The sequence below is a fragment of the Saccostrea cucullata genome, unplaced genomic scaffold (assembly GCF_032062105.1).
Source record: "Saccostrea cucullata isolate Sc308-1 unplaced genomic scaffold, CSIRO_AGI_Scuc_v1 ctg297, whole genome shotgun sequence".
Lineage (NCBI taxonomy): Eukaryota > Metazoa > Mollusca > Bivalvia > Ostreida > Ostreidae > Saccostrea > Saccostrea cuccullata.
Window position 1 is genome coordinate 795,954 of NW_026929962.1, and position 108,580 is coordinate 904,533.

At 33.2% G+C, this 108,580-nt stretch overlaps 10 protein-coding genes, 2 long non-coding RNA genes, 1 other non-coding gene and 1 pseudogene across 15 annotated transcripts; 4 read left to right on the forward strand and 10 right to left on the reverse strand.

The window, feature by feature from the left end:
- Positions 1-6,674: 6,674 nt before the first annotated feature.
- LOC134282527 (uncharacterized) lies at positions 6,675-10,018 on the reverse strand. The gene is made up of 3 exons (XR_009995313.1): positions 9,959-10,018; positions 9,233-9,486; positions 6,675-6,828 (listed from the first exon to the last, which is right to left on the reverse strand). It is a non-coding gene; the product is annotated as an uncharacterized LOC134282527 (long non-coding RNA).
- Positions 10,019-11,017: 999 nt separating this feature from the next.
- On the reverse strand, positions 11,018-14,956 carry LOC134282538 (perlucin-like). Its single transcript, XM_062764940.1, has 5 exons — positions 14,865-14,956; positions 13,496-13,581; positions 11,973-12,063; positions 11,299-11,510; positions 11,018-11,053 (listed from the first exon to the last, which is right to left on the reverse strand). Exons 1-5 carry the CDS (start codon positions 14,908-14,910, stop codon positions 11,018-11,020), a joined length of 471 nt encoding a protein of 156 aa, XP_062620924.1. The 5' UTR covers positions 14,911-14,956.
- A 2,401-nt stretch (positions 14,957-17,357) lies between these two features.
- On the reverse strand, positions 17,358-19,657 carry LOC134282539 (perlucin-like protein). The gene is made up of 5 exons (XM_062764941.1): positions 19,588-19,657; positions 19,325-19,410; positions 19,062-19,152; positions 17,960-18,173; positions 17,358-17,852 (listed from the first exon to the last, which is right to left on the reverse strand). The coding sequence occupies exons 1-5, from the start codon at positions 19,655-19,657 to the stop codon at positions 17,822-17,824; spliced, it is 492 nt and encodes a 163-aa protein (XP_062620925.1). The 3' UTR covers positions 17,358-17,821.
- A 1,561-nt stretch (positions 19,658-21,218) lies between these two features.
- On the forward strand, positions 21,219-24,254 carry LOC134282578 (uncharacterized). Its single transcript, XR_009995316.1, has 5 exons — positions 21,219-21,395; positions 21,513-21,633; positions 22,422-22,546; positions 23,599-23,704; positions 24,122-24,254. It is a non-coding gene; the product is annotated as an uncharacterized LOC134282578 (long non-coding RNA).
- On the forward strand, positions 22,280-22,352 carry Trnas-gga (transfer RNA serine (anticodon GGA)). The gene has a single exon. It is a non-coding gene; the product is annotated as a tRNA-Ser (tRNA).
- Positions 24,255-26,456: 2,202 nt separating the features above from the next.
- On the reverse strand, positions 26,457-28,712 carry LOC134282577 (perlucin-like protein). The gene is made up of 5 exons (XM_062764980.1): positions 28,670-28,712; positions 28,167-28,261; positions 27,863-27,953; positions 26,738-26,963; positions 26,457-26,551 (listed from the first exon to the last, which is right to left on the reverse strand). The coding sequence occupies exons 1-5, from the start codon at positions 28,710-28,712 to the stop codon at positions 26,521-26,523; spliced, it is 486 nt and encodes a 161-aa protein (XP_062620964.1). The 3' UTR covers positions 26,457-26,520.
- A 2,808-nt stretch (positions 28,713-31,520) lies between these two features.
- On the reverse strand, positions 31,521-34,834 carry LOC134282540 (perlucin-like protein). The gene is made up of 5 exons (XM_062764942.1): positions 34,675-34,834; positions 33,961-34,052; positions 32,380-32,470; positions 32,060-32,282; positions 31,521-31,575 (listed from the first exon to the last, which is right to left on the reverse strand). Exons 1-5 carry the CDS (start codon positions 34,832-34,834, stop codon positions 31,545-31,547), a joined length of 597 nt encoding a protein of 198 aa, XP_062620926.1. The 3' UTR covers positions 31,521-31,544.
- Positions 34,835-39,643: 4,809 nt separating this feature from the next.
- Positions 39,644-41,355, reverse strand: LOC134282541 (calmodulin-like). The gene is made up of 4 exons (XM_062764943.1): positions 40,999-41,355; positions 40,839-40,893; positions 40,259-40,414; positions 39,644-39,807 (listed from the first exon to the last, which is right to left on the reverse strand). The coding sequence occupies exons 1-4, from the start codon at positions 41,008-41,010 to the stop codon at positions 39,644-39,646; spliced, it is 387 nt and encodes a 128-aa protein (XP_062620927.1). The 5' UTR covers positions 41,011-41,355.
- A 1,254-nt stretch (positions 41,356-42,609) lies between these two features.
- LOC134282542 (uncharacterized) lies at positions 42,610-43,878 on the forward strand. Its single transcript, XM_062764944.1, has one exon. The coding sequence runs from the start codon at positions 42,610-42,612 to the stop codon at positions 43,876-43,878; it is 1,269 nt and encodes a 422-aa protein (XP_062620928.1).
- Positions 43,879-44,305: 427 nt separating this feature from the next.
- On the reverse strand, positions 44,306-46,300 carry LOC134282528 (calmodulin-beta-like). The gene is made up of 4 exons (XM_062764930.1): positions 46,179-46,300; positions 45,946-46,089; positions 45,204-45,449; positions 44,306-44,994 (listed from the first exon to the last, which is right to left on the reverse strand). Exons 1-4 carry the CDS (start codon positions 46,204-46,206, stop codon positions 44,945-44,947), a joined length of 468 nt encoding a protein of 155 aa, XP_062620914.1. The 5' UTR covers positions 46,207-46,300; the 3' UTR covers positions 44,306-44,944.
- A 786-nt stretch (positions 46,301-47,086) lies between these two features.
- On the reverse strand, positions 47,087-49,482 carry LOC134282592 (neo-calmodulin-like). Of its 2 annotated transcripts, none has more exons than XM_062764996.1 (5): positions 49,444-49,482; positions 49,100-49,130; positions 48,271-48,414; positions 47,443-47,685; positions 47,087-47,323 (listed from the first exon to the last, which is right to left on the reverse strand). In XM_062764996.1, the coding sequence occupies exons 1-5, from the start codon at positions 49,465-49,467 to the stop codon at positions 47,295-47,297; spliced, it is 471 nt and encodes a 156-aa protein (XP_062620980.1). In that variant the 5' UTR covers positions 49,468-49,482; the 3' UTR covers positions 47,087-47,294. The 2 variants fall into 2 exon arrangements, with proteins under 2 accessions (XP_062620980.1, XP_062620981.1); XM_062764997.1 differs by lacking the exon at positions 49,444-49,482 and adding an exon at positions 49,228-49,379.
- Positions 49,483-60,704: 11,222 nt separating this feature from the next.
- On the forward strand, positions 60,705-63,077 carry LOC134282585 (TM2 domain-containing protein CG10795-like). Its single transcript, XM_062764986.1, has 2 exons — positions 60,705-60,919; positions 62,055-63,077. Exons 1-2 carry the CDS (start codon positions 60,758-60,760, stop codon positions 62,490-62,492), a joined length of 600 nt encoding a protein of 199 aa, XP_062620970.1. The 5' UTR covers positions 60,705-60,757; the 3' UTR covers positions 62,493-63,077.
- Positions 63,078-69,135: 6,058 nt separating this feature from the next.
- LOC134282584 (solute carrier family 25 member 44-like) lies at positions 69,136-73,413 on the reverse strand (annotated as a pseudogene).
- Positions 73,414-87,135: 13,722 nt separating this feature from the next.
- On the reverse strand, positions 87,136-92,833 carry LOC134282586 (neo-calmodulin-like). 2 transcript variants are annotated; one of them, XM_062764988.1, is made up of 5 exons: positions 92,568-92,833; positions 91,640-91,667; positions 91,357-91,500; positions 89,907-90,149; positions 87,136-87,222 (listed from the first exon to the last, which is right to left on the reverse strand). In XM_062764988.1, the coding sequence occupies exons 1-5, from the start codon at positions 92,568-92,570 to the stop codon at positions 87,182-87,184; spliced, it is 459 nt and encodes a 152-aa protein (XP_062620972.1). In that variant the 5' UTR covers positions 92,571-92,833; the 3' UTR covers positions 87,136-87,181. The 2 variants fall into 2 exon arrangements, with proteins under 2 accessions (XP_062620972.1, XP_062620971.1); XM_062764987.1 differs by lacking the exon at positions 92,568-92,833 and adding an exon at positions 92,347-92,474.
- Positions 92,834-108,580: the final 15,747 nt, after the last annotated feature.

Here is a 108,580-nt window from a genome sequence, read left to right on the forward strand (position 1 = left end):
TATACTTATAAAAATAGTTACACTTCATAGGCGTCGGAACCGGGGGGGGGGGGGGCTTAGTCCCCCACTTTTTTCCAAATATATACTTAGTATAGACATTAAACATATCTTCGTAGTTTAGCCCCCCCCCCCCACTTTCCACAGATACGTCTTAGTATAGGTTAAAAATTGGGAAAGTGGTGGTATTTGTTAGAAAATTTTTGGTACTGGAGTTCGAACCTTATCCACCCCCCCCCCTTTTCCTTTTTTTTTTTAAATATTTTTTTGCTTGTCAGGTTTTTTCGGAGGTACAAAAATTTTTTTTTTTACACTTAGCCCCCCCCCTCCCAATTTCAATCTGCTTCCGACGCCAATGCACTTTCTGTTTTTCGTATTATTGTTATATTATGTCAAACTTTAAATTATCTCAAAATTCAGTTGGGTTGGGTTGGGTGGGGAGCCATTCAGTTTCAGTTGGGGGCACTATTAATTATCAAAAATTCCTTTGGTAAGCAAAAAAGAAAAAAAAAACAGTCATCAGATTTTTTGTAAGGGACACAAACATATAGTAGCTTTGTTTTATACTGCCAGTAGTTATCTATGTATCGGCAAAATTATTGGGGGTGGAGTGGGTGGCCATGATCTTATTAATTTAGAAGAAACCAACTTTATCCAGAATTACCTTCAAGAGTGTCAATGCCCCCATCTACTCCAGATAATGCAGTTTCTCCAATAATGGACTGTATTTTGTCCTCCATTGGGGTCACGCTGCAATCCGCTGGCAGTTGACCGCCACCAGTCCTCACTTGCTCGCGCTTTAATTTTGAAATTTTTTTCTTTGTCTCACTACATAGAACACTCCATTTCTTGTTTAGTTCATCTGCTGTACGTAAATGAGAAGTATTTACAGCATTAACTTTCTCACAGATTAAGTCCCATTCTCCCTTTTTCGCCTGATTTGTCACAGATGAATTCTGTCTGGAGAATATCACGTTCTTCCTTTTCTCCACTTCTTCAGTCAATATAGAAATTTCTGCAGTTGAAAAATTTGGGTTCCTCTTTGGTCGAGCCATTATGATTTTGTGGGCGGGAAAGCATGTATACTTTTAAGCACGGACTCTTTACATGGACTAGACAATGCAATGCACTCATTCATGACGAAATGAAAGACACTTTAACTGCTGACTGGAGTGTTCGATTTAGGTTGCCGAAACCAAAAACCAAAAATATTTGTTTCCCAGTACTTTGTAATTAGATAAAATGTTTTTGTTAGTCATTAAATGTTTTTAACACTTTTCCCCATCGTTTCTTCTACCCACCAAGACATGTACATGTATAATAATTGTGTAAGAATTGGAAGTACAAATCAATTTACGTGCATGAAATGTACGATTGATCGTTGATACTATGTGACTTTTCTGTGCACGTACATGTGTGTGTTTAACATACATGTTGTAACAATACACCTATTTAAGAAAAACAAATATCATATTACGAGACTGCCTATTAATTTCTGCATACAACATACAAATTAATTTTTACCTCACAATTTTTTGGTGAGGGGATTAAGGGGGAGAGGTGAAACCAAGTAGCTCGTAAAGGTTATATATGAATAGTTTAAGATATGACTTAGGAAAAAAATAAGATAAGAAAGTTTTGTGAAACAGCTATGACAAAACTTACGAACATCCTAAGTTATAACTTAGGCATATCCTAAGTCATCTTCGCTAGCCAAGGGTTTCCGATCCGATACCTACTCTACAACCCTTGGCAGATTTAGTCCTATCAATCGGGAACTTTGATTGCGCCGCCTATCGCCGTAATTGAGTTAAGTCCCTTGAAGCTCTTTAATATTTGTCCAATGAAAATAGCTGTAACATACGTAGATCAATATGACGTTTGAAACAATATGGCGACCTCCATGTGGAATATATCCAAACAACTTCATACAGCTGTGGGCAGTGGGCACACCTCAAAAGTGGTAGAAAATATCCTTCTTCGTGGATTTTTAGTCAAGAGTTTGACACTACTTTCTACTTGTTGCCGTATCAATTATTATCAATGAGCCGTGACATTTGATTGGCTTAAATTGATGCACCTAAAATGCGGAACACGGACTAATGTGGTCCTTTCAATAATTCTTGAAAACATATATAATTAAAAGAAAAAAATTCAAATTAATTAATCCCTCGTTTTTTTAAGCATAGATCACGTCATAACTTTCATCCCTTGTAAATATCACTTTTATTTTGCATAAAACACGAACAGACTTTAATTCAGCCGAAAATCGTCGATTAGTAAAAACCTTGCGTAGACTCGGACTTCGCAGCCAATCAAATTCGTTTGCACGAGTTCTAAAATTTTCGGCCAAATCTGCCAAGGGTTGTAGAGTAGGTATCGGATCGGAAACCCTTGGCTAGCGAAGATGATCCTAAGTTGTATCTTAGGAAATATCTTAGGAAATCTTTGTGAAACGGGCCCCAGGTTTATCCATACTGGATAAACCCCATTATGTACGTATTATATTATCTACCCTTTGTAATCATCTTATCAGACAAATAAACTCGCTTGTTTTAAATTTACCAAAATTTGAAAAAAAAAAAAGAAATGAAGACGAAAGTTAATTGGTCATTAGAGATAGCTTAAAAAGGTTAGGAGGTAGATGCTATATACAGTTTGTTAAAAGAGTATGTCGAGAATAAGGGAATGAAAGGTAATTCATTGTCCAATGCTGTAATTAAATGAAACATGGAGATAACGAACATTATTCAAGATCACAAGTCCATAAAACAATACAAAATAGGAGCTGAGCAAACACAGACCTCCAAAACATCAGAGTGTGATCAGGTGCCATGGAGTAGAAAGTATCCCTTGCCCATATCATAGATTACCATTAACGTTATTTTCAAGTGAAATATCCAAATATGAATCAGTTGTGTCAGACTCTATGATATCTTCTATTTCAAGCTCACCGGGATATATCGTATCGACACAAGAATGGAAATTACCTTTGTTAATTGATAATACGCCGTCGATATACATGTATCTAAATGTTGATTTGAAGGCCACAGCAAGTGTTTCCTTTTTTTCACGTTTAAGGTTTTGGACATATTTTGCTTCATATGAATACAAAAATAGGCCTGCTAATAACGGAGCGCAATTGGTACCCATGGGATTTTTAATAGATTGTTTGAATACCTGGTCTCCAAATACCACATAGATATTGTCAATCAGAAACTCAAGCATCTTTTTATGTCAACTTCAGATTACAATCTGAATGTTTGTTATCAAAATAATTTTGCAAATGAGCTTTGACAAGGTAAGTAACTTTACGAGTTTCCTTTTTATTGAAAAAGCAGCTGTCAAGGATATAAAAAATCCTGGACTTTGATTCATTGTGGGGAATGGTTGTGTATAAAGTTGAAAAGTCGAAGTTTTTAAGCTGTTGATTTTTGGTAAAATCTTGTGATTTCAAATTGTCCAAGAGTTCCTTGGATTTTTTACGTATCCACATCTGATATTCACCACTTTTCGATTTTATTGTTGCACAATACTCTTGAACTTTCCCCTTCACTAATGTTAATATCTTAGTAGGGAGTAAAGAAAAAGACTTGATTGAGCATTTACTGGAACCCGCCATGTATCTTTGTTTGTAAGGATTTTTATGAAGTTTTGGAATACAATATAGATATGGAGACAAAAATCATTTTGGATCTTTGGGATTTTAAAAATTAAACCCAAGTTCTTCTAAACTACAATTTATATAATGAGCCTTTCAAACAAAGACAATGCTGTTACCTGCTTTGTCGGCAGGGACCAGTACGTACTGATCATGTAATCCATCTAATTCTCTAAAGTGAAGAAATATAACCCCAACCGTGCAAAGAAAGTACGGGATCTGGCTCCGGGGCCATAAAACTGAGATAAGCTCATCTTTGATCTTAGTCTCACTTTTTCAAAAGAGATTCTAAGATCAAAAGTGAGCACGTCTCAATTTTATGGCCCATAGCATGTAGCGTTATGATCAATACCCTAGCAGTACAGTTCTACAGCTAAAGAAAAAATAATAACACTGACTAAAACTTTTATTACACTAATTTTATAGAACACGATTTTACTAATTAAATTGATAAAGTAGTTCGGAACAAGAAAAAAAACATAATGCTTTGTAAACATTTTTGTAAGCACTTTTGCTAACGCGAGTCATGTATTTTTCAAGCAACTGTTACAACACAAGTTTCGTTTCTAAAACTTAAATATAACATGTTATTGTTCACGTTTTTAATTACCGGTCAAAATCAACAAAATTGAACTCACGTGAATAGTTACACATTATTTGAGTTATAAATTCATCTTCTTCCGCTGTCTCTATGTGAGCCAAATAACCACCATGTATTTCACACATTTTCTGCTATAAAGTACATCAAATTCACACACGCCTACAGATCATTATATATATATATATATTCTATATATATATATATATATATATATATATATATGTCTAAATACATTTTAAAACACAGTCTTACATAAACAGCCCTATTTAAATAAAATAAAAGCCCTATTACCACCCCATCCATCCATGACTCCGCTTCTGTTGACACATGATAACAGGAGTTCTTGAATGGTTGCCAGCCAGGTGGACATCCAATACCTAGAAATAGTTCATATTGAATTCAAATCTTATGAGAGAGAGAGAGAGAGAGACTTACCTGTACTAATTAGAGCTGTACATATTAATAGTGCTATTTTCATGTCGACTGCCAACATGTCCGTTACGTAAGATGTCCTAATTCTATGACTGCCAGATCAAAATAAGTCGACACTCGATTAAAGTAAGATATAGATTACATCATTTTATATCTGTCCTGGTTTATGCATAAAAATCATTTTTAAATTTAATACCGGTAATTATTCTTAATTAAAAAAAATCAACAAAATAATTTAATTAAAATAAACCTGTTAACAGTTGCTTAAAGGTCATCAGAATATCTAATGCTACATGCAATTGATGATTGAAGCTAGAAAAATATTTTATTCTGTTCCTTAGCAAAACGTCAATGACATTGTGCATAATAAGAAACTGAATACAAACGTCAATGACATTGTGCATAATAAGTAACTGAATACACGTACTCTTTTGAGAATTTAGGGCGTGAAAAACGTGAATGAATATGCAAATTATTATGTTTTAGGCTCTATTGATAGTAACAAATGGATTAATCTACAGTTTCATATGACTAGCTTGAAAAGGCTTTCAGGTTATGAAAGCAAAACTGACTTACCCTTTATAAAAATCTTTAAAAATCATTATACTACTCACTGTTTGTTATAAATTTAAATCTCGAATCTAATTCAGAGAGGTATTTCATACATTTGGCCATATGCGAGCAAAGTTTGAATTTTGCAAAAAAAAAAAACCCATTCCCATAAGGACCCATGACGACCAATGCATTTTGGTTGTCCAGTGTCTTAGCTGTAGACCTTTAATTGTAACCAACTATTAATTTAGAATTTGAATTCAAAAATGCTGTAATTGCTCAGACATATTTTTCATCAACAAAAGTAGATTTTATTGAAATAAAAGTTTCAAACTGAGCTAAAAGGATCTGTTACGAATTTTCCCCCATGACCAAAATAACCCACAGATTGGATCACCCCAATTTATGCCCTGAATATTTAATCTATGTATCGTAAATTTATTTGTAGATATATGGAAATATTACCAATTATCGTATGTCATTAATGTATGCTTTATAATTCATTGTATATGTTTATTTCATGGATATCCTTTCGTTGTAATGTACAAACCCGAATTTCCTCCATATACCAGCCCAATCGTAATAGCAAATGGCCGTCTGGCATTGTTATACGATCAAGGTACCCAAATCCATCTTGGCATCGTTACCAAAACAATTCCCAAACATCAGATCATCCCTTTTCCCGCATTTGTAATGATAAAGCCTTTACTTGATGCAAAAGTTGTTTGTGTTATCATACAAACGTCGCGCGAATGCTGGCGGTACCGCTGGTTATTCGCACGTGAACTAATTCGGCCCTAGTGATGAAAGGGTATATAAAGAAGGCTCTTTGGACTTTTTCTTCAGTCTGGGACGTTGGTCAGACTCATTAACATCTGACCAGCTCAGAGAATCCCAGCTCCCCAGAAGTGGGTAAAATCTGATGCCCCATATTGGGTAAATAAACCCAATCTGCCAAGCCCGGCAGATCCATACCCAATTGATTCACTGATGCCAATCCCCGGCAGATCCATACCCAATTGATTCATTGATGCCAATCCCGGCGGATCCATACCCCAATTGATTCATTGTTTATAAATTCATCCGGGTAACCCGGTCGAGCCGGATACCTTTTTATTGTCGGGTAACCCATAATTTATTATTGCCTAATTGCCAATTCTTATTGTTATTTGTTATTCATTGTTTGCACCATAATAAATTTTATAAATTTGCAACCTGACTTTTCATTTAGAGTTAAAGGGTAAAATTCAGAAACAGGAGACCCACAATAATTTATTTTCATTGTAACAAACCCTGGAACAGGCGGAAACGTTACAATTTGGTGTCAGAAGTGGGATATTTTAATTATATCTTGTTTTTGTTTACCCTAAGAAAAAGAAAACCATTTCTTAATATTTTTGTAAATTTTTATTATTTCAAATTTTTCTTTTGGATACAAATTTTTGTACAATGGAGGCTGATGAAAGCTTTGAAATTACTTTTAAACCGCACTCAATTTCACCCAATGTTCATGTTAATTCTCATGACCGCCCGGATATCCCAAGTCACCATTCCATGCCGGCATCAAATTCAATGCTACATGTACCTGCAAGAGATAATCAACTTGATGTTATTCTCTCAATGTTGCATGATATGAAATCCAAATTTGAACAAGATAGTCAAGAAATGCGAATGAAATTTCAGCATGTTGAAAAACAAAATGAAATCCTGCAAAGGGATAATGCTGAACTTCGAAAATTATATAGTGACAGGGGAGACAATCATCACAGTCCCAGTGCCCCGTCACATACAACCCAATCCAAAACCAACAATGTAAATGAGTCCAATTGTCCCTACAGTGTCTCATTTGGGTCCAAAGATTGCCCCCGGTCCATTTCCATGAATGACCATCCAATAAATGAGTTTTCAACTCCTCAAGAAAACAGAACACATTACCCAGTGTCTGTTAAATCCAACGCACCCGTAAAGTTACAAGATTTTGATGGGTCGGAGGATTTTAATGATTTCCTGGTCCATTTTGAAATTCTGGTAACCTTGCATGGCTGGGACTATAGAACAAAATCCCTCTACTTAGCCAGCAGCCTTGCAGGTAGTGCCAGAGCTTTGCTCACTGAGTTAAATGAAACCCAAAGAACAGATTACAAGTGTTTAGTGGATATTTTAAACAGACGATTCGGGTCTGTAGAAAGAGCGGAACTTTTTAGAGCCCAACTTAAAACTCGGGTTAAGGGAAGCAATGAAACCATATCTGAACTGGCCCAATCCATTAAGAAATTAACCCGACAGGCCTACACAACCACTGATCAAAGTGTGCTATGTATCTTAGCCCTAGAACAATTCATAGATGCCCTACCTGACCCTGAAATCCGTCTCCGATTAAGAGAGGCAAGGCCCAAAGACATAAATGAAGCTGAAATTTTGGCCATTCGGTTGGAAACTTATAGATTGGCAGATGCCCAAAGAAATAAAACTGTCCATGCCATTAACCAAACAGAACCCATTCAAAGCTTGCATGATGACCTTAAATCTCTTACCCAAGAAATCAGAGCTCTAGTAAGAAATTGTCAAATGCCTACCCAAAATATGGCAGGAACCCCATATCCACATTATTTATATGAGAACTCATACCAAACCCACTATCAGAATTTTTCCAATATGGGCTCATATGAAAACTTGGTCAGATCCGACTACCAAAACAATAGACCAACAAATTATGGACCAAGACCCCAGGTTTCACCCTACCAAGGAAATTCTAACAATTGGAAAAATTTCCCCAAGAACACAAGTCAAAATCAATTCCGACCTCAAAATCAGGGAAACTACCCTGCGTCGAATTCGGGGGTCGGAACTCGACAGGTTCAAGGGGCAGGCCCCAACACTTGCCATTAAATATGGCTCAACCTCTCTCACTAAAACCCAAACCCAATATTGAAAATAAAACAGAATTTGAATCCGAGAAAGAAATCCCTTGTTATACTGAACCTACCCCCACAGAAATTTTAGTGAGAGATAGAAATGGGGAAAATGATGGAATTTATGTTATTGGGAAAATTGGAAATAAAGAAACAAATGTACTAGTTGATACTGGTGCTAGTGTGACCATTATCAGTACCCAATTCTTTGAAAATATAGATACTATGGAAAAGCCCCAAATTACTCCAGTATCTATCAAACTTACATCTGCAAGTGGTGATGTAATCCCAGTTAAGGGAGAATGCCCAATCAAAATATCCCTTGAAAATTTTCAAGTTACCCATAAAGTACTTGTGGCCAATATACAAAACCCATGCGTATTGGGATTAGATTTTATGACTCAGAATTCATGTGACCTTTTGGTAAAACAGATGAAACTAAAGATACAGGGTCTAGACATTCCCTGCTTTAGTAAATCTTGTGTAAAAGTTGTGTCTTGTGGCAAGATAAGTCTTGCCGAGGATATTGGAAATCCTCCCCATTGTGATTATGTTGCTCCTGCAAAGGGAGATAACCCTTTATTTAAGGATGAGGTTGGAATAATAGAACCTATCCCAAGTTTTGTTGAGAAAAATGAATTGTTGATTACCCAAACCCCTTTAACTGTAGACGAAGAAGTCACAGTTTGTCACATGAATATGAAAGACAAATGTAGCAAACTATATGAGAATACCCAAAGTGCCACAGTCAAATGTATTGACAAAATAGTAAATGTATTGGAAGACCCATCCAATACCAATACCATTAATGCTTTTAGCCAAGAGCTCAACCCCCAATATCCAGACCACTTGCAATGTATTAATGTTCAGAAAATCCCCAAAGAAATTATGAATGAACCAAAGCAAGAGTTCCATTTGAATGAAAATTGCCATGAAGCTTTCGACAAACTCCAAAGAGCCCTGACAAATTCCCCAAGCTTATCCTACCCCAACAATGAAAAATTACAAAATGGTGTTGGAAAATCATATGTACCATACCCATCACTTAACCCAGACATGATGATCCCTAGTTCATACCTTGCCGTGAGGAAGCCTTCCAAACCGTATGATGTACTTTCGGACATTGATCCTGGACCTTTCCAAATGACGCTGGATTCGTAATACACGGACGTGCACTGGACCTTTTGGATATTTCAAAGGACTATATCGTATAACTTTGTGAACTTTATGATGATACTTGTGAATATTCGTGATGTGGATCGAGATCTGTGATTTGTATCCGTCGTGACTTTTCTATTCCAATGGATCCAGGATTGGTAAGAAGTGATGAACTGTGATGAACAAAAACATTTTGGTAAAAGTAAATGTATTGATAATGGATGAACTGTTATTCATATTATTGTTTTTCATAACTATGATTCATAACTATTGACCACATTGTTATTATTGATATGTATGTATTTTTGTGGCCCCTGATTATGTTTATTCATATTGCAAATGTTACTTTTCATGACAATATTCCCATGAAATACAGTCCCAAAATTGAGATTTGATAAAACGACCCAACATTCGGGACGAATGTTTTCATGGAGGGGGAGCTCTGTTACGAATTTTCCCCCATGACCAAAATAACCCACAGATTGGATCACCCCAATTTATGCCCTGAATATTTAATCTATGTATCGTAAATTTATTTGTAGATATCATGGGAATATTACCAATTATCGTATGTCATTAATGTATGCTTTATAATTCATTGTATATGTTTATTTCATGGATATCCTTTCGTTGTAATGTACAAACCCGAATTTCCTCCATATACCAGCCCAATCGTAATAGCAAATGGCCGTCTGGCATTGTTATACGATCAAGGTACCCAAATCCATCTTGGCATCGTTACCAAAACAATTCCCAAACATCAGATCATCCCTTTTCCCGCATTTGTAATGATAAAGCCTTTACTTGATGCAAAAGTTATTTGTGTTACCATACAAACGTCGCGCGAATACTGGCGGTACCGCTGGTTATTCGCACGTGAACTAATTCGGCCCTAGTGATGAAAGGGTATATAAAGAAGGCTCTTTGGACTTTTTCTTCAGTCTGGGACGTTGGTCAGACTCATTAACATCTGACCAGCTCAGAAAATCCCAGCTCCCCAGAAGTGGGTAAAATCTGATGCCCCGTATTGGGTAAATAAACCCAATCTGCCAAGCCCGGCAGATCCATACCCAATTGATTCACTGATGCCAATCCCCGGCAGATCCATACCCAATTGATTCATTGATGCCAATCCCGGCGGATCCATACCCCAATTGATTCATTGTTTATAAATTCATCCGGGTAACCCGGTCGAGCCGGATACCTTTTTATTGTCGGGTAACCCATAATTTATTATTGCCTAATTGCCAATTCTTATTGTTATTTGTTATTCATTGTTTGCACCATAATAAATTTTATAAATTTGCAACCTGACTTTTCATTTAGAGTTAAAGGGTAAAATTCAGAAACAGGAGACCCACAATAATTTATTTTCATTGTAACAAACCCTGGAACAGGCGGAAACGTTACAGATCAAATATGGAAGTCAAACTATATCTGTTTAAGAAGAAAGGAAAGATAGCAGAAAAGCTAAAACTTTTACAATGCAAGGCAAAAGAAGACATCGCGATTTATATGTACGTTTTGCTCCAATAACGGATTTGATGTTTATTCCCACAATTTCACAAATGCACATAGAATTTATTGATAGAAAAACTAAGTATATTATTGATACTCTATAATTAGTAAATTAAGAACAAATACAGATCATGATACAAATAAGATTTTATTCAGATTCTGTAATGACAGATTTCTTACATTTAGTTAATCAGTCAACCAACAAGACTTGGATATAGAGATCTGCAAAAAACAGAAAAAAATATTTATACATCCAAAAAACTACATGAAAAGACGAATATAATGTACCTCGTATTTATATCTATACGAGAGAGAGAGAGAGAGAGAGAGAGAGAGAGAGAGAGAGAGAGAGAGAGAGAGAGAGAGAGAGAGAGAGAGAAAAACCCTGACTGATAGAATATGAAAATAACGAACACATATTATCAGTATTATTTTCAATATTATTTTCAATATGATCTTATGAATACTCGCCTTTTTTCACAGACATATGGCCGATGTTCATCACAATCATCGTCGTCCCATTGACGGTTCGCCAGTCTTATTGACAGACAGTTTTCCCCATTCATATTGTTAGGCCTTCCATGAGCAAAATTGGTGAAATTGAATTTCAATCCGATTGGTTCCCATACCCATGTGCCTTCTATCGTCCAATCAGATCCTCCTATCCAGAAGGAGGAGCCTGAAATCACAAAATCTTTTAACGAAAGCTTCAATCAGAATATTTTGTGAGATATTTTTGATGTTTGTTGAATTTAGCTTTGCCCTCCTGAAAAGCAATTGATTATATTAGTAAAATACTTTTTCATGAAGATGGGGGTAAATGTGTGAAATAATCTTTTTTTCCGTTTAAACAATTTTTACAAAAGAAATATAGAGTTTCTCTTCTTTTTTCTAAATAAATTACTTGAATTTTCAAATAAAAATCCACGAACATAGCTTTCTTCAAATATTGAAAATCATTCAAAATAACTTTTGAAAACTGACACTGGGAAACGATATTGTCGTTAGCATTTTTCAAAAATAATATTGAGTGTGTAAAGAATAAGTTTTTCAGAGCTTAAGAAAAACATTAATGCATAAAACAGAAATAAAGTGCAGAATTACACTTTTTAGCATTTAATTGAAAGAAATAAACACTTACTGTGTGATTTTTGTAGCAGAGACACTATGAATGCATTAGTGTCTCTGTCCATAATATGTGCAAGGTGTCCGCCATGGAATTCACACATTTTCTTTTAATAACATAAGAAAAATTAATGCAATTATCACAAAGCTGTTATTTAAAATTTTAGAAAAAATTAATTTTATGGAAAAATAAAATAGTTTATGACAACAAGTTTAGATATAAGTATTTTATTTGTCATATTCTTATTTAACTCAAGCATCTAGAGTTATGAGTACCATCTGCCTTTATTAGCACATATGTACAGGCGTAAACTGCATGACAAGAGCGATTACTAGGGTTGTGTCTGGATTAATTTGTTTCACTGCAGGTCGATTTTTCAGACACCTGCATGGGTTTTTGATGAGTTATGTGTTAAGATAAACTTCGGACACTTGTAGCCCAGTAGCTAAAACAATTCAATAGATGGCATCCTGTGTTAGGGTTATATTAATACCCTTGATTTCATTGTATGTTGAGATCTACCAATTCAGGTCCTCCATAAAATGACAAATTTTATAAAATATTATCAACTCAGCATTAGAATTTCTTCAACTACAAAATCAAATCCCCACAGACGTATTTTTTCTCGAACCTCAAAATATGTAAATTCACAGTACCTGAACTACATAAATTACAACTGAATACAATATTATTAGTTACATAGTCTTTTAGTGAAAGGGTATGGGATGATACCTGGTTAGTAAATTTCATACCTGGCGAGGCGGAGCCGAGTCAGGTATGAAATTTACTAACCAGGTATCATCCCATACCCTGTCACTAAATGACTATGTAACGAATTTACCCCACCGATGAAACATTTACGTTTTATCTGTAGTTTATAAATGGTTTTCTCTGCTAAATGCTTCATCGCGCTTATACTGTGCCTATTATGACGTCACGTTTGTGTTTGTGACGTAATACATCGACCGGGTATAGATTTCTACTGACCGGGTATGGATTTACAACTGACCGGGTATAAGTAATCCACCGCCTTCACGTGACAGACTTCAACCAATCGTAAGCCGGGATTTCACGGAATAATCAACAGAGGTGGGGTAATATATATTACCTAGCTGTTTTCTCTAATATATACTTTTGCAAACCTGGCTTCCTATTCAAGATAATTTTTTCCTGCATAACTTTGAAAAATTATAAAATTTTACCGTCATGCAGTATCATTCACAGTATATATTCAAATGAATGATTGCCTATTATCAAACAAACAACAAACAAGGACACACTGTCTATTTCAATTAAAGGTTTGTGGAAATAAAAAAATACATGTAGCCATTTTATAACAAGTTCAACTATTGTTTTGATATGACTATAGGCGGTCCTATTTTAAGAGAGATGTATACTGAACACTTTGCAGCACAGCATATTCTTGGGGAAAAAAATCTATGCAGACTATAAGTAGATTTAGGGGTGCGTCATCTCCCTATTTGTTAACAACCACAGTAGCTATCAGCAATAAGGAATAAGCGGTTAAAATCACGAACCATTGCATCCATCCAGGATTCATCTTCATTTGAGGTATGATAACAAGAGTCTCCATGAGGAATCCAACCCCCCGGGCACCCAAAACCTACAAGGTAAAAATAATTAACTCTCTTAATTAGAACAAAGAGAAGCATTCGTGTTTAAGAATTGTAGAATTTTTTTTTCTGTTTTCAGATATTTTACTGCGAGTTTGTATAGAAATGATATGGTTTCGACTGTATTTTTACACTTTATCTACTTTTCAACATGTACACTTCATCGATACGTAAACTTAATATAATATTAAAAAGACAAACCAACTCCCTGTTTATAATTAGCATTACTCAGTGCTTTCATTTCAGTAGAGGTAAAGATAAATTAAGGACATTGCCTCTTTCAGAACTCCTCGGGATTTTTATGCCATGAATTTGCGATTTATGAACAAAATTTTTAATACACTGTAGTATGTTTTGGCAAATACCGTAAGAAGGCCTTGCTTGGGAAACTGGTTAATAATTCAGAATTAAAGTTCATAATACAAATATATACCTTCATTTATAAAACTTTGAGAAATATTTCTTAGATATTTATGATGAATATAGTTTGTCAAAGGATTTTAGCAAAAATACTCGTAAGAGTCAAAATATTCAAAATGTAATTTCAAAGGTAAAATCGGCATCCATCCATTACCAAATAATTTTGTACTCCTAAATCTACTCTGCAAGACGTCTGTAACTACTATTTTCACATAGAAAAACTGCATTCCTGAAAATTGCTCCGAGCTTGAATCAGACTTTTGAAACGAGCATACATTTCTTTGGGAATCTACATTTTGCACATCACTTTTAAAGCAATATGAACTGCATTATTTTAAGAATTTTATTTTGCTATTAAAGTCTGTCATTATGATAAAATTGTTAGTAATTGAAACCCTTATGATTAATTAGAATAAAATAAAGATTTAAAATGTTCAAAAGATAGACCTCTTTACAATGAAATATTTAGTATTATTTAACTTAAGAAAACAATATTGTACAGGACGACAATAATGTAAGTCTACATCATTAAGAGCTTGCAAATAGTTCTTCTAATACAAATATGATCATCAGAAGTTTATAAATGTTCTTTTTTATGTTCTTGACAAAATATTGACAATACTGCAATATAAAATTTTGACATCAAGGTGCAGCTGGATTTTCATTTATAAGCTTACAAAATAATTTCACAAATTGATCCTGTATGATTCTGAAATTATCGCTTGTAATTTTTTTGCAATGCACTCGTGTCCAATTTGCATAAAGGTAAATATTAAAACACTTCTAAGTAAACGATAAATCTCCTATTGGTCTATGGGAAACATAATTATCATTTAGATAAAGATAACTGTACCTAGAGAGATTAGGCAGGTAATGTAAATGAATGATTTGCTCCACATTTCCGGTGATCACTATTATATGTATACCATAAACGATTGTGTTCTATTTATATAATACTAGTACACTGTACTTATAAAGGTTCATTGTCAAGGACAGATTAGAAATGATCATTATCGTGCCGTATTTTGTTCAATTACACTCAGTGTGGAATTTTTTGAATAAATCTGCTACATATGACAGAAGGAAAGGTATGCTAATAACTGGTTGCGAGATGATTTGATCTTCAAATTAAACCATATAGATGTTTTCAATCCGAAACATAAGTGCATGAAATAAATGGAGATAACAAACAGTATTCAAGCTCAAAAGTCCATTAATCAATACAAAAAGGAGTAGAGCAAACATGGACCTCCAAAGCATCAGAGGTGGGATCAGGTGCCATGGAGATGTGAGGATCCCCTGCAGACCGATCACACCCGCAGTGTGCTCCTTTTTCATGATCGGAAAATAGTGAACAAGCTGTCAACAATTCAGTGTGTATATAATGGGCTTACAATTAGTATGAAAAACGTCAGTCAGCATTTTACTAAATGATAAGCTGCATTTGCTGAGAAGGTCATTGAATTGACCACAGAACTTACGAAATGATCACTTTAAACGAGACTGATCGATGATAGTCTTGTTTTAGCAACTTGTTGAGCAATAACTGAGTAAACAAATTATTTATATTAGAACATGCTCTTGCGTATCGAATTAACCCTGTATGCAGGTGATGAAGGTATATTTTAAGGGAAGTTGACAATTGAAAAGTAAAATCACCTCGTTTGTCATAACTTTTCAAGTAATATATCTAGATAGTTAAGAGATGTGTCAGACTATCTTTTATTGCAACCTCACCTGGATATATCGTATCGACAAAAGAATGGAAATTACCATTGTTAATTGACAATACTTCGTCGATATATCTAAATGTTGAGTTAAATGCCACATCCTTATCTTCTTTTACGTATAGGAATTTGGACAAATTCTGCTTCATATGAATATGGGAATATGTCTGCTGATAACAGGGCGCGATTGGGGATTCAAATAGATTGTTGGAAAACCTGATCTAATGTGACTTAAATATTACTTTCTGAGTACAAGTGTGTTTATGTAGCTTAGGAATATACTAGAGATATTGTAATTGACATTGAATTAGAAGTTTGGGATCATTAAAATAATCAAATCTGACATAAGAGTTCGAAAATAAATCTTAGAAAGTGTCAGAATTCCTCTAAATGAACCTTACAGACAAATACAATGCTGTTACTTTCTTTGTCAACCGGGTGCAATATAAATTATTGTAATAATCTTATTCTTTCCTTCCTATAGAATTATTGAAGACAGAATGATAAATGGAAAATGGTATTCGTATTGCCTTTCAACTATATAGATATTGCCAGATTTCAACAGTCATATGATGCCTATTATTCATGCAAATTGCCATGGTCTTTTTTCATATATATTGCCCAGCGCCTGGTCTGATCTTCCACAGATTTCATAATGTGTATGAAAATTCGACCCTAATTAAAAGATTAGGGTTCGCCAATTTTTGGTCGTTTTAAAATAAGTATTTCATTATCGTTTTCATTTACTATATTTACGTCATCAGTAATTATGTGTCAATCTGGACTATTTATGGTGTAATAAAATGAACACAAAGGAAGAAAAGATTTTAGATTATCGATATCTAAGCATCGTAGAATTTCATTTAAAAAAAGCTTGGAAGCAATATCTGATGAAAATAAAATAATGAAATTTAAGTTCCCAGGATCAATGGACGAGACCAAGGACGGTGCTAAGTTGTTCATAAACAAGAGTTAATTGTACAGTGTACCTTATCCTCTTCACATTTGTGCCTTTCTATTCCTGAACATTTTAGAGTCGAGCTACATGAATAAGATAATGATTTTAAGTCCTAACCAAAATGTAACAAGAGGTCAACAGTCTTATACAGGTTTCTTGACTATCATGCAACAACTTTCCAAAAATTTATTTTGGTTTGTGTTTTAAACCAGAGACTATGAAATTCACAATTTCGAAACAGGCATAATTGCTAATCATAACTTAACACATAGAATGCTTACTTTTATTACTTAATAAGTGGCAGATCTGAGGAAAAAAGAAAATATGCATTTCCAATATATACCAGTATTCATAACTGACCCACCCCACAGGAAGAGGCATTATAACTCGTCATTACTATGTACATAATTTATCAGCTTACGTGTAATATCCAAAAGCAAAAGAGAAGATTTCTCAAAGAATTAATGCATTTTCACTATGTTATCCTATGATATCACCAGAACCCTTGCTCCAGGGGCCATGAAATTCACAATTTTGGAAGAGGCACCATCATGACTATGTACATAGTTTATTAGTTTAATACCCAGGACCTGAGGAGATTTTTTAAAAGAAAGTTTTCACTATCTATTCAGCAGAACCCAGTCCTAGCACCAGAATCCCTGACCCTGAGGCCATGGATTCTACAATTTTTGGTAGACGGTTCAATGCGTATTACAATCACGCAACAGTTTGACTGCTTGATGTCCAGGAGTAAAGAGGATTTTTGAAGATTGCATTAATTCTAGTGCTTTTGGTCCCACCCTGAGGCTCCAGGGGGCCAGGGACTGTGATATTCACAAATTTTGTTCCCCTTTGCCCATAGATGTTATCTGCAAAGATTGGTTGAATTGGATAAGTGGTTTCAGAGAAGTTGAATGTGTCCAAAACTTAACGCCCGACGGACGACAACGGACGAAAACAAATAGCAATAGGTGACCTAATAATTAAGAGGCATGAGTAACGATGTGTTTTATTCAGTGGCTGGAGCCTGAAAAATACTCAGATTGGTTTTATTTATTGTAAAGCCGTATGCATACAGACACTCTTTGTAAAACCAAATAGAAGCGAAAAACGAAATTTTTCTTTTCATTTTCCAAAGATGATGCCACTGTTTTCCCTGAAATGAACGTATTGAAAAATGATTACAATTTGTATATAATATAAAAAAAATAAAATAGTGCCTCATGTTTATTCTTTTGTGCGATTAATATCTTTTTAAAATACCTTCGTTCGCAGACATAATGCCTCGTCAAGGAGAGACACTCCAAGTCGTTCCACTGATAATGATGAAGACGATCCATTAATAAGCAGTTTTGGGAATGATAATTATTTGGTTGACCTGGAGCAAAATTTGTATAATTCAACTTGTACCCATGTGGTTCCCATTGCCATGAACCTTCCACTGTCCAATCTGTCGCACCAAGCCACGTGTTATTAGCTGAAAAGAGTGCAAAATGCCGTCATTTGCTGTTATATGTCTCGAAATACGTTTCTCTTTTGTATGCTTGTGCAGATAGAGTACTGTATTTTTTTTAAATGATGATAAAAACTAACAAGTGCACTTTATAACGATTGTAATGTGTTCAATATTTCTATTGCCAGCCTCTCTTATTTACTCGTACTGAGCAATATATTATCATCATTTAATCTTCCAATTGATTTGATACTAGTACACAATGGCATGTTCTATAAACAATCTTTAAAAACAATACAATTGACCAACAAATTGATGATACGCGTAAATAAGCAATCTCATTTAGAAGGTTCTATACAACCACAGTTTTATTCATATTTCATTACGATACAACTTATTATTATAAGTATTTTATATTAGGTAAATCAGGATAAAAGTGTATTAAAGTAAATAAATTTACAAACATCATTTCATTCCTAGTGCAACTTAGCTTGTAAAAATATATTAATGGGAAGATTGATTGATTGACTGTATATTGTTTAACGTCCCTCTCGAGAATTGTTCACTCATGTGGAGACGTCACCGTATGCCGGTGAAGGCCTTCAAATTTTGACCTTTACTCGGCACTCTGGGCCATTGAACAGTGAGGGATCTTTATCGAGCCAACGCCTGCCGCTGACACGGGACCTCGGTTTTTAAGGTCTCATCCGAAGGACCCGCAACTTTCACTTCAAAGTGCCGAGCGCATGGCGAAGGAACAGTTGCTACCCATTTTTTATCGACTTAGGTCAGTCGCGGCTGAGATTCGAACTCACGACCTCTCGATCACGGATTATTAATCGGAAGAAAAAACGCTGAATACTAGCCACTGGACAATTGAAATATGGAGATCCTAAATTTCTATATACTAACCACTGGACGATTGAAGTAAGTGTGTAATGAAGACCTGTTCCTCAGCATCGTCTATATGCACTAGGTAGCTTTCGTGTATTTCACACATTTTCTGAAAAAAATTAACTTCTAAACAAATAAATGTGTTCTGTTGAAATTCTAAATAACATAATACTTTAAGTAATTATAGAATTGATAAATAAACTTTATTAAAATGAATAACTCGTTAAGGGAAAAAAAGGTTATCTAATAAAATGATAACATTATGTGTATTTATAACATACCATAGCATTAAACCAGTTCTGGGAATCCCTACTGACATGGTAACAAGAGTTCCTGTATATTGTCCATCCGTAAGGACAACAGGATCCTACAATGATAATAGTTATTCAGCTTAGAGATACCACCATTTTAGAAATAAATATACAGATGTGTACATGTATAGTAACTTTTGTACATCTCAACTCCAACAGACCATACTCAGTATTCCATTGGCTAAAAACAATAAAATCTAAATTTCTATTCCTTACATATATATCAATCTTACCTTCTTTCCACAGTAATAACAGTAATAACAAAACAAGTACAACATGGTAGGGACGATTGCTTAAAATCATATTGCCAACTCAGAAGATAAAACCCATTCTCTTATCATTTCTATCGTAATAAAATGAAGTTTTTATCATTCTATGTATAGATACATACTGTGACATTATGTTTAATTAATCAATATTTTAGCATCGTACTTACAGAAAAAAAAGATCATTTATCAAAGGTAATTCATTAATTTTTATCCTTATTTGGTAAGGAGCATTTAATAAACTCTACCTAGTTTGCTTTTGTGAAACCTTTTTCACTGAAAAGTATTTATTTGCAGCATAAGAATATCATATATAATCAAAACATACTTTTATTAAGGAATATAAGAAATTGAAACAACTATTTTCCTTCCATGCATGTGCTTAAAATCATGGTAAGCTTGAAATAAAAGATGGCATAGAGTCTAATATATCTGTTCAATATCTTGATATTTTACTAGAAAAAGACGTTAAAAGTAATCTAACCACAACATTTTATGATATTTTAACGTGCAAGACTTTAACTTTGCAGTGGTCAACTTACCTAACTTCCTTTATCACCTTAATACGGGGTTTTATCTCTCAGTTGATTGATACACAAGAACATGAACAATTTTTTAAAACGATGTAAGTTATTGACGAACAAATTAATGAAACAAGGATATCAGTAGTCTCGTTTTAAGTCATCATTTCTTAAGTTGTATGGTGGATACAATGACCTTTTCAGCAAATGCAATTTGGCTTAAGTCAAATTCTCTGACTGACGTTTTACATATTAATTGCAAGGCCATTAATTTACACACTGAATTGACGTCAGATTTTTCTTTATTTCCTGATCATGAAAAGTAGCATACTTCTGAGCTTGAATACTTTTCGTTTTCTTCATACATGTATATTTCATAATACAAAATGTTTTTTTTCTAATTTTGGATTATCTATTTCTCATTTTTGTGGAAAAACCTTGTTTCTGAATATACATTTTATTTACAAGTTTTACTGGATAAAATGAAAAGTTTTACGATATCTAATGAAAGCATCGATTTCAACAATTATTACTGGTAAATTATTAGATTACGCAGTGGCTCAGCTACGTGTTTTTCATGGATGTCCCTCAAACATGACTTAACATCCTCCACAAACTAATATACTGGTATTCGGTCATCATTCCTCATATACAGTATAAGTAGATATGAGGAAATGCACAGAAAGAACATCTCTACAAAGATACAAACCCCTAAGATTTAATTAAGCAAACCACACATACTGACCCCACGATTGTTGCGATGCTAAAATAACCATTCTACCACACTTTAATATTTTTCCTCATTCATACATTAATTATAATGTTTGTAATGATGATAAAATTCTTTACAGAGAGAGAGAGAGAAAGAGGTGGCAAAAAATGCTTGAAACATTAAAATACTCAATTCATAGGTCGAATAGATAAACTGTTCTTTGTCCATGTCTTTAAAGATGTGGATAAAAGATATAGTTCATACAACTTCTGGTCTAGTTTCTGTTTCAATATATAACATTTTATAGGGTCTGTAAGTCTCGTCACGTGACTCGCGAGATTCTACGATAATTTTCACTTCCGGGTACCTGACACGAGGAACTGTGTATTGAGTTGAGCATGTTTCTGGTTTATACAAAGCTTTTGAGGAAAAGTTAAGTAGTTATACAAAGCAGAAGGGTTCTCCGACTTACGATGGATGGATTGCGTGTCATAAAAGCTTGGGTGCGAGTGTCCACCAGGAAAAATTCGATCAAAGTACAGGTAAACATTCAGAGAATGTCAACTGTTTCTTGTTTATTTTGAGAGAAAATGAAGTGTTTTACTTTATACCCGAATGAAATAGATTCATAATCATCTTTCGCCTAAATTTGTTAACAGATTTTTCTCGAATTCGAGGACGATAATGTTATTATCAGCTAATTATAGAGGAGAAGTTTTGTCAGTGTCCGATGGGTACAAACGTCATATTGTGGAGCCTGCATGCATCACTTTTGCATCGGTAAATATATTTTTTTTAAATAAAGTTTTACCTGTTGTGTGTCACTGGCGGATCACCTATTTTACATCTATTTCCCATGAGATGTTCATATAATTATATTTTGCTATTTGAAGTATTTCGCTGCATTCAACATTTAACAAAATTCAAATCACTTCAATACAATAAACATACATGTGTAGAAGTTCGGGCTTTATGGACCGTGGATATCAGCCTGGATAGCTCAGCGGTTAGACACCTGACTAGTAATACACAGGTCCAGCACAATACCCCGATAAAGGTATATAGCTTGAACTCGACTTTCAGTATTTAATTTTTAAAGATTTTTTTTTGAATTTTCATTACATAAAATACCTTGATCAAGGTATTTTAAATACCTTGATAAAGCTATATAGCTTTATCAAGCTATATACCTTTATCGGGGTATTGTTCTGGACCTGATACAGGGGTCCCGGGTTCGATTCCTGTTCCAGTCACAAGTTTTCTTCGTGCATTTCTCCTTTCCTACTACATTTGGTGCTGTGCCATGCCCTGGAACTGACAGGTGAAAGACCTGCCAGGGATGAGCCTGGATTGGGGTCTTTGGGAGCCAAAGACCTTTAAGGAGGGAGGAATACGGCGCCGCTGTCAGCCGGGTTCGATTGCCAGTGGCCAGATAGCTCAGTTGGTAGAGCACCTGACTGGAGTTTCAGGGGGCCTGGGTTCAAATCCCGGTCTGGTCCGCTGCATTTTCTCCTGTTTATTTATTCATCGATCTCATACAATTATATACATTAAAACTTATTTTATAGCATAAGTACAAGAGAACCAGGCAGTAACAAAGATGAAAGATGCTGTTGCTGAAAGATCCAGTCAAGCACATAAGACTAAACTAACTTGAATGATCAGCCTCCTTAAAAATGCAAATCAAATACAGGTATGAAATTGATCAGATGCAACAGAATAAGATCTAGGACATATATATATAATTTATTTTCATAAGACATAGTATATCAAAATATTACAAAAAGGTCATGGATGTCCAGTAATGCATTACCCTTGCCCCACCCCAGGGTATTCTTTTAGACATTTACCCATGATTAATCTATACTGTCATCTCACCTCACTATTAATCGATTGATTGTTGTTTAACTTCCCTCTCAAGAATTTTTCACTTGTATGGAGACGCACCCACTTGATGGTGGAGAGATGTAAATTTTGTCCTATACTCGGAGCCATTGTCAATTTAAGCAGTGAGGGATATTTTTCATGCCAGTACCTGTGACATAGTTTAAACGGTCTCATATGAAGTATCCACATCTCCATGTTCCACAGTGTGCAACGTAATCACCTCAGTATTAAAATGGGATGAAACCCTTGTATACAGTTTAAATGAATAATAATATTATATATACATGTATTGAATTTTTTTTTTTTTTATAAGATGACTAATAAACTTGTCAACATTGGCCATCATTAAATATGTGTTTGTATCCAGACTATCCAGATTAGTTGGTAGGTTTTTTTTTTGCCTTACAGTATTGAAAAACATTGATAACTGTCATATTAAAAATCACAGACTCAGAAATTTGTTGAAGTTTTAAAAAAAATTGAAGTGCTGAAAAAATGATAACTAATGGTAGGGCAGATTTTAATGGGTAAGGCTGAGTACATCAAACAAATCATTTTGTTATTGTTGGCCTTAGTAGGGGCACTCTAGATATGAAAATACAGTGTGTAAAACAAATATTTTTAAATCAAATTTTTTTTATGAAAAGGCCTTAGACATTTTTTGGTATAAAAAGGACAATTTTTTCTTGTAAAAATATTGATAAAATTTAATGAAGAAGGTTAAGATTTGTATTAAATATCCAGTAAATGGATATTTACCAGATTTATAACTCATTACACCTAAATTATCAGTAATGCATACTGGAACAACTGTGCAATAATTCGAATGACATTTTACAGAAGTTTGCTAAATTACAGGTTTTTGTCAGCTTATTTGGAAATCTTAGGACATCACTGATTTGATCAAGAACTCATCCAGCGTGAAGACCAGCCATGTGCCTCACTTGTCATGACATTATTAAAGGTAAGTAACCCTATCAGCAAAGAATTGACAAGCAAATCCTTCAAAAGATTTTCATTTAGGATACTTATATAATTGGTAGTTTTAATACCGTATAAGCATAATTTTTAGCGAGGCATTATCAGCTAGGTTTCTGAGATTGCTAAAATTGAATATCACTGAAAATTAAATGTGTTTAAGTTGTAATAATAATTTTAATGAAAATTATATACAAATATTATAAAGTTAGTAATCTTTTAAAAATCGCTACAATTACTTCTCGCTAAATAGAAAATACCAAATTTTAAGGACAAATCACTAAATTTGCATCATGATTCGCTAAAATTTCCACTTGTACAATATTTTAATTTCTGTAAAATGTTTTGTTACATTTTATAAAAACAAAAAATATATATTTAAATCAAAATCATTTTATTTCAGCACTTTGTGACAGTGGGAAGATGGGATTTAAAACATGACATGGCTCTATATTACTGCATCAAAGACCAATCCAGGTTTACGTATAAAGTGAAGGAAAACAGTCAAGCATCATTTTGAGCCACGTGTACATATGTAACCGCCTAGGCGCATTTACAATATGTCCTCTTATTTAAGAAATCACAGTGACCAGTTGTACCTATGATGTCGGACGAGATCCTGATAAAAACTTCTGTTGCACTCATCACTACCTGCAAAGAAATGAAAATTTTAAATGACTTGTATCAACACTTTTGTACTACATCTGGCTTGTATTTTCAGATCTTGTTAGCCTTTATTTTCCTTCAAACAAAATTTTATAAGTACTAACCTGCAGGTGTAAAATGTTTGAAACAATTTGCTTGCCTCAGAAGAAAATTCTCTGCCATTTAGCAGTGTCATGAGCAGTTGATTGAGGTCACAATTCCACCGGCAAAGAGTACATTGGGTATTTGTAGCTGAATGGTGCCAAATAAAACACTTTTCACAAGAACCTGGCAAATGTATTAAAGTGGAAGTGAGCATCTACACAAAAAATGAATACTTTCTCAAATATTAACAGTGATATATTATGCCTGTGTACATCCTAACTATATATATATAACTAATTACACAAGTAACTAGCAAATATACAATGTCAACTTCCTTAATTTTTTTCTCAAGTTCATGTATAGTGTATTAAAATAAACATGCAATATTTGTCTTGTTACACTGAAGTATTTTTAAGAAAATGTCATTCATTGAAACAAGTGTGCAAACACTCTGCACAGTTAGCTATTTTTATGGAGAATTTACATGTACCTATCAACATGCATTTTGAATCATGGGGATGTAATGTTAGGCACACCGAAGGAGAAAAGTAATTGTTAACAAAAGTTTTTACCAATCAAGTTTGATATTTAATAAGAAGGTATGTGCCAAACTTAACTAGTATTATGGTTCATTCAACTTAATTTATTTATCATTGTATGTGAGCTTTCGTGAATTTGATAAATAAATGAACTAGTAGGTTTGATAATGAAGAAAGAAAAAAGAGCAGCCCAAAATTTACTCAATACAAAAGAAAATAAATTCCATCATTAACTACTTGGAAGTTGTCACACTCTTCATGAGTATAAGAATTATGAGATATACTATACATAATGTAAACATATTACATTTAGCCATATATTTTACTTAGTGGAAAACTTAGTCCGCCTATCCAAGTACATCACTAAATGTCTTGTATATGAATTTAATAACTAGCACATTCAGATATCTAATAGTATGATAACTTGTTGAAAATTGAATTTCCACCAAATATTGTACACACCAAATGTAATACATTTACAGTATGTATGCCTCATGAACAGAACAGATCTATACCGGTATATGGATGACACATTCAGTCGAAGTGTTGTCCCTTTTTCCATATCTGCTGGATCCCTATAAAATATGATGACAAATGTAGATAAAATATTCTATCGTTGAAGGATGAATGTCCTATGGACCCAGTCAATGCCTTTTTGGAGACAACGTTAGATTGATCTATCTGACAAATGCCTTCATTAAAAATATTCCTATTTCTAATTCTCATTTAAGAAAGAAAAAAAAAGTCTGTCTCATAATTGTAAGAGTATTCGGGAAGGGAGTCGTAAGGCTATACAAGTTATATTGAAATTGAATATATATAGTGTATACATCCCTGTTTACATGAAAGAAGTAATATTTGACATTTTTATTTCTGGATAGAGTACATAACAAGTAAATCTATTTATTTCTACTGAAATTCAAGTATAACACATAGGCTTTAGCCCCCCCCCCCTTTTTTATTGCAAATATATGCATAATATAGCATTGAAAATTGGTGTTTACCTTTATTTTGTTGGTTAAGCCCCCCCCCCCATTCTATGTATTCGTCCCGTGTGCTAAATAAATGAAATAAATTTAAGGAACCAATCTTTAGGGAACGTTTTTGTTTGGAAACACATTATTTCAGCTTTAAAACTATTTTAATTTTCCTTTATGCTTTAAAATGTTCGCCAACCACACTGCTAATCGTGACCCATTCGGAATGGCTTGTATGTACGTCGTTTAATAAAACAATAAAGCAGTTAAACGCTGTTTACCTGTATCAATCAATCCATTATATCCTTTTCTTTTCAATAATCGGGAAACAAACGACATGACAGGCTCTGCTAGTCCACCGCGAGGCGTAAAACTAAATGCCAAGCGGTAATCCATTGTCTCCAAGAACGCTCAAGTACCCGGAAGTTAGAAAACGAAAGTGAAAGTTAACGAGACTTACAGACCCTATTGAAAGCTCATTGGAAAAGACATACAATCACAATTATAGTTGTCAGAGTATTCACTTCTTGATTGTTTCAGCCAACAAGGTTTCCAGTGATATCGTCCCTACAAAGCAGAAATTATTTACAATCCTGAACTGAAACACTAAATTATTTTGTTAACATATTCTTTTTTTTTTCTTTTTAGCTGTTCAGGGTACAAAATTCCCATGTACGTGTAGCATGTATTTTAAAAACATGATAAATAAATGTAATTTAAAAAGGAATTTTAAAGAAAAAGTGGCTACGTTACATTTGCTTGCAGATATAGTAGTTTCGATCATAGCAATTTCTGTCATCCCAAACAAAGGTGTGGTGGTTGTTTGAGGAACCATCAATCAAGAGGCAATCTTCCTGGTTCAGTCTATCGTCTGGTTCTCCATGACCAAAGTTTTGGTAATTCATTTTGTCGCCGTTGGGTTCCCATACAAATGTGCCTTCGTTATCCCAGTCCGTGGCTCCTAACCAAACAACGTCCTCTGAAATCATAGTTTCTCAGTCATCAAGGATCTATTGTAAAATCAGATATTCTAGTGGGGACAAATTATCGAGGTCTTAGGAAAAATATTGGTTTGTGTTGACTTGATCCCGTGCTTGGAGAATGTTTGGAAGTAATGCATATGATATTTTAATTTCCTTGGTGGTCATAAATTTGTGGGTCTCTCCGTGCCTCGATATCAACGAAAATTACCCCCCCCCCCCCACGAAAATTAGTGATTTCACAGTATTAAAACTCATTTACCTCACCCCGTCATCCCAGCTTTCTGTCTGATTTCACACGTCCTCTGTTATCAACTCAGTGAACAATTCTTTGTTTTGGTTATTGGAAGTTTTACAACCAATATATTAACACGATGCCCATTTATACCCATGCATTCCGATGCTCATAGATAACCGTTGTAACCTCTCATATGCAATATGACGTGAAAAGAATGAGATGCCATAGATTTTTGTGATTGGATTGGCTAATGTTTGTTCCACATGGCCGTAGGAATCGAGGGGGGGGGGTGTTGGGTGTGCCCCAAATAGTTTTGCCGATATATAGACTACTATAGAAAACATAACTACTACATATGTATACTGAAATTGCTTCCTACGGGCCTGGTCTGTACGATATAACTGACAAATGTAACCATTTCCCCATACTTGGCGTGAAGAACTACTTTTTAGATTATGCCTGTCATGACACATGGCCTCAATTTTTTTATGGTCTCATCCCAAAACCCGCAATTTCAACTTCAACAACACAAATAATAATTTGATTTAAAGACCGAACTGCTTCTGGTTTCATGGAAAGGCATCTATTATAATAAGTGATCCATCTTAAATAAACCAGAATTATACATCTCTCTTTCTTTTAATAGGTTTTAAAACTTACTTTTATATTGTTTCATGAGGCTTACAATAAAATTATGTTCTTCCTGGTTCAGCACTGATGCAAGATTGGATCCGTGAATTTGACACATTGTCTGAAAAGAGAAAATTAGGACAAATGTAATGAAGACCTTAATTTATTTAAAATTGGTACGACACTTAAAAGTTGCAGAAAAGGAAGATCTGAAAAGGCACGTACAAGGCAATTAATGTGGCAGTTGAAGATCTGAAAGTGTACACCAGTGGATAATCAAGCGGAAACCGCTATTCACAGCAGTACTTTAATATATTAAAATAAAATTACCCACCATTCCATCAAACCAAGATTCCACTTCTGGACCCATGTGGTAACAGGCAGGTCCGTGTTTTATCCATCCCGCCGGACACGCCCATACAATATAAACTGAAATATTTTTAATCCTCAGTAGGTTATTAATATTGAATCCTTTTTGCTAACTATTTACCATGATGATGACGCTTACACTTAGTAGAATTACCGTTCCAACATTGAAATGGTGAAATAAATGTCAATTTTGATAATTTATTATTGATTAACAATTTAATATTTTTAATTTTTTTTAATCTTGATGATATATATAAACAAACTATTCGTTTCCAATTAAAAAAAAAAAAACAGTAAAATTTTGTTTATTTTGATTTCAAGAAAAGACAGATTTTTCTGGGAAAAAATGTAAGAAGGGAAAATTGGTTATTTAAAGGCGAAGAAAGTTGTTCAATCTATATTGTTTGAGCCGAATGGCTGTGAATTGCTTTTAATGAATGAATAATAAACCATTTTACACACACTTACCTGCAAACTGAAGACAAAACAACTGAAGAATCTCTGAAGTCATTATTTAGATTTTGTCTGATAAAGTTCAGATAGATTTAACCAATGTCACAATAATCGGAAATTGACCTGAGAGTGTCCCGATAAGCAGAAGAGGCAATGCATGGACTTTGTGAATAAATCAAAATAAGAAAACCGTGTATATGTAACAAATTAGGAACAAGCATCTTCGTATCAAATGATGACGTCAAATTCTTTGTTCCTAACGCAGCGAATTGACGTTTACAATCCCTGGACTTTGGAGTGACTTTTCTGAAATCTTATGAAATGAAATATAAGGAGATAACGAACAGTATTCAAGCTCAAAAGTCCATAAAACAATACAAAATTGGAGCAGAGCAAATTCGGACCTACAAAACATCAGAGGTGGGATCAGGTGCCATGGAGAAGTGAGCATCCCCTGTCGTCTGGTCGCACCTTCCGTTTGCTTCTTGACAGGATTGGGAAATAACGGAAAAATCCGTAGTCAATTCAGTGTGTAAATAATGGACTAACAGTTGGTATGAAAAATGTCAGTCAGCATTTGACTAAATGGTAAATCGAATTTGCTGACAAGGTCATTTTATCGACCATAAAACTTAAAAATGATGACTGTAAACGAGACTGCTGATATTCTTGTTTCAGCAACTTGTTTGTCAATAATTTACCTCGTTTAAAGTCGTTTTATAAATTGTTCATACGTAGGGTATGCTCTTGCGTATCAAATCAACTGAGAGATATGAACTCTGTATGCAGGTGATAAAGGTATATTGCTGCTTATGTAAGGGAAGTTGACAATAGAAAAGTTAAAGTCATTACATTTATCAAAGAGCTTGGTTGCTAGATTACCACTAACTTTTTTTTCAAGTAAAATATCCATATAAGAAACAGATGTGTCAGAATCTGTGTTATTTTTTTTTATCTCAAGCTCACCAGGATATATCGTATCGACATAAGAATGGAAATAAACCTTGTTTATTGACAATACGTACGTCGTCGATATATCTAAATGTCGAATTGAAGGCCACGGCTAGTATTTTCTTCTTTTCACGTATAAGATTTTGGACAAATTCTGCTTCATGTGAATACTAAAATAGGTATGCTCTCATGATGTTTTCGTTTCAGACATTTTGTTTATTAAACCTTATTTTGTGATGTCAAACAGCTGTTTTAAATTGTTTTATAAACTTTCAAAATAAATTAGGAATATTGTGATTAATGAGCTCACGAAATAGCCCTCCTCTCACAATTGTAAAGTCAATCTTTTGTTGTGAGCAACTTGAGATATGTAATCGATCAGATTATAAAATAGGAGATGCAGAATATCATTAAATAGAAAAGATGTTGAGAAATTATTTTTTTCTTTCAAATTTCATTCGATGGAATTCTAGGATTTCCAGTTAAGAGTTCTGCTCCCCCTATATTATAGGAAACCAAAAGATGCACATCATAATGATTGATTTAAAAAATGCAACCAATACAAGTCAGTCAATCGGGCATAACAAATTGCCCCGGAACACGGAATTCTTTGTTCAGATCCCGTAGAAGAGTATTCATACGCTGCCATCCTGTCTCATCTGCCGTGAGCCATATGCATTGATCAGTAAAGGAAATCATTTCGCACTCAAATTAGGTAATTAAAAAACAGAGGCCTTAGAATTAGTATGAACCACACCAGCAAATGATAGGTTTTGTTTGCTAATAAGGTCATTATAAAAACATTATAAAACATTATAAAAACATGGAATTTACGAAAAAAAAACTGACTTCCAAAGACATCGCTTTTGTCGTATAATTTAGTTTTAATATATTAAAAACATTCATATAACATGGAATAGATGTGAGAGACTCTTTAGTGTCTTTTATTTCGAGTACTGGAATGTTAAACTAAAGGCCACAGCAAGTATTTTCTTTACTTACAGAAGTTTTAGAATAAATTCTGCTTCAAAGAAATAAAAAAACAGGTCGGCAAATGAAAGATATCCATCGGAAATCAAACAAGTTGTCACAAGAACTTGTCTCCAATGAACACTGATGAATATTTGCGGACAAGAGATTAGCACTTCCCCGTGTGACAGACGTACACCCTCATCACTATTAAAAGTAATTCTTAAGCAAATAGTATTTGAAAAGTCTATGACGCCCTCGAAATATTTTATGAAGTCAGTTTCCTTTTAGTATGATTATGGTTCTATCAAGAAAAAATGTGTTTCAGTTTGTCATTAAAGAACATTAATAGTTGGAAATATTTAACATATTGTGGTGGAAATCATCATATAAGTATCACGTGATGAAATGCCTACTTATGTTGTTTAGCTCTGATATATGGAACAAATACTGTAGAATCACTTATTTTTGTGATGTAAAACTTTGTTATTCAGTCATGTTATGATATAAATAATAAAAACGTAAAAACGTTGGTTTCATATAACACAGTATTCATTGTTTGAGAGTACCGGTAGTTTTCAGTGTATTTAATTTTATGCGTGAAGCTTTCTTTCCTAAATCATAAAAACTAAAGAATAAGTCAATCTAATAGGTGTTTCATCAAAGTGTTATATAAAATTAAATCAAGTCAATTTTACCTGACAAAAAGTATTGCTAGACATTACTAAAGGGAATAAAAAACTTGTCTGTAGTTTTTTTTTTCAAAAACAAAAGTATTATGCACAGTTCAGAGACGATAAATAATACAAAATATTGGTGTCTGTCCCAAAAAAATCAAGAAGTAATGGTTGTATAAATTTATCCTTGTATCTTTCTGTATGAAGCAAGAATATTTTTGACAGCGCTTAGATTAAGAAAGAACATGACATCAATATATTGAAAATACATGTATTTTTCTTCTCAAATACCATCAACCAATAAGAAATCCAACGTCTGCATCACTGAAACACAAATAAGATGGAGTTAATTCTGGCAACGCAGGTCCTAGGACCAAAAGAATTATTTTTGCTGGCAAAAAGTTCTCAGATGCCTTGTACATTAAAAGTTATTTTAAAAAGAATTGCATCGTCAACAAACAAACAACTAAATGAATAAAATAAAATGAAAAAAAATATAATATTGTATTTTAAAAAGTTCAAATCATCAGCTCTATATGTAGATATGATTCTTGACGCTTTACACGTCTTACTTTGGATAATACATATTTAAAAATATACATGTACCATGGCCTATCAGGCTATTTTGCTGTAAAATATGTATATGTGGTCACTTCATGAACTCATCAAAGACTTTTGCAAGGTAAGCTCAATTATCGTATTTTTTAAAAAAATGTGTATTAATCATTTATATTTATAACTGTAAAATTAAGCAAATAGATGATAGAAAATTTTTTGAAGGCAATTGAATTTACACTCAATAACTCACATTAATTCGCAAACGTAACAGTGCAGATTCTCGCAGCTCCTGTCGTCCCACTTATAGCTGTGATGACTATAAGACGAGCCGTCAATCATCAGACAGTTCTCTGTGCCTAAATTATTAGGCCTTCCAACGTCAAAGTTTGTATAATTGAGTCTATCGCCATTCGGCTCCCATACCCATAAGCCTTCAATGTTCCAGTCTGAAGCACCCAGCCATACACTATTACCTTGTGTTAGAAAGACTAAAATTATTGTGTTAACGTTCATATTGTGAAAGTTTTTTTTTTTCAGAGAAGAAAGATTTACAGGATCTGTAACACTCACAATTATTTTTATGCATGAGATTAACAATGAATCTGTCCTCCAGGTCATTTTCAATGTGAACGAGGTGACCCCCGTGAACTTGGCACATTTTCTGAAGTTACAAAATTAAAAAAAACAATACATTATTGTAAGGAATGAAAATTAGCAATGCTTTTGCATTATATCTATCATATTAAGAATATAAACATTAGGGTTTTAAACGATATTTACAAATAACTTAATGAAACAAGGACATTAAATGACTCGTTTAAATTCAACATTACGTAAATTCTGTGGTCGATGCAATGATCTTGTCTATCATTAAATCGAATGTTGACAGACGATTTTCATAATAAGTAATAGTTATTGTATATTTATTATGGTGTATCCATTAAAATCGCCCTTCGTCCAAATCAATACACCATAATAAATATTCAATAACTTTCTTGTATCATGGCCAATCAAACGTCTTGTCACAGATTTTCAGCATGATTTTTAATTACACCTATAGAAAATATAGTTTTTGTCAGGTGACCGCATGTATAATCTCTCCTTCCTGTCAGTATTTTTAATAAACATTTTAACGGATTGCAGCATCGGATTTCCTTGTCAACTGTTTTGGAGGCCCCCTTTCTTTTAAATGTAGCTACGGACTTAAAGTGGCCGAGTTGTGATTCTGGAGGTGTGATTCTGTGCATGAGTGCTGGGGGCACCGACCTGGAGCCCCCCTTTCAAAAATTGCTGGAAATCGATCCGCCCCTGGATTGTTAATGAAATTCACAAGAAAACCTTTGGATATCAAAGAAGAAAAATTCGAAGTTGAAGAAGGTAAATTCAAGTGTTATTCAAAAATCAAGAAAAAAAAATACCCGCTGATCATTTGATATATTTGAGAGCTGTCGTATTCACGAAAACGCTGTGTCAGGGTCAATTACTCTTCATCTGTGAATGCAGTACAGCTTAAGCCCTATATTACAACAGATGGGATATTTTAATATATTTCTGTCTAATTCATGTCAAGAATTTGATTTCATTTTTGAAGAGATCGTAAAATTTAGTTCAGAGATATATACGTACTGTAATTTATGTGAGACTTTTATTTCACTTGCAGAAACTTTGCATTTGTATATTACAAAGCCCATTCATTCTGTAATTCAGATTCAATATACATGTAAATCAAAATGATGAAATCGCCTTGGTGTTCAATAATTTATTTACACGGCACAGTTTTGGCTGGCTCCGCCCATCGGTGTATCTCCAGTTATTGTACACTTGACTTCAAAGGAAAAACACCGCAGCCATGATACAATTGTTAGGTAATGATTTTAACTCTGAATTGTCTATAAAGATTTTCTGTAACTTTCCCCAAAATTACGAGTCCATGGCAGGTGGTACCTGTCGACAGAGAATAAGAACTCCTCCATGGCATCTGGTATCATTTTTGATCTTTATAGAGTTTGTCTTTGTTCTACTCCCAATTTATGTAGATCTTATACACTTAAGAGCTCAATAACAATTAGAAAACTTTGAATTTCTTGACTTTAATTAAGTGGGAAATTCCTCCTTCAGAGTAAATAACTGATAAAATGATTTTATACACACCATGGCATCAAACCACGATATTTGTTCACGGCTGAAATGGTAACAGGAGGAGTTGTGCTTTTCCCATCCTACCGGGCAGCTCACAGTGTAAACTAAAACATCCAAATTTTTAGAGTCAGACCATATGATAAATGATCACAAAATAATCATCATTTCATAATTAAAATTCAACGTTACACTTAATTTTTCAATCTGAACAAAATTGTTCAAAAGCGTCGGAAAATAAACAAGAGCACAGCAAAGCAGAACATCCCCTCTTAAAGAGTACAACTATAAATCAAGACAGCGTTTGAATCGCGATACAAATAACGTCACTTCCATGTCGCTCAGGACATAAACACACAAACACATAAACATGCTAACGATAGTGTATCTCCTCCAACTCCGTTGCGAGGGGGTAAAAATTTGTTGGAAACCACTAAATTCTACAGATATGTTCTTTGAACCAATTTTCGCCCATATTGTGCGATTGATTTGAAAATAAAATAACCTAGAAAATAAAACACTTACATCATTATCGATAAACCCTTAACTTGACAGGCAATGATCAAGCTGTCCCTACATAAATATATACTGGTATGTTGTTTCTGCAGCAGCATCCCTTGCCTCCCTTCACTAATAATACTGCTTTGTTTGTTTGTTTAACGTCCCTTCGAGTATTTTCCCCTCATACAGGGACGCCACCATTTTGGTGTTGGAGGGCTGCAATTTTACATCTGTACTTGGACTTAGGTCCTTTGAGCAGTGAAGGATCTTTTTTTGACCGGACCTTGGTCTCATCTGAAGGACCAGTATCCGTGTCCTGCGGCAGTAACATTCCCGCGAAGTAAAGATCTTTACTCCCGACTCTATAGCAAGGTAACTCTCTATCCATGATTTCACCACACGGGCGATACTTATAAAGTTAATAAGTTTGGAGGTTAAATGTTATCCATTTTACATCATGGAACATGGTGTCCTTTATAACATAGTTTTCCCATCTCAGATTAAAGGTATATCTCAATTCAAATTCGTAAATAATATGTTAGAACTAGATATTGTCTTTCAAAAAAAAATTAACGTAAAAATGAAAATTAACGCTTTAAAATTAATACAACTCGTTTAGTTTTTTGGATATCTGAAGTGATTTTGGATCCCCCACTATATTTTAATGAATTTCATATACGGTTATAACGAATTACGGATATAGCGAAGTAACAAACTTCGTTATAATATATATGCTGTATATTTACTGTATATAGGGAGGAAAATAGAATGGTTAATAATTCCGATTTTTTTTAGATTTGCAATCAAGTACCCCACAACTTAATATGTATTAATCATTTAATGTGAATTGAAAAGTCAATTTTGTTCAGAATGCAAATATTTAAGTAGATATTCAACAAATACATGTGTATAATGATGCAAACACGTGATTTCCTAGATTAAAGGATAACAAAATTAACCTTTCGATTTAATTTTTTTTATTCATACAATCGAATTTGAACAGATAGTAAAATTTTGTTTCATATTTGGATATTCTACTTGAAAAAGACGTTAATGGTAATCTAACAACCAAGCTCTATGATAAACGTGCTGACTTTAACTTTTCTATCGTCAGCTTTCCTCACATATGCAGAAATATATACCCTCATCATCTGCATACGGAGTTTATATATCTCAGTTGATTCGATACGCAAGAGCAAGCTCTACGTATGAACAATTTCTAAAACGGGGTAAATTATTAACAAGTTGATGAAACAAGAATATCAACAGTCTCCTTTAAAGTCATCATTTCGTAAGTTCTATGGTCAATACAATGACTTTGTCAGCAAATACAATTTATCATTGAGTCAAATGCTGACTGACGTATTTCATACTTATTGTTAGTACATTATTTATACATTGAATTGACGACGTTTTTTTGTTATTTCCCGATCATGACAAGGAGCACACGGCGGATGTGACCGGTCGACAGGGGATGCTTACTCCTCCATGGCACCTGATCCCACCTCTATTGTTTTGGAGGTCCGTGTTTGCTCTGCTCCTATTTTGTATTGTTTTATGGACTTTTGAATACTGTTCGTTATCTGCATATGTTTTATTTATAAATAATAAATATTGACACAAAAATTAGGATAGATGCAATGAATCCATTATAGCGCATTTTCACTTTCCTTACATTGCAGAAACGCAATATTTAAAAAAATCCTGATAAACATAGTTCTACTTTCAAATTCATATTCTGACTTTACGCTATTTCTCGATCTTTAGTACTCGCATAAAGTAGATCTCTACATGAAATAAATTTATTACTATATGCCTACTACTTACCAAGTTGAACGGCACCAAAAAATAACGTTAAATGAATCACTGATAAGTATTCCACCATAATGTGTTGATATAAATGTAGAACACATTTAGTCTCACAATTCTTATCTTAATACGGTGCTATACAATATGTGTGTTGAAGCACTGAATGTGTGAAAGTCCCTGAAAAAATATGAACATTTAGAAATTAGTAAGAATATTGAAGAACGATAGTATTGTTCTCCTGATTTTGTATAACTTTGTTACAAAGATTTATACTGAAATAATTTTGTGTAATCCTGATGCATCATTTTGAATAAGGTTCTTGCATGATTATTAGATTTGTAGGGACTATCTACCAATTTTTTTTTTGAATACTTGATTCATTTGTGTCAGACTAAAAGTTTCATCTGAAATTCATATAAAGAAAAGATATAATACACATACACACAAAATGTTTTATATAAAAGATTATACATATTGCAATTGCTTTTAATCAATATATAAAGTTGCTTTTTCTCAAATTCATTAAATAAGTTAAACCTAGATATTGATTTGATTTGTTTATAGTTATGGTAGCTCCTTACACTAAACTAAATAATTTCTCTCTAATTTGGCATGCTTTTTCTGTTATCAAAAATGCAGTACTAGTAATAATAAGATATTTGAACATTTATTAATATTAAAGGAAAAAAAATATTTTCCTAATTTTCATGGACATATTGACATTTGTCCATGTGTAATTCAATAGTAAAAGATAGGGGTTTTTTTAATTTCACGGTGACCTTGAAATAGGTCATGACACACCTTCTACCCAAAATGCATAAATTGGCCAAGTTTGATGATTTTAAGTCTAATAGTTTTCTAGTTATGAGTCATACAAAACAACAAAAGAAAAAATGCCTGTAAAATGCACAAAAATCATCCAATCATGAGAAGGTGCACACCTTTGATGAAAATACAAAAGACAAATCCTCAATAGTATCTGAGAAATCACACACACGATTGGCATATTGGCAAAATGTTTAAAAATGCCTTTTAACGTGCTCTTAATTTATTCATTAACTAGTAAAACCTATCATTTAAGTAATACTTTTATTGGCAATTTTGTTGCCAGCTGTTAGGCTTTGGTTTTTATGTTGAATTTTACCTGGGGATATTACTTATACCATCGACACATGAAATATGTAGAAAATGAAGAGTATTTAAGCTCAAAGTATATTTAACAATTCAGATTGGGAGCAGAACAAACACGGACTTCAAAATATCAGAGGTTTGATGAAGTACCATAGAGGAGTGAGCATCTCATGCCGATCTGTCAGACTCGCCGTGTGCTCCTTGTCATGATCGGGAAAAACATACAATCTGTCGACAATTTACAGTGTTAATAATGGCCTAATAATTAGTATTAACAACTTCAGTCAGCATTTGAATTAATAATAGGTTGCATTTACTGATAGGTCATTGTATCAAACACATTTGCGAAATGATGACTTCAAACGCGACTGCAATTATCCTTGTTACATCAACTTTTTAGTCAATAGATTACCTCACTTTATAGAAACTGTTCAAACGTACAGCATGCTTTTGCATATCGATTGAACTGAGATTTCATAGAATTTACTGTTGTGGAAAACGGTCGGCATGGGCTGCTTACTAATCATAGGAACCTGTTCCTGTCCATTGAAATTAAGAGAGTCGATGTTTTATGTTCTGCACACCTTCTGTATCGTTTATAATTGGTAAAAGGCGACTAGTGTTCGTTATCTTCACCTTTTCCATCAAAGGATAAAGTAAAGTTATTTTGATCAAAATTTGAATACATTAATTTGGATTTCAAGTTTAACACAAAGTCTAGGTGAAATTGACCTAAAAGATACCTTAAATGAAATTAAATTCTTAAGTGTTTATATCTTAAAATAACGCAATTATTATCATTTTTGAAAAAAATGATAATAATGTGTATAATTATGTCAATTATTATGTGTGTTCTCTTGAATTATTTGGGAGATACCATGGCCAATTTTATTATTCTTTGTACTAAGGGAATATCCCGGTGATCTCCCCTTAACTAGTTTGTGTTATATACTTTTGTCATTTAATAAATGACAATTTTCACTCAATATACATTGTCTTTGTTATATTTCAACTACAGAGGTAGTCTAGCCAGATCACTAGGATTATATAAAATTATATTTTATTGATTCAGAGAAACTACGAATAAAATTGAAAGAAAATCCATTTAATTAAAACCTGATGTGATATATTTCGAGTAAGAACTTTCATTGTAAACCATCTGTAAATATTATTTCAAATGATCAATTTAATTTGTAAATCAATAAATTTTAGCACGTACAAAGAAAAAAATTAATCAATGAAAGAAATTACAAATGAAATAATTGACAAAGTTTCTTTTAAATATTAAAATATTATGTACATGTATGTGTAGATATTAATATGTTAAATACATTTAGGCAAGCAGACACATAAGTATTCTAGACCCTTTTGAAAGAACACTTCAAAACCTTGTGTATAGCCATAAATTTCTTAAGCAAAGTATCATAAATTTTAGTGATAATTGTATTGCTAAACTTGTACTTTTACATCCATTCTTTTACAATATATTATTCTCTATAGTGAATTGAACAACAGTTTTCGTATATACACAAAGATTGCCTCAAACAAATTGACATTGTTAACGATATACAAGTGACTTAGTCTCGTATAATAAATTAAATCTAATTAACATCTTTCACTACTCATCGAAGATATTGAATAGCACTTTAAAATTACATTAATTTGTTAACATGAAAGCGTTCAAATGTGTTAGCTGCAACGTTTTGAAAGACATTTTGGTTTTTCTTAACATAAAACAACCATTGTATTTTTCATTTCATGTTCCGTGGGGGTACATAACGTCCACGTACTCTGAAAAAAACATAAACAGAGAATAACAGTTAGAGTTGCTATATATTATCTTAATTTTATTGATTCGAAAATTGCATTATAATTATACCCCTATTAACTACTATAAGGTAAGAAATAATTAATTTAAATCTTAACATGATATTTTGTACTGTTTATTATACATGTATTATATTCTTTTCTATTTGTTTGTATCTTTTTCTACCTCCTCTTTGCAATGTATGTTTGCACATTGAAGAGAATAAATCATTGTCACTGCCGATTTAAATCACAAAAAATGATTAACTTAAAAGGGTATTGAAAGTAAAATATACAAACCGTCATTTTTAGTCTCTATTTTGCCGTCCTTGTATATTTCTTGTGAGTACCAAAAATGGCTTTCTAGAAAAACACAGCAAATTTAATTATTATCATTTCGTCCACCTCTCTGTCCGTTCAATTTTGGGTTTCTCCATCATCCACCTCTTTGTCAAGGACTCAGGACTTCTCTCAGCTCCTCCTTTGATATGAACCCGTCCCCGTTGATATCCAGTACTCGAAAAGCTTTCTTTAAATCATGTTTGATATCATCGGGTTTTTTGTACGACCGTTTTATGAAAGTGTGGAATTCTTCAAATTCTATCGTACCATTACCTGGAAAGTGGTACATTGACAATAAATCTGACCGATTCGTCAGCACCAATACTTTATCAAATCATGACAATATATATATCATAATTCCTTTGAAAATTTATCAAAAAACTCGAAACATTTCTCTCGAACATAAGCGCTAATGTGTTGATCATTGAACTTATTTATTAATAGTTTATCTAAATTATATCTTATATAGAGTCCAGGCACCCTGTTTAAATATACATTGGGAAAAAGTTAAGCTCCTTAATAGAAAATTTTATTTCAAAGTAAGATACAGAAATGTATCTATAATATTTAATTATAAAATTATTTTCCCTTTATCAATAAACACTTAATACTTTGGTATAAATTGATTTCTCCACAGAGAATCAATTTCGACCATCTATTCTGGATGCAGTATAATTTTGTATTGAAGAGACATTTTGGACGTGGCTGTGTGTTTGATATATACCATCGTTGTCCACTTCAGAAATCATGTCGGATACTTCTTTCATTGTAGGATTCAGACCAAGCATGCGAAGTGCACTCCCAAGTTCCAAAGCATCGATTCTTCCGTTTTTGTCTCTGTCGAATTCATCGAATACACTCTTTGCCTCAATTGCCAAAGCTACAAAGAACATTTATACCCAGTAATAAAACAGATAATTTTTATGTTATATTCCATTTTATCCACATGATGATATTGAAATTCATACTGAGATCTGAAGAAATTAAGTTTAAGATATTCACAAATGGAATGAATAACCTTTGGAAAATGATGGAGCCAACAAAATTGTATAAAAAAAACTTCCCTGTTGTAGATGGTGGTGCTAACATTTGTGGGGTAACAGGTGAAAGATGCTATTGCTAATATATAAGAAGAAACTTGTCTGTTTCAAATGGTGGTGCTAACATAAATGGAAAACGTACTAATGGCAAATGGTGGTGCTAACATAAATGGAAAACGTACTAATGGCAAATGGTGGTGCTAACATAAATGGAAAACGTACTAATGGTAAATGGTGGTGCTAACATTAATATAAAACACTAACCTGAGGCAGATGGTGGTGCTATACTGTCTCGATGACCTAGTGACATTACAAATCTCTGGAAGAGAAAATAACATATACTTTGTACTTCAGAATAAAAACCCAGATCACCATTACATATGTATAGAAGCGAAACTAAATAACTAAGAGATTTAATTCTTACTTCCATTTCCATATAGCAGTCTTTCACTCAGTTGTATCCGCCTTTGTAGTGTATTGTAGTTTATTTTTAATAACTCTGGAATAACCAATCGCTGTGCATTTGGATTTAAACGTTACTGTAAACTTTTACTTTTAGACGATAACAGCTTACCTGACTGTTCACTCTACATATATCTTTTTTTCTCACACGGTTATGTTTGGATATCCGATTTAGTGTGTCACCTCATTGATTCGACCGACGGCTGGTGTATATGTCAGTCAGCCATTGCAGTTTAAAACCCCCTTCAAAGCTATAAATGTCGAACAATAATACCGGCAGTGTCCATGGACACTGCATATTTATCAACCTTGTATACCTCAAGGACAATGACTTTGTTTAAATCTGAGTGACGTTTTTTTGATTTCTGTTATTAAATCTTCAGGAGGATTCATATTGATAAACAATGTTAAATTTGTGGTTTAAAATAAGTACCAGTATTTTGCACTTGACACAACTATGTTAATCTCATTAAACTTTATTTCGTGAAATATGACACAATTTTTTGGGGGGTAACATTTATTCTATATCTTCCTTTCTGATAATTTTGATGTTCGAGATTTCTTAATAATACAAATAGATATCTTATTTCTTTGTGCAAATAGTTAACTAGTTTAAACGAACAGAATACATATTTTATAATAATCTCAATTGTCTGAAAACATAAATCTACATTATTAATTTGAAGAGATATTGTTTATTATATTGTGTGTTTATATCTTCTAGCTTAAACACCGCAGATTTAATTTATCAGTGTATCAAACATTCTAATTTTTGACAGCGTGATTTCAATGGGACTTCATAAATGTATTAGGAAGTTCAAATAAGTCCTATCTGCCAATAAAAATTCAGATAAATCTTGAATATGTACATGTCAAATGAAAAACAATAAGGATATCTAAACTTTGTTCAGAGTCCAAGCTCAAATTCTCAGATTATATAGGGGAGAGGAGCTGGATTTTGACTTGTTTATTATTATTCTCCACTGAGTACGAACAAAATTGTAAGTACTAGTGTTAAACATTTGTGACAATAGATATTTATGACTTTTAGCCCTTATTAAAGAATACATTATTTAATTAGCAAACCATTTATTTTTCAGATCTTTTTTTTTATAAAAACATGGCTTCTGGGTCTGATCCTGATACGATGACTCTTCCTTGGAATACGTCTGGTCAACACATTGTACAATGTAGTATATGTCCAAAAAAAGACATGAAAGGTGCAAAGTTTTATTGCTATGATTGCGATAAATTCCTCTGCACTGAATGTCAAAATTCCCATTTCCAAAGCCACAGCGTTATAATATTCCAAGGACTTGATCAGTTGAGTCTCTATCTGAAACCCTGTGCGAAATGCAATAAGAAATCTTCAGAATTCTGCAGAGATTGTCACGTGTCACTTTGTGAAGTTTGTGCGACCCATCTCCAGAGTGAGCATGCTAATCATGTTTTAATTAATAAGAAGGATCTGATGGAAATGCGAGAACAATGATTTGATAAAATTACAAAAATTCAACAAGGCGTTTTTCATTTTCATAATCTGAAAGTGCAATTAGAAGGAGATGTTAGAAATATGGAGAAACAAATAAACAAAATGAAGGAGACTGTGGAAGAAAATACGGAACATCTGAGAAACATGATAGAAAATGTGAAGAAAGAATCACTTGACGAAATAGATTATCTAGAAAAGACTTCCCTGCATGCTTTTGATGACCAAAGAGAAATCCTGGATATCCACATCCAAAATCATAATGAAACTGTTGGTGAATTTGATGATCTTAAACATTGTACAACCCCCGAATCTGTCATTGAATTCCACAAAAAAATTGTATCTAAACAACTCCATACACCTGATATAGTTAAACTCAGACTTCCTTCATTCAAGTCTGAATCTTGTATAGACAACAAGAACGTTCAAAAGTACGTAGGAAAAATCACGAATACTGAACCTTACACTGAATACATAAGAGTTAGCCAAGACCACAAAATAAACTTCGGATGTGAGAAAGAAGCAAACTGTATTCGAAAAATTGTTGTAAACAGTAATCCAGGTCTTCAGGGTTGCCGTCACATCTCTCTCGCAGACGATGACCATTTTTGGGTCAGTGATTACTATGGCAATCTAATGCTCGCTGATTTAGATGGACATGTCAACAAAATTGAAATAACCAAAGACAAATGTTCAGGATTTTACACTGTTGCAGCAAATGGAGATTTATTTTGTGTCAACGAAAGGAAGAAAAAAATACTGCGAATGGTTAAAGATAATGACTTTGATCCAGATCAAAAACCATTCATTTCTAATGCGACTTGGAAACCTGTGAGCATATATTGTTCTAAATATTCAGGTGAAATATTAATTGGATCATTAAAAGACAAGAGTCTGGACGCACGGGTAACCCGATTTGACAAAGCTGGAAAACAAATTCAGCAAATCATGTCTCCAGATTATATCGTTCCTCATTATGTGACTGAGAATTATAATGGGGATATATGTGTCTCAGACTGGGAAAGGTGCGCGGTCATCGTTCATAACAAACTTGGTAAGCACCGGTTTACACACACCGGGCCCCTTAGGAAATGTTACCCAAGTGGTATCTGCTGTGATCTACTTCTCAATATCATAGTATATGATGGATACAGTAAATCGGTTCTTATTATAGATTGCGATGGAAGATTTCTATCCACTCTCATAAATTTACAGTCTGATTGGACAGGTTTGTTGTGGCATACAAGAGGACTTGCTATAGACATTCAACATAATCTCTGGGTCGGTGAAAGTCATTCCAATACAATCAAAATTTATTCATATCTCAATAAAACCCAAGATTCCTCCGTCTAATTGTCTATATACAGTACTTAATTCAACGAAGCCCAGTATGAAAACTGACCGGCAAATATTTCAGACCAAATTATCTTCAATTGTGACGTCAATGAAGGGTACTGTGGTCCGTCTGAAACAACGCTGCGTAAAAACGTAGGAGCAGACAAACTAGATTGAGGACGTTCGATCTGAGCTTTTGAGCAGATTTTGTTCTGGACCGTTCTTTATAAACTTCTTTATCATTTTTAAGTTATAACATTAAATCGGGATTCTACGGTGCATATAAAACTATATCCAGTGAAAAAAACACCATTAAAATTTATTCAAGTAGTTCAAAAAGGATTAAGCTAAGAACTAGAATTTGTGGCGGAATTTTATTTTAAGAAGAAAATGATACATTTTTCCTTTTGAAAATATACAGTACTGTTAATTGTAAAGCAATTATCAATGTAAATGTGACCTTTTATCTATATAAGCAGTTTCGAATTCAGAAACAATACTAGTAGTAGCTTATAGAAAGCGATTGCCTTCATGATTACCTTCTTGAATTACTAGTTATAAACACCCCACACTAAAAAATAATGAATTAAATAAACCCAACAAAAAGTCAACTAATAGAGGCATAATTTATATATAGTTTTCTATATACATTTTGCATTTAAAAAGTGCCCTTCACTACAGAAACACTTATTTTTTAAGACACGTGGATATCAAATTGAAGCTGGATAGTATTACTCCTTTCATCACTCCGTTCTTTTCAAGTTTTTTATGACCTGCTGAAAGAAAAGCTATGGAAGCCCCATGATATGGCACGCCGATTGGTTCAAAACTATTTTCTGCACGACCTTTAAACAAAAATTACACGAGCAAGTCAAAACTTACACAAAGTGCGGAAAATACACACAAAGTTAATGATGTCAAGATAGAGGAATATCTTATCTAGTGGCCGTTAGTATTTATTAGAGATTGCCAATTAAGTTTGTATATATTAACTGATGACTGTCATATTCTGTTTGACGACCAATAGATAACACATAAACAGCTGCCAAATAAAAGATCGTGTCAACATTTTTGTTCACGGGTGTCATTTTGGGCACTTTCCATCCGCATTCATGCACATCACCGCAACATATTCTACAAAACAAAACAGCATACAAATGTTCGAATAGATTAAGTATAGTTAATAACTATCAATCTTTTAAAAATAACTTTTTAAAAACCTTTTATTTTTTTTATCTTATTTAAGATAATCATTTAGACATTTATTTGACATTTAGACATTTATTTGAAATAAATAATCAATGAAGTTATTTATCAACTATATACTATTTGAAATAACTTACCCTCATAATTAATTTTTCCATCTCCATTGCGGTCTGCGGTTCGAATCATTTCTTTAAACTCGTGTTCGGAGAGACACTCTCCCATTTCAGTCATTGCTGATGTCAGTTCCTGTAATGTTATAAATCCGTCACCATTTTTATCAAATACTTTAAACGCTTCCATCAAGTTACACCTCATCTCCTCAGGGTCTCTGTAGGTCATTTTCACGAAGCGTAAAAATTCATTAAAATCTATTTTATGATTATCTGAAAAGAGAACGTCATTTGATTATAAGAAAACATATTTTCACATTTTCAATAAATATTGCTTTTGAATCATATTACCGAAAAAGAAAGCTGTAAGGCTCACAATGCAACATCTCATACTAGCTTCCCACAAGCATTGTAATCAGCCCCACATGCCTTCCGCTGATATTATGGTGTGTCATGGGCTTGTCCAGATAGTACGATATAAGTAAAGAAAGAAATAGAAAGAAAATATGTTTTCTATCATTATCATTCATAACATTCATAACATCCAATGGCACACCTTAATGTCAGCGAAATCGAAAGGACCAACGTTTTGAAGCTGATATAAAATTTTGTGAGTTTATAATTAATACGAAAGTGAATTCTACTTCCAAATTCATATCAATTTGTATAATTTTTAGAATTGTCCTACAAATTTGCTACATTTATGAATTTTGTTTAATCTATGAACATTTTAAAGTACTAGTATATGATAACAAAACCAAAGTCTTACTGTCACTATCCACTTCGTCGATCATCGAACGTATTTCTTTCAGGGTGGGATTCAGACGAAGTCTTCGTAACGCTGTCCCGAGTTCTGTCTCATCAATATACCCGTTACCATCTCGGTCAAAATCTTGAAAAACTGCTTTGGCCTCTACAAATATGTTTTGTAATCAAGTGTATATATGTATATTCTTTAATTGTATTAACATTAGGACATGTATTTAAAAAAATCTAACTTACCCTGAAGTTTATCAGCGTCCAATTCCATGATATTTCAATGTTGTTTTCTAAACACAAATAAAAGAATTCGTTGGCACCACAAATAGCAACAACAAAGCGTGTTTAGAAATTTGCAAATATAACCCAGTGTTAGATTCATTAAAAAAAACTGATTTACAAGAATAAATATAAAATGTAAGTGTATTACATGAAATTCATCGACTTACCAGTGATATTGACAAGTAACTTCATTTATTCATCATGTTCATATCCATTTTTCATTTGTTTTCAAACGACTGGGGCTGTTTGAATTAAACACAGTCCGCTGATCGATCGAACAGCGAATGTTGGGGATTTAAATGTAAAACTTACCATAACAAAGCTAAGAATTTATAAACCTCATAGGTAATAACTAATCCGTCGAAGGCGATCAATGATCAAATATATCTTTAATGAATTTTTACCATCATTTCCTCATTTCCCGTTACTAATATTTTTTTAAAATCTAGCTCTGGAGTTTTCTTAAAGAATATCTACAGTTTCTTATTCTTATAGAAAATATTCTCTAGAAACCGTTCACGGTAGCCTAGTGGTAGAGCGTTCGCTTCGTGATCGGGAGGCCCGGGTTCGATTCTCGTTCGCGGCGCCGCGTCATACCTAAGACGCAAACAAAGGTAGTGACTGTTCCTTCACCAAACGCTCGGCACTAGAAGTGAAAGTCACGGGTCTTTCGGATATGACCTTAAAAACGTAGGTCCCGTGTCACGGTAGGCGTTGGCACGATAAAGAACCCTCACTGCTCAATGGCCCTGAGTGCCGAGTATAGGTCTAAATTTGAAGCCCTTCACCGGCATCGGTGACGTCTCCATATGAGTGAAAAATTCTCGAGAGGGACGTTAAACAATATACAATCAATCAATCAATCTAGTTCTTCATCATAACCTTTTCTTGTTCACAAAAATTACGTACAAATCTGATATTATATTCCTTAATATTGTTTAACATCATTATTTAAATGATGTTAGTGAGTTATCCTTATGGGAAACGATACTGATACTTGAAGTTTGAAAGGTTTTTATATCACAATAAAAAAAAAATTAGAGTTCTTTTCTGTAACTCGTGTTCTTCACGTAAAAATCACTTCCCGGACATCATTCTGCAAAACTCTGTGGGGAAAAATTAGCTTAGTTAGAAATACGTTGACGTCTTTTCCTTGTAATAAATTTCAAAATACTGTAGTTATATAATAGATAATTACACATCTCACAATAAGTTAAAATGATACCTTCGTAGTCCACCTTTCCATCACCATCCTTGTCGATTGATTTAATTAATTCATCCGCCTCTTCGGGTCGTATTTTTTGTCCTGTTTCTGTTAAAATGTTTCTTAATTCTGACACGGTGATATAACCGTTGCAATCCTTATCGAAGAGCGTAAATGCTTCGCGTATTTCATCCTCTGTATTCGATTTCTCCAGTTTTCTCGCCATCATCAGAACGAATTCTTCGAAGTCAATTGAACCATTTCCTGTCAAAAATATATTTTTAAAAATCATACTTTATTCAAATATTTAGATACAATCCAGGCACGTTGTATCGGGGATGGGGGAACTTTCCGGCTGAGACAATTTATTTTCTTTTAAAATGTCAAATATTTTTTTGAATTCTGGCTTCTACCTTTCAAAAACGAAACGATACTACATGACTGCAAGCATTCATATTCAAGTACTTTGTGCATTTCACAGGCTGAACTTTCAATTCCATCAATGTACATATTGTTCACGTTGTTGATGAATTTGACATTTACTGTTGTACAGTTTAAACTAAATTATGCATTTACTCATGATAGATTTTAACCAAGCTCAAGCATTGACGTAAAGTTAGGCAACATTAACTTGAATCTCGGTTAAGAAACAACTAATTGGTCAAACATGCAGTAGGCAGATCATTGCCCAGATCGGTTCGATAGAGAAATACATTCGAACAAGATAGGTTTTCCTCGGATTTATACATGTTTATCTATACTACTTAATTCAAAAAAATGTTTACCGTGTTTGTACCTCGAATTTATAATAATAAAAAGGACAGGGGTAACAAAGAAAAAGCTACTCACCATCCTCATCCACACCCCTGAGCATATTTTCTATGTCATCATCTGAGGGATTCTGTCCTAGAGACCTCATCACTACCGCTAGTTCGCTGGTGGAAATAGTACCATCCCCATCCTTGTCAAAAAGGTTAAAGGTTTCCTTAAAATCTTCAAAACATGAAAACCTCATTTAAAAAAGAGCATTAAAAGTTTAACTGACAATACGGGGTAGTCATGGGCTGCCTTGAAGCATCTGAAATCTCTTCTAGAGATTCCATAGGGCAAAAATGAAATGAAAACTTCTATGACAACTTTGAATTATTCATGGTCCCTGAAATCAAAAATCCTGAATTGCACGAATCTAAATTTTAAGATAAATATGTTATTTAAACCACGTGCACTTTCTTACATTGTCCTTTCTTTTCAATGAAAATTCAGGATTTTTAATAAGTCCTTTGACAATTTAGGATACTCCTGCCTGAAGTTTCATCATACCTCCTTTTTCTAACATGTAATTTTCGAGTGACAAAATTACTTTATAGTGATAAAAAAGCCCCACACATTTCCAACAGATCCTGCGGAATAAACTTTGATTACTTTATTTTTACTAAATAGTTTAGTCCCCTCAAACTTGAACCTTACGTCAATGAACAAAGTACGGAATGGGAGTTGTCCATCTTTGTTCTTCAAGACCATTCTATGTAACGTAATATTTGACGCTTACGTATAGAACATATCCTTACAAGAGTTTGAAAATGTATGATCAGCTGTAAATAACCCAAGCACATCTTTTCAATTTTAAACGAAAGTAATGGCCGTGTTTTTGAGATGTTATACGAAATAAGAAACCTACCTTTCTTTATTTCTGCAGATAACTGGTCTACCTAAAAAAAGAAAAGAAAGTATTTCCAAGATTAATCTCGAATATAGTTCATTAAGGCTTGGTTTTACGATGAATAAAACAAACTTAAACAGACTCACCATAATGGACACATGTAGGCCCCTTAAAACTAGACCTTACGAAAGAAACTTGACAAAAGACCTTTATCTGTGTCTTTTAAATGTTTCAGCTAGTAAATAAACTTTTAAATAACACGTCACTCGTCGCTCGACCATTGCATTTTAAACTTTATATAGATTCACTATTATGTTGAAAATCTCCGATTTTGAAATTACACTCCACTGAACAATACATACCGTGATATAGCCTAAGACAGTCATGTCCCATCGTTGAAATGACAAGAAGAAGAACTTCTCAAGGCGTCAAAGATTCCAAAACGTCTAAACTTTGTGAAAAAAAAGCTTCATTTTTTAATTACTTAATTTTTTTTTAAACAAAGCTAAGGCTAATCTGTGCAAATAATTATAGGCATGTAGTCGGTAAAGCGTTCAACTCTTAGTTCAAGACAATATGAATTAATAAAAAGGTTTTAGATATGTTTTCTTCTATACTCTCGCACATCTTGGGTTGTATACAAATATCAACCAGTCACTGGCCAAACGAGTCTAAAAAAGTTTTTAAAACAAAAATAATACATCATTCAAAGCACGAATTTTCAACAGTCTCGTTTAAAGTCATCATTTCGTAAGTTCTATTGTCAATACAATGACCTTGTCAGCAAATACAATTTATCAAAGAGTCAAATGCTGACTGACGTTTTTCATACTACACCCATTCTCAATATAAGGGCACAAATGCCTCTCTGAATTTTTAAAAAATGAAGTTCAAGATAACAATTTTTCTATCAGTTACCTTTGAAAGAAAGTATCTGAAGATTTTGTTTCCAGATTTTTTTTCATCAAATTATAATACATGGAATAATGACAAGACGATAAAGTAGAGGGTGATTTTATTCAGAAATGTAGCTTGAAATGTACGTTACTCTTTTTTCAATGTCTAAAAAGATATGTCAAAAAAAGGTAGTCATTAAAATCACAATTGGAATATCTTATCTTAACACCAGAACATCCTACCAACTCTGTCAGGAACATATTTCCTCGGCATACGAACGTGCGTTTGATTTTTCCTTTCAAAAAACAAAGGTTACTTTTTGATCCCGATGTACAAAAACATTTTTTAAATATATGCTTTGAATTCTTCTCTCTGTTTTGTTTACAACGATCAGTTTGGAATCTTGTCATTTTTCTATAGATATTCGAACCTAACATGTACATGTAGTAAAATTCTATTTTGTAGTTACTGTCTCTTTTAACATATATCCATGCCGATTTAGAAAACTACATGAATGTAACGTACATTTCAAGATATATTTCTGTTTAATAAAAAAATTAAAATTCATCTAAAAATTCATAGTTTTGTTTCAGTTTATTCCAAAAAAAGATTCTCTTTGTAATCACATTGCGTTATATGTCACAATCACCACTATAAAGACACGATTGCCTCAGAACTTGAGTAGGTAACGTACATTTCATGCTTGTTATAATATGTAAATTAGTAATAAGAAAATATTGAAAAAAATAGCAATTATTGACATAAAAATCATTTCAATGAGGCGTTTTAAGGCAGTAATATAAGATATCGTAATGTAACAAACGAGGTTATTTGTCATCAACTACATGAATGTCACGTCACTTCGGTAACGTTCATTTCATATATTATTGGGGAGTTCCATCCATCTCAGTTCATTACCATTCTTTTGTGCTGTTTCGCTGAAATTGACACCGGTCATAGCCTAGTTACTTCTACCTTTGTGCAAGGGTACAGACAAAAAAAAAATATGAGTCATACGTATTTTGCTATGATTTAACAAATGCTCGTGTTTGGCCATTGAAACTAAACATAAATATATTCCGAATATATCCACCGACAGTCTTGTTAACAATTTCATTTAATATGCTGCAACATCGTTTTTCAAAACACAAACAAACGTGCTTATCAGCAGATCTGGAAAAATATAACCCAAAAATGCAATGATTCAAACAAAACTGAGTATTGTGTGCCTTTCAGTTTTTGGAATGTAGGTGACTGTCTTGTGTTCTGGGTTTATTTGTTTTGTTTCTTTTTTTTTTTTTTTTTTTTTTTTTTTACCAATTATAAGCATATGCATACATTGTTTTAAATTATCAACAACAATTAAATTCATATTGACGAAAAGTCGCATTTTAAAAATTAAACAGACTGCAGAAAGGTTGCCAAAGATGAATGCAAGACTGTGACTTAGAAATAAATTTTCTAGCATGTGGTAACAGTCAAAAACATTTACGAGTATTGGGGGTGCATTTAGATGGATTTATGTGGCCAGTTGTCAAATGGATTGTAACGATAATTTTTTTTCGCTCGTGTAAACGCAATTCAATGACTAAATAAAAAAAATATCAGTTAGAAATACATAAAATGTACGTTACCATACGTAACGTACATTTCAAATCTAAAAATTAATTCTCTTCCACAAGCGTACGTTAGACACGCAACATATTGATACTATTTGAACTTGCATATCAAAAGAAATGCATCATACAGGTTTCGTATTCAGAAATATATACCAGGTATCAAAATTATATTACATATAATTGACCTTAATATATTTTTTTCCTCAGCAGTAACGTTTCTTTTCATTAATTTTGGGATTTAGCCGACCTCCAACCTTTGAAACTTTCCTTTGTGTACACATTCGAGTGTGTGAAAGTATGAGAATGCATGAAAATTCGTGCGAGATTCACTTAATTCGAATTTCATGGTAACGTACATTTCAGTCACGTACATTTCAAATGATCACTTTTCATGTAAAAAATAATTTTTGATTGTGTTAAGCAAAACGTCTTTACCAGTTTACAGGATAAAAGGGGTTGCTTATTCAGAGTCGTCTCATATTTTCTACTTAATATATATTCTAAAAGGAAGAATATAGGTAACGTACATTTCTTTCTTATCTCTACGATTGAAAATGTCTTTCATTCCGTAAACATATTTATAAAAGTTGCTCAAATTGTTCAATTTCATGTTACATTATCTAAGTAGGAGTAATTAATCCTTTGAAATTTCAAATTTAGCCCATCAATAAATAAAGGAGAACAAAACTATCAGGTGTATAATCTTTGTGTTTGCTTGAAATGTGGTTGAAATAGAATTAAGCGACAGGGACATTACACAATAAAAATTATTTATTATCACAAAGAAAATGTATTTATTGTTATGAAAAGAAATATATATGATACAAGGTTTAACTTATCAGAAAATTTTTACTTGAGAATCAAAATTATATATTACACAGAGGGGATTCAGAGTAATATTTGCCTCGGCGACAGTAACGTACATTTCAAATAGGCTACTATATTTGAATTTGGAACTCCTTAAATACCCTTTCAGATCGATAATTATATGAATTCTTATTCATTGTTATATGACTATTTATAATGTTGATTTAAAAATTACATCAGTGGTATTTCTTTTAAATGAAAATGAGGCGACATTATTTGAGCCCTTATATTGAGAATGGGTGACTAATTCTTAGTCCATTATTTGTACACTGAATTGACAATGGATTTTTCCGTTATTTCCCGATCATGACAGTGAGCACACGGCGAGTGTGACTGTTGGGCAGGGGATGCTCACTCCTCAATGGCACCTGGTCCCACCTCTGATGTTTTGGAGGTCCGTGTTTGCTCTGCTCCTATTTTGTATTGTTTTATGGACTTTTGATCTGGAATACTGTTCGTTATCTCCATATGTTTCATCTTTATAAAGCTTCTTCTCACTTTTGTTGTTTTTGTATCAAACATTTAATCGAACCTCCCGGGTGAGGAATTCACAAACCACATCATAAGTTTATTGCTCATGATATCCAAAACACATTTTAAAAAGCAAAACATTTATCTAAAATAAGTTAGATTCAAACGATTCAAAGAGTCCATAGGAGTAGCATTTGCAGAGCGTTTTGTAATTCTATATGAAAATGAGGGATGTAAGAGAAGAAAAATAGGTTTCGTACGTGCAATACGAAACATCAGGGCGCTGAAAATAACTTTTTATAACTTTGAAGATTTTCCGCAATATTATGAAAAATATATATATTTATTGTATAAAAAGAAAACATGTACATTTCTTTTTGACAAATCAAAAAGAAATTACAGCTCTGAATATAACAACAATTATTGATGAAATATTTCATATATAATATGCCATTCTCCACAAGATATTAAAGTCTCGGCTTTTTATATCATTGACAGCTGCTTTTTCAATGGAAATGGAACTCCTAAATTTACTTACCTTGCCACTGATCATTTGCAAAATGACATTGTTAAAAATGCATTTTGATTGTATTCCCATAGGTACCAATTGCGTCCAGTTATTAGCAGACATAATTTTCTATTCATATGAAGCAGAATTTGTTCGAAATCTTATACTTGAAATGAAAAAAATATGGAGATAACGAACAGTATTCAAGCTCAAAAGTCCAGAAAACAATACGATATCGGAGCAGAGCAAACACAGACCTCCAAAACATCAGAGGTGGGATCAGGTGTCATGGAGGAGTGCCCTGCTGACCGGTCACACCCGCCATGTGCACCTCATCATGACGAGGAGAAGACTGCAATTCTGACCAGTCAGCAGGGGATGCTCACTACTCCATGGCACCAGATCCCATATTTATTGTTTAAGAGGCTTTTGTTTGCTCTGCTCCAGAAATTGTATCATTTAATGGATTTTTGAGCTTAATACTGTTCGTTGCCTCAATATATTGCATACACTAGGTTTTGATGCTTTATTTTTTTAAAAATTAAATTATATCTTTCTTTTGTTCTATAAATTAAGTGTTTTCTTTCTAAAGTATAACTTTAACACATGTCTGTATTGTTGGTAAAATGATATGAACAATGAATTATAATGAAAATCACACATAGATTGTGTATTTCCTAGCCCCGTGTCTCTCAAGAAGACATTAAAAAATAATCATGATTACCCCTACACAATAATTGAAGTGTGAATGTTTTTTTGCAATGAATTACGTAAGTAACATAACTGAAAAAGAACTCAAAATAGGGCTTTTAGAAGAGTATAGCCGCTCCTTCGATGCCCGCATATAAATTCAGTTCTGTGTTCTGTATAAAAACGAGAATATGAGGAGAATTATTCCATTCCTCGGTGTATGGCAATAGTATTACCACATAACCTATCTTTATCGTCTGTTTCAGAGGAGGACTTAATTGTCTTGGTAATAAGTATCAGGAACAAAACACGCCCGGGCGGGGCTTGTCATCAGCCCTTGTCCCGGGCGAAACTAAACGATTCGGGTGGATTGATCGACGGAAGCGTTTTGATGATGACATTTGAAAAAATTAGCTGATCAAATATGAAGACAGGTGGCAGAAGTTTATCTGAAACTTCTGATGTAAGATAGCTAGACACGGAATTTGCAACAGATTTCTCTGCTTATGTGTTTTTCATATGGTCACATTTGTTGCTTTTGTATCAAGATATCGAAGATATTATTGTACTAAAGAAACAGAAGGAATCCAGAAAAAGAGATCGATATATGGGAGACAAATATCAAATTTGCCAACCGAAACCTGTCCTTCAGAAAATCACTGTTGTAGTTTAACCTTTTCAGTCCTAAAGGCGGCAGCAAAGGAGTACAACATTAAGGAAACAAAGAATACCAGTTGGGCAATAAAAGAGTACAACAAGCAGGCAATAAAACAGTACAAGATCGAGGCAACAAAAAGTTCAACAGCCTGGCAAACAAGGAGTACATCATTCTGGCAACAAAAGAGAACAACAAGCTGGCAAAAAAAAATACAAAATCGGGGCAACAAAAGAGCACAGCAGACAGGCAATGAAAGAGTGCAACAGACATTTAAAGAGAACGAAATTGAGGCAACAAAAGAGAACAGCAGACAGGCAAAACAAACAGCAGAGGGTTTGAGTGATCCAAGGTGAGAAATAACTTTACGGAAAATCATAGATATAAAAGAATCAGAACACACTGTCATAGGATGATCAAGGAACAAAGTTAAACCACTGAAAATCAGAGGAATTGATTTTAAATAATTCTGTTGAAGCCCTTCATTGAACAGCGGATTTTTACTAACAAAATGTTATATTTTTGTATTCATGTACTGTGTATTTTTTTCTTTGTTGTTTCTTTTTGAGTATTTTTAAGCATATTTGTAACATAGATGCCAATTCTCTCTCTCTCTCTCTCTCTCTCGAAACTAATATCAAGGGATTTTCGTTTGTTTTTCTTTTGGTGGGAGAATGAAAAAGGTTTAAAACTAATTTAACCTGGTAGTCTTGCTTGAAACCCCATACCATACTACTCTTCTGCAACTAAGAGAGTTTAAAAATTAAGCTATAATGACCAGGGAAAGTCTTTGAAAACTCATAAAAACCGCCATCAGAAAACTGAGAAGATACAAATCAAGAACACATGGAAAAGTTGGCTTTGAAACAAATACAACTTTGAAATTCAGCTGGTATTGTGTGTAAATGGATTTTCATTTCAGTTTTATTAGCAATCATAACCATGTGCTTTCAGTATGTACATGTATCTTATCGTATCTTTAATTTTGTGGTTGCTTTGTTTTGATCTATTCTTGTTTGCAGTTTAGCTATTTTATTTTTTTTTTTATTTATCTAGTATTATTTAGTTTTGTTTTTTGTTCACTTGAGCGTTTCTTGGTCTGGTTATTCAATAAAAGAGAAAAAAGTTAATTATTTTTACAGCAACCTTTTTAAAGCTGTTAATTCTCATTAGTAGGATCATATCTTATTTCATGAAACCGAAAATACAAAGTTAAAGGGATGAAATGACGTATTTATGTAATATTATCTTTGTATTTGTAAAAAAAAAAATAAATAATGAAATCATTCAAACAAAGAGTTTCCTCTATATGTCCATAGAAAGTATATTAATTATGGAAATAACCTTTGCTATGTATACAATACATGTATTTCTTTTTAATATAAAAATAATTCATTTGACAATTCAGATAAAAGAAATGTTAGAATTTTTAATTTTAAGTAAAATACTTTAATTTACTTAACTTGACCTATATTCCTTGACTTCTGTGGATGTAATAAGTGCACATTTTAAGACGTTTCCACACTTTCATTCATCTGCTCCCTGAGGTTCAACCAGACTCAATCCTGTCCATTCCAGTACGTGTATGTTATCTTCCCACCTCTTCTCTCTTCGTCGGCTCCGTTCTCCTTCAATTGTCCCTCGGAAGATTGTCCTTGCAAGGCTTCTTTGAGCGAGAAGTGTGTATTTTCCACTTCTTGAAAACAGTGAGGAGGTCATCGTTGGGTCCTATAAATATCGCTTCCAAAACTTTTCTGCGGACCTCTTCGTTGGTCATATGGTCTGTGTAGCAGATGTCTTGTATCTGACTGCAGCGTCCTATCTCGGTGCTCACCATCCTCTTTCTTACTCTGTGGTAAATGCCCAGGTTTCACAGGGGTGTTGGGTCTTTCTTCTAAAATTAAATATAACCACTTTTTAAGAAAATCAAATTGCTGTAATGTTTTAGTTTTTACATGTTAACATTTTTTGTTATAAATAAAAGCGGAATAGAATTTTTGTTTGAAAGACCCCAACCACGGAGTCTGATTAGAGTCCTAATCTTGAAGCCTACTTGGTATCATAGTTATGGTACCTAACCGACGCCATAAATGTATTCCAGGTGTCTTGTCACCTAACAATGCTGTGGTGGCCCTAATACTTAGAGCGTTATGTCCAAGGTACACCGGTGCCCTTACTATAGAGCCTTACTCTCTAACAGGTGTCTAAACCATGGAGGCTAATACCGTAACAGGTGCCCTAATACTTTGAGCTTAACGCCTTGACAGGTACTCTAATGGCATTAGATGTAAAACAGGGTATATATGGAGACAGATACTGAACAAATATAGCTTTTACTTGATATATAAAGTGTGACTGAACAAGCTCTGACGTTGCTTATAAAGAGCTTAAAGGCATGATCAACAATATTTTGTGACGCAGGGAATTCGAAGTTGCGAATAATCACTCATTAAGGATCGATTCCTTGAGCGAACAAAGTAACAAAATACTGATTTGACCCCCGCCTTCGCGAAAGCGAATGGACATTCAATATCATTAGTCTGTCAATCTGTCATAAAAACTTTAACCTTCGCCATAACTTATGACTAAATTGAGAAAGCGCTTTCATATTTTACATATATCACAATGATTACCTTTTCCAAATATACCATTATTTTTGACCATGTGACCTTGACCTTAAAGAATGGCATACTTTTCAAAAATTTTAACATTTCTTTAATTCGGTCACAGCTTTCGAAAGAGAAAAGATAGGAATTACTTATCAAACATGTATATTACCTATGATAATATTTTTCTAAATACATGTATATCAAAGCTTTTGACTGTGACCTTGACCCTAGAGTTAAAATGTTATTTTTCCTTATAAATTTTGAAGACAAAGGGCTTTCATATCTGACATCTGCATTACTTGTGTCAAAATGTTTTCGAGCATGCTATGAATTTTACCCCCTAGACTACACGTACATGCTAAAATTAATTAAACAAGCAAATTCAAAGAATTGTGGTCCCTCGCTTTCGGTGTCTTTTTGGGTGAGATGTCTTTTTTTTATGGCATTTTGTGCCTAATATGAACTCCCTATCATAAGTCATCTATATAGAAATTATCACTGAACTCCAAGGTCAAGGTCAAAGGGTTAACGTTCTTGGTATCCAATGAAGTCTTTTCAAAAGGATAACATATGTTAAGTATGAAAGTCATAGCCCTTACCATTCAAAAGTTATGGTCAAGGTTAAAGTTTTCTCGTAAGTACAAAAAATCACCAAGGTCAAGGTCTAAAGGTCAAGGTTGTTGGTATCAAATGAAAGGTCTTGCCACAAAGAATACATATGTGAAATATGAAAGTCCTGGTATCTACTGTTCAAAAGTTGTGGCCAAGGTCAACGTTTTTGAAAAGTAGGTCAAACTCCAAGGTCAAGGTCAAAGGGGCAAAGTTCTTGGAATTCAATAAAAGGTCTTCTCACAAGAATTATATATATGAAGTATGAAAGTCCTAGCCCTTACCATTCAAAAGTTATGGTCAAGGTTAAAGTTTTTTCAAAAGTATGGAAATCTCAAAGGTCAAGGTCAAAAGGTCAAAGTTGTTGGTATCCAATAAAAGGTCTTTCTACAAAGAATACATATGTGAAATATGAAAGTCCTTGTACCTACCATTCAGAAGTTATGACCAAAGTAAAAGTTTGAATTTTTTGTGCAAAAGTGGGACAAACTCCAAGGTCAAGGTCGAAAGGTCAAATTTGGTGGTACCCAAAGAAAGGTCTTGTCACAAGGAATGCACATATGAAATATGAAAGTCATAGCTCCTCTGAATCAAAAGTTATGGGCAAGGTTAAAGTTTTTGTGACGGACGGACAGACTGACAGACTGACAGACAGACGGAGAGACGGAGCGCGAAGCGGTTTATAAAAAAGCGTAAACCGCCCCAAGTTTTGTTATATCGTATAATATAAGTTGAAATAAGCTTCATGCATTCCTTATAATTTAATTTCAGTGCAGACAATGAGACAATTTTCCCTTAGAATAAGGATTTACATTAATTAAATTTTAAGAGTAACGTCAAGCGGAGTAATACGTTTTTTGACGTAACTCATTGTGACGTAGGCAAGTTATGCTATACAAAATGGATAAAATCTTTTATCCAATCAAATGACGTGTTACAAGTGAAACAAGCAAATTCAAAGAATTGTGGTCCCCCGCTTTCGGAGTCTTTGTTGGTGGGATGTTATTTTCTATGACATATTGTGTCTAATGTGAACATCCTATCATATGTCAATTCTTAGAAATTATCATTGAAGTTGATTTTTTTGAAGGAAGAAAACCCTTATCCTGACCGTTAAAAAGTTATGGCCAAAGTTAACGTTTTTCATGAGTAGGTCAACTCCATTGTCAAGATCAAAGGGTCAAAGTTGTTGATGAAAGGTTTTTTTTCACAAGGATTACATATATGTGAAGTATGAAAGCCCTAGCCCTTACCGTTCAAAAGTTGTGGTCAAGTTTTTACATAAGAATGTAAATCTTTAAGGTCAAGGTCAAAAGGTCAAAGTTGTTGATATCCAATGAAAAGACTTGTCACAAAGAATACATATGTGAAATATAAAAGTCCTAGTATCTACCGTTCAAAAGTTGTGACCAAAGTTAAAGTTTTTTTTTAAAGTAGTTAAAACTCCAATGTCAAGGTCAAAGGGTAAAAGTTGTTGGTATCCAATGAAAGGTCTTCTCAAAAAGATTACATATGTGAAGTACAAAAGCCCTAGCACTCACCGTTCAACAGTTATGGTGAAGGTTAAGTTTTTTCATAAGTATGTAAATCTCCAAGGTCAAGGTCAAAAGGTCAAGGTTGTTGGTATCCAATGAAATGTCTTGCAACAAGGAATACACATGTGAAATATAAAAGTCCTAGTATCTACTGTTTAAAAGTTGTGACCAAGGTTAAAGTTTTTAAAAAGTAGCTAAAACTCCAAGGTCAAGGTCAAAGGGTTAAAGTTCTTGGTATCCAATAAAATGTCTTCTCACAAGGATTACATATGTGAAGTACAAAAGCCTTAGTTCTTACCGTTCAAAACTTATGGTCAAGGTTAACGTTTTTTCTTAAGTACATAAATCTCCAAGGTCAAGGTCAAAAGGTCAAGGTTGTTGGTATCCAATGATAGGTCTTGCCACAAACTATACATAGGTGAAATATGAAAGTCCTAGTACCTTCCATTCAAAAGTTGTGGCCAAAGTAAAAGTTTGAAATTTCTGTGTAAAAGTGGGTCAAACTCCAAGGTCAAACTTGGTTGTACCCAAAGAAAGGTCTTGTCACAAGAAATACACATGTGAAATATGAAAGTCATAGCTCTACTAAATCAAAAGTTATGGGCAAGGTTAAAGTTTTTGTGACGGACAGACTGACAGACGGACAGACGAATGAGATTTAATGTCCCCTCGCTTTCGCGAAAGCGGGGGACAATTACTGATTATTTTAAATTGGTCATAACTTTTAAGAGAGAAAGGTGGTGCTTTCATCAGGGGCCTATATATACTAACATGTTAATACATATATATATATAGGTCCCTGCTTTCATATTACACTAATGACTTGTAAGTTACCAGTGTGAAAAAACCTTAAGTTTTTAATTATACGATGACTTTTTACACTGTTACCTTTCACTTTGAATTTATTCTACTTTTGAAAAAATGTGTATCTTTCCTTATAACTTTTGATTGAGGGGTTGTGACAAGATGTTATAGAGCATGCTATAGTGATTTTGATCCCTTCATGTTTGACCCAATTTTCAAAAATTTAACTTTGATGATATGGTTTTCCAGAATATTTGGACACTGAAAGCGGAGGATCACAATTCTTCACAGCTTAACGAAAAACGAATGACACCCCCACCCCCAAAAAACCCAGTACATTTCCCATCGGGCACGGCATACCATTTATATCTTTTTCCGGTGTAAACAAAATTGTAACACTACACTAATCACAATGCATTTTCTGCCTCATGTAAGATGGAATTTCGTGATGTTCACAGTGATTTCGTGTTTTATACTTCACTATGAAAATTCAGCAGCCAGTAATCTGAAATGTGAAGACCTGCTGATGGGACAGTACTACTGTAAAGAACCACTTATAGATGCGGAAACCCAGGTACTGTAGGCGTGTAGCGTTTCCCGAACACTGCTGAAGTCAAGAATTACAATCTATCGTCTCTATCGATAAAAAAAATATTTATTGAAATTTTATGTTCACATTCTATCCAAATGCTACTAAATAACTTTTGATGCACTATAGTTTACATTTAGGTTTTTACAGTCGTTCGCTATGCTTTGAACCTTACATTTGTACAGTTGTACATGTAACATACTTGTGGGAACTGCTTACCATGCTTCCTTAATCATACATAAACATAGGCTGATTTCTGATTTAAGACTTAATTAGCTATATAGTTGAATTTAGTGATTTTCATGCACCTGTCAATATGTAGGACTATTACATAGGTAATTGTACTTCAGACTGTACTTGAATGGTTGAATAGATGTGTTTCAAATATATATTTATATAATATGTTGATGGTGCGACCGATAGGGCGAGCGCAGATACTTATCCAGTTTTCATTTAGATTGTGCTTGTCAAACCGCACAACATTCGGTGCGTCTCAGACTCTGACGACACATGACGTCGTATGCAAGTTGCTTTACCAAACCAAAGCCTGAACAGGGCTGATTTTAATGAAGAACTGTTTTGTTGACTATTTTCCTGCAACAAATTCATGAAATCAAGGCAAGTTTATTATTCCTTTAACTTTTGTTCTTATTCTCACGAGAACATTGCTTTAGCTATTGTGTATGAAGCGATGCATTGTGGGTTCAAATTACTGCGGAAAAAAATATACCGAATGAATGTGCAGTGCCCAAATTTTGTCTTCACCCAGGTGTTGCTTTAAGAGCTCGCAGTGATGAGCGTCACTTTGATTTACACTACTTTTCTACTGCGCTCGCTATTAAACATGAAGTTGTGTAAACACATAAAAGTAAACATTTTAAATAATACAGTTTGATCATGGTGTAGCGGACAGTATATAGGGAAGTTATACTTCCTTGCTAGTGAGCTAGCTTTCTAGTTATGCGGTAGAGTCTCCCTCTATTTCTGGCAAGTTAAGCATCAGTGAGTCTGTTCAACCCCTGGTTGGGATGATGTTACAATAAATGTACCTTTTTTTTTTTCAAAATTATCATTTCATGTATTCTAAAGATTAATAGCTTCTTCTTTGGTTTTAAATCAGGCAGAGGTTAACTGTGAATCAAAGACAAAAACTACACCTACAGAATGCATCATAGCCGAAGGCATCAAATGTATTCCACAGCATTCAGAAACTCCTTACACCTTCAATGGAACTGAAGTTGGTTTTTACAGACATGTGCCGTGCAGATGGACTAATGGATATAACTTTGAGACTGCTTTGCTTCTGTCTGTATTCCTAGGGATGTTTGGTGTAGACAGATTTTATCTTGGATACCCTGCAATTGGACTTCTGAAATTTTCTACTTTAGGCTTCTTTTTCCTAGGACAATTGATTGATATATTGCTGATAGCTCTGCAGGTGGTGAAACCCTCAGATGGATCTGAATACATCATGAACTACTTTGGTGTTGGATTGACTCGGATTCAGACAAATAATGATACTTACATCAAACCAGATGAATCCTGGAATATATCATAAAAAATAATTAAATCATTGTTATACATATATTTTTTTTATGAGTTAAGATTTAAGTCATCTTATCATCCCCATTTTTTACATTTTTTAACATGTATGTAATTGGTTGGCTTTCACAGTTGTTTTTCTCTTCATCCTCTTAAAATTCTTTGCTGTAAATCAATGTAGTGTGTATAGTATATATTTATTATCTCTGCAATGATGTTTTTTAATGTACTGTAAACAAAGATTTTTCACAAGTTTTACTCACAATTTTTCAGTTTGTAATAAATCAGTGACTAGTAAATCATTCTAAAAAATACACAAATGAATTATTCATTGCTATAAAATATTGTAGTAATACCTGCAATTATTTTTTTCTTTCCTAGCATATAGAAGTTTGTACACAATACTGGTGATTACTTGGGGTTCGACCTGAAAGCAACTAGAAATAGCCATAATCTTTCAATCAAAGTATGTCTTAAATTACCAGTAATTTACAGTTCATGCTCACGTGACTTTGTGAGCCTTTACATACACGTAATTGATGTTTTATATATTTTTTGCCATATTAGATGTGATTATTTCACAGTGGTTTAACTTACGAGGGCCGTTCAAAAATTACGCGGACTTGTTGCACAGAAAAAATATTTGACGACATAATTGGACAAAATGTCACACATAATATAAAAGAATCTTTACTTATATGGTCTTCAGAATTTCATATCAAAATGTTGTAAATTGGTATCAATTTTAAGTGATTTATCAGGACATATCATTGAGTCACGGAGCAGCAAAATCTTCGACGTCACGGGCATTATAAAAATATGTGATTGAGCTTTCATTTTCTAAACATTTTCCCAAGAGTACCTGTATAGTTTGAGTTACCTTATCTACTTAACATCCAAACACCATTTCTTCTCGAGCTTAAAATCTATTAAACAATTCAAGAATATTCTTTAAAAAAAAAAAAACAAAAACAAAAATTGCAGGTATTTATGAGATATAGTGTGATATTGGTGACACTCAATCACGTACTTTACAGTCCGAATAAAGTTTTCGTCGATAACCTTCTTCCTGCCCTCCCGTATAGCATTTTTACAGAAGTCTAACGGTCTAAAATTTCATTTGCTTTTTGTGGACGAATGTCACGAAAACCCTAGTTTACTACATGTCTTATTATGCATATTTTGGATCAATGTTGGCGATATATCGAGCATTACACATATTTTAACAAAAATGTGGTGCGCCGTCAGTTCAGGAGACGTCATTTTCACAGTCGTTTTCATGGGAATCGCATCGGAGAAAACCCACTCTATTTCTGTTAATACTTCAAATATCATAACAGAAATCTAAATACATAATTAAAGAACAATTTAAAGATACATTTGAGAAAATTGTCGAAAAATATCGCTAATTATAGAAAATTAATGAGTTAAATTTTTTGATTCCGCATGCTTTTGCTTCAGATTTTTTGTCGTGCTCCGTACCTCTCCATCAGCGATCTCAACATACCGATAATTTTCGTAGAATTTTTTCTAAATATAGAAATTTTGCCCAAAATGTATTGGAATCATTAAGATACATATTTCTTTGAAATTTCATAACTATATGACGTCTGTAAGAGTAAATAATAGTACAGTCCGCGTAATTTTTGAACGGCCCTCGTAAATTGTCATGTTCATATTTATTCAACATGTTTGTGAATAGTTTATAAATTTGAGCAAAATAATTAACTAGAGTTGTAACATTCACAATGGAAATCCTTATTAAAAACTGAAATTTAATGTATTTTTTTTTATCTTTTCAAATACTTTACATGTAGAGGGCTAAAGGCCAAGTGCTGATATTTTTGGAAAAAGCACCCTTCTTCATCATATACATACATTTTGTATGGTTGGGTGATATCCAGGAGTAGAGGTTTTCAAAGAATTTTATGCATTTTTTACAATATACATGTGTATTCACTATTCAAAAGAGCCCCACCTTAGCCGCTCACCAAGGGACTGTAAATTTCACGAGTAAATGGAGAACAAAGCTGTATTAAGAATTGCACAAATATTTATTTCCACTACCTTTGTGAATTTCTGGTCCACTTGGTTAAGAGTTCTAAGGCTGGGTGTGAAGGGCTCTATTTGTATTCATGCATCTACAAGAAGTTATTCCCCATTACTTTTCACCTTTGATAGTTAATAACAGTTTGTGCACTATTAGTAATCAAATCTCATTTCCTCTAAGATTGGCCTCTCTTAATGCTCTTGGTCTTGGAAGAAAAACAAGCAAATTCAAAGAATTGTGATCCCTCCCCCCACTTTCAGTGTCATTGTGGGTGAGATGTCATTATCTATGGCATATTGTGTCTAATATGAGCGCCCTATCACAGGTCATTCAAAAATAATCATCAAAGTTGATTTCTTAAAGAAATTAGGTCAAACATGAAGGTCAAGGGGTCAAAAATCATAGCATACTCAGAAATATCTTGTCAAAAGTAATACACATGTCAAATTTTAATGCCCTATCTCTTCTCTATCAAAAGTTATAAGGAAAAAATAACATTTTTGAAATGTAGTTAAAATGTACAGATCAAGGTCATGGGGTAAAAAATCATAGTGTATTTAGAAAGGTCTTGTCACAGGTAATACAAATGATTAGTATGAAAGCAACTCTTCTAATTCTAAAGTTTGGCAAATTTAAAGTAATGTTTTAATTTATGATATGTAGGTAAAACTCCTAGGTCAAAGTCATGGGGTCAAAAAGCATATTGCATTTAGAAAGGTTTTGTCACAGGTAATGCACATAATTATGTAATTTGAAAGTCCTATCTCTTCTCATTCAAAAGCTATATGTATGATCAAAGTTAAAGTTTTTGTGATAGACTGACAGATGATTAAAATTTGATGTCCCATCGCTCTCTTGAAAGAAGGGGTCAATTGTCATTGTGAATAGCAAAGGGGAATAACTTTTCTACTTCTAGAATATTTGCCCAGCACCTGAAAACAAATGGTCAAGAATTTCAAAATATACAAAAATACCCTAGCTAGCTTACTTTGACATGTATTCTGTATGTCTTCTAGATGCCTGGAAGCAGAGATGATATTCAAAGATCAAAGATATGACAGCCAATTTTTAAAGCTATTTTTGAATATTTTATATAGAACGCAATTAACCTCTGATCTAAAGTAAGCAAACAGTGAAAAATAGATAGCACTATTTCTGAGGATTACATGTTTTATTTTTTAGATCAGAATGTGTGCTAGCTGCAGATCTGTAGCATTATGGTTTTATATATTTGTCTTTGACCATAACGCTACAGATCCGGTAATGCAAAAAAGGTGCAACTTACGGGGCAATATTTTTTGCGCACTTTTGGGGAGAATTTCTCCACTTTCCAGCATCAGTACCAATTTACTACCTTTCACACCCTAATTCTAGGCACATTATTTAGCTAATCTGTATATTTATCCACCTCCCAACCATTTATTATTATGGCGTTGAGCAAAGCTCGATCGTCATTTAGTGATCGGTCAGATTTACGCGACCGAATATATCAGTGGATGCATTCGCATTGGATTATGCGCCATAAATTGCACTTTTTTTGCATTACGGGATCTGTATAGTGTAGCGTTACGGTCAAAGATATATATATAAAACCATAATGCTACAGATCTGCAGCTAAGGGTGCGTTATTTTTTTTCTTCTCTGAAAGTACTCAAATATACCTGTTTACATTAAAATTCAAGAACATCGCAATTCCCTAAGCTTGTGTTCCAAGACATGGAGTTTAAGGATGCAAATTTTAATAGGAAATGAAAGTACTAAGTCTCTACTTTATTTTGATGTTTAAAATGGAACATAAAGTGTTAGTCATTTAAATGGTATATCTACTGGGTCATTTTATGTTTAAAGTGAACCGAGCTCTTTGTAACACTGGCTCTTAAGAACCCCTGACCCAGGGGCCACAATTTTCACAAGTTTGGAAGCAACACACTGAACAGTCTGTTTATCATATCACTTACACTGTAAGATTTTCTAAGAATAAGAACTCTTCTCCCCCAACTCAAGCTAAGCTTATCTGCTAAATACCAAAGATGAAAGAAAACGATTTTCAAAGAAATAAGATCATTAATATGACTATTTAAATGAGAATTTTAAAAACGCTATTTTGTATTTATTTCTGAAAATGTGGGACCATTTATTAAAAATACAATCAAGAAAATCAACTGCAATATCTTTGATGTAAAGATTAGCTATACATCAAAGGTTCTAGATCTCCAAAACAAATAATAATAAGAGGTATACTTTCATTAATATATACATATTCTTTTAAACATTTACATACAAATCAAGTTTAACTTTGATGAAAACCGGAATTGTTGAATTTATGAGCTTACTCATATTCCTCATAGTATTTCATTCATACAACTATATTAATCCAGTGCTAAAACAATTTACTTATGAAATACATGTTGTACATAAGCACCTAATCTTGTCTCCTCTAGATCTTTTAAACCTCTTGACAAAATACAAGAAACATTAATATACATTTTTTTTTTATAAAATGTTCAAAACTTTTCCCAACATTATCAACACATTGTCCTGCACAACTGAAGGTTCATGCTTTGTGAACAAAATTTCTATAGCATATAAAAAAAATTATGAAACTAAAAAATTTGATTTAAAAAAATTAAATAAAGCAAAATGTGTTTAATTGAAATATGTGTATTGTACAATTTTCACAACAGTGCCAAATTTTTCTTTGACTGATTTGAATGAAGAGAAAGAATGAGAGAAAATAAAGCAATATATCCATCTCTGATCTTATAAAGTTAAGATCGTAAACTATGTTTTAAATTAGCCATAGACTATAGCCAGTTCAATTTAACACAATATTCTATGTTTATTTGAATGAAAACATGATGTATGATGTACCCCCTTAAAGTGCACATGAAGTCAAGTGTTTTAAATTGGGGGGATCCTTCTCTGGAAAAGATGACACCACTAGGATATAGAGAAAAATACTGTATGCAAACTTTTTCCACCAGGATTTAATTCTGTGCAATAACAATTTCTGTTTACTTGTAATTTCTCAAGCAGAGAATGATATGTGAAATTCTTGGATCATCATTATAATTCCAAAAAATGCATTCTATGCACACTTAAAGTTCTGCAGGAAAAAAATCAAGATATGTTTGTGAAACACTGATGCCCCTGTATGGCAGCTAGCTTATTGCGAATTTTGAATTCTCTCAAATGCATGTCAAAATCCAAAGGCCAAGGTCAAAAGGGTTTGTACCCAAAGGGAGATCTTGTTACAAGCAATACACCTGTGAATTATGAAAGCCCTAGTTTAAACAGTTCAAAAGTTATGACCAAGGTTAAAGTTTTAAAAAGTGGGTCAAACTCTTAGGTCAAGATGAAAAGGTCAAAAGTATTTATACCAGCTGAAAGGTCTTGTTTCAATAAATACACATGTGAAATATGAAAGCCCAAGCTCCAACACTTCAAAAGTTATGGCCAAGGTTAAAATGTGGTATATTTTTGTAAAAGTTGTAGGTCATCCTCCAAGGTCAAGAGGTCAAATTTGGTGATACCCTAAGAAAGGTATTGTCGCAAGGAATACACCTGTGGAATATGAAAGCCATAGCCCAACCACTTCAATAGTTATGGACTAGGTTTAAGTTGACATCAGACAGACAGAAAAATAGCTAAACAGGCAGGACAAAAACAATATACCCATGGGATCTTTCCATCCAGGCCGGGGCATAAAAATGACTGCTTATATAGTGCACAATAACTCCACATTTACTTCTTAAGTTCTTAACTAGTGTTTATGTTTAGTATAAATTCTAAACATATACAATATACATATATTTCTTAATGACTAGGTATACTATCATTTAACTCATGCTTGAGCCACTGTTTGGAATCCCTTTTTGTGAAAACCCATAGCTCCAACTATTACTTAAAGGGGCCTGGACACAGTTTGCATGGCTGTTTTGATTACAGTTCTAAATAACTTTTATATATTAAAAAAAAAACTTAAGTCGTACACAAAAATTCAAAAGATAAAACTGATGACAATGGCATTCCTTGTGACATTGTGTCAAACATCTGTATTTGTAAACACTGGTAAAAGCTTTTTTTTTGTTATTAATGTTTGTGTTTTACAAGTGTGTTCAATTTTTTAAAACTATACATGTCGCACTCTGACAATATTGGTAAGCTGGTTTTAAATTTTAAGTTTGTTTTAATTTCTCCATTAAAGTTTTATTAATACAAACTGTACAACCAAGTATACTACAAATTTGGTACATTTCTTAAATATTAAGGATACAGTTTGTGAGCTTGTGCATGAATGTGTGTAAAACAAACATGTCCAAAAATAATATTTCCCAGATTTAAAAAAAATTTTAAACATGCTTTTAAATTAAAAGAATGTGGTATGAAATACTCTAGCAATACCGTATAATCCCTATTAACCGCCTCGGGCGCTTAGAAAATTTCAAAAAGGAGGAGTTGTTTTGGTGTTCTATTTATGATATTTAATGTCATATTTTAACTTCAAAAAATCATTTGAAAATAAAAATAAATACAAGAAACTTTACTTAAAGTGAAGATAATTCACCCAAATTATGCTAAAATGTTCATTTTCCACTTAGAAATTGGATGATAGACAAATTTAATTTTCACTCTCTTCATATTTTTGATAGGATTCTAGTTGATTTTAATCACTCACAGGGCCCTTATTTCCTGACAATTGAAAAATACCTAAGGGGGCGCTTATAGGGGTAGGGGCAGTTAATAGGGATTATACGGTACATAATTATTGATACTGAAAATTTTAGAACATACTCTGGTATTACCGGTAACTTCAAATTTGTGCCCAAGCCCCTTTTATATGGGGACATAGAATATAAAATACTTATACAATAAAATCATTTTATAAAATCACAGTTCCTAATTTGGTAAAAAACACAGGTAAATAGAAATAATTTAAAAATCATATACATCCATGTACTTTGCAGACGAACATCAAGATCTCTGTATTTTATACAAGTATGCTAGACACTGCCTACAGATGAATGTTCATCACCATGTGACCTGGGATTTGTATTCTTCTTTTAAAGAGAACTGTTTTACGGAGTCGTACACTAGTGTGGCTAGGAATGAGAATAGAATGTTCTGTATAAGTCTGGGACGCAGCCCCTTGGTAAGAAATGTCAAAATCCCTTCGTCTCTGTACAGATTCCTAGCAGCTACCTGTATACTGGTCTGGCTCACCTGAAACAGCCACAAATTTAATCAAGTACTACCTCCATTACTACATGTATTTTTACATTCAAGTATTTTTATTTTGCTTAAATTTAATTGTCTTTACTTCTTTTTGTTTGCTTATTTGTTTTTTTAAAATTGTTTTGTAAATGTATTGAATGCATAAATTGCTAAAAATTAACGAACAATAAAATTTTCCAGATTTATCTGAAAGAAATGAAAAGTGTGCATGAAACTTTAATTACATCATTGTTGGGAACATGTCACCTCCTACTTTGTTAAGGGCTTTACGCCATTTGTAGGACTTTAAGCAATGGACATCTTGCTGTTTTAAGAAACACTAACTTACCTGTGCTCTTGTCGTTGTGATGGAGAGACCATTTGTAATTATGGCTACTCCAAATCCGGATATAACACCACTGGCAGTATTTCTCAGCACTCTAGATGTCCCAGGATACATATTTGCCAGAATACCTACAAAACACCTTCTTTTATTTCAAGCAAACAAACTTTTCAATACATAAAACAAGCTTTAACAAAAATTATTATTTTCAATGAAAACAGTTGAAGCATTTGCAAATAAAACCATGTTTTCTCAGACTGATTTGACAAGTCTCAACAGTACTTATAGAAGATATCAATGATAATTTTTAATTTATTCCACATTAAAGAATAGTCAGATGTACTTTATGAAAGGATCACATATACATTTACCACCTACATCATCACTAGTAAGGCATAAATTTTAATTAAAATTGCTTCATTAAGGAGTGGAAACTTTTCTTTAACTAATAATCCCCTTAGAAAAGTTGGACCCTGTGAATTTGGTATGAAAAGAGAGTTATACAAATGAAGCTTAAGAAGTTAATGCTCCCCCATTTCGAAATTTTTTTGACTTAGATGGATCCCCTCCTCTCTGAAAAATATTCCTGGATTCATGCATGGTAAAGAATGATGAAGAATCTGAATCTGGACTATCAGCTGAATTTTGAGTACCTGACACAAATTCAAAGGAGGACCACCACAAGGCACTATGAAGTCCATTGTTAATCATCAGTAATGGTAGAGCTCTCCAAAACCCTTTAAGTCCATGTCTATTTCCCACATCTTTGATGACTGAACTCTCCAATATCCACCGCCCCCCGTGTCTTATTTCTTTAGGGTACCGCAGAGGCTGGAGACTTTTCAAGATCTGGACCTCTTGTTGACTACTAGCTTGCTTTGATAATAGAATCACATACTGGTTTACTACATCAAATGGACAGTTTATGCAAGACGCTGTGCAGGAGGCAGTAAATCCAGCTATAAATGGATGTGAGGTCAGTTCTCGTACAACTTCATATGTACTGACATATGTTAGAGAAGAAAGGGTCTGCCCAAAAGCTCGAAATGTCACTCCTCTAAAAAGTCCATTAACTCCCTGTCTCCGGTAAATCTTGGCAAAAGCATCAGTTATATTTTTGTAAAGTTTCTCTTTCTCTAAAAAGGAGACAACATATAAAATTAACCCTAGGGTTAAGTCATGTAGAGAAAATAGGGAGGTTGAGATTTCATACCTGTTTGTGTACAGGTACGTCTAGTAGGGGAATTGCCTAAATTCTATGCATATTATGTCACCAATTTTAGTGATATCAAGTTATCTACATGTTCTTAGAACCTGTAGAATGCCACCTACATGAAAGTGAAAACTTGTAGCTTTAATAAAAATTAGTCAATGTGATTGTTATACATTATTTAGGATGTTTAGTTTCATTAGCATTTATTTCTATCAAGTTTTATTTACTAACTTACATAAAAAAAAACAACTTTTAAATAGTTCAAATAAAGACACTTATAGTGGTGTATATGTTCTTGATACAATTCATTAAAATCTCAACAGACAAATTACAAAAATGTGTACATGTACATCAAAGTAGAAGGATAAATACACATGTATACAAGTTTAAAACCTCAACCTCTCTAATTATAATGTGTCTGTTCTTATATTCAAAAAGAGACTTTCTATATATATTTATTAATTTGTTTTATCAACATTTTAGATACAGATTTGTTTTAATACATATACATATAATTCCAATCTTAATTTTATTTATCGATTCCTTGTGTTTTAATTACAGAAAAAGTTTACACATCGATGAATTTTTAATACTTGACTGTTGTAAAAACAATGAAAACAGATACTTCTAGTCCGTTTTAGCTAAATTATAATTTCAAGAAATTTATAATAAAAAAATGAATTAATGAATGAAAAGGAGATATATTATGTTTATGTCATTGTTCACGAGTGTGAAATATTTTGAAATCGCTGATCATGCTGTATCCATATCAACTCAGTTATCGTAATGTGATAAGGAAAAGAAACGTACAGCCTTTTCAGGATTTAAATATCGAGAACAACTTTCATGTCAACATGGCCATGGTCAAGGACTGGAGAATTTGTTGACTTAAATAACATTCAATGAGTTTTTATAAGTTTAATTATTGATTGTTTTGACAAATAAAGTTGAATTTTATCTATAAATCTTGTATACGTTTCTTTGCGGCATAAAGTACACCGTACAAAATAACGGATTGTATGGCGGCCTCAAAGAGAAATAATTTTAATAGTTAAAAAAAATCGAATTTATCGATGTGTAAACTCTGTCTGAATAAAATACTTCGCACTTTTAGGAAAGAACTTGTTTACTATAGTATTTTATATCAGTATCTTAACATTACTGACAGAGGATTTAGTATACCTTTCTGCTGCTGCTGGAGAATTGTGACCATCATGGCACAAGACGAAAAAGTCATAGTAGGAAAGAATACAGATCTAGCATGTGCATTTCTATGATGTTAGGATGAGCGACTCTATCCACAGAAGGCTTTTCTGACTTAGATATCATGTTGCTGATCCTTCCTAACATAAAACTCTGCAGATGTGTGTGATGTTACCATAGAAAATTAGAGCACTGCATAACTGCTTTGGTACTTATAATGTTATTGTCCAGTACATGGTTGCTCCTTTCCAAGTTACATATTCTGAAAGACAATTTTATTTTAGAAAAATCTATCAAATGTAGAATTTTTTTACAATAAATCTACAGAGACTTATATTATATAAATGTTCTTATCCAGGCATGTCCCTAAGAATTGAAAAAGCAGGGGACATCAATTATGAAGTTTTGGGGTTCCTCCCTACCCATGCTAACAGAGGGGGGATACCATAATAACCAGTGTATAACATCATTATAGATGGGGAAATTCTTAACTCTTCCATAAGTCTTAGGAACAACCACAGATAGGTTCTGATGTCTGAATGGTGGAAATAGAATACAGTATGAGTCAGAGGAATTTCTGGTTACTCACAGTCACATCACACGCGAATGCTCCAGTGGCCTAAGAAAAATAATAACATAACTATTAGCTACTTAAGAAAAAAACGATGGTATTACACTTATATTGGTTCAGATAGGAAATAAAATAATGAATTACAATGATATCACATCAGCTGATAACCGCCGGGTATCGGTAAAGTGAAGAAATTTATAATTCTTCCGACAATTGTGATACAAACTTACTTAGTTATAAAAAAAATTAATCTCAAACAAAGATCTGCTAGTTGAAAAGCATAACATCATACCCATTTTGTTTCTTTGTAAAACAGTTCCATAAAATAACAAGTACTAAACTTCTAAAGCAAATCTTACAAAACAAAAATCGACCTTCCGGCTATTTTCACTTTTTTTTTAAAACTACAATATCGATCCCGATGGGAAAAAAAAATTAATATTTTTTATGTTGGCGTAAAAATTAAAAATTATAATAACAGAATAAGTTAATAACATTTTTTAAAATGAATAGACGATTAACTCTCAATAAATGAGACAGTTTTCCTAAAAGAGCAGGAGCACGTAGGAACATTTTTGAAAACTTGTATATTATGTGGTGTTGGGTGGTGTTCTGGGGAGGTGCTGCCACAGTAAAATGATTCAACCAAACTGACAAACAAAAAGGGGGATTTCTCCAAAATCTTTTTTCTTAAGGGTATGAAGGAGAGGTGGAGTTCCAACTTTTTTCCGATCTGTACAACAATTTAATTAATATATTGGAGGACTTTTGTATTTCAGAAACTCCAAGCGACTTTTAGAATATTTGAAAACACAATTTTATTAAAATCAATAAATTATTGAACACAACCCCTCCTTTTGAAAAAAAAAATAAATGAAGTCCAGGCTATTTGTCAACAACTACTTTTTTCAATAAAAAATTCGTAAATTGGCTTACTTTGTCATCAGCCATATCCCAATTATTTTGTTTAAAATATTCTGATTGTATTAACGCACTTTAATACTAATATTTAAAAATGACTGGCAATGATTGGTAATACTTTCTATGTTTTTGGAGATCAATCTTCCTTGCACAAAAATATCATCATTTCCCTTGCGCATCTTTTTTGTATTATATAATTCAAACGTTGATTATCCTCTTCCTAAGAGCATTTATCTTTTTTGTATTATATAATTCATATCTGTAAAGGCACAGATCCTGTTTTTGGGGGGGGGGGGGGTCCACCCCAATAAAACAATCCAGCACATAATTTTCTTGACAAGCACAAAAAAAACCCCCAAACAAACAAATAAACAAACAAACAAACATAAACTCCTTTCCCAAACGTGAAAAACCTATTTGGGGGAGGGATTGGGTGAGGTTAACTTTTAAAGCTTCATACATAGAAACCTATAGTACTTTTCACAGCCACTTAGCGCATATTCGCTTATTAGATGAGGGGTCAGCGTTTTCTGGGGGGCGTCCAAGGTCATTTAAAGTAACAAAAAAAATCTCTGCAAAATCCAAGGGGTGTGTGTGTGTGGGGGGGGGGGGTGGAACTTTAGAACCGTGTATTGAAAACTACGTAATTATTGGGCAATACATGCAGTTTGATAAAATTATTTCTTACTTATTGTCTAACATAATTGAACCATATTTGTGCGATATGATACTTCTTTTAATCAATATGATTAAAATCAGATCCTTTGATCCACTCACATAGATCGCTACACAAGTAGCGATCTATAAAGTAGCGATCTATGTGAGCAGATCAAGGATCTGATTTTAATCAGATTGCTTCCTAAATTTACTTATTCTAAAATAAATTTAATAGACTTCACTTAGTCGTACAAAGAAAAGCAAAAATGATACAAGTGAATTTTCATGTATCAACAAATTGTGTAATGCATGAACACAATAAAATAATTTAATTTATATGAACTTTTTTAAGAGTGTAAGAGGATTTTTTTCCTTTCAAAAAATTTTTCTTGGGGAAAAATACCAATATCTGCTACTGTTTTGTTGTAATATATTTACAGTCGTTTGCAGATGTCTTGCTGCTCTAATATGTTTGAATTTTGAAAGTCCGACATGATGCTAATGGATGTTGATAGACAATTTCGCGGGATTTGGACCCGGACCACAATTAGCGTACATATATAGACTTATATAGTAAAAGCATGTGTTTTGTTTTCTTTGTAACTTTTTAAAGAAAGATTCATTTCCAAAATATTTTTACCACATGACAGAGCAATGTGTCAGATAAATAAATGGAAATTCTTATTAATAAACATAAAAATAGGCTAATGGTTTAAACAAACCAAATGATCTTTCATTTCAATACATATTTCTGTGCATAATTTATGGAAATGCACCTTGATGCATATCATTGTAAACTTTTTATTAATAAAACTATCAGAAAGTAACACAAACATGTGAGCTGTTTTTGTTTTTATCATGACCTCCGAAGCCTTTAGCTCTCGCTAATGGTTTAAACAGTGCGCGTAAACAGTGAAAACCAAATGATCTTTCATTTCAATACATATATTCTGTGCATAATTTATTACTGTATTCAGCGGCGGCTCACACAAATGCACCTTGATACAACTTTATTGCATATCATAAAGAAATCAAAAAAACTTTTTACATTGCAAATAAAAAAACTTTTATTCTATACATGTTTGATAAGAATAAGTCACACAAACATGTGATAATACCATATCAACAATTGTTTTTGTTTATTTAATTATCATACAATTTCTTCTTAAAGAAAAAATTAATCATTCTGTGTGTGTGTTTTATCAAATGACGGAATTTTCAATCCCTTCTGCTCGTGTGTACACTTTGTAAACTGTTTGGCCTTTAATTGTGGCCCTGACTATGAAATTACAAAAATAATGATGACGTAGAAAACTTGCGCGCAAAGAACATCGTGGAGGCGACAATTCAGTGAATAATCAGAAAGTTGGTTTTGCATTTGGTGATGCAAGATGAAGGAACACATTGGTTTTGCATTATCTGAAGGAACTGTTCGATTGTGTGATTTTGCAAACGTGGGTATGCAGTCTGTTGATTTTGTTTTTAAGGTTGTCTGTGTTGTTTTGTATTTCATTATGTTTATAAAATTAGTTGTTAGTGTGTTGCATAAACGTCAAGTATTTGATATATATGCTTTACCTTTCCTTATCCTGGATATAGTGATCAATGCCAAAGGGCATGTTTTGAAAAGTGTATTGGGAAATTAATATAATCTGTTTACATCTCAGCTATGCTGATTATTGCCTTTACAAAAGACTTTATTTGTTGTGTTATTCAACTATGATATTGAAACCTTGTCAAAAACCTTTATATTTTATGTCAGTGACTTATGTCTGTGAAATTTTTTTTTTTTTTTCATCTTATAAAATTGACCTAGTCTGAATCTGTTCACTTTCTTGATACAATGTATATTGAATAATAAAATTAATAAACTGTTATAGAATATTCAGTTTTATAGCAATGTATTAACGCTTTGCTGTGTTGACTTCCAGCAACTCTAAGATTCTCTCCAATCTCAGCTTGATACGGAGAACCCTTTGAGCTTTTGCAATGAAATTTGGCATAAAGCAACTCCACTTCTTCTTTTCAGGACAGGCATGGCTCTGAAATAAACATAACAACATAATATTTCTATTCTAAACTAAGATATCAGATTTATTAAATGTTTTTAATTTTCTTTTTTTACCTCACATTTCAATGATTTTAAGGTCAAAAGGTCAAATTGGTGATAGGTCATTTTAATTTTTTTAAGCAAATTAATCACTTGTCTGACAATTGAAAAAGACCTAAGGGAGCGCTTATAGAGGTAGGGGCGTTTAATAGGGATTATACGGTAGGAGGTCAGGCTACTAAACATGCCTTTAAATTGAGTAATTTACACACTAGTGTGCAATGATATATTTAACATAACAATTCCATGTGGTGAATCCTGATTTAACACATTAATTTGGTAATACAATGTAGTAAGGGATATTTTTACACAACAATTCGCGCTACCTATTGATTTTGAGGTCAAAAGGTCAAAGTTCAGATTTTTTTATTAAGGTCGGAGTAGATTTATATAATTTATACTGAATAAAATTGTGTACAACATTTAAAATTTTTTCAGCTGTCAAAATCTGCTCACATGTGCAGGATCACTTGCTGGATTGAAAACAAAACTTGAGTGGGAGTGGAATACTGATCCCGATCAGAATGAAGAAATAAATTTGAGATGGTGATGAAAAATTCGAGTAGACGAGGATGAGAATCTATGAATATTTTTTTTATTATGGTCTTCTTTATTTATACAACTTCATGGTGAAAAATTGTAATACAGTGTTTTGATGTGTTCTGGATTGGAAATATAAAGTTAAATTTTTGTTTCTGAGAAAAAATAGTAAACTCTCTCATAGCACAGGGTGACCTGCTTCAAATAGTTAGGTCTTTATAAAGGTTTCCCTAAATGTTTGTTTTATTCATTTTTATAACATTTATTTATAGTATTACATACTTTTTGCCCACAAAGATGCTTTTATAAGTACCCTTAAACGAAGGTTAAATTCAGATCAGGTGTCATATTTGACCGATAGAAAAGGCCATCAAAATCAATATTTATAAAAGAAATCCGAAAAATAAACTATTCTTCCCATTTTTAAGATTTTTTTCGTTATTAATTTGCTAATTTCACATCCATTTATCTACCATGTTCAGATTAATTTGAAAAACAAAACGGGTTATCTTTAACGAATTTTGTCTTAAAATGGACTTAGAAATATTTTCTCTCCGACATAAAAATAATAAATAATTCAAAACAAGTTATGAATGCTTTTCGCTTGGTATTAGAACTGTGTGTTTGATAAAGGCTAAATAAATGAAAAACACCATGGATTGATTGTAAAATTTTGACAATAAGACCAATTAAGGGATTAATAGCAGATAAAGAATATAAACTTCGAATTCAAAATGGCGCCACTGAAAATAGACCGATCTCGCGGGATCTCGCGACGTGCGAGATTTCAGCAGATTTTCACAGTTCAGTACTACAGTGGCCTATCCCGTTAGTATATAGGTCCCTGGGTATGTGTAGCAAAACGAGAACTGGGTCGGAGATTCGGGTTCGTGTTGAAGTTCAGCATACCATTTTATATAGAACTTGAATTATGTAAGTAATTTCTCAGTAATTTTCAAAACAAAAAAGGTTTTCTTCAAGTGAGAGAGTTGCAGATGCAAATGTTAGAACAAACTATATATAGTTCAACAGGGATTGTATTATTTTTATCTCAAACGATCCTTTTTTTTCTTTCTTTCTTTTTTTTAAAACTTTTCTTTTTCTTTTAAATGATAGTATTCAGTATGTGAAAAGAAATATTTATGAGGTTATAAAATCATCATTACAGTGTGATAAATATTCCATATAAAAAGAATCTTCTATACACATAATAAAGAATAAGTAATCAAATCTTTATATGCATATTGACAATCATGTTTTTTATTTGCTTGAGTATACATGTATTCATTTGATAATTCTCGGCAAAACAAAATTCAGTCGCTGGATGCGTTTGACAGGACGTGTGTAGACCAAGGCTGGTGTTTTTCGGACACAGGTACATGTAGGCCTAAGCGGGGGACGTAACTATGGACCCACGAAATTTACACCAGTTCCATAATTAGACAGTGCAGTTTTTTTAAACACTGTTAAACATATTAAATCTAAAAGTCGAATATCTTTGGATATGGGGTAACCATATCTATTCTTGTTTACCCTTTCCGCCGCCCATACTTCCGGTGACGTGCCAAAATTGATGCAACTTTTCCCGAAGTTTTTGTTGTTTGCTTTTATTCTCTGTGCATTTTGTGGTGTAATCCTAAATTAGCACACTTAAAAAAAAACAAACAATTTGGGGCTGGTAAAAATTATATGGGGTATGATTTCCCCTTGCACCGAATGTCAGTTGCTTCCCTTGTTTCAACTCTCTAGTGTTTTCATTGTAAACAATTGAGAGCAGACGAAATGTCAGAGGAGCAAAGAAAATTGCAGGGTTCGACACTAACGGTAGCCCGCTGGCCCGGGACGACTGAATATCTGTACCTACGAGGTGTAAAACAAAGTTATATGGCAGAAATATTTTCTGTAAATAACTCTACAATTTCTAGGCTTGTGATGAAATTTAATAGTGGGGAAAGTATACAAAAGAGCTCCAATAGAGGTAGGAAGAGTCTGATTGATGAGAGGGGTGACATAGTTTTGATTCGGACAGTGAAGAAGAACAGAAGACAGACTTTGAGTGAAATTGTAGATGATTTAAACCAGCATGCTACTGATAAAGTGTCTGTCAGGACTGTTCAGAGGAAACTCTATTCTTATGGAATCCATTGACACAAAGTAAGGAAGACCCTCAGTGTGTCAGAAGTGAACCGAAAACGGTGTAAACATACAAAATATCATAAAGTTGATGACTATTGGAGAAAAGTAATTTTTTTTTCAGATGAAACTCAGATAGTGATTTCAAATGAAAATCGTCTGTATGTGTGGAGAACTCAGGATGAAGCGTATCGTCCAGAGTGTATTGGTCAACATGGCCGCAATGTAAAGTTGAGCGATATGTTTTGGGGGATGTGTGACTGTGACTTATTCAGAAGTGGGGACATTAGTTGCAATAACTAGAAATATGAACTCTGAAAAGTATATAGAGACTCTTGATGAATCTATGGCCAGTCATTGCAAAACATTTAGGAAATTCGTCATTTTTATTCCAGGATGACAGTGCCCCTTGCCATGTCTCACAAATTGGAAACGTGAGAATGATTTAGATTGTCTTGACTGGACATCAGTCACAGTAACCTGACCTCAACATCATTGAAAATGTATGTCTATTTTTAAAAATTCGACTGAAAAAAATTACTGCCAACCATTAAATCCAATGATGATTTGATCTCTGAAGTCTTGAACATTTGGTCCACTCTACCATTATATAAGACAATATTAGACAATTCCAAGGAGATTACTTGCTGTAATTTCTGCTAAAGGCCACATCACCAAATACTGAAAATATCAAGTAAGTATCTTTTATAGTTTTTGGTTTATGGTGGTTTGAAAAGACAAGACAGTTTGTTTAGAAACAAGGACGTGAGGGAAAAGTTGCATCAAATTTGGTATATCACTGTAGATGTATGGACGACGCTATCATGGCTGTACTAGTATATAAAGGATAGAAGAGTACGATTATTTTTTAATAATCATTAAAATTTGAAAAAAAGTTTAATTGTTGAAGCAGCATTTTTTTAAATGTATAAAACCTTGTCTTTAAATAATCTTCTAGAATGGTTGTATAAAGTAATGAGGAGTTCCATACAATGACCTTATAGCAAATATAACCTATACAATGACCTTGTCAGCAAATTTAATTTATCATAAAGCAGATTCTGACTAACGCTTTACATTCTTATAATTGTTAAGCTTACACACCGAATTGTCTACGGATTTTCACTTTTTTTTCTGACCCTGACAATGAGCACAAAACAGGTGTGACATGTCGACAGGAGATGCTCAGTCCTCCATCGCACAGTTCCCGCCTCTGATGCTTATGACGTCCGTGTTTGCTCTCATCCCGATTTTTATGTTCTGAATGGACTTTGTTTTAGTACTGTTCGTTATTTTCATATTTCATTTCATTCATTCATACATAATGTCGACTCGATATACCTCAAAGACCATAAAATAAAAGACACTTAAAAGTCCGTCAAATCTATTTCATATTTAACTAGACAAGACGATGATTGCAACTTAAAACTTATAATGAAAATAATTAGCTTTACCATTGTCCCATCTTAATCAACCGGTCCTTTGGATGAGACCGTATAAACGGACGTCCCATATCGCAGTAGGTGCTAGCATGAAACAGATCCCTCACTGCTCAGTGATCTACAATGCCTAGTATAGGACAAAAACTTGCAACTCTCAACCGGCAAGTGGTGGCGTCTTCATATCATGAGTGAAATATTCTCGAGAGGGACGTTGTTCAACAGTTGATTGAATTAAAACAGTCATATTAGATGAAAAAAAAACAGCCGTCATTTAAGATTTCTTCTTTAAACGAGGTTATTTGTTGGCAAACAAGTTGATGAAACAAGGATAATTTTATCAGCATTTTTCATTTGTTTAAGTTATCATTTCATAAGTTCAGTGGTCGATACAATGGCCTTGTCAGCAAATACAATCTATCATTCAATCAAAAACTGACTGACGTTTTTTAAATTCTAATTCATAGCTAGGTCATTATTCACACACAAAATTGTTGACGGATTTTTCTGTTATTTCCCTATCAGAACAAAGGGCACACGGCGGGTGTGACCGGTCGGCAGGGAATACTCCCTCTCTATGGCACCTGGTCCTACCTTTGATGTTCTTTAGATGCCCATATTTGTTCTGCTTTAAAATTTGCATTGTTTAATTGAATTTTGAGCTTGGAGCTTGAATACTATTTGTTATTCTCCATGTATTTCATTTGATAGCGGTTCAGTAAATTTTTAGAATTTGTTTTTAAAGTTCATTGTCAAGCTGAAGGCACTTCCTTTTCCCATAAATTTTAATTTAGTTGATCAAAACACATGGGAACATTCTCTTATTTGAGATCTAGAGAAATTCATATTTCAGGATGGTTTGTATCAAGTCACATCAACTATGTTGATAAACCATGATGAACTTTACACGGAATTTGCCAATTTACATCCAAGTTTTTAACATGTAAATCATCATTTGTCCACAAAATTTAATTTCCCTTTTTCATCTGTCTATTTTTCAAGAGAGTTATAGTTGAAATTTAGCTGAATAATTTATATCAATATGGTGTTTGCATTTGGGAATTAAAATACATTAACAATGAAAAAAAAACAAACAACAAAAATCAAAATTAGAAACATATTGGATTATTTACTTTATAACTATACACATTTAAGTACATATAACATGTGTTTCAAATAGATATACTAGTATTTTAAAACATGTATATACATAACTACATTAGAAAATAAAGATGTTTGTTTTTTCAATAGTGGTTCACTTAAGACCAATTATTAACTATAAATAATAAATATGTCTATGAAACACCCCTAGCCAAAATTGAAAATCTCATTGAAAAATGATAAATAAAAAAAAAAGACTGAAAAATAAACAAACGGTATTACACATAACTACATACACAAATTCAACATCGCTTACTTTTCAAATTAGAATTGATTATAAATTTACTGAAATTTGACATAAAAGTATAAAAGTATAAAAAATAAAATATATAACTTAAATTATTAAAAAAGGGGTTTTTGGAAACAAGTTTTGTTAAACAGAATGCTTCAGCAACCAAACTTCGGAATAGTCAGGAACAGTCCTTTTACATGGCATATAAAGGAAATACACACACTGGATTTGTCACATCTGATTTTTTATTCCATGTTCGAAATTCCTATAAAATTAACCCAAATCAAACAGTCAGTCAAAAGAAGATAGAGAGTATTCTAGCAATTTCCACAGCTTTCTATACATAAATGCAGTTTAAAGTTTACTTACATCAAAGACTCCATAACTGAGATACCTTGGTAGCAGATCTCCAATATACAAAACCATCCTCCAGTAAAAGCATACACAGCTTGTGATTAAGCATGACAAATTTTCCCTCGCAACCTCTGTGCAACTGGAACTTTGTGCATGCATATTCAACAGGCTGTTTTTTCTAGGCAAAACTATTGCCATGTTGGCAAACGGGTTTTCTGAGGCTTTGTAAGAAAAACTGCGTCTTTATACTTCTTTTACATACTATGACTTTGCATCTAGCCAATCAGATTTAACCCTTTCTTTAAAAATCGATGTTATTCTGCTATTGGAATACATCGAGTGATATTCTATCACATACATGTATACGATATCCTACTTTGCCACCATTTGCTGGCTTATTGCAGTGTTTATACAAGATTTGTCTTTTCTGCAAAGCACTCCTGATACTACATATGGTTAAAGCGACCTGAATTGCCCCCTCCCCCCTCCCCATTTCGAAATGCATCGTGAACAAATGAGGCAGATACAAAATGTAGTGTGAGATTATGGTTGCAGAATGCAAGACAAAATATAAGTAAACGTTTTTAAAATCACAATTCATTAATTTGAAAACGGGATCAAATAGCCATCATGATGTACAATAAGTACAGATAAGTAGTGTGAAATACAGTGCTTGTATTGTATTTGCTAATTTAAACAAGCATTCTGAGGGTTTTGTTGCATTAGCAATAGTAATCGCCTACCGGCAAGGGTTATCTGGTTCCCGTTAAAAATTGAAAATGCCATAATTCCGTCAAAAATCAATGAAGCGGAATGAAATATAAACTTCATCTTAACTCATCAATTTTAAAGTCATATACCAGAAATCAGCTCAATACCCGGAAGCGTTTAGGAAATAAATGTGCAAAACCCTGAAAAATCAAACTTGATTTGTTACTCACACTCACGAACTGAAATTCAGCTGAATATCTACAGCGTTTAAAATTAGAAAAAAATGTGGAAAATCACGACGGACAGACTGACATAAAGACAGCTAGACTGACGGACGGAGAGTCGTAGAAAACCTATAGTCCCCTGCGGTTTCACCGGTAGGGGTTATGATATTTTCTGTAAGAATTTAGGATATTTTACATTACCAAACGATGTTTAAAGTAATCTAGTTAATTGCGTGCTATAACATGTGATATATTTAAGTAGGCCGTGATAATAGCTTGTACTTTTTTCTATTCATTCATTGTATAAGTTAAAGAATATTGACAAAATTGAGTGCTACTTTGATGAAATGGAACTGCGCTCACTTCTGCTAAAGTGTTCATGATAATTCTAATAATTGATTAAATATCTAAAAAATGAATTCAAAATATGATTTGACCAGGCTCTCTCTCTTTAGAGACTGTTTATACTAAACCGAGTCAAGAAGTCTATAGTTTTGTGATTGGTCTAATGGTCTTTATATAGTAAGTACACTTATCAAACAGCCCGTTTTTATTTGACCCGTATTTTTCAGTCATTCGTACATGTACCATTATATGTGAAGTTAAAAGTCTTTTATAACCAGTGGTGAGAACTACAATATAATTCAATTAGGTGCTGCCTTACATGTAGGACATAAGTAGTATAATACCCCGGGGTGATATATAATTTTCAAAATATTATTGCAAATCTTCGGAAAATCCCTAATTCGTGTAGTTATAAGAACCAGAATTTTGTTAAACTATAGTTCACTGTAGTAGGTCAAATGTTTTCACTTTAGTAATTTCAATGTATTTTACTATGAATTTCAAGTAGATATATATTATTTTATCAAATTCCTACAAGTAATATTTTTGTTCTTAGTTAAGAAGATTTTTTTTTATTTATTTACATATTTTTTCTCAAAACATTACAACATTGGTGTGTAATATAAGAAATATTAAGGCCATAAATCTTTTGAAAGTTCTAGAGTAGAGATTTATAGTAAATCAAAGAACTTTCTATAGTTAACAATAGAAAACTGTAGTGAAAATTTTTTGTCGACCCAATTGTCTCTATAAAACATATGGAGATAACAAACAGTATTCAAGATCAAAAGTGCTTAAAACAATACAAAATAGGAGCAGAGTTAGCATCCCCTGCTCCGTGTGCTCCTTGTCATGATCGGAAAATAATAGGTCTTCCAACAATCTCTTAGAAAGCCCATGGGTACCAATTGCGCCCCGTTATTAGCAGACCTATTTTTGTGCAAAATCTTATGCGTGAAAAGACGAAAACACTTGCTGTGGCCTTCAACTCGACATTTAGATATATCGACGACGTATTGTCAATTAACAATGGTAATTTTCATTCTATGTCTATACGATATATATCCCGATGAGCTTGAATTAAGCTCTATGATAAACGTGATGACTTTAACTTTTCTATCGTCAACTTCCCTTACTTATGCAGCAAAATACCTTCATCAAGAGCATGCTGTACGTATGAACAATTTCTTAAACGAGGTAAATTATTGACAATTGACAAAGAAGTTGATGAAACAATAATTTCAGCTCTCTCGTTTAAAGTCATAATTTCGTAAGTTCTATGGTCGATACAATGACCTTGTCAGCAAATACAATTTATCATTGAGTCAAATGTTGACTGACGTTTTTCATACTAATCGAACACACGGCGGGTGTGACCGGTCGGCAGGGGATGCTTACTCCTCCATGGCAACTGATCCCACCTTTGATGTTTTGGAGGTTCGTGTTTGCTCTGCTCCTACTTTGTATTGTTTTATGGACTTTTGATGTTGAATACTTTTCGTTATCTCCACATGTTTCATTAATGCAATTTTGAACTTGAATACTGTTTTTTATCTCCATATATTTCTTTATATATTTTAATGTTTTTGTTCCGTTCCAGTTTTTATCTAAAGCACATTTGTTTTAAATTTAATACTTTAATAATATTTCATAAATCACCCCTTGTTCGAATCACAAATATAAGTAAAACCATGTACATTGATCTTTATAGTTGTTTTTATGCCCATGTAATCAATTGATTGGTTGTATGTTTGTTTAAACGTCCCTTTCGAGAATTTTTCACTCATTTGGAGACTCCACCACTTGCGGTGAAAAGCTGCAAATTTTGCCTAATACTTGGCACTCAGGGCCATTTAGCAGGGAGGGATCTTTTTCGTGCCAACACCTACAGCGACACGGGACCTCAGTTAATACGGTCTCATCCGAAGGACCGGTCTCCATTTCCCACAGTGGGATTCGAACCCGCGACGTAAGGATCAACTCTGCTTAGAGCAGATGCTCTAACCACTGCGCAACCGGCGACCCCCAGTAATCGAAGATTCGGACGTATGTTGTTTTTGCCATGTCCGTCAGTCTGTCTGCCTGTCTGAGTGGTAGGGGCTTATGGCTTTCATATTTCATTTCACCGATGTATTCCTTGTGACAAAACTTTTCTTATGGTACCACCAAATTTGATTCCGTGACCTTGACCTTGGGGGTTGTTCCAATTTTACCTAAAAATTTCCGAAATTTAACCTTGGCTATGACATATGAAAAGATTGTGTTAGGGCTTTCATATTTCACCTGTGTATTCACTGTGGCAAGATTATCATTGGGTATAGAAATATTTGATGACCTTGACCTTTGTGTTTGTCCCGCCTTTATGAAAACCTTGACCATAACTTTTGAACTGACACTACTAGGGCTTTCATATTTCACAGGTGTGTTCCTTGTGACAAGACCTACCATTTGATACCAACAATTTTTACCATGATCTTGGCTTTGGAGCTTGACTTGCATATTTGAGAAACTTCAACCCAATATCACACTTTTATCCTTGGTAATTACTTTTGAACAGTTGGTGCTAGGGCTCTCATACTTCACACGAGAATTCGTTGTGACAAGTCTTTTCCATGGGTATAAATATTTTTGTCCGCGACCTTACAATTTGACCCACTTTTTAAAAACTTTAATCTTGGCCATAACTTTTTAACAATTAGTCCTAAGGCTTTCATATTTCACAGTGTATTCCATGTGATAAGACCCTTTTCTGGATACCACCTATACTGACCTTGGTATAGACTTGCATTTGAAAAAAATCAATCTTCGCCATTAACTGCCTTACGGGGACATTAGTGTTTTACAAACACATTTTATCTTTTTTTATTAGACTTTACAGACTATAAAATTAGAAAACTCTTAGTTTGATAATTAAGTTAAAAATATTCAACGAAAGGTTTTTTTTAATTCGATAAATATCCCTGAGTCTTGCACTTTTTCGGCACATGGGTTATACAGTAAGATATTTCATTTTTAGAAAATCTGAGAGACTGATAGACTGTTGGATAATTATAACATCCTCCCTGTCTTCAGTATATAACCTTACTGTCTGAACCACTCCTACCTGTTAAACCATCTGGTATGGTCAAAAACCTTTCTCGCAGTTTGAACTAATCAGTGAAAAATGATTTTAATCAATATAAGTAACAATATAATGCAATAAAAATAGTTTACATAAAATACATATTCTCTCTCTCTCTCTCTCTCTCTCTCTCTCTCTCTCTCTCTCTCTCTCTCTCTCTGGATTACTGCTGTTTCAGTCCCCCTGCCAACATTGCTGTGAATTCTGGAACAAAGAAAGTTTGATCAGTGTTCAGATGCTGATATACAGACGATGATTTTTTAAGAATGACATGAAATATAGGATCGAATTAAGTCATGTTGGTATTTTAATTGAAAAAAAATTACCCTTGCCCTCTAGATATCGTTCAGTAGAATATGAATTAAGTGACAGGATCACCGGATCCCTTGTCATACAATTAAATATTCAGATTAATCAGGGACAAGCTGAAGGTCACTCTTCCTAAAGCTTGTTAGAAATTAATTCTGATAATTAAGCTTATTATGTTCCCCAAACGAAGTTGGGGAACATATTGTTTTTACTCTGTTTCTTATTATGTTCCCCAAACGAAGTTGGGGAACATATTGTTTTTACTCTGTTTCTTATTATTATTATTATTTTTCTTCTTCTTCTTCTTCCTGGAACTTTTTTGTCCGGGAATGATCTTGTAAACTGTTCGTCCGATGTAGGTAAAACCTTTTTAGGGTTAGTAGACATGTTATGTAGATTTGCGGAATCAAGGTCATTTTGCGCGCACGTGCTTGCAAGAGCGTGCACGTGCAACACGTGAAATGACCAATATAATAGATATAGCCACAACTTTTCTTTTTTTAGATGAAATGCTTTGAAACTCATAATGTGAGGATATATTAGTAGTATAGACATGACGACATGGTGAAAATAGCAAGATCTCACGCGCATGCACGTGCACTTCGCTCTGATTGGCTGAAACTAAAGTCTCAATATCTTTCTTGTTTTTTGACGAAATCCTTTGAAATTTTGAACATAGCCATGCATTAGGATATCCTACAGCATGAAATAAAGCAATTATCATGAAAACACGTGCATGCACGTGCGCTGCAATCTGATTGGCTGAAACTTTAAACAGCTATAACTCCCTTGGTGTTCAACCAAACAGGATGGGATTTGGAATATAGATAGGTATAATGGACTTCTACAAGTAGGTATGGTCACCATGCACATGCATACACGTGCGTGTACATGTGCTGCAATCTGATTGGCTGAAACTTTAAACAGCTATAACTCCCTTAGTTTTCACCCAAACGGGGTGGAATTTAGAACATAGATAGATGTAATGGACTTCTACAAGAAGGTATGGTCACCATGTTCATGTATGCACGTGCGTGCACGTGAAATGAGTAAAATCAAACATACACTTGAATGAGCGTATTTTTAAAATAATTTTGGATTAAATACTTTAATATTCAGTGTATTAAAAATATAGATTGTGTAGACAAGATGATATGGTCATGGCGCAAATGCATTCACATGTGCACCCGTGCAATGCTAAAGTTTAAATGATTTTTGTACACTTCTTTGTAAATGTTGTTAAAATCTCAGATGCATAGAGTTTGTCTTATTAAATGAAGCTTACAGGGAATATGACACCAAAAGGGAATTGGGGAGCGTTTAGGGAACATCTGTAACGGTCCCCGTTACAATTAGCACTAGTTATTATTATTATTATTTTTCTTCTTCTTCTTCTTCCTGGGTACTTTTTTGTCCGGGAATGATCTCGCAAACTATACATCCGACCAAGGTGAAATGTTTTTAGGGTCAGTAGACATGTTATGTAGATTTGCGGAATGAAGGTCATTTTGCACGCACGTGCTTGCAAGAGCGTGCACGTGCAACATGTGAAATGACCGATTTAATTGATATAGGCGTAACTTTTTAAATTTTTGATGAAATGCTTTGAAACTTATAATATAAGGATATATTAGTAGCATAGACAATATGACATGGTCAAAATAGCAAGATCTCACGCGCATGCACGTGCACTTTGCTCTGATTGGCTGAAACGAAAGTCTCAATATCTTTCTTGTTTTTTGACGAAATCCTTTGAAATTTTGAAATTAGCCATGCATTAGGATATCCTACAACATGATATATAGCAATTATCATGAAAACACGTGCATGCACGTGCGCTGCAATCTGATTGGCTTAAACTTTAAATAGCTATAACTCCCTTGATTTTCAACCAAACAGGATGGGATTTGGAACATAAATAGATATACTTGACTACAAGAAGAAAATATGGTCCCCATGCACATGCATACACGTGCATGTACTTGCGCTGCAATCTGATTGGCTGAAACTTAAAACAGCTATAACTCCCTTGGTTTTCAACCAAATGGGGTGGGATTTAGAACAAAGATAGATGTAACGGACATCTACAAGAAGGTATGGTCACCATGCTCATGCATGCACGTGCGAGCACGTACGTGCACGTGAAATGAGCAAAATAAAAAAAAACACTTGAATGAGCGTATCTTTTTAAAACTTTTGGATTAAATACTTTAATGTTTAGTATATTAAAATATATAGATTGTGTAGACAAGATGATATGGTCATTACACACATGCATTCACATGCGCAGGCGTGCAATGCTAAAATTTGAATGAACTTTGTACACTTCTTAATAAACGTTGTTAAAGTTTCAAATGCATCGAGTTTGTCTTATTTAATGAAACTCCCAGGGAATATGGCACCAAAAGGGAGTTGGGGAGCGTTTGGGGAACATCTGTAACGGTCCCCGTTACAATTAGCACTAGTTTAGTTTTACTTCGAAATAAATTTCTCTGGTTTGGGAAGATGTGTGAAACATATCCGTAAGTAAAGATAATTAACGAGATACTGTTATCAAACTAAATCCAATTTAGCAATACCTTCGTAATCAATTTGTCCGTCGCCGTCCCTATCCGCCTCGAGAAGCATCTCATCAGCCTCGTCATCAGAGAGCTTTTCGCCCAGATTCGTCATTATATGACGTAGCTCTGACGCAGTAATGTATCCTTTGTTCTCTTTGTCGAAGACTTTGAACGCTTCTCTTATGTCATTTTCAACATCTACTTCTTGCATTTTCCTTGCCATCATTTGTAAGAATTCACTAAAATCTATGATTCCATTTCCTGAAAGTAAAACATTGGATGAAACAATGCATACATTAAGCAAAAGGATATTCCGTTTTGTACTTTTTCTGAAGAAGAAGGTTTTTTGATATATTTTACAAAGAAAAATTTAGCAATGCTAACAACGAAGTTGAAGAATAAACATATCGATTTAATTTTGTTTGTGGCTGTATTAAAGATCAAAGAATACTTAGAACTTTTCTTTGAAAACCAAAGATAATTATAATTATTATTAGTTTTCTCACGATAGCAATAAATTTGTATACTTTGTTGAATTCGCTATTAGTAGCTAACTGGTAAATCAAGTCCTATGTAGAGTGTTAAAGCATTTAAAAATTAAATGTATTATAAGAGCAAAATTTCGTCAAAGTAGCTAATAAGCCTTAAAATGATTATGGTTCAACAATTAAGAAAAAAAATATCTCAATTTGAAAGAAGTTCTTCGTCTATTTGCATAGTTACTCTTATATTGTATAATGTGTCATTATTTTAACATCAGGAAACATTAGTTTATCTAAATTCTTTTTTGAACACTGATTACACCGCTCTGCACAATAAAATCGTTACAGAAAAATTAATAGATTGCTTATATCTCTCAGTTGATTCGATACATTAGAGCAATCTGTACGTATGAACAATGTCTAAAACGAGTTACTGACAGGCCTTGGCAAGAAGATGAAACAAGAATATCAGCAGTCTCGTTTAAAGTCATCATTACGTAAGTTCTGTGGTTGACACAACAAGCTTGTTAGTAAATTTATCATTAAGTCAAATGCTGACAGAGGTTTTTAAAAATAAATAAGACCATAATTTACACACAGAATAGGGATTTTTTACCGTTATTTCTCGATCATTACAAGGAGCACACGACAAATGTGACCTGTCATCAGGGGATGCTCACTTCTCCAAAAACCCTGAATCCACCTCCGATGTTTGATTGTCCATTATTTGTCTGCTCCAAATTTATATTGTTTAATGGATTTTTCAGCTTGAATATTATTCGTTATCTCCACATTATTCCATATATTATGATTATGATTATATCTTTTTTATCATGCAAATTCCTACCAAATAGAAAATTTCAAAGATTGAACATCGTATGAAATAAAAGATTTACTCAGAGGTCCTGAAAATTCCGCAGGACATTGTAAGGATTTAGATTGGTAGATAATACTTGACTTTTAAGATATGACAAGGAAAACATTACCATCAACATCTATAGCTTCTACTAGGTCATCGAGTTCCTCAGGAGAAGGGTTCTGTCCCAGGGATCGGAGAACCACCCCCAATTCTTCTGTAGAAATTGTCCCGTCACCATCTTTATCAAACACCCTAAATGCTTGGCGGTACTCTAATAAAAATTTTTATATTCGTATATTAAGCAATTTTTTTTGCTAATGGAAATCATTTTTATTATATTTTATTTGATATGGATCCTATTTTAAACAATGGATATAATTAATTTGAGATAAAAGAAAAAAGAAGAATACCTTCTATTTGTTCTTTTGTAAAATTTTCCTGTAAAATAATACAAAAATAAAATTAAATGTTAAAGTTTCCCAACTCTTAGAGTGTGTCAACTTAGATAAAAATTCAAAATACATGTATAAAATTAAATATTAAAGTTTCTGAACTCTTAGAGTGTTTCAACAGAGATAAAAAATTAACAATTTCAAAGCCTTCTTCTCAACATTGCAGTCTAAAATAAGACACCTTCATGTAAATACATTTAACCCACCTTGAGAATTTTCTTAAGGTTTAATAACTACGTTTACATCATAGAATGTAATTGAATATGTGACAACTGTATATTAATTACTGTTATTTGTCAATGAATAGACTTTCAGATTTAAATACCCCCTTAGATATGCAAGGCAGTAGAGTAGACCAACATAATTACATCTCTGAAGAAATGATTCAAAATCAGATTTAAAGTTGTGCTCATGTCTAAATTTTGTTTATCATGTACTTCAATAAAATATCAAAATTGCTCATAAAGTGTTACTTAGCATTCACATATAATTTGTTTCCATTATTTATTTACAACCATAAATAATATCTCAGTGAAAAATTTAAGGTTTGTCAAAAATAATAGTTATTTTCTTTTCGAAAATGATTGCACTTTTCTGAATACAAGATTTGATTTAAGAATGTACATTAAAAATTCCGTTTCTTACAAGTAATTGAAACAACTTACATTATCAATTTCCTCCGTTTCTAAAGTATTCTCTGCGTTTGACATATTCAACTGCATTAAGTTAAATCATGACCATATATTTTTATATTTTTATAAAAGCTTTTCCCTATATTGCCTCTTCCTTACAAAGATGAAATCAAATCATCGTATCTTTTCATTCCGGACAAAAGAAAATGGAAAAGGTTTGACGGGTGAATAGAAGTATATTTTACGTCACTTACCATTTTGTGTGGATCTTTTGAAGGTTAATCCATGTGCTCGTTTACTATTTTCTTTTGGCATTAATATTTTGTACATTTGTCGTGAGGTTGACACTTACAAAGAAGTGTCAGTTTGACTGCAGTACGGTAGATTTGTTTTTTTTTCTTTCTTGGTGTTTTAAATACAGGCAACACAGACGTTTCCTTTTTTCGTTTATTTGATATCCTTACGTAATGTTAACTGAAATCATGTATTTTCCTTTAATGTTTCACATCGTTGGGTAACGATAAATATCTGTTGAAGTTCAACTTCTTGCAGAAAGATTTAAACCCAGATATATATACAAAGCCTATAAAACATTTATTTACAAGTGATACCAAATTAAGCGAAATATTTAAACACACAATAGGACACGTTTGTAAGGAGGAAAATCATAAAAATATTTGTTCTTCCTCCTTGGTCTCCAGCGAAACAGGATTCAATCGCCTTTGCTTGCAAATAAACGGAGTTTGCATTACAAGCTTCAATGCATTCCCCGTGTTTACATATGGGATGAACCATTGTAACCGTGTTCCGTACTATATTTTGAGGTATATATACAGTTGTACATATTGAAAATTGTCTCAAAGTTTACCGTTAGGATATTGCGAAAGGAAAACTTGTTTACTTATTAGTTTACTTTAAGATTTGTTGCGAAAGAAACTTGTTATTGAAACCGAGTTTTATTGACAATGTTTCTTGTATTAGTATGAATCCTGACAGATTAAATTTGAATTTTTGAGTATCGTTTCGTAAACATAATGAATTATTTTGCAGTTTCAAAAATTTTCTTTGTGCAGACGACTTAAAATATGTATTTTTTGTTTGGTTCACTGTTTTGTTTTGAACATATTTTATTGTCAAGCAAAAGGATAAGAAACAAGTTCTAACAACTTACTAGTTCTTCTCCTTAAAAAACACATAATAATTGTCATGCAAAATAGAAACAAAAACGTGTACAAATAAGATTCAATAATATATCTAGCTAAATCTACAGGATTCATTTATAAATTTATGAACAGCGGCAAAAATGTCACTGTTTACTTCGATTGAGAGATTTTCATTGCCCCATAGCAGTAGGTGTACATCTATGATGTTTAAATCAAGTCGAAAAAGATAGTCAAAAAGATTACTTCGAGCATTACAGTATTTTTTACAAACAAAGAAAAAATGATAGGCATCTTCGTGTTTACCACAAGAGCAGTAGGGATTATCAATAATATTATGTTTGAATAAGTCTTGGTTCAAAACACAGTTATGCCTTAATTTAGTATGAATAATGTTGGTAATACGTTTACCAAACAAAAAATATGATGGTGCTTTAGGATTATTATCACTTATATTCTTACGAAAAGAATTGACTGAGATGGCTTCCCTTGTATCTTTATTCAGTAAATTCCATTTTTTAACTGCATCAGGTACAAAAGATTTGTTAAATATGTCTAACCTGCCCCTTGGGATAGTTAATTGATCCTTATTTCGTGTATTGTATCTTGATGTGTGTTCTCGTTTCTTTGGGACTATGTCTTGTATATATTCCGGTACATTACAATTATTAATTTTGAACATTGTAATCATTTTAGATTGGTAACGACGGTTTTTCAAAGGTACCCATCCTGTTTCAAAATAGAGTGATTCTCTTGAAGCTAATATAGGAAGACCAGTAACTATTTTAGCAGCCATTAATTGTACTTTTTCAAGTTTTTCTACATCAGATAAAGAGCAACCATCCCAGACAATTGAAGCATATTCAAGTGTAGGTCTTACAAATGTTGTATACAAAAGAGAAAGATTTTTCCTACCGATTGAAAATTTCAACTTCTTCAATAGCCCCAATTTCTTATAAGCATTATTAACAATACCATCTATATATTCAGACCAGTTGAGATTTTGTGACAACAATATACCCAAATGGCGATGCGCCGATACAAACTCCAGTGCATTACCTTGAAAATACAAGTTAGGTAAAACAGGTCTATGTTTTAACGAAAAAAATACAACCTTTGTTTTTGCTGGATTGAATCTTAAAAGCCATGTACTCGACCATTTGTCTAAAACATCAAGATCGTGGTTTAACCTGTATTCTATATCTAGTACATTATATGATGCATGTTGCAGTGAATTGTCATCAGCAAATAATCTACACATTGTAAGCATATTTTCAGCAACATCATTAATATATATCAAAAATAAAAGAGGACCTAGAACTGAGCCTTGAGGCACACCTGCATATATATTGAGGTTGGATGATAGCAGATCTTTATACATAACTTTTTGTGATCTATTTCTCAAGTAACTTGTAAACCACAGTAAAAGATCACCAGATATTCCGTACGTTTGTAATTTGAAAAGAAGACCCTTGTGCCATACTCTGTCGAATGCTTTAGATAGATCGCAAAAAACCATACAACACGATTTGCCTTCGTCTATACTTTGCACAATGCTATGATAAGTTTCTAGAAGTTGGTACACTGTAGAGTGACCAGGTAAAAAACCCGCCTGATATCGATAAAATAAATTATTATAATGAAAATAATTATACACGTGTTTGAAAATAATTCTCTCCATAATTTTGCTAACGCAGCTTAACAACGACACAGGCCTATAGTTAGACACTAAAGACGGATCATTCTTTTTAAAGAGAGGTAATACATGAGCTACTTTCCACATGGACGGGAAAACATTCTCTGACAGTGATTTATTAAATAACATAGTCAATGGTTTTGAAACAGTAGAAACAGTATTTTTAAGCATTTTGTGACTGATGCAGTCGGGACCTGTGGCTTTATTAACAGGAATTATTGAAATAATGTCAACTACCTCTTGTTCATTAATAATGATATTACTAAGATTATCACTACATGAAGAGTAGATTTGTGGTAGACTATGGTTTTTATCATCAATACACGAGATGGATGAAAAATAACTGTTGAGTGCTTCAATTTTAACTTGATCAGAAAAGGCTAAGCTATTTTTCCCATTATCGGTAGTAATTTGTAATGGAGGGATATCATTGGATGATTTAACATTAAATGCGTCCTTCATTAGTTTCCAATATAATTTGTTGTTGTTTTTGTTTGCGTCTACTAGGTGCATTTCTATATTGTCATAGTAATTAGCTATAGCGTATTTTTTCATGTTATTGAACGTATTCCGAACTTTTTTGAATTCAGCCCAATCCGAATCTTTCTTCGTTCTTAATGCTTTATTTCGTAATCTATTTCTAAGTCTTAGAGTTTTACGCAGAATGGAGTCCATCCAAGGTTTATCTCGTGGACGAATAGTAATTGTTTTTTCACAGAAAGATTGTCTAACACAAGAGAGAAATTTGTTTGAAAAATTGTCAGTAGCCGCGTCTATATTGTCGGCATCATTGATATATTTATCCCAATCACAATTTTGTATTAAGGAATTTAATTTGTCAAAGTCACCACTCTTATAATCCCATACTTTTCTTTCGTAAGCGCGATTGTAATTTATATTCGAGGCTAGTGCAATATAAGTTGCTTTGTGATCACTAAAAGCTGGGTCAATTTCAAGGACACCCGAATCATGTACCTGAATATCAGCTGAAGTGAAAACTGGGTCAAGAAGCGTGCGTGTATTGTTAGAAATTCTCGTTGGTACGTGGATGTTATTGACAAGATTGGAATTTGAAACTATTTCTCGTATTATGTGTGTTTGAGGAGTATTTAACAAATCTACATTTATATCACCAACAAGTATGATTTTACTCGAGGATTCTCCTACTTTATCTAAACTCCATGAAAGTTTAGTCCAGAAACTGGCATCAGCGTGTGGAGGTCGATAAATACAGCAGAGATAGTATTTACAGGTACGGTTTTCGATTTCTAACCAAATACACTCTAAATTTGCAGGTTCATATTCTTGGCGTCTTGTTACATGTATCTGATTTGAAAAATATATCATAACACCTCCCCCAAAACAATTTCTATCTTTTCGTATTATATTACTAAAACCATCTAATAATAGATTATCATTCGATATGGTATGGTCAAGATGGGTCTCAGTAAAACACAATATATCAAAGTCATGGACGAATGAGTTCAAATAACCTAATTTGTTTCTTATACTGCGAATATTTAGATGCAAAATGTCAAGGACACTTTCAATAGTGGGTCCTGGATTGACCTCAATATCACCACAGGCTAATAATATAAACGTAAACAACTGCAAGTAAAAGTTGATATACACTAAGTTTTTTGTAAACCGTGTCGAACTTCTAAGTAATGTTTTGATCATACTATAAAGAACGCGCAATAAAAATTCACAAAACGAGATATGGAATGAGTAAGACTTGCATACACCTCTACAGGATAAATAAGAAAGACCAATTGCAGCACGGTATTGCTCAACAGAGTCACCCATTGTCTAAAATTTGGTGAAAGTGTACAGTACGAAATAAAAAAGGTGCTGCAATGGTGTTTTTGGATAAGAGCAACATTATAGATGGGACAAAAAATACAGAGTTTGGTAAATTCAGCGGAATGCATGAAGCATGACAATTGAAGTTGTAAGGATTATAAAGTATAACACAAAAAAATAATACAACAAAAAAATGAACAAAGAAATATACATTGAGAATAATAACAAAACAAAGAAACAGGAAACAGGAATATTGTGTGTAGGAAATATATACAAACACTGAGTTGTACACACAATACTTTTTACAAGATTTTTTTGCATCAAAAAAGTTTGAGGTTGATTGAACCTCTAAGTCTTGAAAGGAACAAGTAAGTTGAACTGCATAGAACAAAAGACATAAAATGATGCAGTTCATTTTACATGAGTTCTAAGAAAGAGAAAAAAAAAAAACTGGTGTGGGAGGAAAGTTTATGTCTTAAATTTATTTAAACGCATTTCAGATTGTAACAATTTAATCGATTGCCATTTCGTGTCCAAAGGGTACTAGATCTGCCTCTTCTCGAATAAAATGAGAATCATTGTTCCGATCGTAAATTTTGATCCTGCCATTGGAGGACGACACTGATTTTATCCTGCGATTTCGACAGAGTTGTCTGCCCAGAAACATGATCTTGTCACGATACTTCGTTAGATCCTCGTTAATGGTAATGCCAGCGGTCTCATCAATTTCTGCGAACTTTCTTGAATTTTTTACAAGATGGAATTTAAGATCCACAGATTTTAATCGGGCAATTATTTGTCTAGGGCGTGTTCGGTTGGGATCGGGTTTTCCAACTCGATGAGATACAATAATATCCTCCCGCTGAAGAGGAATACCGGCGGCTGTAACGGCGCCCATGATTTTGTCCGATGTATTTTCGTTCATCGTTTCGGGTATACCAGACACTCGAACTAAAGGCCTGCGACCATATTGCTCTAGTTCGTCAACTTTAAGGAACAAATCTTTGTTTTGTTTTTCAAGGTTTTTAATTTTTTGTTCCAGGGGCTCAGTTGCTTTCTGCACCTCGCTTTTAACAATACTTTGTATTTCAGATGTGAGTGAGGCTAAGTCAGCACTGAGTAAGGCTTTAACACTTTCTGCTATCTTTTGTATATCCTCACTACAAATTGTGATAGGCCCTGATACTAAAAGTTGAGGGGTGGGGTACTGGGAAACATGATGTTGTTGCTCACTTAGGTCACCTGTAGCACATTTGATATTTGCAGGAGTAGATGTTTGAGTAGGAATAGGTTCCTGTTCATGAATTTGGTCTGACAATGAGCCATCCCGAGACTTTTTTGTTGATTGGATCACATCACTGAATGATCTTGACATGTCAAGCGAAAGTTCACTGATACACCTTTTGTTTGATGAGTCTTTGTTACTCATTATGATTTGATTAGATATTATGGCAAAGTTAATCAAAAGTAAAGACGATATATACGTTCAATAACAGTTTAGATTTTTCAGTTGTTTCAGTTGTTCAAATGTTCAAATGTTCAATGCCTCTATGGTGAGTTCAACTCATAAGCAAACACTGCATTTACTGCAAAAAGTCAGTCCAATATCACCATAATACATGCGATAAAGTTATATATAGTAATACATGACAACTACGGTAACTTACAACCGATAACTTCTATCTACCCACACTCGGTTTCCTAATATTTTACATTTATCTGCTCTGCTCGTGAAAAACACTGCCCACCATGACAGGGGCAGGTAACCGACTCTATATATATATATATCTGTATACCCCGATTTTTTATTATCGTTTAGATGACTTAACTCGTACCTAGAAATAAAGAAAAGCAAGTTAAGGATTTGAATTTTTGATCAACTTTTAAATTTTGAGTATTTTTTTTTCAGAGAAAAGGGATAAAAGCGACAGTCAAGTAAACAGTTTCTCCATGAATATGTTGCTTGTTAGATTTGCTAAACATAATCATAATTCTTTAATACTAGAGGTAAAATGTGTTCGTGAAACACCGATGCCTACATAGTTCGTATGGCAGTTAAATTACCTCAAATTCAAATCAATCTCCTAGGTACCCAAAGAAAGTACGAGTCACAAGGAATTATACACCTGTACGAGGGCTGTCCAAAAAGTTCGTGGACAATGACGTTTTTGTGAAAATAAATGGTTCTGTATAAATCTGTTGTATATTAAAATTTTTCTTACGAAAAAAAAAGTCAGAATGATTTAATTTTTATTGACGGAAGGTAATATTTTTGTAAAAATCGGGGTCTTTAAAGATCGCAGACAGTGCGCACGGACCAAGGTTAAAATGCCATAAACTCTGATACAAAGTGTTCGGATTAAAATGATTATTTTCTACATAAAACAAGTCAAAAATTAATAAAAAATTTATGTAACACAGATAAAGAGGCTATAATCATTTTATGATATCTTAAGTATCGCTTGCTATATAGACAGTGCAAATACTTAACAAAAACCCGAACAAATATATGTCAAAACTCGACAGAAAAAGCGACGTCGGCCGTCCGAACGGGGCAGCGTCCGATAAAAAAATAAAAAAAGTTTTAATACGGTTGAAACGACGTAAGAGACAAAATATTTGTTAAAACAACTCAAAATTATTGAAATATATTTAGTGTATCGATTTGGGATGGGTAAATACGATTTTTCAACGGTGTGTACATATTCGAAGACACTACAATAATTTCAAAAAACACATGTAATTTAATGAAAATGGAGATTTCTATTCATGACGTTGTTACAAATCTAGCGCAGCGTCGGACTGGGCTGTGCAGTTTGTTTATATAGATGACGCTCGTAAATTTCTGTGCATTGTTTTGAATTTTAAAAATTCAATAAATTATAATCTATTATACTTAAAGATGATTGCTAGCACTTGGAAGTGCGTTACACCTTAAAAAAGAAATGTAATGTGTGTCCATGAACAGTATTAAGTCAAAATCCAAATGTTTGACGTTATAATGAAATTAGCTTAACGTCAGATTGGTCCGTGCACACAATCTGCGATCTTTAAAGACCCCAATTTTTACAAAAATATTAAGTTTCATCAATAAAAATTAAATCATTCTGACTTGGTTTTTCATAAGAAATATTTTGATATACAATAGATGCATATAGAACCATTTATTCTAACAAAAACGTCATTGTCCACGAACTTTTTGGACAGCCCTCGTTTAATATGAAAACCGTACTATCAACTGTTACAAAGTTTTGACCAAGTTTTAAGTTTTCAAAATGCGACCAAACTTCAGTTCAAGGTCAAACTGTTAAGAAAGATCCATGTACTTCTGAGAATTATGTAATATGAAAGCTCTAGTCCGACCATTCAAAAGTAATGGAATATGTTACAGTTTTTGAACTACAGTTAAGGTGAAAGGATCAAAATTGTTAAAATCCAAGGATGATATTTGTTTATATAGATGACGCTCGTAAATTTCTGTGCATTGTTTTGAATTTTAAAAATTCAATAAATTATAATCTATTATACTAAAAGATGATTGCTAGCACTTGGAAGTGCGTTACACCTTAAAAAAGAAATGTAATGTGTGTCCATGAACAGTATTAAGTCAAAATCCAAATGTTTGACGTTATAATGAAATTAGCTTAACGTCAGATTGGTCCGTGCACACAATCTGCGGTCTTTAAAGACCTCAATTTTTACAAAAATATTAAGTTTCATCATTAAAAATTAAATCATTCTGACTTGGTTTTTCATAAGAAATATTTTGATATACAATAGATGCATATAGAACCATTTTTTCTAACAAAAACGTCATTGTCCACGAACATTTTGGACAGCCCTCGTATAATATGAAAACCGTACTATCAACTGTTACAAAGTTTTGACCAAGTTTTAAGTTTTCAAAATGCGACCAAACTTCAGTTCAAGGTCAAACTGTTAAGAAAGATTCATGTACTTCTGAGAATTATGTAATATGAAAGCTCTAGCCCGACCATTCAAAAGTAATGGAATATGTTACAGTTTTTGAACTACAGTTAAGGTGAAAGGATCAAAATTGTTAAAATCCAAGGATGATATTTGTTTATATAGATGACGCTCGTAAATTTCTGTGCATTGTTTTGAATTTTAAAAATTCAATAAATTATAATCTATTATACTTAAAGATGATTGCTAGCACTTGGAAGTGCGTTACACCTTAAAAAAGAAATGTAATGTGTGTCCATGAACAGTATTAAGTCAAAATCCCAATGTTTGTCGTTATAATGACATAAGCTTAACGTCAGATTGGTCCGTGCACACAATCTGCGGTCTTTAAAGACCTCAATTTTTACAAAAATATTAAGTTTCATCAATAAAAATTAAATCATTCTGACTTGGTTTTTCATAAGAAATATTTTGATATACAATAGATGCATATAGAACCATTTTTTCTAACAAAAACGTCATTGTCCACGAACATTTTGGACAGCCCTCGTATAATATGAAAACCGTACTATCAACTGTTACAAAGTTTTGACCAAGTTTTAAGTTTTCAAAATGCGACCAAACTTCAGTTCAAGGTCAATCTGTTAAGAAAGATCCATGTACTTCTGAGAATTATGTAATATGAAAGCTCTAGCCCGACCATTCAAAAGTAATGGAATATGTTACAGTTTTTGAACTACAGTTAAGGTGAAAGGATCAAATTTGTTAAAATCCAAGGATGATATTTGTGTTTTGAAATAGGAATAGTCTATATACATGTGTTATGAAAAAGACCCAGCTCAAACAATTTAAACCTCATTTCTGGAATTTATTTTTTTAAGTAGGTCAAACTCTATGCTCAAGGTAAAAAAATAAAAATATTAGCGAATAATGAAAGGTCTTGTCACAAAAATACACATACGAAGTATGAAAACCGTAGAACCAATTTTAAAAAGTAATGACCAATGTTAAAATTTTGGTAAATTTTGCAAAAGTAGGCCAATCTCAAAGGTCAAGACGTAAAATATGTTGATACCCAAAAGGTCTTTTTTTCAAGGCATACACATGTGAAATATGATTGCTCTCATTAATCGACAGTTATGGTCAATGTTAAACAGAAGGTAGAATTGAAACACAAATTAACAAGACTGCTACTTATACATGTAGATTTGAGGGAACTCGCAGCAAATTCATAATTTCAAGGTCCACCACTCTGAGTACACTATGAGGTGTACTCTAACCTTCCTTGCACATTTTTGTGTATGAATCGGTTTATATTGTGTAGGTCCAGCAAATAAACATGAGGCTATTTTTTGCTTAACAAAATCAAAAAAAGAAATGGGGAGGTCCTTCGGATGAGACCGTATAAACCGAGGCCCCGTGTCACAGCAGGTGTGGCACGATAAAGATCCCTCCCTGCTCAAAAAGAACATTTCAGGAACCGGTTTGATTATGGAATGATCAATTCGTGACGTAAATGTGACGTAATAACACGATGCTTCCTAGGCATTTCATTCCACCTTTGTCATTTCAGGGGGGTCTGTGTTATAGATATTGTATTTTTGTTTGTTTCCTTCACCTTTTTCATCAGCAAAGGCTCTTGCAGAGAAGTTTTGGCAACAATCTTTATGTTTTATTTTAAGAATAACAAATTATTTACACTATTTATTTTTGAAATATTATCATGGTTTGAAATAACTCAGAGGTGTTAAGTGCAAAATTTACATTTTGCGTTTACCACCTCCAAGTTTATTTAATTTAACATCAAGATAATTGTATTTTAGGCATGGATTTAAAGTGAGGTAAGGCAAATTCATTTATCATTGATCTATTTTTTCCTAGGAAATGAGCCCCGTGGGGATCCGGGTTAGAATAGGTCCTCAGTACCCCCTTGCTTGTCGTAAAAGGCGACTAAATGGGGAGGTCCTTCGGATGAGACCGTATAGACCGAGGCCCCGTGTCACAGCAGGTGTGGCACGATAAAGATCCCTCCCTGCTCAATGGCCCTGAGTGCCGAGCATAGGCCTAAATTTGCAGCCCTTCACCGGCAATGGTGACGTCTCCATATCAGTGAAATATTCTGGAGAGGGACGTTAAACATTATACAATCAATCAATCCTAGGAAATGAAAACGTCTTTTCAAAATGAATAAAATTAATTCAATTCTTATTTATTAGTTGAACTAAGAATGAATTGTTTTATAAGAAACGACAATTTTAGAGAAATATCACGACAGATATGGAATACATATAAAACGTCCTCTTATTTTTAAATTATGTTCGTAACTGATGATTTTATGTTCCTAAAAATATGTGATTTAAAATGTCGTTGACTGTGTTTATGAGACCTGGATGCATGTATAGTATTAATAAAAACAACATTTATTTATGCCGCAATATAGTATTAATTAACATAATATCTATTTATGTTGTAATCATACTAATAAATACAATTTTCTAGTCACAATTTTCTATACATGTATATAAATATATGGAACTTTAAAAATGTAATGCATCTATTTTACAGTGGCAGTGATAACGTGCTATTTTAAATGTGTTAAGTAAAAAAGTAACCTGATATTTACATGTAAAGCTTCTCAAAAGAAAATCTGATTAAGTTTTTTAAAGTATGAATAAATAAAAATGATACTCACACGGGAAATGTTATTGAGGAAGAACTTTGAAAGAGAGAAGCATGAATATATAAAATAAATTATAATCATAAACCTTCAGGATGAGAAAGAAATGTTTTACGAATAAATGAAAGACAGAGTGCATGGTCAATTTCCCCTTAGGATGATTTTGGGGTGTATTATAACCTGACTTTAAGTCAAGTTCAATTGATTCGTTAGAACCAAAATATCGGTACATTTAAAGATTAAAATAAAGCCATCGTCTGATCTTTTAATTGTTAATACTCATCAATTTCTCTCCATGACAGTTCAGTAAGTTACCTGTAACTGTCTAATATATTTTTTTAACTGTCCATAATTAAAAATAATGGACAGTATTCAATAACCTACTGGACTGCCGAAGGAAAGTTATTAAGGTAAGAAAACACAGAGAAGACAAAAAACTAAGCAATGAATCCATCGAGTTTAACGACTAATATTATACATTTTTTGCATGATAGTGAGGGAAATATGAAGATATATTCAGGCAAGAAATATCATATTCTCCGAGGGCTTTGCCCGAGGGGAATATAAATTTCTTGGCTGAATATATCTTCATGCTTATCGAACATTCATGCAATGAATTGTTTATTATACCGAAACAAGCAAAACCTTTGAAATAAACATAAACTTCAAATTTAGCACCGCTCTCAAATTCACTTTCATTTTTAACGTAAAGTTACTGAAACCCTTTGACACGTACATCAGTAATCATCAATTTTGTGACGTAAACCAGGCTATTGTGACGTCCACTACTCTCGGGAGTTTTCTTTCAACGAACGATAACCGATTGCGGGAGAATGCACCAAGTTTCCGAAGAGGTGGAATATGATGAAAAGCATGCCGACGACCGTAAAATATGAAGTTTTATGGCCCGGTCACGTGACAATCTAGAACATCAAATAACGTGTTGTGTAGAATAATTATAATGAGGTATAATAATATGAAATGTTTTCTAAGTCACAGAGGTAAAAACTGAAACTTTATTTTTTTCCCAGTGAATAATGAATTATTTATTTCATCACAACTTAAATTTGAAAGGAGTATTTCCAAATGCTTTTAAAATGTAACTTGCACCGACAACATATCATTTCTTCTTACTGCCCTCCTGGCGTGAATCAATTGCTCCTCTTCTTTCTCATTAGTACTTTGAATAATTTTGCACTACTTCAACAGGAGCACATCTATCTTATTAGTCACCTAACCGTGAAACCGGAGGGGACTATAGGTTTCCCCTGCGTCTGTCCGTCCGTCTGTCAGTCTGTCCTACTTGGTTTTCCGCACTTTTTTCCCAAACGCTTGCAGATATTGAGCTGAATTTTGGTATGTGAATGTATCTTGATGCGTTACAGATAAAGTTTGAATGTCGTTTCGCTTCATTGATATTTGACAAAAATATGGCATTTTTAATTTTTCAAAGTGGATTAAGATTGGGTTTGTGCTGCGCCAAATTCCGATTGTCAACATGAATATGAAGCGAGAAAAAGACGTTGAAAAAATAACTAAAGTTGAATTTTCGTCTTATTGTGGATTATTTTATCATGTTAAAGGCATTCACAACCTCAAAATCAAGCAGTTTTACCTTGGACATTACTTTTGCAATTATAAATTGACATCCTAAAGAAAAAGGGGAACCCGGTAGGGACATGTATTGCTTATGCAATACTCTCAGAATTAGGGCTGGGCAATAATATCGATATTTCAATATATTGCAATACAATGACAAAAAATATCGTATCGCAATACGATTTTGTAATATCAATATATTGGCAATATGCTAATATTAAGGAATTTTGTCATTAAATATAGAAATGGACTTATAAAAGTTTGTTATTATGCCAAACAGTAAGTCAGATGTGTTTTTAAAATTTCAAGCATAACTAAAATGAAATCAAGATTTTTTTCGTGTTGGTTACTTATCATAGTTGTGTACATTCTAAGAAAATGCCATTTTTATTACATAAAAAATATTGCAATACATATCGCAATACATTTTAAAATATCGCAATATATCGCAATACGAATTTTCGGGCCAATACCCAGCCCTACTCAGAATGTTTGTTTTTATCATAGGAATGCAAGGATGTGTTTTTAAAAAAGTCTTCGGATCTTCTACCGATTTGTTTATGACTTTAGCGACCAAAAAACTAAAGACTTTGTTGATTTTGGTGATTTCTTTGTCACTTAACGCCTGGACGTCCTTAAGCATTCAAGGATATCCGATACTTTAACCAGGAAGGATAGCTTCAAAAATAAATTTTTAATTTGAAATGCATCAAAATGAAGCTTGAAAATGAATTTTTTTTCATGCAACAATTTTCATTTTATTCATCTTTATAAGATACAAGGTTTTTGGAAGTCTTCGAAAATGTTTTGTAAAATTTGACAGTTGTACCATATAAAAGGGAAAAAAATTAATACAGTTTTATAAATAAGATTTTCTTGAATGCAGCCTTAGATACCAATGCTTATTAGCATGATATGAAATATGAAGTGATTTGTGGTGTCTTTCAATGATAGCAAAAGCCTTTTACACTATGTATTATAGAATTCATGACGGAAATAGAAGAAAAAAAAAAACCAAATAAGTATAAAAATCATGATAATTTCTCTGAATGCCTGGATACCTATCGTTTTTAACCTAAAATATATTTGTTGATCAATTTGCAATTAGAAAATACATTGCTGATATTCGAATTCGCTTTTTCTGCGAAAATACTTGCATTAGATATTTGACAATTTTCCCTATATAATATGATTGACATAATATTTAACTTAAAAGAAATACTGTGAATAAATTTACGTAACTTTGTGGATTCAGAGATACTTTTATGAGTATTTTTGATTACTTAACGGCTAATTTTATAAACCTGAGGATCAGACTACCTTAAACATTTGGTACTATGTAACATTTTTTCTGCTAAAACATATAGTTATTACCCACTTATAGAATGGCTCTGTTTTCTGTGATAGGCCTCCTCTCAATCATCTCAGTATTGGTAACTTCATTATGAGAATCTTTCTACCTTACCTTTAACTCTGCATCCTTGAATACCCTTTACCGAAAAGTTGAAAATATTTTTGGGGAAAACTTCTACACTGAGTTCAAAGTTTATTATCTTTCCAATCCTACGAAGAAATCCAAATAATATCACTTGAGATTGGGTTTCATTATTACTTGATTTGTTTTGCATCAGAAATATACTTTCCTTGGAAGAAAACATGCTTTTTTCTCTTTTTTTTAACAGTACTAAGTTACCGTATAATGAAAGTTTGTTTTGATTGGTAGCAATGTTTACCTGAGGCAGTGCAATAAGTAGACATGCATACTTAAAGCAACGAATGAGAAAGAGTTCTAAAAGATCTCACTCAAAAAAAATGAGAGAATATAATTTAGCGAGACCAGAAAGGATCAAAATGTATGTTTGTTCCCGTTTTGCACAAATTTGAAAATTTATGTAGGAAATTGTGTGCAAGTCAAATCTAGATAACATCACTTAATTCCTATAGCGGAGTTACAGGGGCCATTAGTGCCAACATTTTTATACAATGTATAATGAATCGCTATACATACATGTACAAGCATGTGGGAAAAATAGTCATACATACTTTCAATCATAAATGAATTTGAAAATCACGAGAATCATAACACTCAGAGTAAATTAAAAAAAACAAAACAAAGTTAAACTATTATCATGAAATAAAGAAGATTACAAACAAGTTCAATAGTACAATGTACATTCAAACAATACAAATCATGCGCAAAGCAAACACGGACCTCTAATACATCTTAGATGGGATCATATGACATGAAGTGATGAACATCATATGCTAATCTTCAGCTTGTTCCTGTTATTTTTCTGTTTCCACGACTTCTACAGGTACAGATGCATTTCACACTTATTGTTCTATACCTTATTATCAAATGTGTGCAAATCAGGATCAAACCATTTAAAACCAAAACAATTTTCACACATATTCTTTATATCCATTTATCAAATGTGTAAAAATAAAGATTTTGATGTACATGAATATAATAAAAAATAGGTGTGAAGTCTGATATGATATCAATTAAAATTTGCTTCCTGCTTATCATTCATATTTATCTGTTCGGAGTTTGTAAAAAAAAAAAATAATAATAAATTACTGATTCAGAATATTTTTGTCTCAGACAGATTTCCTTTTTTCTATCATTAATGAAACATGGAGATAACGATCAGTTTTCAAAATCAAAAGTTCATAAAACAATACAAAATAGAAGCAGAGCAAACACGGCCCTCCAATACATCAGACATGGGATCAGGTGCCGTGGAGGAGTGAGCATCCCCTGCTGACCGTCAACCCGCCATGTTCTCCCTCTCATGATCGGGAAATAACGGGAAAATCCGTCGTCAATTAAGTGTATAAATAATGGACTAACAATTAGCATGAAAACGTCAGTCAGCATTTGACTCAATGATAAATTGTATTTGCTGACAAGGTCATTGTATCGACCATAGAACTTACGAAATGTAAGTAATGTCATCAACTTGTTTGTCAGTAATTTACCTCGTTCTAGAAAATGTTCATAAGTAGAGGATGCTCTTGCGTATTGAGTCAACTGAGATACATTAACTTTGTACGCAGGTGATGAAGGTATATTGCTGCATAAGTAAGGGAAGTTGACGATAGAAAAGTTAAAATTATCACATTTATCATGGAGCTTGGTTGTTTGATTACCATTTACATCTTTTTCAAGTAAAATATCCAAATATGAAACAGATGTGTTAGACTCTGTGGTAAACGATTACAACAAAAAGTACATGTACATATTTTGAATCATGAAATGAACTTGAAAGTCATAATATTAGGCCAAAATGATTTTCAAACATAAAAACTATAAAAATAAATTCGATGTTCTGTGGTTCAAAATAGATTTTAAACGTCGTGAATTTTGACTCTCTCTCTCTCTCTCCCTCTCTCTCTCTTTGC

What these genes read in the sequence shown, in the direction of transcription:
- LOC134282538 (XM_062764940.1), bottom strand. Translation starts at nt 14,910, where the DNA reads ATGTGGAGCAAATCATTCATTTACATTACCTGCCTAATCTCTCTAG. An exon ending in AATCCTGGATGGATGCAATG is followed by an intron (nt 12,064 to 13,495) that starts GTTCGTGATTTT and finishes TGTTATTAAAAG; the next exon opens with AAAATGTGTGAATTCCATGG. An exon ending in TCTGCTACAAAAATCACACA is followed by an intron (nt 11,511 to 11,972) that starts GTAAGTGTTTAT and finishes TTGTGATTTCAG; the next exon opens with GCTCCTCCTTCTGGATAGGA.
- LOC134282528 (XM_062764930.1), bottom strand. Translation starts at nt 46,206, where the DNA reads ATGGAATTGGACGCTGATAAACTTCAGG. An exon ending in GGACGCTGATAAACTTCAGG is followed by an intron (nt 46,090 to 46,178) that starts GTAAGTTAGATT and finishes ACATATTTGTAG; the next exon opens with AGGCCAAAGCAGTTTTTCAA. An exon ending in CGACGAAGTGGATAGTGACA is followed by an intron (nt 45,450 to 45,945) that starts GTAAGACTTTGG and finishes TTCTCTTTTCAG; the next exon opens with ATAATCATAAAATAGATTTT.
- LOC134282577 (XM_062764980.1), bottom strand. Translation starts at nt 28,712, where the DNA reads ATGACTTCAGAGATTCTTCAGTTGTTTTGTCTTCAGTTTGCAG. An exon ending in AATCTTGGTTTGATGGAATG is followed by an intron (nt 27,954 to 28,166) that starts GTGGGTAATTTT and finishes TTCTCTTTTCAG; the next exon opens with ACAATGTGTCAAATTCACGG. An exon ending in TACTATATCTGCAAGCAAAT is followed by an intron (nt 26,552 to 26,737) that starts GTAACGTAGCCA and finishes TCTGCTTTGTAG; the next exon opens with GGACGATATCACTGGAAACC.
- LOC134282539 (XM_062764941.1), bottom strand. Translation starts at nt 19,657, where the DNA reads ATGATTTTAAGCAATCGTCCCTACCATGTTGTACTTGTTTTGTTATTA. An exon ending in GTTATTACTGTGGAAAGAAG is followed by an intron (nt 19,411 to 19,587) that starts GTAAGATTGATA and finishes TTATCATTGTAG; the next exon opens with GATCCTGTTGTCCTTACGGA. An exon ending in CTTACTTCAATCGTCCAGTG is followed by an intron (nt 18,174 to 19,061) that starts GTTAGTATATAG and finishes CACTCTTTTCAG; the next exon opens with CTAATAACACGTGGCTTGGT.
- LOC134282541 (XM_062764943.1), bottom strand. An exon ending in AGCACCACCATCTGCCTCAG is followed by an intron (nt 40,415 to 40,838) that starts GTTAGTGTTTTA and finishes TGTTCTTTGTAG; the next exon opens with CTTTGGCAATTGAGGCAAAG. An exon ending in TTCTGAAGTGGACAACGATG is followed by an intron (nt 39,808 to 40,258) that starts GTATATATCAAA and finishes ACCACTTTCCAG; the next exon opens with GTAATGGTACGATAGAATTT.
- LOC134282592 (XM_062764996.1), bottom strand. Translation starts at nt 49,467, where the DNA reads ATGACTGTCTTAGGCTATATCACG. An exon ending in ATCTGCAGAAATAAAGAAAG is followed by an intron (nt 48,415 to 49,099) that starts GTAGGTTTCTTA and finishes CATGTTTTGAAG; the next exon opens with ATTTTAAGGAAACCTTTAAC. An exon ending in TGGAAAGGTGGACTACGAAG is followed by an intron (nt 47,324 to 47,442) that starts GTATCATTTTAA and finishes TTTTCCCCACAG; the next exon opens with AGTTTTGCAGAATGATGTCC.
- LOC134282540 (XM_062764942.1), bottom strand. Translation starts at nt 34,834, where the DNA reads ATGGATAGAGAGTTACCTTGCTATAGAGTCGGGAGTAAAGATCTTTAC. An exon ending in ACCTAAGTCCAAGTACAGAT is followed by an intron (nt 34,053 to 34,674) that starts GTAAAATTGCAG and finishes TGGATGTTTTAG; the next exon opens with TTTACACTGTGAGCTGCCCG. An exon ending in TCTCATGCATAAAAATAATT is followed by an intron (nt 32,283 to 32,379) that starts GTGAGTGTTACA and finishes TTCTAACACAAG; the next exon opens with GTAATAGTGTATGGCTGGGT.
- LOC134282585 (XM_062764986.1), top strand. Translation starts at nt 60,758, where the DNA reads ATGCATTTTCTGCCTCATGTAAGATGGAATTTCGTGATGTTCACAGTG. An exon ending in TTATAGATGCGGAAACCCAG is followed by an intron (nt 60,920 to 62,054) that starts GTACTGTAGGCG and finishes GTTTTAAATCAG; the next exon opens with GCAGAGGTTAACTGTGAATC.
- LOC134282542 (XM_062764944.1), top strand. Translation starts at nt 42,610, where the DNA reads ATGGAGAAACAAATAAACAAAATGAAGGAGACTGTGGAAGAAAATACG.
- LOC134282586 (XM_062764987.1), bottom strand. Translation starts at nt 92,403, where the DNA reads ATGCAGTTGAATATGTCAAACGCAGAGAATACTTTAGAAACGGAGGAA. An exon ending in TACAAAAGAACAAATAGAAG is followed by an intron (nt 91,501 to 91,639) that starts GTATTCTTCTTT and finishes AATTTTTATTAG; the next exon opens with AGTACCGCCAAGCATTTAGG. An exon ending in AGAAGCTATAGATGTTGATG is followed by an intron (nt 90,150 to 91,356) that starts GTAATGTTTTCC and finishes TTTTACTTTCAG; the next exon opens with GAAATGGAATCATAGATTTT.